We start from the raw sequence: 135,018 nt of genomic DNA, 5'->3' as shown, positions 1-135,018 counted from the left end.
ATCGGCAGATAACGATATCATGCGAGGTGATGGTTGGCCAGGAGCGTGCTATGGGGTGAAGTTCAGTTCGAAGAGCCTAGAGTCACAGGAAGTCCACAAAAATCTTCACATCATACGCGGGATGGTGTTACCACAGTTACGTTGACAGTACACATAAAGTGAACAAAAAATTGCACAGCTATTCTGTAGCCAAGTGTCTACAGAAAGTTGGGGTCCATAAGTCAACAAGAAGTAAACACATGACGGAAACATGAAAGCAACACAAACTCTGAAGAATTGCACAAGTGTACGAAGTTGGGATAGTTGGTATCTTGACATATTGTTGAATGCAGGAAGAAACAACACAAGGAAGAACGAAGTTGACACCACGGCTGCTTACTCACAACTGACAGAATATTTATTTCGGGATGGACAAGGAAAATAAAGCATTTACGATGAACAGGTTTGAAACACAAATAAGGTCCACTGCCCCCCCCCCCTTTCGTGTTAACACACATGCTTAAAGATAACCCGTCACTATCTAACAATTTCACACATGCCACGCTTGGCTGACAAAGTACCGAGCATATTATTCTACATCAAAGATTACATCGTATGCAGATATGCTATCTCTTCCAAAGACAGGTCAATGGACGGCTGGCTTACACACATATCCCCGTTCTTTATTATTAAAGATGCTTCAGCTACCTCCCTGCTATCTTTTGTTTGAGCATAGCTTTTACCTCTGTGTGTCCAAAAAGTGACTTGCACCCGCGTGTTCGACAGTGAACGGCAAGGTGTCCTGAGGGAGTTGAATTGGACACCGCTGCCCTATGCTCAAGCAGCCGTGTATTGAGGCATCGCCCCGTTTGCCCAATATATCGTAGTTTACATGAGAGTGGTAAGCTGTAAACTACTTGCTGTCGGCAACTCACAAAAGCTTCTTTTTTTGTGCTGCACTGTGTGCTTAGGGTTGTTGACTCTAGAACACAAAACCTGGAGCTTCATAGGAGCAGTCAAAACTACTGGAACCCCATGCCTTTTAACCACATTTTTGAAATTGTGAGACAAGGTATGAATGTATGGCATTATTATAGCCCTGCCCCACAACTCGCTACGCAGCCTTCTCGCCTTGCCCTTTACATTCTGCAATACGATCTCAGCAACGTAACGCAACTCCCTCCATCAACCTCTGGATCTGAGAGGCGAAGCTGCTTTGTATTTGGTGTTCACATGATTTACTCAAAGAAGACCAAAGTGCCGTTGACGCAATTCCCCTTTTAACCAATGTTGTGTGACATGAATCAAAAGGTACGACTCCTTTTTTAGACCTCGGACTGTAAGGACAACACACTTTTTTTTTTCAACGTACTTAAAAATGCGCCACACTGCGTACCTTTGCGTACAGCAGCACACATGTGTGTTGGAATTACAGTCCGAGGTCTAAAAAAGGAGTCGTACCTTTTGATTCATGTCACACCAAATTGGTTAAAAGGGGAATTGCGTCAACGGCACTTTGGTCTTCTTTGAGTAAATCATGTGAACACCAAATACAAAGCAGCTTCGCTTCTCAGGTCCAGAGGTTGATGGAGGGAGGCTACCCACTTTCACTTTTGCAGAACGTTGCTGAGATCGTATTGCAGAAGGTAAAGGGCAAGGCGAGAAGGCTGCGTAGCGAGTTGAGCGGCAGGCCTATAATAATGCCATACATTCATACCTTGTCTCACAATTTCAAAATTGTGGCTAAAAGGCGTGAGGTTCCAGTAGTTTTGACTGTTCCTATGAAGCTCCAGGTTTTGTGTTCTAGAGTCAACAACCCTAAGCCCACAGGTGAATGTAAAGTGCAGCACAAAAAAGAAGCTTTTGTGAGTTGCCGACAGCAAGTAGTTTACAGCATACCGCTCTCATGTGAACGACGATATATTGGGCAAACGGGGCGATGCCTCAGCACACGGCTGCTTGAGCATAGGGCAGCGGTGTCCAATTCAACTCCCTCAGGACACCTTGCCGTTCACTGTCGAATATGCGGGTGCAAGCCACTTTTTGGACACACAGAGGTAAAAGCTATGCTCAAACAAAAGATAGCAAGGGAGGTAGCTGAAGCATCTTTAATAATAAAGAACGGCGATATGTGTGTAAGCCAGCCGTCCATTGACCTGTTTTTGGAAGAGATAGCATATCTGCATACGATGTAATCTTTGATGTGGTACAATATGATCGGTACTTTGTCAGCCAAGCGTGGCATGTGTGAAATTGTTAGATAGTGACGGGTTATCTTTAAGCATGTGTGTTAACAGGAAAGGGGGGGGCAGTGGATCTTATTCGTGTTTCAAACCTGTTCATCGTAAATGCTTTATTTTCCTTGTCCGTCCCGAAATAAATATTCCGTCAGTTATGAGTAAGCAGCCGTGGTTTCAACTTCGTTCTTCCTTGTGTTGTTTCTTGCTGCATTCAACAAGCATGTTTGTTGTCCATGTTGACGTCTATAGAAAGTAAACAGAAACTAAACACCTATTTTCATAAAGGATGATGTGCCATTTACATCGCTGCAAGCAAAAGAGCTACAGCGCCCCCCCCCCTGACGCAATGGCAATTTTTTTATTTCTTTTCTTTTCTTCTTTTTTTGTTTTTTTTTGCGACGACACGTTTTGGCTTGTGGCGTGTACCTCGGAAGACAAGGAAGGACAACCAGACTGACCGTCGATGTCAGAAGGAATGCGAAAGCACACTGGCGCGCTGAAGCGGCCCCGTGAGCTCGCGTCACATTTATTGCGATCGTCGTCGCCGGGCGGCACTGATAGGTGGCCGCTACAGGGCTCCCCTCCCCGCAGAAGGGCTGAAGTACAGGGTTCGCCAAGATAAACTTCGGGGTTTGTAACGAAAATAAAACAAATAAGAACAGTGTCGGAAAGCTAAAGTAGATGTTAGAGGACGTATTATGCCCCAAAATTTTATGTCGATAATGCCGCTCGGTTTGTTTCTCTGCGGATAAATCATGAGAATTAAAAAACCGCCGCTGCCTAAACGGCTATACCTGTGTTTAAGCTTCTCTCCGTCAGATGGCGAAACGGTCGAACGCGGCGTTGCACAGTACCAGGTCCCCCAAACTCACCTCGGAAAAGCGTGCAACGAAGAATGCCGCCACTAGATACCCCACTGTTGCCGTTCCGGATCAGTTCAGCGCGCTAAGTTTAGCGGCGAAATGTTTTTGTTGTTTCTGCGAATGAATCTAGTCTTTATATGTCCAAATAAAACGCGTATAACAACTTTCTCTGTCGTGTTTCACTTTTTGGTCCCGTTTTTAAACGTGTTGAGCGATCGGAAGGATCTAGTGCACGGCTGCGTGCATCACATAGCGTACCTGTCGTACCAGGCGCCGCAGGCGCTGCAGTCGTCCATTTTTCCTTCGGTGACTTGGCCTGGCTTGGATTGTACTTCAACTGGATCTTTAGTGCGCTACAATCCACGCAAGCCAACGTCTGGTAACAATGGGGTATCTAAGGGCGGCCTCCGGCATTGCACGCATCGACTCTGCATTCAGTTCCACTTCTTCCCCGGCGTCGGGAACTTGGTGCCCCCATCGCCCGGCAGCAGCCGCAGTAGCCCCCTCCTGCACCAACGGTTGGGTCGCCGCAGGAGGGAGACCCCCACGTATAGCTGTGCGTGGCTTTCCCGTGTCTGGGGAAAAGGGGATCCTGGCGGTTGAGTGGACCCGGAGGTTCTTTCGGACCCTTCGGGGCCCCTCCGGGAAAGCAATACACCGCTTTGGCCCCTGCTTCCCATAGTCGGGTGGTCCTGGAAGGCCCGGCCAGGATTATTCAGCTAGTCGCCATCTTCCTTTTCATTACTTTTTCTTCCTTGGTCTCCTTCCTTCTCTCCCTTTCCTCTTTTCACCTTCTTTGGCGGCAAGGGTCAACCTTGGGCAGTCTTTCACTCTCCAGAAGTTGCACTAGGGTATAGTGCAGGGGAAGTGTTAACGTGCAGACGGTAGGTTCCCCTGGTTGGGCCCGGTGGTGGGCGGCACCCCACTGCACTGAATTACTCACATCTCTTTATGGATTCAGCGAGCACAAAAAATCATGATCGGCCCTTGAAAAGGGGTCGCACCGATAGAGTTAGACTTGATGTCGTAGGCTTCAACCCAGAACCCTGGTTCCCCAAAGTACTTGTGATGAAATCTGATAATGAATCCAGACCTCTTGCGAAAGTATCACCATTTTTAGTAGCAAAAGAACTTGAGAAACTCCTAGGCAAATCTTACAACGCTAAAAAGCTACACAATGGGGATCTTCAGGTTGAAGTCAACACAAAACAACAAAGTACCGCACTCCAAGCAGTGAAACAGGTTGGTGACATCAAAGTCACGGTCACAACACACCGCACCTTAAACATAGTGAAAGGCGTGATCTCCGACGATGAACTCCTTTCGTGTTCTGAACCGGAGATTGAGGAAGGATTGAAGGACCAAGGGGTTGTATCTGCAAAGCGCATTGTGATGAGAACGGATGGTAAGGAAGTCCAACCAAAGCACGTAATACTCTCTTTTCAGTTACACACACTCCCATCCGAGATCAAAGCTGGATACATTAATTGTCAGGTACGACCATTCATTCCGAACCCCAGACGATGCTTTAAATGCCAACGTTTCGGCCACAGCTCCCAGATGTGTCGTGGACAACAAGTTTGCCCAAAGTGTGCCGGTAATGACCATACACCGGAGTCATGTAGCAGAGAATTTCACTGTGTTAATTGTCAAGGCAGCCACCCCGCATATTCGAGGTCATGCCCACGCTGGAAATACGAAAAAGATATACTTAGAATCAGGACCGAACAAAAACTGACATACAAGGCAGCAAAAGCACAGCTGGACTTTCAAAAGAAAGGAATGTTTTCTGAGGTGGTGCGTAGGGGAGTGGCACCACTCAGAATATCCGTGGAGACCCAGACTCCTGGGCCTCCACTCCACACTCCCCAACCAGAACAGAGAGAGACACAAGTGTCCTCTCTGGTTGCTTCGGTTGGCCTAAAAGCCAGCCCTCATGATGCAGCCACAACCTCTTCAGAGGCTTGTGGCTCCCTTTTAGTTTGGGATGGGGTTACCAAGGGTCCCTCCCAAACAAACACACTAAATATGGAAGTCGATGACGAGGACTGCGCATCGCAGAAGTCGTCATCGAGTCTTCCAAGCACTTTCTCTCAAGCAAAAGAGAAACGTGAGAGGACAAAAGGTAGAGGCAGGGGAAACAAAGGTGCCGAACAGCAGAAACAGACCCCGCGAAGGGTGCTTCCTCCTTAACCATAAGTACACACAAAACAATCACTCGGTTGGAACACATTCGAGCCAGGGTACGGAGTGCCCCTAGCGTCATTCTGTTATTTCTGACAATGAGCATTCTGCAATAGAATTGTAGAGGTCTTTTGTCAAACTTGGAGGACATTAACGATCTTATAACACAGCATGGGGCGTCGGGCTTCTGCTTACAGGAAACATACCTGCAGGAACACAATTGTAATCCTTTTCGCAGGCATAACATCTTCAGGAAGGATCGCACAGACGCCACACGTGCATCAGGGGGTGTTGCTGTGATCCTCCCACCATCCATTCCTGCAAAACACCTTCCACTCGTCACTAACTTGGAGGCTGTTGCCGTCCAAGTGGGCTTTCATAGTGTCATTACAGTATGTTCCTTGTACCTTCCCCCATCAGTAGCAATAGAACAGAGGGAGTTGGAGGTACTATGTGACCAGCTTCCTCGACCTTTCATTATCCTTGGTGATCTGAATGCACACAATCCCTTATGGGGCAGCGTGAAGCTTGATACGCGTGGGAAAATGCTGGAACAATTTCTCCTGTCAAGGCCTGTTTGTCTTCTCAACACTGGGCTACCTACATACGTACACACAGCTACACAATCTTTTTCGGCACTGGATATTTCTCTGTGCAGCCCATCCCTCTTCCAGACATTGAGCTGGACAGTTCAGCAAAATCCTTTGGGGAGTGACCACTTCCCGATTATCATTAAATTCCGGGGCACAACAACTTCCATCCTAACACGGCCACCACGGTGGAAACTAGGTGAGGCTGACTGGGATACTTTTCAAGAAGAAGCGAATCTCTTGACTTCATCGTTCGACCGTATGACTGTGGAAGAGGCAAACAGTTCTATTACTAACACGATCATAAATGCTGCACTCAAGGCCATTCCACAAACCTCCGGCCAGCTCCCTAGGCGTTCGAAACCTTGGTGGACAGAAGAGTGCAAACAAAGGCGCAAAGAACAAAACAGAGCATGGGGCATTTTCCGGCGATACCCAACTCCAGCAAATTTAACCCAATTCAAAAGGGCTCGGGCTAAAACTAAATGGACAGTAAAACAAGCTAAACGTCTCTCTTGGAGGAACTTTGTGTCATCTATCAACAGTAACACCTCATCTAAGATAGTGTGGGACAGAGTAAGGAAAGTTAGGGGAGACTATGCTGGTTTCTCAATCCCACTTTTGCAAGTAAATGGAATAGTATGTGAGAATATGAAGGAACAGGCAGATGCCCTCGGTGAACACTTTCAGAACATATCAAGCTCGTCACACTACTGTAGAGAATTCACACACATAAAAGAAAACGCAGAGAAAACAGTAATACCAAGTGGAGGTGGCGATAGGTTCTCTTATAATATGCCTTTCACCATGATAGAACTATCAAGGGCTTTGGCAACAACAAAAGTAACGGCACCTGGGCCTGACCGCATCACATATTCTATGCTTCAACATTTGTCTAGAAACACTCAGGAAACTCTGCTCCATTTCTTCAATAAAGTTTGGCAGGAGGGACATCTGCCTTCCAGTTGGAAGATGGCAACCATTATTCCATTTCTAAAGCCGGGCAAAGATGCTTCCAATCCATCAAGCTACAGTCCTGTAGCACTCACAAGCTGTTTAGGCAAGACATTTGAACGGATGGTTAATAACCGCCTTGTGTATTATTTGGAAGAAAATAAGTACCTTGATAGATATAAATGTGGATTCCGAGGGGGGTGTTCCACAACTGATCCTCTTGTCCGCTTAGAGACCACCATCCGTGAAGCCTTCGTACGAAGACAACACTGTGTGTCTGTATTCTTCGACCTTGCGAAGGGCTATGACACGGCATGGCGGTACGGCATTTTACGAGACCTTCACTCTTGCGGAATACGTGGTCGGCTTTTCAAATGTATTCTAGATTTCCTTCGGGGAAGAATGTTTAGAGTGCGACTGGGAAATACTTTCTCGCGTCATTTCATACAGGAAAATGGTGTTCCTCAGGGATCTGTACTGTGTGTTACCCTGCTCATTCTTAAGATGAATTCTGTTACACAATCATTACCCCCGTCGGTCACATATTCAATTTATGTGGACGATGTGCAAATATCATATGCATCGTCCAATCTTGCCATGTGCGAGAGACAGCTGCAGCTTGCAATTAATAGACGAACTAGATGGTCGGTTGAGAATGGTTTTAAATTTTCACCAGACAAAACGGTTTGTGTGCCTTTTTCACGGGTAAGAGGGCTGTTTCCGGAACCCTCTTTGAATATAAATGGTCAACCTCTTATTGTACAATCGGAACACAAATTGTTGGGGCTTACCTTTGACAAGAAGCTCACGTTCCAATCCCACATCAATAACATTAGGGTACAATGCACCAAATCATTAAATTTGCTGAAAGTTTTGGCTCACAGATCTTGGGGAGCAGATCAAGAGACTTTACACCGAGTGTACACCGTTGTGGTCCGGTCTAGACTGGATTACGGGTGTATTGTTTATGGGTCAGCACGCCTTTCTGTCTTAAAACGCATAAACCCTGTACATCATCACGGACTACGGTTGGTGCTTGGTGCTTTCCGCACCTCGCCAGTAGAAAGCTTATACGTTGAAAGCAGTGAGTGGTCATTGAAAAGACGACGAGCCTATCTCTCTATCCTTTATGCGCTCAGGGTGAGAAGTTACCCACAGCACGCTGCTCGTTCGAGTGTTGGGGACACACGTTTAAAACAGCTGTTTTTGAACAAGCCTTCAGTTGTTCCTCCTCTTTCTATGCGTATCTCACAACTGGTTGAACAGTACCACTTTTTTGGTTTCAACTGTCAGGTATCAGAAACCACTGGACTTATACCTCCATGGACACCACCCCCAAGGTCTAATAGTTCCTTAGCACGGTACAAGAAAAATGATACCAACATGGTCGTTCTGCAACAGGAGTTTGAACATCTGAGAGAAAGTTTGGGAGAGCACATAGGATTCTATACAGACGGATCCAGAACCGACACAGGTGTATCATGTGCCATGGTGACTGAGAGGTGCACCAGGGCAATCCGTTTGAACCAGTACATGTCCATTTTTAGTGCTGCGGTATACGGAATTATTGTCACACTGAATTACATTTTGCAGCACAACATCGTCTCATCAGTCATCTACACAGACTCCCTTGGTGCTTTGCAGGCGATATGCAGCCCACTTAAAACAAAAAACTTCCTTGTCCGCAGGGCACGGTATCTTGCATCACAAATCACAAACAAAAAATACAGGTTGATATTCTGCTGGGTGCCCAGCCATGTCGGGATACCAGGAAACGAATATGCCGACAGCGCAGCAGCCAAAGCCATGGACATAGACGTCACACCGTTTGATATTCCTATGCAGGATCTGACTTGGATCCTGCGAAAATGTATAAACTCCGAGTGGCAGGAGTTTTGGAATACACAGGAGAATAATAAGCTCCACCTTATCAAAAGGAACATTGAAAGGCAGGGGTATCCTCTGAAAAACAGAATGCAGGATACCCTGCGATGCAGGCTCAGAATAGGGCACACTTATATCACACATGGGTTTTTAATCCGAGGAGAGGAACCTCCTCAATGCGCACACTGTGGTGAGCAGCTCTCCATTCTCCATGTCCTCATCTCATGTCCTCTCTTTCAAAGTCAACGTCAGCATTATTTCAGCAGGTTTTACACGCATTTCATACCTCGTCACCCAGCCCTCTTACTGGGCGATGAACCGCTAGTTCAGTTCGAGACTGTTTTTAACTTCCTACAGCATATTGGCTTGGCTGGCAAGTTGTAAAATTTTTACTTCTTATAGTAATTCATTTTGCACGATACACCGTGTTTTTGTTCTTAATGTTATCATTTTACTTTTAATTTTTACTCTCATATTGATTCATATACCCACCGTTTTTGGCGCTTTATGGCCTTCGTCGCTTTTGCGCCAAAAAACCCCAATCAATCAATCAATCAAGTTCCACTTCTTAACTTTGTTTCGATGTCGTCTGCAACGCCGCGTTCGATCGTTTCGTCATCTGACGGGAAGGAGCTGAAACACAGGTATGGCCGATTAGGCAGCGGCGGTTTTCTAATTTTCACTATTTATCCGCAGAGAAACGGACCAAATGGCAGTATCGACATAAAATTTTGGGGCATAATACGTCCTCTAACATCTACTTTAGCTTCCCGACACTGTTCTTATTTGTTTTATCTTCGTTACAAACCCCGAAGTTTATCTTGGCGAACCCTGAAGACCTTGGCGAAGACACAGAGAGGGGAGTAGCCCAGGTAATGGTTCGGCGAGGTTTGACGCGAGGTGGGTGAGGGCCGGAGACAGAGGACTCCGTGGCAGGTGCAGCAGGGGTGTCGACCTCCAGGTATGCCGGTTTTACCCTGTCGAGGCAGACCACCTGAGGCCGGACTTTAATGTCCAGCGTGATGGTCTTGTCGATGCGAGACCGGACAGGGAAAGGACCGTCGTAATGGGGTGAAACGGGTTTGCGGGGGGCGTCATGCCGAAGAAAAACGTGCGTGCATGTGAGCCTTCGTGTTTGTGTTTGTTTTCGTGTCTTGCCCATCGCTCAGGCTTGCCTATCATTGTGCGTGCATGTCTTGAGATCGGGGTGGACAAGGATGGCCGGGGAATTGTGGGTCCTGGTGGAGGTCGGCGAAAGGCGTCGGAAGAAGCGGCGAAGTAACTGGACGTATTCAGACTGCCGAGTTTCAGCTTGGGAGTCGAGCCAGAAGTCGCCTGGAAGGTGCTGTGTCGTTCCAAAGACGAGCTCTGCGGCGGAGCAGGAAAGATCGTGCTTGAGGGCAGAACGTTCGGGTCACCAGTTGTGGCGTGTACCTCGGAAGACAAGGAAGGACAACCAGACTGACTGTCGGAGTCAGAAGGGATGCGAAAGCGCACTGGCGCGCAGAAGCGGCCCCGTGAGCTCGTGTCACATTTATTGCGATCGTCGTCGACGGGCGGCAGTGATAGGTGGCCGCTACAGGCTAAAGCCGATATTTACCGACTCTTGGGCCCCACTGGAGTTTCATGAGTTTCTGGTCAAATCGGATACCTAAACCAAATACTCATTCTACAAGCGTGAAATTTCAGTCGAACATACGTAGATTTGGGCTCGTGCTGTTTTTTTTTTTTTTTTTTTTTGCGAAATGTGCTTTCTGCGAAGTCCTCTGCGAAGCCGTATGACAAAGACTGGTTGGTTGAATGTTTAAGAATTAACCGACGTCAACTGCTCATAGAGTAGATCCGAACCTCACATATATCCTCGACTTGAATGACACTTGACAGGAACATGTTTCAACTTGTGTTCAGAAATCTCATTCGATTTTGCTCGTGCCCAGCGTCTTATCGTGGGGAAGTGTGAGAGACTTTTGCAGGAAATTCACTGACTTGCACGGTTGTCGGGTTTTTGTAGTGTCGTTAGATGTTCGAGGATCTGTATTGTTCTCCCGGGAGATCTCTTATACAACATTTGTCTTGTCTTCTGCATGACAGTTTTGTACATTTTCAATAACATGCTGAAACGGCCATGGGCGATTTCATGAACTTGCTAGATGTGTATCTAGGCTCTGCTGTGACCTGCGCAATCGGAAATGTATTGAGTACTTTTGTTAGCTCTTTTGTACACACTTGCAGACCTGACCCAATGCTCAATGTAACTGGTTCTCGTCTTATCTCTCTGATCGTCATAACAGTGTATGCTACAAAGGTGCATATTCTTATTCTTACTACATGTCATCTGGTGTACCCCAGGGCTGTATACTTGGGCCCCTGCTTTTAATCTGTTTGTAAACGATCTGTCTTCCTGTGTACAGAATTGTCATGTGCTACAGTATACTTATGACGTTATTTTATTCCATTGAATGCATTAGAGATTGTGCCGAATCTCACGTGTCCCGCAGTGGTGCTCAAACAACATGTTGAACCTAAACGTTTTTAAGACTGTTGTTATCTCCTTCACGAGAAAAGCTGAAGACAATTGAGTATAATAAAATTATCTTGGCTCTATTCATATTAGACTTGAATCATCAGTTAGGGATTTGGGAATTATTTTCGATAGTTACCTAAGTTTTCATCCACACGTTACTCATATACACGGTGCGTCATGTAAGACTGACCAGAACTTTTATTTACAAAGCTGTGGGAGCAGCATAGATGGTGTTTTTGCAGTTGAGTTCTACGGCCAGGCGGACATCCTCTGGAAGAGAGTATGTGCCTACCAGATGAATAAATACCTCAAATTCATTAATTAAATATTTCTTTCTTTCTTTATTGAGAATGTGGAACAGCATACATAGGTTGAAGGGATATGCCAAAAAGCAGCGGATGGCTGCTTGAATGGGGCATTATCCCGGGAATAACATTTGTTGTGACAGCAACGGCATATAGAAAAGAGAGAAAAAACAAGTGGTCATTATATCATATCAGGCCTCGTGAAGTTACATATACACAGATATATGAATAAGTACAATGCTGGCTTTAATGCTAAATAAATACCGCACGCAATGAAGATAGTGACTGGTTATTAATATCGATGTTTTGTTTCAGATAATGGTTTAATGTGCATGGAAGCGTATAAGAAAGTGACTGATGACCATAGTTAGTTCTGAACTTTGGAATGTGTAGCCTGTCGCGATGACGCGATCGGGGTGGGAACCATTCAAGCGGGAGTAATGAAAGGAAACATTCATTGTTATGTTTGACAGCTAATACGTATGTTTTTAGAAGAAAATACTTGTATAAATCGGTTGCCTTGATGAGGCTCAAGGTCTTGAATAGCGAATGTGTGTGATGATCAGGGGGGAGATTTGCAATAATCAGTACGGCACGTTTCTGCAAAACAAATAAACCACTGATAGCGCTAATGTTCGCAGTGCCCCAGACTAGCACACCGTAACGCATGACGGAAAAGACCAACGAATTATAAAAGGGCATTTTTACATTTTTGGCAGGGTGTATCGAAGACGGCTCATGATCCCAATGGGTCTGGAAATTCTAGACTTTAAATGGGGATAGGTGAGTGTCCCAGGATAGGTTTTCAGAAAAATAAACTCCAAGAACTTTAATTGATTTTACAACATCAATGTGGTTATCACCAAACAGTATACTAAGGGGATGATCGATAATTTTGTTTTTGGGCCTGTAACGCACGGCTTTGGTCTTTTTGGTATTAACGGCCAGATGATTTCTTACGGCCCACTGATGAATATTTTCAAGAGCGGTGTCGGCTTTGGCCATTACTTCTATTTAAGCCAGCATCAGAAATATACACCGTGGTATCGTCGGCGTAAATATCGAATGATGCCTCAGCTGTTGTGTTTACTAAATCATTAATATACATGTAAAATAATAACGGGCCCAGAATGCTGCCCTGTGAGACGCCTGTAAGTACCTGCAGTTTGGAAGAAGAATGTGTGCCAATCGAAACATACTGGTGTCGTGATGTCAAATATGAATGAAAAAAGGAAAGAGCGATGCCGCGAATCCCGTAGTTTTCTAGTTTGTTCAAGTGAATAGAATGTTGTAGGATATCAAATGCTTTTGAAAAGTCAATATAAATGCCTAAGGAAAGAAGTTTACGCTCAATGTTCCTGATGATATGCTACTTTTGATAAAGAACGGCAGCTTCTGTTGATCGAAATTTCCGGAAGCCGAACTGCCGATTTGTGATGATCTGATGTTTGTTGAAAAAATCCATTAATCTTTTATTAACGATGCTTTCTAAGCCCTTTGAAAAGACTGGGAGTAGAGAAATGGGTCTGAAATTTCCGAGCACATTGGGATCGTCGCCTTTGCTGAATACAATCACTGTGGCAGTTTTCATTTTGGAGGGGAAGACACCAGTGGCAAGCGAAAGGTTATAAATATGCACCAAAAAGGGGGACAGAAGGTCAATACAGGACCTATTTGGAGATCTTTGCAGTCTCTAGCTCTACTGTTCTTTAGGTTCGTGAAGGTGGATCGCACTTCTTGATCATCGGTGGGGAATAGATATATGGAATCTAGAGTGCTACTTGTAATGTACTTACAAGCTTCTGAAACGCTAGTAGGGGTTATTGGACGATGTTGCGCTATGTTCACAAGAGGTTGATTAAATCGATCACATAAGTGCACACCGCTTATCTCTACCCCATCAATGATCATACTTGATAGTCTGGATGCATTTGGACGCAAGACGTCCTTCAGTGTTTTCAATATTGTTGCCGAATTATTTCCCGTGACATCAAAAATCTTACGATAGTAAGCAATTCTTGCTTGCTTTATAGATTTATATACTTGGTTACGGTAACGTTTGAAATTATTAAGTGCACCCAGAGACCTTGTGCGTATGACTGGTTTATACATCTTATTTTTTTCATGAATGATGCTCAAGTGTTCGGGAGTGATCCATTGCTTACGGATACTTCGACAGAGTTTGACCACTCTAACCGGAAAATGTGTGTCATACAATCGCTTCACTTTAGAGAGGAAATCGTCGTAGGCGTCATTCACATTGTCAAAATTCATCACCGAATCCCAGCTAACACACTGCAAACGAACATCGTTCCTAAACTTGTCAAGTGCTTCCGCAATTATTCGTCGAAAACGAAAGTATTGTACAAAATTAGCACGACGACAATGTGTATCGGAAAACATGAAAATTGGCAGACGATCACCTATATTACTTGAAATGACGCCAGCCTTTACATCGTCATACTGAAGACTAGTTATAAACAAATCAATTAGCGAGGAACAGCTTCCCGCAACTCGTGTAGGAACTGAGATTACATTAGAAAGGTACGAACGTATTAATAAAAAGTTGCAGTTCCCTAGACAATCTTGAGGTTTCAAGAATGTCTATGTAAAATCGCCACCAAGGAATAATGTAAATGCATTAACAGTAACAAACCTGAAAAGCTTTTCAGTGAGAGATAAAAAAGACTGAACATCGCCGGAAGGAGGTCGGTACAGGACGGTAAAGACATGAGTGCCACATTTAGCGGTCAGCATCTCCGCGTCATTGTTTATAAATGAAAATTCATCTATCATCTCATAAGGCATGTTTTTAACTATTTGAAGAGATAGACCGCCGCCACGTTTCTTGTGTCTATTCACGAAGAAATGCTGATAGCCCAAGAGTGTAAACATATCCGTATCATCCTGATACCAAGTCTCGGAAAGCATGATAACATCGTACGAAAAATTGAAACTAGACAGGAAGTATGATAGTTCATCGATCTTATTTCGGGCTGATTGTGCATTCATATGTAGTAAAGATATGTGATTTAAAGGCTTCACAATATCCCAGGGGCAGTAATACATTTCAAAGATGGAAAACAGCAAAGGTAAAACAAACTGAATCATCCAGACACAGCAATCACATCGTCCTCGAAGAAAACAGCTAATGCCGGGTCACTGTCATGCTTACGTACATACACTTCACCATTTCGTGCCCAGGCATTACATAGTCTAGACTCCTTTTTAGCTATGGCCAGCCCAAGTACCTTTTTTAGATTAGGACATAGATGCTCATTTACATAGATCGGAGCGTCGGACGTATGATCGAGGTCACGAGCTGTGAGGCGGTACTTCTTTGCTTTGTCGAGAACCGCGTCACGCTGACGGCGGTTTCTAAACTGAGCGATAATATTCTTCGCATTCTTGTCAGGGTTGGGCACAGGGTGACAGACGTCGATGTCAGAATCCTCGATTGCCTCACCAATGGCGCTACCAATTTTTTTCAAAGGGTCTAGAATGTCGGACTGGGCACCCGGTGGCACGCCTTTCACTTCAATGTTTTCGTTGCGCATGTATTGTTCGCATTCGATTAGTTTCATTTCTGCTGTACGTAATCGACCTTTTAAGCAATCATAATCTTTATGAAGCTGCTGATTTTCAGCTCTCATTTTTTTGCTGTTCATCAAGCATGGCTTTAAACTTCGTTGACTTGTCATCAAAGCAGTCATATGCTCAATGGAGGTTTTCATTTCGCGCATCTCTCTACGGTAGTCCCTTTCCAATGTTTCTTGCAATTCCTTGTATATCTCGCTTCATTTCATCTGCAAATTTCGCGAAATCCTTTGCAGCCATTTTGGAGCTAGAGTAGCAGGATAAGGCAGAGAAATGGAAACCTGGAGCACACTTTACGCAATATTGGAAGCGTTGAGGGCAGCAGCAGCAGTGTTAATCCTAATAGAAGGTGGCTTACCTGTAATGATAAGCAGTATTGAGCGATAACGGCACAGACTTCGATAGCAACAATCACTGCGCTGCTGCCGACAACAATAGAGGGTCCGTGCTTTGCGTTTGCTGCTTATTACATAACCCGGTGTGGCGTAGCGGAAGTTACGCAATTTCACTGCCATTTTTCGGAGACGTGGCTCCTGGCGATGTTGTTGTACCATTTGTGTTGCCGGCTGAGGCTGCGACGGTGTGATAGAAGTGCAGATTGACGAGTGCTGTAATGATAAGCAGTATTGAGCGATAACGGCACAGACTTCGATAGCAACAATCACTGCGCTGCTGCCGACAACAATAGAGGGTCCGTGCTTTGCGTTTGCTGCTTATTACATAACCCGGTGTGGCGTAGCGGAAGTTACGCAATTTCAGTGCCATTTTTCGGAGACGTGGCTCCTGGCGATGTTGTTGTACCATTTGTGTTGCCGGCTGAGGCTGCGACGGTGTGATAGAAGTGCAGATTGACGAGTGCTGTAATGATAAGCAGTATTGAGCGATAACGGCACAGACTTCGATAGCAACAATCACTGCGCTGCTGCCAACAACATATGGATGGTTAATTAAGGAACTTCCCGCAAGAGCGAGATACCAGGTGGTGGTGGTGATGGTGAAAGGGCTTGCCGTTGTCGGCCTCACGTATGTGGGCAACGTCACGACTGACGCGAGATACCAGCGTGAGAGATTATCCTCGTTGAACACCAATCCCCGTTTTAAAAAGCCTCAAAGACGCACGTGCGCTAAAATATCCATCCCCCATTGGTATGTAAATGAGCCGAAACCGAAATGAGCGCAGAGGAGCGCATCACACACGCTGACGGAGGCTTATCTGGGCCAGAAAGTGGTTTATCTGACCAGCTGCGCGGCACCTGCTGCAATTATCTCCGCCGTCCCAAATCACGTTGCCCTCTGACGTACTTCCCGCGTTCTCGGTCGCCACGGTCTCGGTTTCGGCTCATTTACATACCATAACCGCTGAGTTGCATTGGGTCAGCGGGGGCGCTGTAGCTCCTGCTTTGCTTCGAGGGACGTGGTCGGCAGATCACAACAGCAGCACGATCCATGCCTGTCTTCTCGTTTGATGGAACTCTATTTTGCAGAGCGGTAGCAGCTTCTAATTGATTGTGCGTCCGTCCGTCCGTCCGTCCAATCCAGTCTAGTCTAGTCTAGTCTAGTCTACAGCTTTTTCCGCCGTTATTAATCCTCTTCTACATTTTAATCCTTATACCATGACATTTAATCCATTTGCCATCGGAATTAATCCTCCTTTCATTATTTTTAATCCTCATTTCACATAATTTAATCCATTTCTCATGCAATTTAATCCATTTCTCATGCAATTTAATCCGCGTGACTGTGTGTGGGCTACGTGACTTTTTCTTTGTATTTTGGGACAATTCCCATGTCTACGGGTATTGTACATGTTTTTCATTATTAATGTGGGTTTCTGCACCGTAATGGGATACTGTGGGACTGTCAATCTGGATAATGGTATTGTGGGACCATTCCCATGTCTACGAGTTTTACCCATGGTTTTCATTACAAACGCGGGTCTCTGCACTGTAATGGGTACTCCGGGACTGCCAATCTGGATTATGATATTGTGGGACTATTTCCATGTGTGCGGGTATTCCCCGTGCTTTTCATTAGATATGCGGGTTTCTGCACTGTAATGGGATACTGTGGGACTGTCAATCGCAATTACGATAATGCGGTACTATTCCCATGTCAATGGGTATTACCCATGCTTCTAATTAAAAACGCGGGTTTCTGTACTCTAATGGGATGCTGTGGGGCTCTGCATCTGGCCTACGTTATTGTGGGACTATTCCCATGTGTGCGGGTATTGCCCATGCTTTTCATTAAATATGCGGATTTCTGCACTGTAACGGTGTACTGTGGGACTGTCAATCTTGATTACTATATCCTGGGACTATAAGCATGTCTACGGGTATTCCCTGTGCTTTTCATTAAAAACGCGGGTTTTTGCGCTTTGATTGGATACTGCAGGTCTGTCAATCTGGATTACAATAGTGTGGTACTATTCCCATGTCAATGGGTATTACCCATGCTTTTCATTAAAAACACGGGTTTCTGTACCATAATGGGATACTGTGGTATCGTGTACCTGGACTACGATATTGCCGGACTATTCCCATGTGCGCGGGTATTACCCATGCTTTCATTGAATACGCGGGATTATGCACTGTAATGGGATACTGTGGGACTGTCGATCTAGATTGCGATATCCTGGGACTATAAGCATGTCTACGGGTATTCCCCGTGCTTTTCATTAAGAACGCGGGGTTTTGCGCTCTAATGGGATACTGCGGGTCTGTCAATCTGGATTACGATAGTGTGGGAGTACTTCCACATCTACTGGTCTTACCCATGCTTTTCATTCAAAATACGGGTTTCTGCACTGTAGAGGATACTGCGGGACTGTCAATGTGGATCACTGTATCCCAATACAGGGCAAAACCAGCATATTTAACGAAAAGCTTGGGTAATACCCACGCACATGGGAACATTCCCACAATATCCTAAACCAGATAGAGAGTCCCACAGTATCCGGCTATACTGCAGAATCCGGCATTTTCAATAAAAAGCATGGGTAATAGCTATAGACAGGGAAATAGTGCCACAATATCGTAATCCAGATTGACGGACCCGCAGTATCCTATTACAGTGCAAGGAAACGCGTTTTTAATGAAAAGCGAGGGGAATATCCGTATATATGCATATAGTCCCAGTATGTCGCAATCTAGATCGACAGTCCCGCAGTATCCCATTACGGAGCAGGAGCCCACACATTTTATGAAAAGCATCGGTAGTACCCTCACACATGGGAGTGGTCCCACAATATCGTACTCAAGGTTGACTGTCCCACAGTATCCCATTACGGTACCGAAACCCGTATTTTGAATGAAAAGCATGCGTAATACCCGTAGACATTGGAATAGTGCCAGAATATGGTAATCGGTATTCACAGTCCCAACACTATCCCATTATAGTACAGAAACCCGCACTTTGAATGAAAAGTATGATTAATATCCGTAGACATGGGCATAGTTGCAGAATATCGTAATCCAGATAGACAGTCCCACAGTATCCCATTACAGTGCAGAAATCCGCATTTTTGACGAACAGCATGAATAATACCCGAAGGCATGGGAATAGTCCCACAATATCGTAATCCAGGTAGACGGTCCCACAGTATCCTATTAGAGAGCAGAAACCCGCATTTTTAATGGCAAGCATGGGTAATACCCGTAGACATGGGAGTAGTGCCACAATATCGTAATCAAGGTTGACAGTCCCACAGTACTCCATTAGAGTGCAGAAACCCGCATCTTGAATGAAAAGCATGGGTAATACCCGTAGACAGGGATAGTCCCACAATGACGCAGTCGAGATTACAGTATCCCATTACAGTACAGAAACCCGCGTTTTTAATGAGAATCATGGGTAATACCCATGGACATGGGAATAGTCCCACGATATTGTATTCAACATACACAGACCCACAGTATCCCATCACAATGTAGAAACCCGCGTTTTAATAAAAGCATGGGTAATACCCGTATACATAAAAATAGTCCCACAATATCGCAACCCAGATTGACAGTCCCAGAGTATTCCATTACAGTACAGAAACACCCGTTTTTAATTAGAAGCATGGGTAACACCCGTAGACACCGGCATAGTCCCACTATGTCGTAATCCAGATAGTCTGTCCCACAGTATTCCATTAGAGTGCAGAAACACGCATTTTGAATGAAAAGCATGGGTAATACCCGTAGACATAGAAATAGCCCCACAATAACGTAGTCCAGATACACAGTCACACAGTATCCCATTAGAGTACAGAAACCTGCGTTTTTAACGGGAAGCATGGGTAGTACCCATTAAACATGGAAATAGTACCACAATATGGTAATTGCGATTGACAGTCCCACAGTATCTGATTACTGTGCATAAACCCGCATATTTAACGAAAAGCATGCGGAATACCCGTAGACGCCCTTATAGACCCAGGATATCCCTTCTCCACCGCCTACGACTCAATGTTGCCCGTACACCCTCACTTCTCTTCAAGATGGGTCGGCTAAATTCACCAAACTGCAATGTCTGTGGAGTGGAAGCGGACATCCCACACCAACTCCTGTATTGCCAGCAGCACCTTCAACATAGAGACACCCTCCGTTGCCGTCTGCTCCAGATTGGCTGTAACGACTTTTCGTTGGCCGCTCTTCTTGGCCCCGTCTTGCACCCCAACAAGTGGGCTGTCACTGCCGCTCTCCTCGGTTTTCTCCGAGTCTCAGGACCCGTGAACTGCATGTAACGTTGTGCTAGTGTTTATTCTCTTCTTTCTGTTTCTCTTTTCTTTCTTTCTGTTTCTCTTTTCTTTCTTGTTGTTCCTCTTTTCTTTCTTTGTGTTTCTCCTTTCTTTCCCTTTATTTCTTGTTTTCTTTTCCTTTCCTTTCTTTCTGTTTCTTGTTTTCTTTCCCTTTCCTTTCTTTTTGTTTCTCTTTTCTTTTCCTTTCCTTTCTTTCTGTTTCTTGTTTTCTTTCCCTTTCCTTTCTTTTTGTTGCTTTTTGTTGTTCTTTCTTTCCTCTGTTTCGATCCCCCTTGTTTTTTTCCTTCCTTTTCTTTTTTCGTTTGCCCCTTCCCCCCTTTTTTTTCTTTTTTTCGGAATAGCAAGCCGGCTCTTTGCCTGGCTAACCTTTCCTTTCTTTTTTTCTTAATAAACATATCCCCCCCCCAGGATATCGTAGTCAAGATCGACAGTACCACAGTATCCCATTACAGTGCAGAAACCCGCATATGTAATGAAAAGTATGGATAATACCCGCACACATGGAAATAGTCCCACAATATCATAATTGGCAGTCCCGGAGTACCCATTACAGTGCAGAGACCCGCGTTTGTAATGAAGACCATGGGTAAAACTCGTAGACATGGGAATAGTCCCACAATACCATAATCTAGATTGACGGACTGTCAAGTATCCCATTATAGTGCAGAAACCCACATTAATAATGAAAAACATGTGAAATACCCATAGACATGGGAATTGTCCCAAAATACAAAAATGTTACGTAGCACACACAGTCACTTGGATTAAATTCCATGAGAAATGGATTAAATTATGTGAAATGAGGATTAAAAATAGTGGAAGGAGGCTTAATTCAGATAGCAAAGGGACTAAATGTCATGGTATAGGGATTAAAATGTACGACAAACGGATTAATAACGGCGGAAAAAGCTGTAGTCTAGTCTAGTCTAATCTAATCTAATCTAATCTAATCTAAAGAGAAACTTTGGCAATAGAGTCCGGTAGTTGTGTAAGTGGTCGCTTCTGTGTATCTTGATGCGCCTTCCGTGATGTTCCATACTTTCGCTTCACTTAGTTCCTTTCTGTCATAGGTTGGTTGGCCTTTTATTCCCTTTCTCTCCTCTTTTTCTTAAGAGTAATGTTCATATGTATGTAACTTGCAGTGTGACAATTGAGCTTTTGCTTATTTGAATCGTGAGAGTCGTGTGTTCCACTGCGTACTGCCTCCCTCGGTGGCTTAGTCGGTAGCATGTCCGCCTGCTGATCCCAAGATCGCGGGTTCAAATGTTGGCAAGTTGGTGTAAGGGTACAAGTTGTTCAGACACGCCGTCCAGATTTCGGCGGACGTTAAAGAACCCGAGCAAAATTAATCCACAGACCCGACTACTGTGGCGTCGCTCATGATCACAGTTGTCTAGCGACGTAAATGCCCGAATACTGTCCCTCTACAGCTTTTGCCGCCGTTATTAATCCTGTGGTGACTGCCCACTGGGTCGAGAGAGAAACACAGGGCTCAGAGGGAGCCCAGGAGACCCGTGTTACGCAGAAAGCGGAACACCGCTTTTGTGACTCTCCACTGGTTAGCTCGCTGCACAGGGCCAAGGAGTGTTGCGAGAGAAACGTCTGCCCGTCCGTCCGTGCACCCAAGCTCTGAGAGATGTTGCCACAGCACGGCCCGATGATGGTGGTGACGCTGACAGTGGAGGAGCTGATGAGAGATATCGTCTTCTACACCGCAGCAGGGGCAAGTGGGAGATGAGACGCGGCCCATTTTGAACAGGAGTGAACGGGTGAGGGCAACGTTCAGCCGGAGACGATGTAGAAGGGTCTCCTCCTCGCGGGTACAGCGGCAGCCGATGACAAATTCCAGTGAGGGGTCGATGGAGTGCAGGAACGCATTAGGTCGGATAGCGTCTACAACAAACTGGCGGGTGCCGTCGCCGCAGAGGGGGGTCCCTGAAATCCACCATTAAGAATAAACGTTTAAGAATAAAACATTCAAGAATAATCCGCTTAAAAAATACACGGTTAAAAATATATCTCCTAAAATAAACCGCTTACTATCCCCGCTTAGAGATCACCGTTTAATAATACACAATTAAAAATAAACTGTTTCAAAATCCCCTCACCATCTAGCACGGAGGAGGTCTGATTCCAATTTACGCCGGGTTACATCATGTTATGTTAGGTTAGTTTAGTTTGGTTTCGGTTAGTTTGGGATAGTTTAGGCTAGTTTGGTCCTGTGAGGTTAGGTTAAGCCCCTTGCTTGCAGTTCACCTTGATTTGGGCCATACCACATGACTCTAGCAACTGTAGGGTGGATTTGGGGGGATTCTGAAACGATTTATTTTTAACGATATATTCTTAACCGTGGATCCCTTAGAGTTTATATTTAAACGGGGATATTTCGCCGATTATTTTTGTGCGTTTATTTTTAAGCGTATATTCTGGGAGGTATATTTTTAACAGTGGGTACTTACGCGTTTATTTTTGAAAGATCATTTTTAATGGTTTCAAACGGGATACACCCGCCGCAGAGACGCCGTATAAGCACGCGGACACCGGGAGCGGTAGTAGGGGCACCCGCATCAAGCGCGGCCCGTCAGCACATGTGTTTCCGTGTAGCCCTGTATGCCCGGGTACCGACTGAAGGCAGATACGGTGGCCGACCGAGGAGAGTTGGGCGTACTCCTGAAGTACCATGGTACGCAGATCACTCACGACACTCGGGTTGTATGTGGACAGGAGCGCCAAAGACGCCTTGCTGTCTGTGAGGACAACCCACGCATCAGCCACAGATTCAGCGGGTGTATCCCGTTTGAAACCATTAAAAATAACATTTCAATAATAAACGCGTAAGTACCCACTGTTAAAAATATATCTCCCAGAATATACGCTTAAAAATAAACGCACAAAAATAATCGCCGAAATATCCCCGTTTAAATATAAACTCTAAGGGATCCACGGTTAAGAATATATCGTTAAAAATAAATCGTTTCAGAATCCCCCCAAATCCACCCTACAGTTGCTAGAGTCATGTGGTATGGCCCAAATCAAGGTGAACTGCAAGCAAGGGGCTTAACCTAACCTCACAGGACCAAACTAGCCTAAACTATCCCAAACTAACCGAAACCAAACTAAACTAACCTAACATAACATGATGTAACCCGGCGTAAATTGGAATCAGACCTCCTCCGTGCTAGATGGTGAGGGGATTTTGAAACAGTTTATTTCTAATGGCGGATTATTAAACAGTGATCTCTAAGCGGGGATATAGTAAGCGGTTTATTTTAGGAGATATATTTTTAACCGTGTATTTTTTAAGCGGATTATTCTTGAATGTTTTATTCTTAAACGTTTATTCTTAATGGTGGATATCGGGGACCCCCGATTCAGCGATATACCGCAGAGTGGCAAGCACTCCGAGCAGCTCCGCATCCGTAGAGGACACGCATCCGCATCCGTGTATTTTGGGACAATCCCCATGTCTACGGGTATTGCACATGTTTTTCATTATTAATGTGGGTTTCTGCACCATAATGGAATACTGTGGGACTGTCAATCTCGATTATCGTGTTGTGGGACTATTCCCATGTCTACGAGTTTTACTCATGGTTTTCATTACAAACGCGGGTCTCTGCACTGTAATGGGTACTCTGGGACTGCCAATCTGGATTATGATATTGTGGGACTATTTCCATGTGTGCGGGTATTATCCATGCTTTTCATTAGATATGCGGGTTTTTGCGCTGTAATGGGATATTGTGGTACTGTCGTTCTTGACTACGATATCCTGGGTCTATAAGGGCGTCTACGGGTATTCCGCATTCTTTTCATTAAACATGCGGGTTTCTGCACTGTAATGGGATACTGTGGGACTGTCAATTGCAATTACGATATTGTGGTACTATTCCCATGTCAATGGGTACTACCTATGCCTCTCATTAAAAACACGGGTCTCTGTGCACTAATGTACTCTAACGGGATACTGTGGGACTATGTATCTGGACTACGTTATTGTGGGACTATTTCCATGTATACGGGTATTACCCTTGGTTTTCATTCAAAATGCGAGTTTCTGCACTCTATAATGGAATACTGTGGGACTGTATCTAGATTACGACATAGTGGGACTATGCCGGTGTCCACCGGTACTACCCATGCTTCTAATTAAAAACGGGGGTTTCTGCACGGTAATGGGATACTCTGTGACTGTCAAGCTTGGTTGCGATATTGTGGGACTATTCCCATGCATACGGGTATTACCCATGCTTTTATTAAAAACGAGGGTCTCTACATTGTAATGGGATACTGTGGGTCTGTGTATGTTGAATACATTATTGTGGGACTATTCCCATCTCCATGGGTATTACCCATGATTCTCATTAAAAACGCGGGTTTCTGTACTCTAATGGGATACTGTGGGATTGTGTATCTGGACTATGATATTGTGGGACTATTCCCATGTCTTCGGGTATTACCCATGATTTTCGTCAAAAATGCGTATTTCTACACTGTAATGGGATACTGTGGGACTGTCTATCTGGATTACGATATTCTGCAACTATACCCATGTCTACGCGGGTAATAATCATGCTTTTCATTCAAAGTGCGGGTTTCTGTACTATAATGGGATACTGTTGGCCTGTGAATATCGATTAATATATTCTGACACTATTTCCATTCTACGGGTATTACGCATGCTTTTCATTCAAAATACGAGTTTCTGTACCGTAATGGGATACTGTGGGACCGTCAACCTTGAGCACGATATTGTGGGAACACTCCCATGTGTGAGGGTATTACCGATGCTTTTCATAAAATGTGTGGGCTTCTGCTCCATAATGGGATACTGCGGGACTGTTGATCTTGATTATGCTATACTGGAACTATATGCATGTATACGGATATTCCCCTCGCTTTCCATTAAAAACGCGGTTCCTTGCTCTGTAATTGATACTGCGGGTCCGTCAATCTGGATTACGATATTGTGGCACTATTTCCCTGCCTATAGTTATTACCCATACTTTTTATTCAAAATGCGGGTTTCTGCAGTATAGCCGGATACTGTGGGACTCTATCTGGTTTTGGGATATTGTGGGACTATTCTCATGTGTGCGGGTATTACCCAAGCTTGTCATTAAATATGCTGGTTTTGCCCTGTATTGGGATACAGTGATCCACATAGACAGTCCCACAGTATCCCTTACTGTGCAGACACCCTTATTTTGAATGAAAAACATGGTTAAGACCAGTAGACGTGGAAATACTCCCACACTACCGTATTACTACTCCCACAAACACGCGTATTTAATGAGAAGCATGGGTAATACCCGCACACATGGGAATAGTCCCACCATAACGTAGGCCAGATACACAGTCCCACAGTATCCCATTAGAGTACAGAAATTCGCATTCTTAATTAGTCGCATGGGTAATACCCATTGACATGAGAATAGTACCACAATATCGTAATTGCGATTGACAGCCTCACAGTATCCCATTACTGTACAGAAACCCACGTGTTTATTGAAAAGCATGCGGAATACCCGCAGACGCCCTTATAGACCCAGGATATCGTAATCAAGATCGACAGTACCACTGTGTCCCATTACAGTGCAATTACAATGTTGAAACCCGCGTTTTTAATAGAAGCATGGTTAATACCCGCACACATGAAAATAGTCCCACAATATCATAATCCTGATTGACAGTCCCAGAGTGTCCCATTACAGTGCAGAAACCCCGTTTTTAATGAGAAGCTTGTGTAATACCCGTCGACAGCGGCAGAGTCCCACTATGTCGTAATCTAGATAGACAGCCCCACAGTATTCCATTAGAGTGCAGAAATCCACATCTTGAAAGAAAGGCATGGGTAATACCCGTAGACATGAAAATAGTCCCACAATAACGTAGTCCAGATACACAGTTCCACAGTATCCCATTAGACTACAGAAACCCACGTTTTTAATGAGAAGCATGGGTAGTACCCATTGACATGGGAACAGTCCCACAATATCGTAAATGTGATTGGCAGTCCCACAGTATCTCATTACTCTGCAGAAACACGCATGTTTAATGAAAAGCATTCGGAATACCCGTAACGCCCTTATAGACCCGGGATATCGTAATCAAGATCGACAGTACCACAGTACCCCATTATAGTGCAGAAACCCGCATATCTAATTAAAAGCATGGGTAATACCCGCACACATGGAAATAGTCCTACAATATCATAATCCAGATTGGCAGTCCCGGAGTACCCATTACAGTGCAGTACCCCGTTTGTAATGAAAACCATGGGTAAAACTCGTAGACATGGGAATAGTCCCACAATACCAAAATCCAGATTGACAGTCCCACAGTATCCCATTATGGTGCAGAAACCCACATTAATAATGAAAAACATGTGCAATACCCGTAGACATGGGAATTGTCCCAAAATACAAAAAAAGTCGCGTAGCCCACACATAGTCACGTGGATTAAATTGCATGAGAAATTGATTAAATTATGTGAAATGGGGATTAAAATTAATGAAAGCATGATTAATTCGGATGGCAAAAGGATTAAATGTCGTGCTATAAGGATTAAAATGTACGACAAGAGGATTAATAACGGCGGAAAAAGCTGTAGTTGCGTGCAGACTCAGGCTTTTTGCAGTACGCAGGCAGGCAAGGCCCAGGCTGGCCAAGGCCAAGGTTGATGAGGCCCAACAAGGCCGAAACAGCTGTCCAGTACTGGCATGGCGACGTTTGAGTTACAAACATACGGTATACGTGCACCCAAAGAGCTCCGGCTATTTTTTTTCTAGTATACTTCACTGGCTTTGCAGTGGGCTTTCAGTGAGTGAGTTATCTCACCCTGACGGGAGGAATCACGTGTTACATGACCTTCTGACGGCATCCAATCAAACGTTGCCTGCCTGCGTACTGTTGATGAGGCCCAACAAGGCCGAAACAGCTGTCCAGTACTGGCATGGCGACGTTTGAGTTACAAACATACGCTATACGTGCAGCCAAAGAGCTCCGGCTATTTTTTTTCTAGTATACTTCACTGGCTTTGCACTGGGCTTTCAGTGAGTGAGTTATCTCACCCTGACAGGAGGAATCACATGTTACGTGACCTTCTGACGGCATCCAATCAAACGTTGCCTGCCTGCGTACTGTTGATGAGGCCCAACATGGCCGAAACAGCTGTCCAGTACTGGCATGGCGACGTTTGAGTTACAAACATACGCTATACGTGCAGCCAAAGAGCTCCGGCTATTTTTTTTAGTATGCTTCACTGGCTTTGCAGTGGGCTTTCAGTGAATGAGTTATCTCACCCTGACGGGAGGAATCACGTGTTACGTGACATTCTGACGGCATCCAATCAAACGTTACTTGCCTGCGTACTGTTGATGAGGCCCAACAAGGCCGAAACAGCTGTCCAGTACTGGCATGGCGACGTTTGAGTTACAAACATACGCTATACGCGCAGCCAAAGAGATCCTGCTATTTTTTCTTGTATATATATATATATATATATATATATATATATACATACTAGGGAAAAAATAGCCGGAGCTCTTTGACTGCCCGTATAGAGTATGTTTGTAAGTCAAACGTCGCCATGTCAGTACTGGACAGCTGTTTCGGCGTTCTTGGGCCTCATCAGCAGTTCGCAGGGAGGCGACGTTTGAGCGGATGGCATCAGAAGGTCACGTAACACGTGATTCCTCCAGACAGGGTAAGCTAACTCACCACTGAAAGCCCAGTGCAAAGCCAGTGAAGTATACTAGGGAAAAAAGAGTCGGAGCTCTTTGGCTGCACATATAGCGTATGTTTGTAAGTCATTTAAGTAAGTCATTTAAAAAATGTTCGCACTTAGCTTGGACAGCCTGTATATATACACATATACTATATACATACATATACAGATTAGGCAAAACATAACATATTCAGGAACATGAACATAACAGGGAGATATTCGCATTGATACATACAGTACTGACATACAGGTATATAGTACATGGCACTAAAAGGGAAGGGGAAAAACTGTACAACTTCACATGTTACTGAGTGAGCGCGAGAGGAGAGTTTTGAAAACGTTTGTATTGGGGTTAAAGATATGAAGAGAGGGGTGAACTCCATTTGCCATTTGTTGGATACGTGCGATCGGATTTGCAGACTTATGGTGGGGTAGGTACAATATATTCGTGTGTCTGGTTACATTGACAGGTAGGACGATATGAAGCTGATGTAATAAAGATGGTGTATCGAGAAAACTGTGTAAGATTTTATAACAGAGCATAATACGGCGTCGCATTGAGTGTGGTTCGAGGCTAAGAAATGACATTATCTCCCTGTAGACATACATTCTAAAGTCAGGGCTCTTTCTCAAAAACACGCTATGTACAATGTGTAGAATTTTTTTCTGGACAGATTCAAGTCGTGTGGAGTGACGTGTCAGTGTAGGGAAGAGAGTTCCACAATGGAGACGCGTATTCCAGTCGCGGTAAAATTAAGGAACGATACAGGTGAAGAAGCACAGAGTGTGTGGAAAAGATTTTGCATGTATATGTGAGCAAGCCAAGAATTTTGAGAGCGAAAGAGCGTATGTAAGAAACATGATCATGAAAACGCAGCTAGGAGTAGAAAACGATCCCCAAATCCTTTAATACATGGACACGCTTGATGGCATCGAGACACATGTATGTATTGCATATTATGTTGGTTTTTCTTGAGTAAGTCACATGTTTGGTCTTCATTGGATTAATAGCCATCCTCTTTTTAGAGCACCATTCAACCACAGAAGAAACGTGAGTTTGTAGCTTATGAACGTCATTTGGGTCGTGGATAACTTTAAATATCTTCTCGTCATCGGCTTACTGAAGAACATGAGAATAACGAATAATAATAATAATAATAATAATAATAATACCTTTATTAATGTGCCCAAGAACAGCCGAAGCCTTGGTGTTGGCGCACGCAGACAATGCAGTATTTACAAATATATACACACACATATATATACATACATATACAGGTTAGGCGAAACATGACATAACATATTCAGGAAGAGGAGCGTAACTGGAAGATATTCACAGTGATACATACAATACAGACTTGGAGATATACAGTACATAGTACTAAAAGGAAAAAAAAAGAAAACTGTACAGCTTCACGTGTTAGAGAGTGAACGCAAGAGGAGAGTTTTAAAAACGTTTCAATGGGAGGTAAAGATATCAACAGTGGGGTGAATTGCGTTCGTCATTTGTTGAATACGTACGATCGGATTTGCAGGCATATGGTGGGATAAGTACAATATATTCGTGTGTCGGGTTACATTGACAGGTACAGCGATATGAAGCTGATGTAATAAAGATGGTGTATCGAGAAAACTGTGTAAGATCTTATAACAGAGCATAATATCATGAAAACGGCGTCGCGTTGAGAGTGGTTGGAGGTTGAGAAATTACATTATCTCTCTATAGATATACATTCTAAAGTGAGGGCTTTTTCTTAAGAATACGCTATGTACAATGTGTAGAAATTTCTTCGGGACAGATTCAATCCGTGACGAGTCAGTGCAGGAAAGGGAGTTCCACACTGGAGACGCATACTCCAGTCGCGGTAAAATTAAGGAACGATACAGGTGAAGAAATACAGAGTGTGTGGAAAAGATTTTGCATGTATATGTGAGTAAGCCAAGAATTTTGAGAGCTGAAGAGCGTACGTAAGAGACATGATCATGAAAATGCAACTGGGAGTCGAAAACGACCCCCAAATCCTTCAGTACATCGACACGCTTGATGGCATCGGAACACATGTATGTATTGCATATAATGTTAGTTTTTCTTGAGTAAGTCACATGTTTCGTCTTCAATGGATTAATAGTCATCCCATTTTTAGAGCACCATTCAACCACAGAGGAAACGTCAGTTTGTAGCTTATGAACGTCATTTGGGTCGTGGATAACTTTAAATATTTTCACGTCATCGGCGTACTGAAGAACATGAGAATGACGAATATGCGCAGCTAAGTCATTAATAAAGACATTGAAAAGGAGCGGCCCCAAAATTGAGCCTTGAGGAACACCTGAAGGAGGAAAGTAAGGAGAAGAAAAGGCACCGTGCACTTTTACGATACAGCATCTGCTACTCAGAAACGAAAGGAAGAAAGCAATGAGGGCGTTTCCGAGACCAGTCATATGAAGTTTGTGAAGTAAAATACTATGGTCCATCATGTCAAATGCTTTTGAAATGTCGAAATAAATTGAATCTACTTGTCCTCGTGCTGAGACACAAGGAGCCACAACGGACATAAACGATACAAGATTGGTGACAGTGGATCTGCCTGGCATGAAACCATGTTGTTGCTCACATATCTGCGACTTGAGAAAAGAAAACGTGCGATCATAGATTACCTGCTCAAACACCTTTGAAAACGCGCACAGTAGACTGACAGGACGATAGTTTGACACATTTAGAGGATCGCCGGACTTGTGGACTGGTACGACAACAGAAGTTTTCCAACAGGTGGGGAACACAGAGTCACGTAGACAGGTTGAATACATGAAGGAGGACGGGTGCAAAGAGGTCAGCGTAGGCTTTAACTATAATAATGATAATAATAATAATGCTAATAAGAAGAATAATAGTAATAATAATAATTGTAATAATAATAATTCAATTCAGTTCAATTTGATTAGTCTGTTTAACAAGATCTCGATTAACAGTTAACAGTACCCGTCTAAGCCTTGAGGCCTGTGGGCAGGTAGCAGTCAGTGGCGTGCTCAACACTTTGGGTCAAACACTGATAACAACAGTAAAGTAAAGAAGGAAAGAGCAAGCAATAAGATACAGATAATGAGCCACCCATTAATATACACAAGAATCCTACGAACCCTCAGAAACACATAGCAAAGGGATAGCTCAAATAGCTTTTACAGCACCTATTACAGAGCGCAGCAAAACCTTTAAGGCTGTAATTGAATCTAAATCAAGGGAATCATGCGGCAAAGCATTAAATATGACTGGGACATAATAATGCCGCTGTCCTTTACCATAATTCGTGAAAATATACACTTCTACGGTACTAAATGGGCACGGTATATACAGGGTGTCCCAGAAAACGTGTCATTGAATTATAATAAAAAACTACACCACCTAGAGTCATGCGGTCAATGGCATTTGTTCTTACTGGGTTTTTGCCATCTCCTCGTGTGAATGTCGTGTAACATAAGTTTAATTATGTAAATTTTTGCGAGCTTAAGTCGGAGATTTGCCTAGTAAAGGTCACTTTTTTACCCCACCAATGTGAAGAACGTGTCTAATTTAGTCAAATTAATGATAATAGATAGGGATATTCAGGAGCTATCCCATCGGAAAAAATAGCCGAACATCATGCTCTACGGAGGTCGCACAGAATAGCGCACGATGAATTTTTCAGCGCAATCTTTGTCAGTTCGACAAAAGGAGGTTGGAAACCCAGCCCTCCCCGACATCGCAGAAAGAGATAACACAGGCACGGCTTAGCACGTCCGACTTTCGCTTGGATAATGCTTTCCCTCTCCCAATTCTAGGAACTGTTACTTTTTCTACTATCACTCTGTGGGCTGGCTTCGGAACCTCCTTTCGGCGCACTGAGAGCGATTGCGCACAAAAAGTCATCGCGCGCTATGTTCCGGTGCTCCGAAAAGCATGATATTCGGCTATTTTTTCCGATGGGATAGCTCGTGAATATAACTGTGTATTATCATGAATTTGGGTGAATGCGGCACGATCTTCATATTGGTGGGGTAAAAAAGTGACCTTTACTTGGCAAATTTCCGAGTTCAGTTCGCAAATATTTACATAATTACGCTTGGAGTACATGACATTCACATTAGGAGGTGGCAAAAACCTAATAAGAACAAATGCTGTTGACCGCATGATTCTAGGTGGCGTAATTTTTTTATTATAATTCAATGACACGTTTTCTGGGACACCCTGTATACACACACACACTGCACTGGGGTACGGTACCACAATTGTTGCGGTGAATCACCTCATCCCATAATCATTCATGTGGTTGTTGGGGTTGGATTTCTCGATTGCCGCGTGCAGTGCTTCATCACTTTAAAATCTTGAGACCAATAATGCTTTCGTACAACAGTATTGACAAATAAATCAATAAAATCAGGAAGGAATTAATTCGTTCCCTCCAAGTAGCTGAACAGTTAAAGAACACTGTTATACCATATCTTAACACAGAATAACCAAGAGACTGTAATATCATCCTCCGAATGACATAAGGTGTATAACTTCTGACATTATACAACAAGCAAATGATAACGCGAATTTTTTTAACGCCCATGTGAAATGCGTATTCCACTTTTAATCTGAGTCCAAATGTACACCAAGATGTTTTATGGATGATATGTAGACCATGGGCTTACAGCCACAATTACAACACCTGGTACCATGTAAGTAAAAAGGCAAATTGCATGCAGTAAGCATTAGGGGACTGCGAAAACGGATAAGTATTGATTGTACTGGGGTAACACTTATCTGTAAACCAATCCATAACACGGGAGGCGTCATCCTTCAGTAAACGTAAAGGGGGGGGGGGATATGTTTAGTAAGAAAAAAGAAAGGAATGGTCAGCCAGACGGAGGTCGGCTTTCTATTCTAAAAAAAATGGAAAATGGGGGAAGAAAAGAAACGGGAAAAGAAAACGAAGAAAAGAAAAGGAGAAGAGAAAAGGAGAAAAGGGGAAGACAAAGAAGAAAAGAAAAGGAAAAGAAGAAAAGAAAAGGAAAAGAAGAAAACAAACGAAAGGAAAAGAGAAAGTAGAAAAGAAAAAGGAAAGAAAAGGAAAAGACAAAGTAGAAAAGAAACGGAAAGGAAGAACACAAAACTAAAACTGAAAAGTCACACTCACGTGTCATAATGCCGTAGCCAAGCTGGCATAGACGACGACAGAGGGCGTCACGGTGCAGGAGGTGTTGCCGGCGGTGTAGGATGCAGTGGGGAATATCACCCACCATGCTACAGCTAGTGCAGAGAGGAGTGCTAGACTGACCCATTTTGAACAGTTGCAGCGGTGCGCGGGCGACGTTTAGACGAAGATGGTGCAGGAGCGATTGCTCGTGACGAGTGCAGCGACACGTAATAAAGAAGTCCACTGCGGGGTCGATTGATTGCAGGTGACTGTTGTATGAGGCAGCCTCAGCTCTGAACGCTTGGGCCCCAGCAGCACACCGGCGCCGTCTAGACATACAACAAGCAGAAACAGTAAGGGGCAGATGTACCGTAGCATGAGTCACAACTTGTGCAGCACGTCGTGGAGCCGCATCTGTGCGTGAGTTACCAGATAAGCCCATATGACCGGGAATCCACTGCAGAGAAAGAACGTGACCATTTGCACAGAGCCGATTGTATGCCTGGATGATCATGCTGGGCAGGTCACGTATGATGGTGGGGAGGGAAGACAGCAAAAGGAGGAGGGACGCCCTGCTGTCAGTGAGGACAAGCCAGGACGTCTCAGGTGGCAGACCATCAATCTACTCTATGGCTGCGAAGATGGCATACAGTTCCACCTCAGTAGAGGACACACGATAGGGCAACGTGTAGGCTTGTTCGTGGTCAGTATCTGTGACGTATCTGTGACGCCCCTGATGTGTCACGCATCACAGATGCATCTGTGAAGATTTGACGACAGCAAGGGTAGGTGGAGTTGATATGTGCCAAGGAGAGCTGGTGGGCTACTACTGGAGGAGCTTCGTGTTTTCGAGGAAGGTCCAGGATTGCAGGTTGAATGACGGGACGTTCAAGGGTCCACATAGCTAGCGCAAAGGAGGGAGTAGGTGTTGTGGGCGGGAGATAATCCCTTAGGCGAACAATGGCAGTACCGAAGGCGGAAACAGGGTAGCTTTCTGCAATCTGACAAAGGGGATGGGAAGGGTGGGTCAGACAGCGGGCGTATACGCGCGGGGTGGTTGAGTCCCGTAGAGTAGGAATAGGGTGTTCTCTAGCTTCTGCGAGGACTGAGTAGGTCAGAGGGACCCCTAAGCAGACACGGAGGCTGCGGTCTTGAAGGTTGAGAATATCTCGGTTTTGGGTGGGACTGATTCCATGGAGGATAGGGAGGCTATACCGTAGCGTGCCCAAGAGAAGGGCTGAGGAACACGCCCAACACCTCCGTGCGTTCTTCACGCGACTCCAACAGCATCGTGATCAACGCCGCGAAGAGCGAATTTGGCGTTACGGAACTCGACTTCCTTGGACACCGGATAACCAAAGACGGCATTCTTCCCCTACCATCCAAAGTCGCCGCTATCCGCAATTTTCCCCGACCTGACTCCATCACCAAGCTGCGTCAATTCCTCGGGATGGTAAATTTTTACCGCCGTTTCGTCCCTTCCATCGCGGCTACTCTCCAACCACTTGACGACCTCCTATCATCGCGCAAGCAGCGTTCGTCGACCTTACTCTGGACACCTGAAGCCACAAGCGCATTCGAGAAGATACGCCTTGACATCGCTTCAGCATTCCTACTCATTCACCCACGGCACGAGGACCCAACATGCGTCATGGTGGATGCTCCGATACTGCCGTCGGCGCGGTGCTCCAGCAGCGGGTGTCTTCTTCGTGGCAGCCTTTGGCATTCTTCTCGCGTAAGCTGAAACCCGCAGAAAGACGGTACAGCACGTTTGGTCGTGAGCTTCTCGCTGCTTACCTCACCGTGAAGCACTTCAGGCATTTTCTTGAGTGTCGTCCTTTCACCATCTAGACCGACCACAAACCGCTCACCTACGCATTGTCATCTGCTGGAAATTCATACGCACCAAGAGAGATTCGACATCTTTCCTTTAACTCCGAATTCACTACGGATATTCAGCACGTGAGCGGAGCTAACAACCCCGTCGCGGACGCTCTCAGCCGCGCCGTCACCCACATCCAGACCGCTGACCCACTGACGCCACCGTCATTATCCTTGGATGCCTTAACCAAAGCGCAAGCCGGAGACAACGAGCTCGCCACCTTCCGCGCCAGCAAGTCTACCGCCTTGTCGATTGAGGACGTCCTTCTGCCCAGCGCCTCTTCAACTGTAGCCTACGACACGTCGCAAGGCCATCCTCGTCCCTTCCTTCCCGCACAGTTTCGTCGACCCGTCTTCGACAGCTTTCACTTGTTATGCCACTCAGGCGTCCGAGCAACTCAGAAGGCCATCACTCAGCGATACGTCTGGCCCCGGATGCATGCGGATATTAAGCACTGGGTCCAGTCCTGCCTCCCCTGCCAACGCAACAAAGTTCAGCGCCACACCCGTATTCCACCTTCGACTTTCACACCACCTGACCAGCGTTTCGATCACATCCATATCGACCTTGTTGGTCCCCTCCCGCTGTCTCAAGGCTTTAGATACCTCCTCACCATCATCGATCGATTCACACGCTGGCCAGAGGCAATCCCACAACCTTATGCGACAGCCCCTACCGTCGCCTCAGCCCTCATCCGTGAATGGGTATCCCGATTCGGGGTTCCCTCGTTGATTACCACGGATCGAGGCCCCCAATTTGAATCGGCGCTGTTCACAAATCTCATGAATACCCTCGGCACCCGCCGTATCCGTACCACAGCCTATCATCCCTCATCTAATGGCCTTGTGGAGCGCTTACATCGTCAAATCAAGGTTGCGTTGCGGGCCACCTCAGAGACCCCTTGGCCTGAGGCAATACCTGTCATCCTCCTTGGCATCCGCACTGCCTTCAAGACGGACTTCGGGGCAACCTGAGCCGACATTGTGTACGGTTCGGCCCTCCGCCTTCCCGGTGACCTTGTTGGCGCCAGCCCCGAACATTACCCTTTCTCCGGCGGACTTTGTATACCGCCTCCGGGGTGCCATGGCTTCTCTGCGTCCCGTGTCTACTCGCCAGCTTGCACGGAGACCCGCCTATCAACGCCCCGAACTGTCCCGGTGCACGCGTGTTTTCGTCCGCTGTGACAGCGTCCGGAAGTCTCTGCAACCACCCTACACCGGCCCTCACCCCGTACTGCACCGGTCGTCCTCATTCTTCACTGTACTCATCAACGGACGGCAGGACAACTTCAACATCGAGCGTTTAAAACCAGCATGCCTCGACAGCACCCCACCTGCCAGTACCATCCCAAGCTGTCTTATTCATCGACGACTCCCTTCCTTCTCTCCCTGCCCCAGCCGCTACCTGTAATCCCAACCGTCGAGTCTCCTGGGCGACGCACCTCGTCATCAGTCGACGCAATCCTGCATCGCGTTAGGGGGGGAGAAGTTGTAGCGCCATTATCGTCGTCAGCGAGCAGCCTGCCAAGGCGCGCGAGAAATAAATCGGCGCTCGTTCAGTTGTTCTCTGACGAGCATCCAGCGAACAGCTGTCCTGGTCTCTCCCTCGTCTAGCAACAACCGTATGGACTCGGTGGAGGTCACGGCTGGAGGGGCCCCAGGACGCACCTGCGACACGCTTAAGGACGTTAACCAGGCTTGAAGCTTTGGCAACGAGTGTCTTCACGTGAGGAGACCATGTCAAGCCTCGGTAAACGGTAAAACCCAAGTAACGGCAGGGTAAACGTGAAGCCTCACTATAGGACGAATGAATAGAGAGCAAAAGCGTATCATCTGCATACTGAAAAATATAAGATGTCTGAGGAATGTTGCCCAGCTCACTCACAAAAATATTAAAAAGAAGTGGAGCTACAGGTTTTCCCGTCCATTTTAGTATATGTACTTTGGAAGTACTTTGGAAGTAATGGGTTCCAGCCCATTGTGGTGTCGTGGGGAACGAGCAGGCCGTCAGCACCGCAGAAGCAGCACTCTCGTATCGGAAACGGAGCAGTATTGTTCTGCTGAGAGAAGACCGCCGTTCAATTCTGCGACGCCTAGTGACACCCCTGGCTTCCCGCCAACGAACAACCGACATTCTTCCCCCCTCTATGTTGAGCAGAGTTGATCCCCGAGGCTGGCCAGTTATCGGTAATGATGACGGTTGAGTTGCAGGTACTCGACATCAGACGATCTTCAATAGTTGGTAACAGGTTTATTTACAGCAATAGATTTTACGTGGACAAAATTTACATCGTATGGCAAAGTCACTCCGAGCCTCCGAGCAGGTCCGTTTGCTACAGAGTCCGCAGGCCAAGTCCCTCTAATTTTCCAAACTCCCCCGCTCTCTGGGTTGTTTTTCGTACCCCAGATGTTCTCCTTTCGCGCTATTCAAACGAAACATTCAGCAAAAATATAACAAGACAACACCCCTCGCACAACCGTTAGCTCGACTGACCCAACGTCTTCGAACTCAAAATTTATTACCTCTTCTCGTCGGCTACGGACATGTGTGAGGCGCGGCTCACAGAAACCCGATCCTGCGTGTCTTGGAGTCAGAATCTGGTGACTGCTTCCAGACCACGTGTGTGCGAGGAACAACGGTAAAACCTCACGGTGGCCGGTCGTTTTCCGCGAAGTGCGGGGAGAAGTAAACACAAAAATAATGAGCCATTCGGTCGCAGAGGAAGTTTCCACTTTACACCTCCCACCACAAGAGTGTGACAGGGCATTTTTGTCCTGACACAATCAAAACTACTTTCTGTGCGACTCTCTCTAGTGACAATGACGACATACATAATACACGAAACGCGCGAAGAGAATCAGCCTATGCAGAGAAGACAACTTGCATAAACTCAGGGTTCCACAAATATGCACAATACAAAAGACCGCCTCACACTAATCTAGAGAGCGCGTCTGCGTTCGCGTGTTTGTCTCCCTTCCGGTGCACAACGCTAACGTTGTATCGTTGCAGAGCTAAAGCCCACCTAGTGAGCTTTGCGCCATCTGGTGTCGTCGTCGTCAGATACGCCAAGGGGTTATGATCGGACACCACATGCACCTGCGCTCCAAAGAGCCAGTGATCGAACTTTTTTAACGCCCAAATAACGGCGAAGGCTTCACGTTCAATTGTCGCCCACCTCGCCTGCGTTTCGCTGAAGCGGTGGCTGACAAAAGCGATAGGTTGTTCCTCACCATCATCCCCCATTTGTGATAGGCAAGCGCCAGCAGCTATAGCCGATGCATCGGTGAACAGCCAGTATGGCCTGCTGGGAGAAGGTGTAGTGAGGCCAGCGGCGTCACAAAGTCGCTGCTTCAAAATTTGGAAGGCGCTCTCCGCTTCCTCTGACCACGGTATGCGATTCGGCACCCTCTTTCCTGTGAGTCTTGTCAGTGGCTCGGGTATCTCGGCATAGCCAGGTACATACGCCCGGTAATAGCCGCAGAGACCAAGTACACTGCGAAGTTCGCGTTTTGTCTCTGGTCGTTTTAACTGCCGTATAGCCGCAACTTTTTCTGGGTCGGGCGCATGCATGCCGGACCCTACCAGGTGTCCCAGATACCTGATGCTTCCCTGAGCCACCTGACACTTATCTAGGTTAGCCGTTAGCCACGCTGCCTCTTGAACTCCGAGTACGATTCTGAGGTGCTCTACATGTTCACCCCACGACGTCGAGTATATGGCAATGTCGTCTAGGTAGGCACTGGCGTATTCCTGGTGTGGCGTAAGCAGTGTGTTCATAGCCCTTTGAAATGTTGCGGCGGTGTTCTTAAGTCCAAAGGGCATGACTCGCCACGAGAACTGTCCAAAGTGGGTTACAAAAGCTGTCATTTCCTGGCTGTCTGGCGCCATGGGAATCTGCCAGTACCCGCGCTTAAGGTCTATGAGGGTTATAAACTTAGCTCGCCCAACCCTGAATATGAATTCCTGTTGCTGGGCCATAGGAAAGGCGTCATCCACGGTTCCTGCGTTCAAATGACGGTAGTCGACGCATAGTCGAACTGTACCGTCTTTCTTGGCTACGCATACCACTGGATGGGCGAACGGGCTGTTCGTCGGATACACCAGTCCCTGCTCGAGAAGTTCCTGGACTTGCTTCTGTACTTCGGACCGCAACATCTCCGGTACCCGATAGGGGTATGACTTCGTCGGTGCGTGCCCCTCTTTCAGCACAATCCTATGTTCCCCGGCCCTCGCGACCCCGGGAGTCACTTTAAATAAATTGGAAAACGACTCGAAAATATGGCAAATCTCTTGTGCCTGATCTGCCCTCAAATGCTGCGTCGAGGTTTTGGGCAAGCCGTTGCTAGTGTCGTCACCCCTGTAGGTGCGTGCTCTATCGCGTCAAACTCATCGTCACTTTGAAACACCACTCCTGCGTGTCCAATTCGAGCGTGATACTCCCGAAGCTGATTCGCATGCACGGTCCTCCGTTTTCCGTCTTTCCCTAGAGCCACATAGGAGTTCTGCCTGTGCCTAGATGCGACTGTGTACGGTCCGTTCCACCTTGGAAATAGCTTACCAGGTCGATCTGAGTCAAAAATTAGTACCTGATCCCCAGGATCGAAACTTTTAGCTTTCGCACGCTTGTTGTGCTGCTTAGTATAAGTCTCTGGCTTTTTCGACGCGGTAAGTCCGGCAATATCCGCGGCTAGCTGCAGTTGGTCCCTCAATTGCTGCATGTACTTAGCCGGAGCTTCGCGTAGCGTGTTAGGTACATCCGCTTCGCCCGACCACGTATTCTTCAAAATTGTCAGGGGACCTACGGGCTTACGGCCGTAGAGAAGCTCGAACGGCGACACCCCTGTTGTGTCGTGCGGTACCTCCCGGTATGCCCACAATAAGAATGGGACATGCTGATCCCAATTGCGGTGGTCACGCTGCACGATATGAAATAACATTCTCTTAAAAACACGGTTCCAACGTTCTACCGACCCGTTACTTTCAGGGTGTTCGACAGTAGAGAAACGTGGTGCGCAGCCTATCTTTTGCATGAACTCCTTCGTCAGAGCTGCACTGAAATTACTCCCGTTGTCGCTGCAGATCGTCTCGGGTACACCTGTACGAGCGAAAATCTGCAGCAGCGCGTCGCACGTCTTACGCGCAGTGAATGTGCTCATACACACCACCTCTGGCCACCTGGTGTGGAGGTCAGTCAGGCACAATGCACATCTATGCCCGCGTGCGGATTTGGGTTCTAACGGGACGATTATATCTATATTCACGGCCTGAAACGGGTACGCTGGACGCGTCAGCGGAGCTATCGGTACTCTGTCGGCGACCCTCCGGTCTGACATTTGCTGACACCCGTGGCAAGATAGGCAGTAATCTCTTACATCCGCCCCATATGAGGCCAATAAAAGTTCGTTTTTATCCTTGTATGGCGTCTTCCGCGTCCCCAAGTGACCTCCCCAAGGGGAATCGTGGGCCAGGCCGAGAACTTCTTCGCGCCTGGACCTCGGAAGCACGAGTTGTCGAACTAAACGCCCCTGTATCTTGTCCTCATGGTACAATGTACCATCTATGACATCTAGACCGTGCGTTTTACTCTTCGCGCGGCTCCACAACTCTGTCAGGGTAGAATCACCACGCTGTGCCGTCCTGAACTCGACATTCTCGGCGCTTCGCGACTGCGCCTCCGTGGCCTCTGCGACAATTCGAGCCGTTTCTCGGGATCCCCCGTCCTCAATTTCTATCTCGAAGCATGTGCCACCTTCCCGAGTACTGAGCGGTTTCGCGTCTACCACCGGCTCCCCTTCTCCGCCTATCGGCGCGCACGAGTTTAATATCTCCCATGCTTCGCCTGAAAGTAGGCAGTTTGTACCTTCTGCCAATTCTTTAGTAAACGCACAAAGCACATAAGCGGACCGGTCGGCGCCCTCGTGCGTTTCTCCTGCCTTACAAAGACTGAGGGAGAGTGTCCCCAGTTTTGCCTTTACCCTTTGCCCAAAGGCTGACACCAAGGTTAGGCTACCGGTGGCTTCGGCGGTTTCTTTGGGGAACAAACTCGCTCTCATGACGGTTACTTCCGCCCCCATGTCCACTATGGCCCGCACTTTCGTGTTCCCACTACATAACTCAACCATTTGTAAGGCTGATTGTTGTGCACTGCCTTTCGTGGCCGCGCAGTTAGCCCTGCACTCCAGTGTCCCAGCGCTGGGTGCGTCGCGTGTCACAGGAGTGTGAGAGGGCCCTGGCACCGCGGCCACAGTAGCCAGATTAATTGCAGCCTGAACGCGTTTGTCGTCCACTTGTCCCCATGCGCAGTCGCGGGCAAAATGCGGTCCTCCGCATACGAAGCATTTTACATGATTTTGGCCACGACTATTCTGCACTCTGTGGGGTTTACTCCGCGCGCACTTCGCGCCCGCCGTTTTCTCTGCCCGTTGCAGTAGTCGTCTCGCCGCTGGTAACGTACGGTCCCTACTCGCGGTACCAATACCCCTCGCTTCCTCGAAAGCGTCTACCATTTCTGCGATTTCTGCCGCGTTGACCCATTCGCTACCCTCCTGAATCTTGACGTATTCGTACGCCGCGGGGGAGATCACGGTTTTCAACTGATCAGCTACTACCAGCTCGACTAAGTCATCGAAGCTGTCGACGTCACGCGACTTAGCGTAGTACATGAGGCAGCTTTTGAGTCTAGAGGCGAAGTATGACCACCCCTCATCCTTCGATTTCGTCGACATTAGAAACTGTTTCCGGTACTCTGCCAGTGCTAACCTCAGTTCTTTTAACACGGCGTCCTTTACCGCCTTGTAGCTGTCTACCTCGCCTGTAGAGAGCTTGGAATAGAGGTGCTTTACTCGCTTAGTGACCAAAGGAAGCACTAGATGGCTTTGGATTTCGGCCGGTACTTTACAGGATCGAAAAATCCCCTCTATCCCATCAAACAACACCGGCACTTCAAGATCGGATGGCAACGGCAAAAGCACGCTTTTCAGTTTTTTTTTAGTGTACCGCTCAAGTGTATCCTCCAGGGATACCGGTGGGGGTGATGAGCTTCCGGACAACCTCTCGCTGTTTGCACGTGATATTTCTAGCTCCATGCGCCGCGCCCGTTGCTTTTCCAGTTCAATTTCTAGTCACAGCCGCTCGAGTGATACGTCCGAAAGATCGCTCCCCGCCGGCGTGATACCATCCTGACTATCTGTTGGTGTGTCACCCTGACCCGATGCCATGTTAGCCGCTACCAACCCCCTGTCGTTAACAGTGTAATCCGTACCACTGCGCGTGGGCATGCGCCAGCCAACCCTATTCTTGTTCCTGACTACACTGGACCCTGAGGAGTGCAAGTAATCTCCTACCTGCTAGCTGCGCTCCAACGCCGTCCACTCCCAGTTGGCTGTCCGAAGTTCCTGTTGCTGCCCGTTGCTTGTACGGCGACTCTCGCTGCAGTCCGTCGCAGTTGTGCCTTGAGTGTCGCTGTCTGTCGCGATGGTGCCGTACCTCGTTTTCGGCGCTGACCGTTGCCTGTAGAGTCTTGCTCACTGCAGTCCGTCGCAGTTGCTTGGGTGCCGCTGTCCGTTGCGGCGGTCCCGTGCGCCGTTGTCTACGCTGGCCGTCGCGGAGAAATCTCACTTACTGCAGTCAGTCGCAGTCGTGCTTCTGATTCCGCTGTCCGTCGCGGTGGTTTGGGACCTTGCTGTGTTGTTGAACGTTGTCGGGAGAATCGCACTTACTGCAGTCCGTCGCAGATGCGCTTCCGATTCCGCTGTCCGTCGCGGTGCTTCTTCCTACTCAGCTGTCACGGCTCGTCGTCACCAGCAGCCCATACTGCTGCCCTTGGCTGCGGTTATGAGTGACTTGCCTGTCCGCTTCGTGTTGATAATCGCTGCTGCTCCTCTGGCCAAGATGGGGATTCTGTCGGCTGCGCCAGTAAAGGTGGTTCTTTCCTTCCTCTCTATAAGTAATCCCCGAGGCTGGCCAGTTGTCGGTGATGATGACGGTTGAGTTGCAGGTACTCGACATCAGACGATCTTCAATAGTTGGTAACAGGTTTATTTACAGCAATAGATTTTACGTGGACAAAATTTACATCGTATGGCAAAGTCACTCCGAGCCTCCGAGCAGGTCCGTTGGCTACGGAGTCCGTAGGCCAAGTCCCTCTAATTTCCCAAACTCCCCCGCTCTCTGGGTTGTTTTTCTTCCCCCAGATGTTCTCCTTTCGCGCTATTCAAACGAAACACTCAGCAAAAATATAACAAGACAACACCCCTCGCACAACCGTTAGCTCGACAGACCCAACGTCTTCGAACTCAAAATGTATTACCTCTTCTCGACGGCTACGGACATGTGCGAGGCGCGGCTCACAGAAACCCGATCCTGCGTGTCTTGGAGTCAGAATCAGGTGACTGCTTCCAGACCACGTGTGTGCGAGGAACAACGGTAAAATAATAATAATAAGGGGCTCACGGTGGCCGGTCGTTTTCCGCGAAGTGCGGGGAGAAGTAAACACAAAAATAATGAGCCATTCGGTCGCAGAGGAAGTTTCCACTTTAAGGATGGTACCCGGATTAAATTAAATAGCATCTGGATTTTTTCAGATGGCGCCCGGATTAAATTGAATGGCGCTCGGATTATTTCAGGTGGCACCTGGACTAATTCAGATGGTACTTGGACTAAAATGGACGGGAAAAGCTGTAGACGTGATCCTTGGGGAACACCAGAATTTATTTTTGCAATACCACTGCACTTATACACTATTATCACTAGTTGAGACCTACCTTCAAGGTAGGACTGAAACCACTTAACGAAAGGTCCTCTAAACTCCAAATAATAAAGCTTTCCAAAAGACAGGAGTGATTAATCGTTTCAAAAGCTTTCGTAAGATCCATGGAGAGTGCAGTTGCAATAAGATTTTTGTCAAGAGCAACATACAAGAGATCCAACATGTCTTCAAGCAGGCAAATTGTACCCTTGCCCCGAACAAACCCGTATTGAGTATAAGAGAGCAACTGTTGACCCTCCAAAAAAGACGTCATTGTTTTAACAACATGCTTCTCCAATACTTGGATTAAAATCGGAAGCACTGAAATTGGCCCATAGGTTTGTACTACATCTGCCCTACCACCTTTAAAAAGTGGTCGGACAATCGCTCTCTTGAGTGTAGTTGGAACAATGCCTGTAGCCAACGAGCCATTTAATATAAACAAAAGAACGTCTTTCAAATAATTGTAGTTCAAATAATTCGTTTAAGATCACCTACCCTAAAGCCATCAACGCCAGGCGATTTACATTGATTGAAACTACCAATGTAGGTCCACAGGTTTATCCCATCCAAGGCATGTAAAAAGGCAGATGTCATGGATGTACACGTTACGCCTGTGCTTAAAAATGGTCGAACCTCCTGAGCAGCAGAGCTGAAGTGAAGGTTAAAATCGTCTGCCAGCTCCTGCTGCGAGCGGTTAAAATGCTTAATAGGAAATTTCTCAGTGTTCGTGCCAGGGCAATTACCACGTAGTTCATTTACCGTTTTCCAAGCTTGCTTACGGTTGTTACAATATTTTGAAATTTTTTCAAAGTAAAAACGCTTTTTCGCAAGTTTTAAACTAGCGCTAACTTTACTTCTCTGAGCCTTATATTGCTTCATCAATTCTTTGACATTGGGTTTCTTCCGGACCCTCTTCCCAAGCATATTATTTTCTGTTATTTGAGATAAGATATCATTCGAAAGCCAAGAGTATTCAGGATGTCGTTGTCTTTGGAAGACAGTAAACGCTGATCGTTGATAAAATTCTTGTAACTCGTCTACGAAGTTAAAGTAAGCCTGGATGGGGGGGGGATTTATTGGCAGAAAAAAAAGAAAGGGGAAAGGTCAGCCATGCAGCATGCCGGCTTGCTATTCCCTAAGCAAAAAAAAGGGAAGAAAATGGAGTGTTGTTTATTCGCGAGTTTTAGTAGATGGGGAGGTAGTCACGATAATGGTTCCGAAAACATGATAAGCCAATCACCCCGTTTCTTTGAAGAGGGTGACATCACATTCGTAAGCTTGGATTTGATAACTTTCTTTATCGTATCGTTTTCGTAGAATTCTTGCGATGCACTAAAATTCGCTAATAACACGTTATTCCAGTCGTAGTCCGCAATTAGCCTATCCAAAATTCTGTTGTCAATAACTTCGGCGCGCGCAAGTGCCGTATCAGTTGGTCTACGTACCCGATTTCCAAGAGAAACAAAAATGAAATAATGATCGGCAATGTTTTCTTTAATGATAGCGCCCAGCACGTTGCAGTCCTTTGAGCGCATATTGATATTGTCGATACACGACGCATAAATCTGATCAAGACACTTCTCGACTCTGGTCGGACCCTGGATAAGTGTTTCTATACCAAAATCCGCCAGCAAGTCCAAGTGGTCCAATACAATGAGGCGCTTATCGTCTTATATGTCTATATTAATATCCTCTACACGAGACAAAGTATCCCACGAGGTCAATAGTGTTAGTGAAATAATAATAATAATTGTCACTTTCGTGAACGGGAGGAGGGACAAAAAGTTCAGAGTTCTTGAGATGTCTACTAGTTCTCTACGGGGTTATACGTTTAATAGACATCTCAATTGGGAAGTCTACAAGACCTCTACAGTTTTAGATGTTAATTAGACATGTACTAAAATGGTCCACGAGATACCCCCGAGACGTCCCAGGCTAAAAATCTCCCTGTCGCGTCGTATAGCAGCCCATATCAATTGTAGACCACACTTAAAGACTCTCGATGGCGTGATTTATTTTTTTATCTCGTGTGCAGGGGGGTAGGTAGAGGTAGAATACGCGAAAATTTTGCCAGGTTGGTGAGAGCTAGGAGGACCAGCTTCTCCGCATTCGTTTGCTGAGGCTGCAGGCAGGGCCGGCGAGAGGGTGGGGCAGCCGGGGATGGCGCTCCTTGGCAAGGGCCACTTCAGGGGCCCGCATGATCCAAGGCCTGTCGTAATCACACAAAGAAGAAATACTGAACTTTCTTATCACGACGGTATCGTGAGGAGGGGCCCGGGCACGACCCATCCCCGGGGCCCGTAATTTCGCTCGCCGGCCGTGGCTGCAGGCAGTACACACTGACATACGTGGTCACTGGGACACTGGAGTAGTCACAGTCAAAGAGTGACAGTCAACGTCGAGACCTTGTCAAAGCCTAGACACCCAGCCTGGGTCTGTCAGGAATCGTTGCAGGGCGTCTGCCGCCAAGCATTGGGATGGTGGATTGTTCCAGAGCCCTAGAAGAACTTTCAGATACTTTCGTATGCGGGTACTATTTCTCATTTGGAATCAACGTTGAAATTGTTCTATTCTCTCTGGCTATTTCTGTTTCCTAGCTCCTGCACTGATCCCACGGGTGATGGAGTTAGCAGACAGGCTCGACCAGAGGCGTGTATGAGCTCGATTTTCTGCAGCCCTCTTTTTCACCCTCCCCCACCACCATCCCGCGCTTGGGATCTCAGACCCATCATGGAGCTCGGAAATGCGACGCGTAATAATTGTAGAAGAAACATTATCTTTTTTAAAGAAAGCAAGTGGTTTAGGTAGCATTGCAAAAGCATGCGCAAAAGAGCATCTTTTCGCACAAAGCGAAGTATCTGCAACAGAAGTGGGGACGAAAGAGGCCATTTGGAGCAAAACACAACATAATTAGCTTGTCAGCCGTTCTTCTGCCCTCTCGTTTTTCCAATATAAACAGTGAACGCGAAGCACACATGAGAGACCGAAGGAAACCGTAAGCTCATGTCAGAGCGTAGCACATTCAAGTCACGTCTGCGCAATTACGCAGAAGTTTAAAAGAAATGGAGCTGCAGGTGCCCACCGGGGAGACCACATAGCTCCAGAAGCCATCTAGTTATTTGAAGGAGGAGGAGGTGGCAGTAAGAAGACAACACACACACACACATTTGCTGCGTGTTATTCGAGCACATCCACAGCTTACGATGCACTAGTGGCATCTGAAGATGGCCACAGGATCATACTGTCAATATATAATAGTGTAGCTTGACTGCAGGTGAAATTACAAACGTCAAGGATGCCTTCCAAATTAGGCGTCCACACCCAGCAAACTTTCCTCCTACGGTCCCAGCGAGCTCCGAGCTTAGACTCTACGATAGAACAGAAAAAAAGATGACACCAATTACCCCTCTCTGACTGACCCTATTCTGCGGTGCCGCCGCTAGTTGTGCTGGCACTGCAAGCATGCGGCTTTACATTGCCGTACAGCGAATTCGAAACTCAGTGAAATCGATGAATTTCCTGCAAAAATGAGAAAAAGCTACTGCATCGTTTCCTCTGCAAAGAGCTGCCTCACGTACTTCACAATGTGAAGCGTTGCCTCTTCGTGCACGGCCGTCTGGCATCTACGGCCCGTGTGGCGTTCGCGCTGGAGCTGCGTTTGACAGGAGTATTCCCGCTTTTCGCGCACGGTCGTCGAAAATGTCGGTGAAAATTCTTAATCCCTGGACATACATTAAGCCTCTAGCAAGTGACTCTCAGAATTGATGTTTCGTCTACAGTCACCTTGGCTTGCTGCGCAGAAGTTGCGACGGGCAAATATGCGAAAAAGGCTACTACTATTGCGCAACATCCCTACATCCCTCGATGAACCAACGTGCAGGGAAAAGAGTGTCCGTAAGCACTTAAGCACAGCTCTCGTTCTGTTGGAACTGTCACTTATTTATCATACTGTATAAAGTCGTCACTCTTTCGTGTCACTTGAACCTTCCCGGGGTTCCCCGCTATTCCACTACTGTGTCTTGAAGGAATCTGCGTTACCACTCGCTTGATCGACACAACATACAAGAAGAGGTTGGCCAAGCGGTGAATACTGCACAAATCGAAGATTACTTTTCTAGTGTGCGCGCTTCTCGTCCAAAGCAGAATGTGTCTAGACAACGTGCCATTTCAAGAGGTACAGAGCGAAGGACTAGTAGATTTTCTTTTTCTAAGTACTGTCCTGAAGCGAAACTTCCGAGAGCGGACACACTGAGGAGAACGCCTCTCCACGAAGTGTACACATCGTTCAAAACAGCGATCATGTAAAAGATTCAGACAGAAATGGACAGAACTGGAGCTGTCACCTTGGACGTGTGGACTCACAATTACAAGAGGCTGTCCTATATTTGCTTTACTCTGCACTTCCTATCGACCTCGTTTAATCGTGTGTCCATAGTGTTGGACTTGAAGTTCCTCCCACATCCGCATACCGCCGGCGCTATTGGGGATAAACTGGAAGGTATTCTGGTTGACTACAATCTGCAGGACAAAAACATTGTCTACGTCACAAACAATGGGAGCAACAAAATCAAATGTTGTTCAAATCGTGGTCTGCAAAGGTATCCGTGCTTGGGCGATGCTCTCCGTAACGTAGTTATAAGAGACGCCCTGAGTAGACGCCAAGAGATTCCAACCCGTTGTCGCGAGATCTATCGTCAATTTCTTTATAAGAACGCTATGCTGAATGAGGTCCGGATGGTCTACTGCTGCAAATAGCTGCGGAAGTCGATACCTCTGCTGAGCTTGATACTCTGTTTGCAGCAGTACGATTACAGGATCTCATAGGACCCCGCGCAGAACAGACACACCTCATTGAAATCGGCTGTAAAAACGAGATGGAACACTGTTTTCATTGTGCTTCGGAGTTTCCTGAAGAATAAGCCCATTGTAATCGAAGCGCTGCAAGAGCTCGCGCAGTACGCCCAAATAGCCACTAAAGCTGACTGATGTGGAAGTGTCTCGCGATATCCCACTGGTCACGCAATATGGATGACACCGAGAAGCTCTCGTTCGGTCGGTACAAAGTACCGACAAGAAGACACGTAGCACAAAAACGTCTTTACTCAACCAGGTTTATTTTGCGACTAAAAAACTAATGGCTTTTCCTGGGGTCCAGAGACCTCCAAGATCAAACAGGTAAACAACAAGAAAAGCAGTTGAGACACAGGAATAAGGGAGAGAGTTTCCCCTCACTTTCATGGGATACTGGAGTTCAGTGCCCCCCTCCTCCTGTGGTGTCATGACAGCCACTTGTCACTCCGTGTCGCACACGTCGAGCTGCAGACCCGTTTTTGGCCGCACACAGTTTTACAACACAGGCTTCGAGTTAACTCAGCACCTTACTCGGAGTGTTACCACCGCACGCCGTTATCGGTGGTGATATGAACGCGCACTCCCCACTGTGGGTCAGTAAAACAATGGACAGCAGAAGACGTAAGTTGGAGAGACTTTTTATGAGCATGGATTTTGCTGTCCCCAACGACGGTTCTCCAACATACTTTCGCGGCCCAACGTACAGCAGCTGCATTGATGTGACTGTGTGCACCAATGGAATATCAAATCAGCTACAGTGGACAGTAGACGCTGGCACAAAGGGCAGTGACCATTTGCCGGTCTATGTGGCAGATTAAGGTGGACCTCCACCGACTCCAAAGAGGACAGTTACGCTGAACAACTGAAAAGTTTTCAGACACCTTAACACGTAGTCTCTGCAAAACTGCGGATCCCTGACGAATTTTGCAGCAGGAATACGCAAAAATTTAAACCAATCGATCGAGACTGTAAATATTCCTCCTGCATATTCCAATGTCGATACAGAATACGAGCATCTTCGTGCTCAACATAGAAGAGCAGAGCGTCGCTATAGGAGATCAGGCAGCATATGTATCACATTGGAAAGAGGCCAGCACCCTGAAAAACAAGATCCGGAGACACCTCGAGGCATTAGCAGTAAAAAATTGATAAGCGCTTGATGAGCCCCTGTACCATTATTGTATTGTCGCAATGCTGCGCGAACGTAAAGTGCATACGCTGGTCATTTTTGCAGTGTTTTAATAGCTTTTCTTAAAATAAAGCTTTGTCAAAATGTGCTTCATGTGTGAGCTACTGCATGTCACGTTCGCACGCACAGAACGCATTCCTGAAAGAGCACACATATACAGAAAAGACTTTAGGTGAGGTCTAAGTAAAGGCCAATGAAGGTATAATCCTAGACATTGTGGCTAATTAAGGGCTAGAGCAGGGCTTAGCCGCCTCAGCCTGGTATATAAAATGTCCAAATTTGCGCTAGCGCAAGAAGTTGGATGTTAAGTTGAGGCGTCTAAGTGGCGTAACCTTTGCTATGCTAGAGGAAGGATAGAGGAACTCCCCTAGACCTTAAGGCTATTGGCAAACGTCTACTCAGTCGTCCAAATTTAGACGTCGATTAGACATTTATTATCCCACCCTGGCTACATGGGGACGCTTGTGCAGCGACGTTACGTTTGGTCACGTGACATTTTAAAACATTTTGCCGCACTGGAGTCACAGTAGGACGGCATGCTGTGAGTTGTTGCGGTATGCAATTACGATACGAAATTGTAAAAACACACGCTGCTGCCTCATTCGGCCCGCAGTTAGACGCCTGTGACGCGTTACGTGGCTATGTCGCGTGGCTTCAAAGACTGCTTGTGACGTCATGTGCACGAGCCTCATTATTCGGCAGTTCCGTGTCGTGATGTTCGAACTGCTGGTGGTAGTGTTCCCCTTGATGTTGAAATTTTTTCGAGAAAATTCCGGGATTACTTCAATATTGCAAGAAATCCCGAAATCGCGAGGTTGTTTAAAGAAAACCCCTAAAAGAACGAAAATATTTCAGGATGTTCAAAACAGCACAAGATACCGGGATTCAGGGTATTCAGCGCTAACGAACCGTCGATGCTAAGTACTGAAGCACTGTCTGCTTTTACTTGGTGTTTACTCTTTGTGTTTATCCTTAGCGGTTTGCGTCAGGTAGTAAAGTCTACTGCTGTCTCATCATTTATTACTGAATGAGATCAGTGTCAAAATTTTTTAATATCGTCGTTCCTCGCCCCGATGTGAAACGCTTGGGCATCTTGGTGCATTGAACAAGAAAGTAGCAATATTGACCAATGCGATTTATTGGATATTAGCAAGTGGATGCTGCAAGTGTCCGTCACAACAACATGGATTTGGTGCTCCTTACACTGCAGACTGTGTCTACCGTGTTTGTTGATACTGCTGAGCCGTTGAAGGCTGTGATTGTTGATTCTCAGAACTTTGCCTACCGTCACGACCAGTAAACGTGTTAATTGCATTGGTCATGATATCCGTGCCTTGTTTGACACCTGGGATATTCTGCATTAGAGTTCCTCCAGTCGGTAATTGCCCTACTGCAGGGACGCTAAAACTTTCGCTGTCGTGGACGAGAAGAGGCATGGCTGTAAGGGAAGAAATACGAATGTATTTAGAAAATTGGTTTTATAACGACATGATTCACTTAGGGAATGATCTCCTAGACGCTGAAATACGTACAAAGCCTATGAGAGATTACAAATGCGAACTTTTTGTGACATTCAGAAACTTCCTTGTACTAAAGAGCCATGAGCTGGACTTATTCTATCCTATGTGACAGTGATGAAAAGGCAGTTCAGCTAGAACGGCCTGAGACTGGCATTTTTGGCACACTTGTGTATTTTTTTTTTGTTATCATACAATGGGCCTGTTCAGAGATGCATCACGAATGTGCATAATTGCATGGCAGAACAGCAAAAAATGTGAGCGCAGACAAAATGAAACCGATTACAATTATCATTGAGGTGACCTTGTTTTGTTACAATATCACTCGAAGTAAAAAAGAACTAAGAAAAATAGCATCACTGCCGTGTGCAGGTGTCGTACATTACTCTTGGGAAAGTGGATTTTGTGAGCTTCAACGTAAAATATTTCGGAAAGTCTCCGTGTAGACTTTCTTCAAAACCGTTGAGCTCTCGTTCTTTTGATGGGCAAAAGAATGAGAAAAGAAAACTACAGTCCCTTTCGTGGCGCCCGTAAGAGGATGTAGCACCTTCAGAGTCTTCCCTCTACATTTATGCAGTTGCGCATTTAATTGCTCGTACGACGTAAAGCGAATAATGGATTTCTCGGAAAAGTATGCTTTCAGGTGGTTGCAGCGGTGTTGATCAAACAGCTCGTCATTTTCGGACACGCTGAGGGAAGCAAAGTCCCGGCTATCGCGGGATATAGTAGGGGGAGCCTATATGCGATATTCGTGCGGGCAGGAACCAGCATGTAGGCATTCAGTGACAATTGTTACGCAAACTATCCAGCGAAATCGATACGAAGCTCAGGGGCACATTTTTCACAGCGGTTTGTTCCCCACGACTTGTGTATCTTTCATCCCAGCACAGTTGTGCTCCATGTGGTGAACCATATTACCGTTTTGGGGTTTCATTTTTTCCGGCTGTTTACCTAGGCAGGAACCTCGATATCTTGTCAAACGGGAGCAACCAAACGGGAGTTCAAGGAGGTCGTGAGGTCTCGCGGTGCTCCATTCACGTGGCTAGCATTATATTGCTAATCCTAGATCCAGCTTCCTCTGGCACACCGTTTTCGTGTTTTCGTATATTGCTTCTCATGTACTAAAGTCTTATTAATGTCAGTTTAGGGCATGTGCAAATTGGAGCTGGCTGACACCCATCAGTCGTCTGCTGCTCCGACATCTGCTAGAAGCGTTTCAATGGCGCGAAAAAACAATACTTAAAAGAGAGAGACACAAAACAGAGCCAACGCAGAGAGAGATAGACAGAAAAAGAACATGTACAAGACTTTCCTCGGCATTGGCATGCACCTCCCCGTGTCAAAGCCTTAAACGTCGAAAAAGACCCTGACTCTATGCCAATTATTTCAGCCTGAGAAAGTTAAAAAATTATGCAAGTTCTAAACTGTGGTCCAGCTATATGTCACTTGAATATTCTGTATGAGAAGTGATTTTTCGTTGTTGTTACGATGTCGTTTTTGTTGTTGTTGCAGCATGCTAGCTGACAGGCGGTGTTTATTCTCACATGGCTAACGGATGTTTCCATACTCCTATCTAGCCCATCCTTTTGACTATTATTTTATTTCTTATTCTGAAGGAAGTAGTGAACGAAATGTTATGTGCAATAGACAGCGTATTGAAGCCCATGTGTATATACAAAAAAGTGACATTTGCGCGTGACATTTGTACAGTGAAAGGCAGACACGAAACGCAACGGCAGTCAACTAGCCCTTACCTTCACGCTTGCGGGTATTTCCAATGCAGTTTGATTACGTGGATTCTCTTTTCCATATCATACCCAAATGTAGCTTCTATGTGTCCTCTACACGGCTGCTACTCCTAGATACCTGTTTAGTGTAGGCATGATACTGCTTTTTCCCGCAATTATTCACACACTTAACGCCGCGCTACAAAAAAAGTCCATCAACCCCTTTCCTCGGCAGACACGTGCCGTGAGCCACGTCATCGAAGCAAAATCTTTGTGCGCTGTGGTTCCTGGTTAATTCTAGCACCATGCAATTCCAAATTTAATGCTCGACAGAAGTCACTTACCCACGAGGATCACTAGCAAGAAGTTCATCTTTAAGAATACACCTTCCGGACAGCAGTGATACGAGTGATCGACAAAAGCAGATTGTCTGTTTTGCCGTCAAGCTCATCTCTTTTATATAGAGTCTTTTCACTTTGTAATAGCGTAGATGCTATTACATGGATACGTATAAACAAATAAAAAGAAATGAAATGATTCATCTGTTGTCTTGTCACTGCGTCCCATTCATCATAAGAAAGTGACACATGGACATTCTTAATGCACATTTTCATGATACAAGACAAGATCGGAAAGAAAGGCAGGAGGGTCAGATGGTAAGGAAGACAAAATCCATCTTGTGGCATGTCGTTTAAAGATTTGAAACAGTCGTTGTTCAAAAAAAAAAAAAAAGTACCGTGGTTGAAACACAAAATTGCAATCAATCTTGTTATTGCTCTACCTTCTACGTGTGTGTACTACTTACGTTTACGCAACACATATACAACACCTGCATGCGATGCGCAATTTACAAACTGAGGGGCTACGTTGCGCACACTTTGAGGCAAAGTCGTCACAAGTCCGTTGCCACATTTATGAAACCTTGTACTTGTCGTAACAATTTCGCCGAAATGTAGGCTAGGAGTTACCTGTGAGGGCTGCTTATGACCCTACAGAAGGACGGAAGTTGACCAAAAAACATCCCAAGACCTCGTTCATGAAGACAGACACATATTCACTCTGGCTCATTCTCCCTTACATCTTCATCCATGCACGCCTCATTCACACCCAAAGGAACAGACCGACGCCACACATCTCTGATTAACGATCTGAAGAATTGGCAGCACACATGACCGAGAATCAGAGAGGTGCGTTGTTTGAATCCTGCCACCGACACTCGCTGATTTTTCGTGAACTGCTCTGGTCTCCCTTCGAATCGGCGTATGCGGTAAGGGGGGGGAGGGGGGGGGGGGGGAAGGGGCAAAAGGTAGCCTGCTCTTCTTCTGAGAGTAGGAGCACCTTTGTTAACGCGCCTGCCTTGGTGGACCGTGTCTTGGACTGCCGAATTCTCGCGGGGCAGTATTGCTTGCAGTCTGCTGCTCATGGAAAGAATTATTCCTGAACTTTCGTCAACTACATTTTCAGCCATACGTTAGTTATTATTATGGTTCCCAAGCAAGCTGGCGTGGTAGCTCGTGATGAATTACGGGAAGGTGATGCGTTTATCGCGTGGTACTCGAACGTGTAGCTCGTGAAGATGAAAATTAATGAGGGGACTATAAGATTTCCATCGTAAATGCCACTAGGAAACCATAGGAGCCATGAGAAAAGTAGCACTGGAAGTAAGCAATCGTCTATGTCACTGCTTCGCTGGTCAATGTTAAAACTGCCACGATTCGGTATCATAGCAAAAGTGAAGACAAAAAAAAATTGAATCGAATCGCTCAAAATGAACGCAGGCAACCATGTGACTTTCTTTGCAACGTTCAATGCGCTCGTATTTTACGTGTTGTTCATATATAGGGCATCAGAGCAGACCATACACAGTTGTTTGTCCTTAATAGATTACAAGAGTGATTTGTCATGGTCTTAGGGGCGTTGCAAAGCGTACTTGTACGTATTCTGTGATTACGTTCGCATCTGACATAGACGACGTGGGTCTCACAAAAATCAATCTCAAATATACAACCAGTGTACCATAATCAGACAAAGCACGACGCGGCATTGTTGGCTGTTCAATGGGATAAGGGCAATACATACCTTCCCTCCTCCTTCTCCTCCTCCTCCTACTACTACTAATGATGGCGATGATGGTGGTGATGGTAGTGATGGTGGTGATTATGATGATGATGGATGGAAGAAGGGAAAGTGTCGGATTATACCTTTTGTGTGAAAATATAAAAATCTAGCCCCTCTTCTTCTCGCCCATGGTAGTTGGAGGAACCGTTTGGCATACAGCACATTTCGGAGTTTTGTTATCCCGGTGCTGGCTGTACTGTCTGAGGTTTTTCCTGGGTTTACCTTGGACGGCTTTCAGACATATGTCGGCACAGTTCTCTTAGATGTCGGTCCAGGACGCACATTCCCATGGCGTCTCTCGTGACGTTGCCCACCTCTGTGAGGCCGACAAGGGCGAGCCCTTTAACCATCACCATCACCTTCAGAGTTTTGTTATCGTGTCACAATTTTTTGACCACAATACTCATACTTTCCTTTTGTTTTTCCATGTTGTCCCTCACAGTGCACCACCCGCAAGGAGTTTCTCGGCTGGTGGGCACCAGAAAGTAAATAAATACTAGGAGAAGCAATACTATATTCGCTTGCCTTCCGTTTATTTTGCAGCGCCTGGCTTCTACATCGCAAAATAGAAAAAAAAATCCATAGCTATCTGCGTAGCCTGGCCTTCAGTATTATTTAGCCATCTCGTCCTTGTCAAGTGTGAGAGCCCTCTGAACGTTTCGATGATATTGAAAGAGACGAAGTTCGTTGCGGGGCCCCGCGTGAAATCACGATACATTATTGTGGAATGTTAGAAGTTTTGCTGCTTGCATTGATGTTGGGTTAACTACAGCTGGTGAATAAGCTTCAATCGCACGAAACTCCGTATCGCGCTTCTTAGTCGCAATTATGTTTTTAAATAACGCTCTATCCCGACTCGTTCAACTTCTGCTTGTTGTATGGAAGATTCGTCTGAGCCAGGTAACCCCTCTCAGTTGGTCATGTGCAGATGTAATTAGTATGTCGTCATGTTGGCTTTCCAGGCAGATGGCGAGTACGCAGTCATTCTGGCTGAAGGCGGTGCAGAGACGTACGAGTTTTGTGCCATCTATTATCCGGAATTTAGGAGATTACCGTCTATCCCTCACACATTGGTGAGCCACATTGCTACTCCTGATAGAGATTTCAGGGGAAACGTGCAGTGTATGCTTTACACTGTGCATCCCCTCGTACCTCTCCCGGGCTTTGGTGTCTCTCACACATGAAGTCCAGTATTGAGTCCGTGACATTCCCGGATTCGCTGTCTGAGTTAATACGACGTCTGGGAGCTCTGCATGCATGTTCTACTTCTAATGCTCAACTGCTTCAAATTACCAACTACCTTTGGGTGATCAGTTATTAGAGGAATTGGTAAATCTATTACAAGACATGTAGACTGGTAGAGATCCAGCGAACCGGTAAGGAATTATGAAGGGAATCGCCCCAGGATAAGCCCCGCCGATATTTCGAACACAGACTGTTCTTCCTTGTTCTTCGAACAGTCTGTGTTCGAAATATCGGCGGCCCTCGTCCTGAGGCAATTCGCTTCATGTTAGAAGACATGGTTTTACTTATTGGCAAGTGTACTTTCATGATCCAATGCTTTTCTGATCTTGAGCACGATTATACAGGGTATTTTTAATCTATTTCTGCATTTTCATAAAATAAACTAGCAGAGCAAAATATATGCCGGTTTTGCAGTTGAGTTATATCGCCAGGCTAACATTCTCTCGAAGAAAGTATAGAACTACAAGATCATCAATTACCTAAAGTTCACAAATTAACTTCAAACACAAGTTATATTTCATTAACCTTGATCCTAATACTTTGTCCTGGATTCAGTCTTTCTTGTTCAATCGCTCCCAGTTCGTTTCCGTTAATAATACTGACTCTGCGCTAACTTCCGTTTTTTTTTTTTTTTTTTTTTGTTTCTTCTGATATGCCACAAGCTTCAGTACTCGGTGCTTTGCTTTTTGTTACATATATTAACGACTTACCTGACTGCATTGCCTCCTCTATTGGACTCTGCGCTGATGATTGTGTAATTTTATCGAGCTATAACCAACCCTTCTGACATTGATGTCCTTCAGTCCGACCTAAACTTCATGGTGCTTGACGTGGTTAATGGTAAACATTTAAGATTTTCTCGTTCACGTAACGCGTCGCCCCGTCCGATGTACACTATTAACAATGATGTTCTCGAGTGTCCATACATCATCCAACCTGTTATGGAAAACCCGCATTACTCTGACATGTAATGCCGCTAATTCATCCCTTGGCTTTATCCGACGCTTCTTCTATCAGGCACCATCAAGTGTTAACTTACATCTATAGAAGACACTTATGCGCCCCAAACTGGAACGTACGGTCTCTGTCTGGGACCCTGGCAGTGATGATGCCGTATCAAGGTACTTTAATCTGTCCAGAACAGTGCGGCACGTTTTATTTTATCAAACTACTGTCCAACAGCAAGTGTCACATCAATGAAAAGATATCGGGGATTACCGCCGCTCTCTTCTCGTAGGAAAGTCATTCGTTTATCTCTATTCCACAAACTGTATCACCATAACGGCCCAATGGTGTCCACCTACTTTTCATCACCAGATTCCACCTCCCACCGTGTCTACCACTCCCTAAAAGTACGGGTTCATTTCACTAACACAAAGTCATTTTCTGATTATTTCTTCTTTTATACAGCCTGGGAGTGGAACTCTCTTCCCCGTAACATCGTCGCCATCAGGGACACAGTGGCGTATCTAGAGCTACCTGCGCCCATGGCAACATGGCTAACATGATGTCCTTGGGGATGCGTTTTCGTGTGGTCCGCACTAGGTGTGGTCCGCACTCCCGACCACATAATGGCGCCCCTGTTCACCTGGCGCCCATGGCACCTGTCCACACCTGCCACACCCTAGATACGCCACTGCAGGGACATCCCCACTTTTCAGGACGCACTAACCGATTTGTTTTGTTAACTCTTTCAGCTTCACGTACGGCATATGTTTCTTGTTTTACATTTGTTACGCGTTACTCTATTACGTATTTGTTTAATATTGTTTGTTATTTGTGTATTACTTATATATGTTTGAAATAATCCCATGTACTTGCCACACATGTAATTGTCTTGCCTTATTTTGTTAAATATCTTGCTTATGTGTGATGCCTCTCCCCTCTATAATGCCTCCTTGACCCTGAGGGTATGTAAATAAGTAAATAAATAAAAATAAATAAACCCTTTAATTACGGGATTTTGCGCAAAAGCGATATAACGCAACGGGAGCTATTCCTCCATGAAAGCCATTCCATGTTAAACGCTTAAACGTGCACGTGTGCTGAAATATCCATTGCTGAATTTCGCTATTCAAATGAGCCGAAACAAGAACTACGCACTTTTCGAGCGCAGAAGTGACGCGCCCTTCGCGTTATCTGCGTCGGAGAGCGGTCTAGCTGGCCAACAGATTAGCTCCTACACGAATCATCTCCATCGTCCCAAAGCGCGTGACCCTCTCATGTGGATTGCCGGTCGCTCTTTCTGCGCTCGAAAAGCGCGTAGTTCTTGTTTCGGCTCATTTGCATAGCGAAATTCAGCAATAGATATTTCAGCACACGTGGGCGTTTAAGAGTTTTTAAACACGGAATGACTTTCAACGAGGAATATCACCCGTTCTGTTAGCTTGCTTTTGCGCGAAATTCCCTAACTAAACAATTAATTAATTTTAGATAATCAGCGAACTTGTAGTCACATGCTTTCTTCGAGAGAATGTTCGCCTGGCCATATAACTCAAGTGCAAAAACGACATTTGTTTTGCTCTGTTAGTTTTTAATAAAACTTCTGTAGCGAATGACAAAAAACAAACAAAAACACCCTGTAGAGACATTAGTGTGTGAGGTGTGTCCGAGTGGGTTACAGCAACGTAACACATTTAATACTGATCAATAAGGACTACATGTCGAGTACGAGCGAGTGGCTCCGATGCTCGAAGGAAACCGACTGACTTGCGAGATGAGAGTCCATCCCGACCCACTCGCTCGTACTCGACATGTAGTCCTTATTGATCAGTATTAAATGTGTTATGTTGCCGTAACCCACTCGGATACACCTCAACTGGCGACGAGGATGGGATACTGGTGACACAGCGGCAGTACGCGACCACACGTCAGTCACCGCACGTCTGAAAACATCCCATCCTCGTCGCCAGTTGAGGTGTATCCGAGTGGGTTATAGCAACATAACACATTTAATACTGATCAATAAGGACTACATGTCGAGTACGAGCGAGTGGCTCCGATGCTCGAAGGAAACCCACTGACTTGCGAGGTGAGAGTCCATCCCGACCCACTCGCTCGTACTCGACATGTAGTCCTTATTGATCAGTATTAAATGTGTTATGTTGCTGTAACCCACTCGGATACACCTCAACTGGCGACGAGGATGGGATACTGGTGACACAGCGGCAGTACGCGACCACACGTCAGTCACCGCACGTCTGAAAACATCCCATCCTCGTCGCCAGTTGAGGTGTATCCGAGTGGGTTATAGCAACATAACACATTTAATACTGATCAATAAGGACTATATGTCGAGTACGAGCGAGTGGATCCGATGCTCGAAGGAAACCGACCGATTTGCGAGGTGAGAGTCCATCCCGACCCACTCGCTCCTACTCGACATGTAGTCCTTATTGATCAGTATTAAATGTGTTATGTTGCTGTAACCCACTCGGATACACCTCAACTGGCGACGAGGATAGGATACTGGTGACACAACGGCAGTACGCGACCGCACGTCAGTCACCGCACGTCTGAAAACATCCCATCCTCGTCGCCAGTTGAGGTGTATCCGAGTGGGTTATAGCAACATAACACATTTAATACTGATCAATAAGGACTACATGTCGAGTACGAGCGAGTGGGTCGGGATGGACTCTCACCTCGCAAGTCAGTCGGTTTCCTTCGAGCATCGGATCCACTCGCTCGTACTCGACATGTAGTCCTTATTGATCAGTATTAAATGTGTTATGTTTCTGTAACCCACTCGGATACACTTCAACTGGCGACGAGGATGGGATACTGGTGACACAACGGCAGTACGCGACCGCACGTCAGTCACCGCACGTCTGAAAACATCCCATCCTCGTCGCCAGTTGAGGTGTATCCGAGTGGGTTATAGCAACATAACACATTTAATACTGATCAATAAGGACTACATGTCGAGTACGAGCGAGTGGCTCCGATGCTCGAAGGAAACCGACTGACTTGCGAGGTGAGAGTCCATCCCGACCCACTCGCTCGTACTCGACGTGTAGTCCTTATTGATCAGTATTAAATGTGTTATGTTGCTCTAACCCACTCGGATACACCTCAACCGGCGACGAGGATGGGATACTGGTGACACAGCGGCAGTACGCGACCACACGTCAGTCACCGCACGTCTGAAAACATCCCATCCTCGTCGCCAGTTGAGGTGTATCCGAGTGGGTTATAGCAACATAACACATTTAATACTGATCAATAAGGACTACATGTCGAGTACGAGCGAGTGGCTCCGATGCTCGAAGGAAACCGACTGACTTGCGAGGTGAGAGTCCATCCCGACAGCAGAGGTGTACTCTGACCCGATGTTATGGGCGCCCCGAATGTGGGCCTCTCCGTGTGGAATGCACCATCGGCGTGGGTGCCGAGACTATCCTCTTTTAAACCGCATGTCTGGCACACAGCAGTGTGAAACATTGGAGACCTAAGAGAGCGGTTGAACAGCCTCCACCATACCACAGCGAGAGCCAGCCTACATTTGGCACGCCATTTCATATTTCTTGAATAGGGATTCGCGCCACTACTGAATATGACTACAGAAGATCCGTGCAGAGATTTCAAGCCGGCGAGCATGAGAGGCACATTTCTGATGGTGCGGGACAACGGCAACTGTAGCTCGAACCAGATCGTTCAGAACATGAAAACAGTCGAACCCCTTGGGATCATAATATCAACTGATCGAGCGAAAGTGGTAAGCATTCCTGCTTTCAGGTAGACGTTTCGAGACTGGGAATCAGCGCCTACATGCTGATCCTAGCGAAAAGTAATATGACGCAAAATTTGTGCTGATGCCACAAACGTCCTGAAGCCCATTATGACAATGACTCCTGTGCCTTACAGGCATCGGAGAAGTTCGACGAAAACACTGTGAGGGGCACCAGCATGATTGTGGCTTTCATCCTCGAATCGTCAGCTGAAGCTATGACGGTATTTCACTTTCCCTACTTCATCTGCGCTCGCCACACTATGAATTAGCATGTGAAATCGAAGGAACACTTTGCTACAAGTTTGCACTAGTCGGAGCAGTGATGTGGCTCTTTCTAATGCGGTCATCACGAAGCGCTCTATTCTGCACACGATAAAGTGAAGACTCATTATCACGACTGTAGCCGTCGTCTGTTGCTGCAGCACGCACCGCGGAATTGGAAAATGCCGATTCGAATAAGAAATATGTGCGGTCACACACATGGTGGTTACAGTATTGTAGCAAGCGCAACGCAGTGGGCTTTGTATACATCGACCATTGAATCAATACGATGTATGAAATGCCTTTCTTAACCGAAAGTAGGTTTAGTTATTTCAAACTACAAATAACTGGGCGTAAAGCGGAAAAACAAGTCGAAGTCGAGGGTGGGCAGGACACGCCGAAATTCGGGACAAGCGGGAAGGCCCCTGATTGGCCGGCTAGAAGGCATAACCTCGCATTTTTCTGCCTCCTTTCAATTTCACTTACATCGTGCCCAGTTCTGTGTGAACAATGGGTTTTATGGGAAGCGTTAATGTTGGCCCCTGTCTCGCCTCCTTCCATTTTTGCCCCGTCTATGATTGGATGAAGTGGATTGTGAGGGACCTTATCAAATCCTTGAGACTTGAAAGCCTGGGGATGGGTACGGAGGGTTCTAATAATAGATGACAGGTTGTCTACACTATCTTCATGTGGCTCAACGTAGCTCTGCTCATATTAGCTATCGCTCTACCTTTGGCGACGATAACCCAAACGGAAAAAAATCAGTCGTTAGGTTTTTAACCCGACTTTGCCAATTTCCGAACATTTTATGTCCTGATTAAACCTTCACACGGATACCGAACGGAAGCCCTGAACTTACGAACTGTTGGGTTGGAGTCTGGACAGGTGCCAACCGTAGCGTCAACGCAACTAGGGCCTACGGATTTCAGCACTTTCTAGTGAGCACGCCGCAGAAGGCTCAAGTAGTACGGTATATCGACCTCATGTTGTCATCAGCTTCGTTATCTCGCTTTCGGGCTGCATGTATCCACGCATTCGTTCGACCTCGGGATCTCGTGGAGGTGCGGGGCATCGATTCCCGTAAACACTTGGCGCTAGTTGGTAAGCCCCGGGTTATGCCATTGAGATTTCGATTTTCTCAAGAAGCAACAGGCTAGGAACATTCACTCGTTCATGCCTATTACTACCTCATGTTGTCGGCCTTTTGTACGTGTTAGTGCCGCGGAACAACTGTGGCTCTGAGTGGCGTATACAGACGTGGAGAGATGGGGAGAGAACAGCAGGAAGGAGTGGGTGACAGGGGGTTATACGAGCCTGGACCGGCTTCATGGGGAACTGTGCCGACATTCGTCCGGAAACTCTACCGGACAAGCTCAGGAAAACCCCAGACAGCACAGCTGGTACGGGGATTCGAATCCGCATCACCTCCCAGCGTCGGCGTTGAAAGCGATCATCCTGGTCGGGAGCTGGTTCTCCTGATGTTATTTTATACACTCTTTCTCTATTTCTCTCTTTTTTGTTGCGTTTCTTCGCTCATTTTTATCATCCATTTTTGACATAGTGTACCTTGCCGTGTCGCGTACTGTTTCCTGCAGTGTGTTCGTGTCCTTCCGGGCGACGCGGTGGCAGTCGTTGTGGAGATTTCAGCGTTACTTATCATTGCATACGTCAAATAAGAAATTAGTGCAACACAACTACAAGGTTCCCAGTGTCCTTTCACAAATATCGAGTGATTTGAATACATTGAATCGCTTGTTTTTGCAGGCTCTCGAAAACCCGGCACATCCAGTTCTAGCAAATATGTTCACTCAACAGATATCTCCGTTCGATGCTAGCATGGCAGTCATATGGTGTTTTGCCGTTGTCACGGTGGCCATTGGTGCCTTCTGGTCAGGGGTAGTCAAGTACAACATGTGAGTGCCTTTAGCGTTGCAATCATTAGCGGCTGATTATGAAGCTAAAGTGGTGTAAAAGAGCCGACCCATCTACGCACATCGTACCGGAGGTTCAGAGAGGGCATGGGCACCGCAGCGGCTACAACCAACACATTTCAACCGGCTCATATTGCCATCTTATACCCCGAACGCACTATCGCACGCAATCTTTATTGGCGCGCAATCCTGGTCGCTGTAATCCCGCTGGATACGCCCGCACCATCCGCACTTCACGTTCGGGATCCAGGCTTTTATTTGACGCCGTCTAAAGAGACTTACCCAGTGGCGTCGCTAGGTTACGCGTCACCCGGTGCGGGAGCTCTTTGCATCAATCCCCACCACCACCTCCACCACCACCACCACCACCCCATGTCCCTATGAACGGATACCAGGATTTCCGTACCAGGCGATTCACGATAAAGAAACATACACCACACTCATAAAAAAAAAGTGCCTCGCAGCTCCTTATGTTGTTTTTGGCGTCATCGTGCCGCAGAGAACGGGAGGAAGCGGCAGTATAGGTGCGACGCGTCACCTCTTCCGTCGCTTCACCCGGTGTGGACCGCACCCCCTGCACCCCCCTAGTGACGCCACTGGAGTTACCCACTGAAGTTTCGAATTAAAAGGAAATATTGGTACAGAAGATGCCTGCTTGAATGAAATTCACGTTAAATCAAATACTATTTCGGCGCTTCTCCATGATTTCTTCGTACGGGCCGCCGCCATCTCCGCCATCTTGCCGGTCCAGATCCGGCAAGGCGAATGGCGAGAAGGCGATGGAGAAAAGGAGTCACTGTGCCTGTGCCAATCCTCCTCCAAAAGTCCCGTCCGTGAACGGGAGTCAGGTGTCCCCGTTGTTGATCTCGGTCGGCGAGACTGGCTTTGTCCGCACCTGAGGGCGATCACGATCGGTGCCTAATGATGATTGCGCGCGATGTGAATCCTGTGTCAATGCGTTTGGGGTATTAGTAAGCTGGGAAAGTAGGGCATTGCAATACACTTTCGCTGCTAAGTTGGAACGAAGTACCGAACACTGAATTAAGTGCAAGGCAACCAAACCGTGGAGTTCCTGTATGACCTTCACGGAAAGTGCTGACCTGGTGCTGTTGCTGATTATCAGAGCCTAAAGTTGTATTGGAAAAGCTCTATCGAGCAGAGCGTCACAGTTGATGAGCGCGTTAAGTAGCAGCTCCAGAGTGCGGGAAAGCACTGTTACAACCTTTCGGGAATGTGGTACTGTTGATGTAAACTCACTAACCCTCACGCTTCAGACTGCTCGTCGGATCGCGTAAGTACTATTCGTATACTGCAGGGCGCAATTCCGCTTCCCCCCTCTTGCTGTGCTGTGATCACAGGGTGTGCCCTATGATGGATCGGTCCATATAGGGTAGCGTCGAAACTGAACGCAATGCGTTCTGGACAAGTGCTTGTCACACGTCATTTCAAACGTCAGCATGAGCATCACCGTAAAAATGGCCGCGCCCGACGTCGTTGGCGGAATCCATGGTAAACAATGCGTTCGCTCCCTCTGTGCGCCCTTTTTTAACTTCTTTCCACATCGATATTTCGAGTTATTCGATATCCTCACAGTAAAACTCGCAGCTGTGCACGTGAAGCATCGTACTGCTGGTTACTCCCAAACATGTGAATATGACACCGGCGTTAAGACAAACTCAGCCCATGCGATGCACTCACACGCTTCGGAGAAATAGGCTACCGTGCCGCATACTGTACACCAGAAATGCGTTCATCAGACCTGTAGAAGTTACCTTTCAAAAGTATAATTGAATTACGACTGCAACCCCGTGTTCATAAAACTAATTAAATTAGTTACAATTAGACGATAAGAATTGCAACTCAATTAATGCTACAGTAAACTAGAGAAGCAATTGGGGTACACTCAATTACATTAATCATTTCAAACATTTTTGCTGAAAGTGAAAACACAAACGAGTAATCTGACTAAACGCTAGTGGCAAAAAGGCAAGTGGTTGTTGAACACAATGAACACAATCTGCTTATTACTTAGCAGAAACGTTAGAATTGAAACGGAAAACTCCTTCTCCGTGTAATGAGGGAATGCTACTCATGCATCAGCTTGTAAGGTTCGTTGAACTTCAGAACCGAGGTATTCTTAAAGTTCTCATTCTTTATACCTCCACGACTTCTGGTGAAGTCCACCAAGTGAAAAAGACACTCCATTGGAGCACTGCTGGGTAGCCCCACATTATACTCCATGAAGGCTTCAAGCGAGTTGGCAGGTACCTTTGAAATTATTTCTTCCATGGTGCAGAACTTTTGTCTTTTGGTACGCTTAAATGCAGAAGAGTAAGGGCCAAAGGGCCATTAAATGCAACCTCCTTATCAGATATGACTTGTGACGTTCCATTATAAAGCTGCAGCTCTCATTTCATTTCTAAAATATGTAATTGCAGATTGTTTGAAGTTGTCACATAGACAACGGTTTGTTCTTCAACCTGGGATGCGCGATTGAGCCTGTGATGATGTCATTGTCTAACATTTGTTGGTTGGTAAGGCATGCGAGCCAACCATACACTGACGACGAACGTCAACAACCAGGGGTGCATTGCGAGTCATGTCGTAGGTGCGCGAGTTCGCTATTGTTTCACCGATGACCATAACAACGGTCGGGACATGTGGCACGCTTCGCGATGGAGCATCACAGTAAATCCGAAAACACCCTTATTAGTGTAAATGACACGTTCCAGGGAGCACTCCTTTTTTTTACACCTCTCAAATGAGAGTGTTCGAGTACACCTTTTTGAAATGGTGTTTTCTACGAGAAACACCTTTTCTAAATGGTGTATTCAGCAATAAACACCATTTCAAATTTCATGGTGTATAGTGCTAAAAACACCTTTTCTAGCATCCATTTGTATCAGTGTTCTAACAGGAATACACCAATGCGCATGGTGCCCCTGACCAGAATGACACGTGCAACATGATTTACTGAAGCCCAATTAACACCATCCCGCGTATGATGTGAAGAGAGTTTGTGGACTTTTTGTGACTTGAGCAAAATTGAATTTCTCCGTTCTATATATGTTCACTCGCTCACAATACGCATAAAATACACGAAATGAAGTACTGCAAAACTATATAAAATATGTATCTATTTTATTCCGAAAATGCATACCTTGAAAGTGGTATCCCGTGTCGGCACAATCGTACAAAACATCCCACGCACACAGTAGTGAAGTATTTCACACGTACGCATGCTTCATGCGGCACAGTGTCGCGTCGCACAATTCACAGTCAATGACCGGCTGCAGTCTGAGTTCTTCTGGCGACCTACAATGAAACGGCGACGTATCTGAAGCGCTAGAGAGAAATGTGTCTGAAATAGGGCGTTCAATCTCAAATTAGTAATGTTCAAACGCAAGTGAGTAAAACTGAAGGAAATGATCATAGCAACAACGAAGTTGGTTCACCCAGCTTACTTTTGACAAAGTAAGGCCTGCAAAAATGAGAATGAAATTAGCAGAGTCAACACCGGCCACGAACTTATACTTGTACACTTACCTGGCGGGACGCAGGACTGCAGCCGCCGCTCGAAACAAACAAAAACCTACAGCACAACAGTCATGGTATGAATATAAGCTTGGTCACACACTTCTATCACACAGCTTACCTCTTACGACGCAAAATCATATCGTCCTTCGTTCTGTAATGGACGAGCGAACGCTGAGACAGTTGAAACATGGTGCAACCGTTCCAACGACATTCCGATGATGCTAATGGCGATGACTCCTTGGTGACGAGGCGAGGGCGAGGCACGGAGGCGCAGAATCAAAATGTGGAGCAAACCAGTCACATGCGCGTGATCCTCATGTGGTCGTATAAGTTGGAAATCAGGGTGTCGAACCGAACCCGAACCGGAACCGAAAACCGTACCCGAACCGTTATTTTTGCCGGAAACGAACCCGAACCCGAAACGAAATTTTCATGAGACTGTTGAACCCGAACCGGAGCAGAACCGTAAACAATAATAGCGGTAACCGGTTGGCAACAAAACGGTTCGGACATAAAATAAGTCAGCATAAGAGTTTCTCTCTATCCCCGAACGAAGACACATTGGTATCATCATCACGCGCCTATATCATGGATTTCCGAAATTTTCACCTAGCAGTCGGACGACGACGTATAGTAAGTATACTTTCAGCGTTTTTTTTTACATGCTGAAGCGCAGTTGTCCTTGTGAGCGCCGCGGCTAGCGCCCCACGAACGCGTTGCGGCGTCTACTCTTCAAAGACTAGGTGCCACGCCTACGAATGAATCAGGAATGAAGTAGGCCAGTTATGTAGCTCTACAGGACGAATATGTGATCAAATAAGCGCCCAAGATTTCCCTTTACATGTGAGCAGTACAAATTAAACAAGTCAGAAACATAAGAAGTGGAGAAGGAGCGTACGCAGAACAGATCCTGTTTGATTGGTCGTGGTTTGCAAAGTAAATGTGGTTCTCCTTATTGGTAGTGCAGTTATGTCGTGACACACTGCCTTTGTGTTGTGGATTAACTAGTACACTGCTGTGAGCTCGGACAGAGTAAGGCTGGCAGGCTTATTTTCGACATGCTTCAGTACGGTTTCAGATCGATTCACGCTGCGAAGGCAGTGTGCCGGCAAGTACTGTCGTCTATGTTACGCTGTCCATTTTATTACGCTTCCTTTAAGTGTATCTTGCTGGCACTGTGCGTGTGAAAAAAGAGATTTTGGAAACAAAGTAGCAGGACTACACCGCTTCAACAGCGTGCACTCTATTTGCAATAAGTGTTCATCCATTTCTCATTTCTTTCGCTAAAGGGCTAGATCGCCGCTAGAGACGTCAATGCAGACAACAGCCGTAAGCTATTAGCCACGCATTTCCTGATAAAAGCAGTTTTATGGAACATATAAAACGGAAGCGTTGAACCGGTTCGCGAACCGGTTCGAGTGTTGGTGTGGCCGAACCCGAACTGAACCGGAACACAACGCGAACCCGAACCCGAACCGAACCCGTGTTTTTCGCGGTTCGACACCCTGTTGGAAATTATTGTATACTGAAGTATAAATAATACGAGGAACCGCCTTCTCAAAGCCAAATGTATTTAGAGTTTAAATGTCTAGCTAAAAGGTGACAAAGTGGCATTCAAGCTACTACATTTAATCATAAGTTCAGATTCAAATACCGCTTTGTTTAGAGAGCCGATAACACGAATCTCTCTACCCCCAGGAGTGGCGTACACCCCACATGGTTTTTTGCAGAACACCCAGAAATTGCTGATATTACCCATACAGCTGATCTCCCAATGGACAGATCCACAAATATGCCTCAATACACATATACCCCACCCCCACCCCCCGGCAGTATGGGATGCTGGGTACCCCCTTGAGGTCGACCTCTAGTGCCTTTGCAACGTCGCATGGGATCACACTGACATGGTATTTCTTCCCTAACTTAACTTGCTTTTGAAAACACCTTTTCTGGCATGCTTTCGGTTAAAACGGTGTAACAGGGGGTGCAGAAGGGTGTAAATCTCTTCAGCACCTTTTCTGATCCCAGCATCTTGAGTGAAAAAGGGTGCTTTTTAAAAACTCGATCTTTTTTAAACACTGCCTGTTACGCTCTTCATCATGGTCACTGGAGTAAACAAAAGGTGTATATCACTGAAAACACCCTTTTTGTGTAGAAAAGGGCGCTTTTGGATTTACTGTGCACTATAGAGCCGTTCCCTGCTACCCCGGCTGCGGCTCGTGCATCATGTGACCGTAGCCAGAGCGGAGGTAGGACGATCCAAAATACTTCGGGGTTCGCGATCAAAATGGCGGATCTGTTCGTCATGAATGACGAGGAGGGCATCGCCAATCGCGACCGGGAACGCACATATTGCACTTACAGCGATGCTTTCGCTACGACGTCAGAGGACAACTTCATTGCGACCTTCCGCTTGTCTAAGGACGCTGCTAGAGAGCGAAGCGAAGCTGTCGAAGGGGATCTGGAGCGGCGTAAGTATAACTATAGAAACTCGTAGAACACTTGCTAACAGCATTTGTGCACAAATGCAGAAGTTCCATTCTTAAACAACGACACATTTCAGCTCAGCAGTGGCGTCGTGCAACCCTCAGCGTCGAGCAGAGAGTTTTAATGGCGCTACGCTTCTACGAAACTGGGGCGTTCTTCAGCAACATTGCGAGGGAAGAGAGCTTCGTTTGCAGCAAGCATGCGATATCCGAGGCTGTCCACGCTGTGAGCCTAGCCATCACAATGAATCTCGCGTCCGATTCCCCTCGACTCCGGAAGAAAAGCTGGAAGTAATGCGTGGGTTCTACGAGTTGGCTGGGTTTCCTGGGTGCCTGGGTAAGCATTATCTGTCTTCCATAAACAACATAGGAATGCTTCTAACAATGCAAGCAAGAATCATGATGAATAACACGTCTTCTCCGTTTCACTCTTTTGCCTAAATGCAATGTCTAACACAAAGTCTGACACAAACAGAATATAACATGAAATATAACATGCACCTAATGGTGATTAGCTTCAGCACCATGCTACTCCCTCGTATACAATGAGTCGAATGATAATGCCCTAAAAGTCGTGTCAGAAGGGAGCATCCTCATTATTTGTGTGTATATTTTTCGCAGGTGCAACTGATGGTACACAAGTGGCAATACAGCAACCGAGCCTTGCTGATCCACGCTTCGTGTATGGAACCTATTATTGCCATAAGGGGTACCACTCCATCAACGTCCTAGCGGTGATGAATACTTGTACTTTTTGGCATTTATTTCTGCACAAATATTTCATTTCAATTTCATACCACTAAGTCAAACAAATCAATTAGGCAGCTGTGTTTCCAGAACCATTCTCTTTCCAATGCTCCTGTGTACATTCTCTTGCTTGTTTGTTGCCTTTTATGCATACAGAGGATGTTCACGCTGTAACATTGTACACCTTTCTAAGATCTGTGATGCAACCGGGCGTTCTTTCGTGAATGCTAGGTACCCCGGATCGTGCCATGATGCCTCTGTATGGGCAGCGTCCCAGCTCTGCCGAGTAGCTCCCACAATATTTGAAGATGGGGACTGGCTAATTGGTGAGAATCATTTTGTTGTTAGTCTGTACGTTTCCTGCTTTTCTTCATTGGGCTACCGATCTGGGTGGCATTTTTTTACGATCGCCCATTTTCATGTTACCCCCCCCCCCCCCCCCGACACAAACACACCTACAAATTGCGTCAACATCCTCACACATGTACTTCAGTGTTCCCTAGACGCTGCCTAGATTTTATTTCCTGCCAACGCCTGAGTCGCATGTTTGAAATGAAGCTTGCAGGCCTAATCCTACCTCGCGAGAGAAATGTATATAAAAGGCACATCTTTGTGACGTCCTGATAGCTACTGCAGTTCACGACTGCATCATCGTATAGCTAGAAAGCATGTGTTATGCTTTTGTTGGTTATGTAATGTCGGTTTATGTTGGTTATGCAATGATCTGCTCAACAAAATTCTCCATATGGCATTTACACATATGTCAGAGTGTGTCAAGACGTCATTTGAGACTCTGTCTGTGGATGCCGATTGTTTGTTTAATTTTCCTGATAGAGCCAACATAAAAGTAGATGAGGCAATTAAACTTATAATGATGAACAAAATACAAGCCTCACAATACCCCTTTGCATGCTTTAATGTAAGAGAGAACATATTGAGGGTGCGTGTTTGTGTTTCCTAGCATGGCATGGTACGTTAAAGGGAGGGTGGCTGGCATGGTGTAACTGCTAGCTCCTCTGGCCAGAAATAGAAGGATGTGAAATGCGACCCACTACTGGTGCCTTGTTTGCTTCAGTGGCGAACTGAATAGAAATAGAGAGAATAAAATGGAAACGTCGATCACACTGATGCGACCAGCTGCTCCCTGACGCTGGATGAATGAAAGCATGGAATGACTTGAAACATTATTTCAGCACGTATGTTCGAGTATTCATTTGATACAGCCATTCTCAGTAAAATCAAACTAAAGAAATGCTTTTACGTCTCATAACGTGTTTTGGTGACATGCTTTGCACTACGTGCTATGATCACGATTAGAGATGCAACCTACATCTGCAGAATAATGGATGAGAGTTTTTAATTATCTACAAGAGACAGCGCCTACCCCTTGCAGCCATGGCTGGTGACGCCTGTCCGAACGCCAACGACACAGGAAGAAAAGGACTACAATGATGCACACAGTCGAACACGCGTGTACATTGAGCACTGTTTCGGCATGCTGAAGATGCGGTTCCGGTGCCTTCAGAGGTACCGCACCTTACAGTTTGCTCGGGACCGGCCGTGCAACATCATAAATGCTTGTGTGGTGCTACACAACATGTGTATAGCGTAAAACACACCTCAGCTACCTGATGAAGGTGATGCGGAAGGTGGGCCAGATGATGACGTGACAGAAGAGGCACACGTTGCGGGGGCAGAGGGTGCAGAGGACAATGAGAATGTTGTTGCCACAAGCAGTCGTGCAACCCAGGTTAGAAGTCGCCTTATAGCACGGTGCACAACAAAGAAGGGCAATTGTGGTGCTCTACCAGGATTAGATTGTGCCATTGTTGCGTGTTTTTCATTGATCGACAGGTCAGTGACTTTTGGTTACTCATGCTGCTACTCGTAATTGCGGAATAGATTAGGTGAATGTGTCATGTAATGTGGGTAGGTGTACGGAAACACCACAAACTGCATACAGAGGATTAACTGATAGAAATGTGTGTGATAAGCAAGGAAATCTGATCAACAAGGACAGACACCAGTAACAAAACTGACAGAACTGATTTATTGAAGGATTACAGTGTCCCGTGTCAAATATGTGCATGTATATATACAAGAGATGGGGAAATTACTGTAGAAAGGGAACTCGTCACCACTTAAGTTACAGTGCAAGAAATCTGAGTTACTAACAAATTTACAGGTAATGAAACTGAACTTTGTCCAAGTTACTTTGAGAAAGTTTACTAAAAATGAACATATTACCGAAGAAGTTATTGGAGCTCAAAAGGAACAAATTAAGCTAAAAGGTACTGAAAAAAGAAGCTTACTTACAGTAACGAGTTACCCCCAACACTGGTATATACATATTAAATACATTCATTCATTCATTGCTATACTATCAGTAAGTGAGGGTGTAGTAATAAGTTATTTACAGATATAAAAAGTGAACATAGTGAAAAATCGATGAGTCAGTCAGTCAGTAGTGGTATTATACAGAGTCAGGAAACTGGTAAAATGGTAGAGGGTGATGGTAAGCTGCTGTTGCTGAGTGTGTAGAGGCTGCAGAAAAGCAGAAAGTGATATGGCAGAGGGGCAGATGATACAGAGGCCACAAGAAGTGCATTGCATTTGTATGTTACAGTTCAGCTCATGACAAGGGTTGTCACACTGGATGCTAGCTTACCTTATTGGCTTGACCTATGTCTTCGCCCCTTATCTAACAGGAGTGCAGCATACTCACTTATGGGAGTCAACAACTGTAAATACTGTAAAAGTACATAACGTCAGCATTAATGAGATCTTGTATAGAGTACAACAATGATTTGGAAACATGTTTTCAAAGGTTGCCAAGCTGCTATCACAATGGAATGCTCCGTTGTGTCCCATAAAATGCTCTGAGCACTTCATTTCCTTCATGAGCAATGTCTGCATTTCTAAGATAGTTCCCTGACTGTTTTGTTTCGGTAACATTTTGAAAACATTTTGAAAACATCTTGCTGCTTGCTGCAGTACGTGAGACAACAGCCTCTGACATAGTAATGCAAATCGTGCTCTTCAACACTGCTTCTGACAGATAAACATGTGCACTTGCGTTTACTATTCCTGAACGAGTGCAGTCATGCTGTCTATAATTTTTCTCTGTCCCGCCACCAACTGTCGCTGCTGCTCAAGGACATCAGTGGCGATGGATGGCGGAGTCCGCCGCCTTCGCCTCCGGCAGGGTCTTAGCGTTCGCTGCCCTTGCAATTGCCGCTGTTGCTGCTGTGGTTCGCTCTGAACCTCAGGAGCTTCAGATGAGGCATCCCCCTGTGAGCCATAAAACATTGTGGTATAGGTACAGGATCCACAGAGGACGTACTTTGGTAGTATTATGTACCGCTGCTGGAATTGTCACTTCTGTGGCAGCAGATGTTGATGGCAGTGGCTCGTGTCTCTCTGAAAAGTAAAGACAACATGCTATCTCAAAAAGAATAAAGCAAGTCTATGAGAGGCTAAAGCACGTTGATTCTTCTGATGCAAAATCCAGGTTAATATAATTGCCTTCAGTTTCATGACGTAACATATTTGGCAGCTATGATTATGACATGATGTATCCTTACAACAGAAGCAGTAACTATCGGACTGATGCTTCCCCTCTGGAGGACACCTGAACCCCTCCTGCGGTGCCGGTCACCGTGTCCCAGCCAACTAGGGCCGTGACACGCTGAGTGGTTCAAGACAGAAGGGATACAGTGTCCACCAGTGCAAAACCTGGCCCAGGAGCAATGAAGCCACTGCCTCCTCCTGTAGTGTGCGTTTTCTCAGACATTTGTCTTGCTCTATTTCGAACTCTGTATCGCCAATCTTTCCACAGCTGCTGCCACCCCTTCCCACCCTTGTGGAGTGACCCAGCGGCATTCAGATGGGCAACGATTGTTTCTCACTGGGCTCTCCTTTGTACCGCAGCTTTTCCCTCGAGGAACGTCTTGTTGTTGCACAACTGTGGCAATTCCTCGATGACACCTAACAAGAGCATATGTTGCTGATGTAACGCCATCTGTAAAAAAGGAAAAGAAAAATTTGCTATGTAGTGGACAAAAATATAAGACAAAAATAGTATTAAAAATAGTATAAATAGTATAAAAATTACAAAAATAGTAGTAAAAGGGGATAGTATTGCGTTTCAGTATTCTCATGCCAGCCTGTAGTTTGTACCCGACAGCTAAAGCTAATCGCTATTGAACTACTTGCGGAAACTCTCACTCAAATGTTCATCCAATTTGTTTACCGTAAGGACAAAATTACATTGTGCACAAGCTTAATGCCAGAAAAGCATTCCCAACTTCAGTCAGAAACTTAACGTTAATTTAAGCCTACAAACACTGAACACTGAAAATCAGGACCCAAGGTAAAACTACGAGTAAGGTCGCGATACCAACTCGCTGTGAACTTTACTTACGTTGCATAACATCGTGCAACGTCAGTTACTCACTCACAAATGATTTATAACTGATTTGCACATACCACGAAGCTTTCGCTGTGGATGTGAACGTGAATATGAAGCGAATAACTTGATAGCAGACGACAGTGCTCTGCGCTGTTATTGGTTAAGAGGACATACCACCCCCTGTTTTCTATGTGAACTTTGCATAGGTTTTGTGGCTGAACTACGAGACAGATCGTATTGCGGAAACCTTCATTGGAAAGGTGACGTCAAGATCTCTTAACTCTGGGAACTGAAATATCGCTCTAGCGTTGTAATTTTTTTTTACGGACCCCTGAAGGTGGGAACCCCTCTGTTTTCTATGTGAACTTTGCATAGGTTTTGTGGCTGAACTACGAGACAGATCGGAATGCGGAAACTTTCATCGGAAAGGTGACGTCAAGACATCTTAACTCTGGGAACTGAAATATCGCTCTAGCGTTGTAATTTTTTTTTAAAAAAGAAAAAGAAATGAATTTTGTCGCTAGAGCTTCAAAAAATCCAAATAAATAAATGAAAGCAAATAAAAACAATCCGCTTCTGAGGTTAACCGGGGACATGTTTCAGGATTCAAATGACGCGTTTTTTGTGTGTTTTTAGCATTCTGTTTTTCCGAAAAAGAATTAAAAGTGAGTACAGGCATGCATCCAAGGCGTTTACCACTGATTCCGGAAGGTGGCGCCGTCCGCTCGCAGCGCCCGAACGTAGTCCGCTCGTAACCATCCGCGTATTGCGCAGCAGCTGATCGGCGTCCGTGGTTTCGGCGGTTCGTCCTGAAGTGACCAATTCGTGGCTAAGTTACGCGTTTTTTTCACTTTCTTGTCCTGTTCATTTGCTCTCTGTCCTTGTGTGTTTTCTGCGTGTTCATAGTATTTACCCATTATGGCTCGAAGTCACGTCTACGGACAACGGAAACGTAAGAAGAAGGACTTTGCGAATTTACGTGGTAGAGGCAGGCATGTGACGGAGCCTGCGGATTTGAGAGATTTTGGTAATGCAGGATGCTCCAGCCGTGCTGTTCCCAGTGATCGTTGCACTTCGACGACTCCACATCGCGCAGATACCCTTGTAGGCTCAACCTTTGGTGGTAGTGTTGTTCCTCAAACTGTAACTGATGCCGGTCGGAATGCTTGTTTCGCTTCGAGCACAAGCGAAATTCGTCCTTCAAATTCGTCATTTGCTGATTCAGCTGAGGTAGATAATGTAGTCCCCTGCAGTTCAGGTTGTGACGAGCTTGCCGGTTCCAGAGCAAGTCCCGTTCCAATCACTGCCGCTGTTACACCCAGTCGATCTTCATCTTTCGATACTGGCAATGTTCACCAGACACAGAGTCAGCGCACAAGCAGTGTGAATGGTCGGCGTATAGTGGAGATTGATCACTTCTTCTCGTCTTTGCAAAGTTTGTCGGTACATAGTCCGTTTGGTTGCGGCCTGGCTGACATGGAAATTGTATCAGAACATCGGCGAGGTCTGTGTAGCTCTTTCAGTTTGAAGTGCAGGATGTGTCTGAGGAAAGATGTAGTCACAACAGAGGCACCAGTTGATCAACTTGTTCAACAACGCATGGACGTCAATTCCTCAGCAGTGAACGGTATCGTGTCTATAGGTTCTGGTTTCTCAGGCCTTCGCGAGCTCCTAGGTGCTCTGGACATACCCGGCATGGCTGGTAGCACGTACAGTAAGTATCAGGATATTGTTGCTAAAGGAATCGACGAAACAGCTTGGGAAGAAATAAGAAAAGCAGGCATTGAGGAAGCTCGGTTAGCTAGGGAGGCTGGGGACGTCGATGCTGACGGTTTTCCTATAATTACGGTCGTTGCCGATGGTGCTTGGTGCAAACGTTCATACAAGAACAAGTACGACGCTCTTTCTGGCTTGGTAAGTAAAAATTTTTATCTACACTTAATAAAGGTGCCCGAAAAAGGAGGATTTATCTTGCACACCGCTTGGCAGACGGGATATACAGGAAGTCTGTGCCCACCATTTGTGGAAAGAACACTATGAGCATTTATTTGGAGGAAAAAGTTGACCCCTCTGGTGCTATTAGTGGCACTGCTGTCTTTTGGTAAACACACTTTCTAGAGTGGTATACATCCTGTGGCATTAATTCGTATGATACGCGTACAAATGCATAATTCCTCGAAACATTGTCATTGGGGGTAGAGTTTTGTGGAATACAATCCTGACATTTTTTCGTTTTTGCAGGCTGTAATTGTTGGGTACCGCACAAAGAAAGTACTGTTCCTAGGCGTCCGGAACAAATTTTGTACACTGTGCGCAAGTTCCAAGGCAGGGTCGAGCCCAAAAAAGCATCTGTGCTTCAAGAACTGGGACAGCAGCTCTACCAGTATGGAGAAGGATATCGTCGTTGAAGGCTTCAGGCGCAGCATTGAGTTGCACGGGGTAAAGTACTTGCAGTTGATCGCTGACGGTGATTCGAGCACATACAAGTCAATTCTTGAAGCTGCACCGTACCAGCATCAGGTAGTTCAGAAGGTAGAATGTCGCAACCACCTTCTTCGAAACTATGTAAGTCGTCTTCGAGATGTTGCTTTGGCAAAGAGAACAACCCCCATTCCCCCATCGTTGAAGAAGCTACTTCTGGATAATGCTGTTCGACTAAGAGTTGGAGTTGCTAGGGCTATTCACTATCGCAAAGAGCAGGCCGAGTTCAGCAAACAAGATCAGATTCGGAACCTGGTGGCTGATATCCGTAATGGGCCACTCCATGTGTTCGGCGACCACGCAAAATGTGCGGGTTACTTTTGCAGTGGTCCAAAAGAAGGGGAAGTCAATCACGTCCCAGAGCTCAGGAAATGCGGACTTTTCAATGAAATCCTTGTAGCGATGAGTCGTTTGGCAAACAATGGTAGCAGCTTGATCCTTGACGTTAACAATAATGCTGCAGAACATTTCAATTCTCTCGTTGCAAAGTTTTCTGGCGGTAAAAGAATAAACTTTTCCCAGAGGGGATCATTCGGAATGCGGGCTTCAGGAGCTGTCGTGTCTTTCAACTCTAAGCAGTACCATCGTGCTCTACATAAGGCAGTGTACAACACCAGCCCTGGGAAGTATGCAAAAATTATGCTGAAGCGTAAAGCAGCTGTTCGTGCTGCTTGCATAAGGCATCGGAGTTCTGGGGCTGCTCGCTGTAAGCGTTCACTTGAAGGTGCGCCTTGCAAGCGTGCTTCCAGCGACAACCACTATGGTTCCATAGTGGATGCTCCAGACATGAACCACGATGACTATGTTGAAGCTGCTGCGGCGTACAAGGATTCCCTTGTGCTCTCCCAACCAGATGCAGAGCAGCTCGAGGCTGATACTCGAGGTCAAGAAGGGAGACCTTTGTGGATGCAGGAGAGGCGAAAGCGACTCACCGCTTCTAATTTTGGCAAGGTATGCAAGATGCGAGATGCAACGAGCAGTGCAAGTACTGTTCGTTCCTTGCTCTATGGTCATTTTGACACTGAGGCTCTCCGATATGGTCGCGACACTGAGCCCATTGCAATTGCTAAGCTGCAGGATGAGTTAGGGGTGACTGTTTCACCATGCGGCCTTGTTGTTGATCAGGAGTTTGCATACCTTGCTGCAACACCTGATGGGCTTGTCGGTGATGACACTGTCGTGGAAGTGAAGTGCCCTTATTCGGCTCGGCCCCTTACCCCTGTGGAGGGAGTGCGGGCAAAAAAAATCACCTTTTGCACTATTGATAACTCTGGTAATATTTCGTTGAAGGAAAACCATGACTACCACTATCAGGTGCAGGGACAGCTCCACATCACTCGACGTCAGTTTTGTCTTTTTGTGGTATATTCTGGCGAGGAAATTTTTGTCCAGAAGATCGAGAGAAATGATGGCTTCTGGAGCAAAATGATTGGCCACCTTCAACTGTTCTACTCGCATAGCCTTCTACCGGAGTTGGTTGACCCTCGTCAGTCCCGTGGGCTGCAGCTCAGAGATAACAAGAAGAGTGACCATCAGGTTGCCTCGCTCTGTGATGCCGCCAAAACAACTTCCAATCAGGGCGATTCATCCAGAAAGAGACGGAAGACTGGTAAAGATAACTCACCTGCCGCTGTTCTGTAATTATGGCTAGACTGTGGATTTACGTGTCATTTAGTTTGTGCGGCTCCACCTTTGCCAAGTGTTTTAATGCATATTCATCCATTTTGCTTCATAATTTACTGAATGTTTTTCCATATACATGTCTTCGACTTTGGCTCAGGCTGCATATCTTCACGTTTGTGTTTCATATTTAAGTTACCTTTTTCCATTTTTACTGTGCATATCTGTGCATATTTTTCAATTTTCCTAAATATTTATATTAATATATTTCTATGTATAAATCCACAGACTAGTCGTGCGATGCTTGTCATATTTTAAACATGGCGTAAGAGTGTGAAATCTGAATCCAGCCATCAGCACGTGAGGATCTAAGTATGAGAATGGTGCACAATCTCCCAACCGTAGAACCGTCTTCCCCGGCATTGTTGAAACACGTCCACACGTTGATGCTATATGTGTGAGGCCATCATGGTATTCTACCTTGGCTTGAGTGTATGAAGATATAGCAAAGCTGTCCCCAAACCGTCGTTCTTCCCAGGCATGGTTGAAACACGTCCACACGTTGATGCTACATGTGTGAGGCCATCATGGTATTCTGCCTTGGCTTGAGTTTATGAAGATATAGCAAAGCTGTCCCCAAACCGTCGTTCTTCCCAGGCATGGTTGAAACACGTCCACACGTTGATGCTATATGTGTGAGGCCATCACGGTATTCTACCTTTGCTTGAGTGTATGAAAATTGTGGAAAGAAACATGAATGGTATTCCTAGCACTTTTGAAGCTCCACCAGCCTGTTCAGATGTCGACATCCTGAGTATGAATCCATTTTGATATTTTGACAAGGTCGGTAAGTATCATTGTGCAGAGCTGTCTCCCAACTGTCGCCAGTTCCCCGCATTGTTGAGCACGAGCAACATCCCAACATGTCGCTCTGCGTTACGTCCTCTTGCCATCTTGCCTTTACTTGGGTGTCATTTCAACATATGAAAATTGTATTTTCAGATTCAGGTATCCAGTACTACTGCAAATATGATGGCCAGACGCCCAAAGGTCAAACTTCCTAAGTGTTACTGTCTTTACCTGTCATTTGAAAATTTCCTACTCTCTCCCTGATTATGAAGCACCTGCCCTTGCCAGTGTTGTACCTGGTTCAGCATTATGTGGCCAATGATGAATGGTGCCCTGTTGGACATTTTTTTTTCCATAAACACACACTCTGAGGCTTTAGCTGCCAACTGACAAGCATGGCAAAAGCAACTATCAGTTGCTACTTCATTGCTCAAAAAGGAAACTCGTTGCTGAGTAACACGTTCCAAGTTTTTACTATTCCCATATTATGAACCTGGCTCTGTCCACCAGGATGCTATATGTTGATGCCGTATGTGCGAGACCTTCATGTCAAAGTGCGCCTACATGCAGCGGACTGTATGGTACTTCATTATGTGTGTATGCCACATCGCCAATGATGAAATGTGCTGTTGGATACTCTATCCACGAATGAACATTCTGAGGCTACAAGCATGAGCTGATACGCATAAGTAATGCAGAAAACGTGACGATGTATACATGCTGCGTTCTTCAATAAAATATCTCCAATCTACCAATAGTGAACACGTGCTACTGATTTCTTTTTAATCTTTCGGGTGCTGGCTGTCTAGGATTTTCTGCTTGCAGTAATCTGTGAACCAGTGGTTACTAACAATGGCTATTGGTCACCTTGACCAGATTTCATCTGAAGAAAAACTTGAGACCGGGGGAACACTGCAAACACATCTGTACGGACCACAATACGAATTTGAGGAGAAATACATTTTTTCTCTTGAAAAGCTTGCTATGAAGCATAATATATTTTATTAACCAAAATATATTGCACGAGTTGCACCCGTAGGAAAATACCCAGCCATCTCATTCAGGCTACAGTGGGCATCAGTGACTCGCACTCATAGTGGCAAGCAATGCAGTAGTCTTTCAATTTCAAATTTCACACGCATTATCATGCACCACCTCGCTGTGTTTAGAGTTTCTGCTCCAGGAAATATCACGGGGAGGGGGGCATATGTGCCCTGGACCAACTTCTAAGGAAACTACTGGTCTCAGGGTGCCTAGGGTAACGAGCAGACAGCCCAGCCGGAAGCTGGCAGACGGCATGAAGCCATTACAAAATTTCCATCGGAATGATGATAGTTGTTTACAAAATTTTATCGGGCAGGTCTTGTGTATGATGTGGGCCATTTGTACACTAATCATGGGACAAAGTATGCGATGGCAGGAGGAACAGGTTAGAAAAAGCTTTGACTACGTTGCTGCTGCTGACAGAAGTGAGCATAGGATTGGGGATCAGATGACGTGGTTGTTATAATACAGCAGGTAACAGTGGTAACATCGTTCTGTGTCGTCATGACATGGCGGCTAAAATGGTGAGCGTTCACCACGGTGAGCGCACAGGCCTGCATGCACTCGTGGGGTGTCCCTTAGCACGACACTCTTCACACGACTCCATTGGCTTGAGTACGATGCCACGACGCGGACCCGGTGCTTTCAGCCATGGTCCGTAGCGTTTCACGAGGGCTGTGCGGAGGATGCCTGCTAGGCACGATAACCCCCGTCCCGTCGAAATGTGATAGCCATCCCGTGAAAGCATCCCCTCTTTCACCTCCTTGTTCCTGGTAAAGACCTTGTGCTGGAAAAGATATTTGAACATATATACGGAATGTTTTTGCAAACAGCACTTCACAAAGACAGCAATACAAATAAACCGGAATTCCTGGTAGGCATGTGCCAGTACTTCGTACGCATTTTATTTTCGGAAAAATTGCGCGATAAAAAGCAACTGGAAACTAGCTTTGTGATACTTGAATTACAAACAGGTACCGCATCAAGACCATCAACTGTTTGTAATTCAAGCACCACAAAGGTAGCCCCAGTTACTTTTTGTCGCACTGTTTTTCCAAAATTAACGAGCATTATAAAATACCTGCCATGACCACCAGGAAGTTCCAGAGTTAGCGTTCGAGAAGCGACTACTCACGTCAATGCTCAACACCGTAGCGTCACCGGCACGGACAGCTGGAATCGTGCGCAGCATCGCGTTATATCCCTGAATTGTGCCAGAAAGTTCAGGCCGCCTTGTCTGTGGCATCAGCTTATACAGGAATATATGCTCCGCGTAGCCTTTCGCCACCTCAACGGTATCCTGTGAAAGAAGACCATTCATGGAAATGAATCTTCCCTGGCGTGTCAGAGGAAATGGGTTTTAGCAGCACAGAGATTGAAATCGTTGCAATCTGTACTTACTCAGACTTCCCGCAAAACAGCTGCGGCACTCTTCCCATCCTGGATATCGTTGCCACCGATATACATGACGATCCAGTCTACTGCTAGGTGCAGTCGATGGATTTTTTCTCTCAGACGGGCCGCTGTAGCTCCGGGATAGCTAAAAGTGACGATTTCCACGTCAGAGTCTACGAACAGCCTGTCGCGCGTCATAAACTTCAGCTGGCTACTGCCAACCAACGCGCCTTTCATCGTTTACGTTTCTCTGGGATCACAATGCGTTGTGCGGCGAACTGCAAAGTCAGTTGATCTCCGAAGAAGCTGCAAGGGAGAACCATGCGTGCGTCTGTGGCGTGCGCGAGACGCAGTTGGCGCCGTTGCGTAGTCCTCCTCTCCACAGCTGTCTGGTCGTCTGCTCGCTGAGGTCGACGCGACCACCAAGCCTTTGGCAGCCCGCTCGTGCAGACGCGGATGTTATGTGACGGGGCCCACACAACAAACCCATCGCATGCAAAAATATAAATAAAATCAAATGCGTTTGTGGTGTTTTGCACATTGGTTTAGGGCCTTATGGACCAGCAAAACCAAATATAGTGGGATGACCGTGAGGGTGGGGACGTTTGCCACAAGATTTCGCGGCACGCTACCCAAACCCGGATTTATTTGTCATGAGCATTCTGCATGTATTCCTAAGAATCCTTCCCTGTAGTGGGACGATCATATGTTTAAACACTAAAAACAACAAATTATTTATCGAGCGGTCAAAAGCTTCCTTTTATGAACTGTATATGCACCGCGGAAAGGATGGAAATTCGCCTGCGATCTCTGACGGTGAAAATGAAATCATAGTTCGATTGCCGCGGAAATAAACACTTTCTTTTATTTTTGAATCGGATAGTCCGCAATTGATGCAAACTACACTATGATAAACAGTCGCGTCCGAAATATCGAATATTCAGACAAACAATTCAACACGTCAGCCTGAACAGACTGGAAGACAGGTTGCTTTATCTTGGAATTATGAAATTTTTATCGTGGTTGAGGAAGGCCCGGCTAGCATTAAACCCCATAAAAAAGTAACAACAATACAGTGAAGGAAGTAACAAATCGATACCTGCCGTCTGCACGCACACTGTATCACGAAATTGGCCAAATCCGGCGGCCATTTACTCAAAATCGCCGCCAAAATTTTGGCACGATTTTCGGGTATGTTATGGAGCTATCCTTCCCGAGAACACAGAAAGAAAATTGGAATGGACAAATGGGACTGGCCATCGGGCCCGCTGCGAGCCTGGGGAACACTTAGAGCAGAGGTGGGTTTGGATAGGGCCTCAGTATAGAAATATTGGTGTATGGGCAGGGCACGGGCCTAAAAATCCGGCCCATGCAGTGCTCTACCCCTTCTCAAGAGGCAACTACAGTGCCAAAATGCGCATGACCTGTGCATACGTGCACTGTTTGGTTTGTTTGATAGCTGAAGAAACTCGGGACGGGGGACAAGACAGCCGTTTCTATAGAAAAGCGCTATCACGCATTTTGTTTTCCCAAATGTTCGCGTAAGCCAGACGGACACTTGGTAGTTCGACGAAATGGGCACTTGGACCGTATGACGTGCAACCCATTATTTGAGGGTGAAATCCATACCCGACCCCTAAATCCTCTGACAAGACCCGCCACCCGCGCTCTACCAGAAAATGAAATCCACACCCAACCGGACCCGACCAGCAGGGGCTGCGGCGCCTTTGTTTACTTATTATTTGGTATGATCTTTTCTCTTCGTTGTTGTTGCTGTAGCCGTTGCTTGTTCGTGGCCGACCAGCCAGCAGTGCTTGTGCCAAAAACGCTGCCCGCAACAGTCTCGCTACCCGCGCGGGTGTCAATAATATCACCCGCAACCGACCCGCTACCCGCGGGAAACTCCAAACCGGGATCCGCACCGCAGGATAGAGCGTGTCGTGCAGAACCCTGCCTGCACTACGCCTGAAAACTCCGCACTTCGGCTTTCCTCTTGATCAGCGTCTCACTCTGCTTCACGGAGAGAGCGGTGTCGTGTGTACGCGGTTGCTCCTCTCTGGCTTTGTTGAAGGACGCTCCTTCTGCTGTTCAAACGCGCCCACCACGCCTGTGGGCCCCAACGTGTGTGAGTGCATGTGTGTGGAATTTTGAGTAGCAAGCCGTAGCCATCTGGCTGACATCTCCTAACCCCTATGTAGAAGAAGAACCGAGACCCGACACAAACATTCAGCTGTCGAGTCTCATGAAGTCTGTTGACGTACATGCCGCACCATGTGTTGTCGAATCCGAACCTGGCACGGGCACGTGCGAAAAACGTAAAGCCCGGCCCGACAAGGCCCGCGCAATGCTCTAAAGGGGAGTGCGAAACCCTATCGAAATTTGCTAGCAGTCCTGTGCGAGCGCACCGGCCTTGAGTTCTACTATGAAATAATGGGAGCGCTTTCACGACACAAATCGACAGCAACGAACGTCATGGTTCAACAGCGTAAGTGTCACTGGCAAGAAAAGCAGGGATGTTTTGCAACGGGATGTTGCAGTGTCATATGACCGTCGACAACCCCGCGTCCTTTCTGGATACTGCTGCCTCTGACAAAAATCGCTATTCAGCTCAACTGGAGTCCCCCGATACTCTCAGGGACACGTGATCCTGTGACACCACGAAAACTGAAAACTACGATTACTATATCACGAATAGACACCTCCACGGACAGTCTCTGCGTATCGGGTGAAAAGCTTTAGCCCGCTGCTACCGATCAGAGCAATCTTCATCCACGAGAAAGCGAGGTGGTAACGGCGGTACGCGACAGTCACACGGCATGTTCGAGAAATGCCAGTAAAACGTAAACAGCAAACGCGAGACAACGAAATCCACCGCGCAAAAGCAAATCGGGGAAAGGAGAAAATCTAAAAATAAAGGAAACACAACCCAGCTCATAGGTCTCCGCCTGTCACGTGGGCTTGTCGTGTCCTCCAATCAGAGACGCGATGGACTTCTTACAAAGTCGGAGGAGTGAGGGCCCTCCTCACTCCTCCGACTTGTGGCGCCATCTATCGCAGAAAAAAGTTCATTTTTGAGTTGAGACGTATGTGATATGTCCTCTTAAGTTGGGTTAAAATGTTGCGGTAAAGATAGACACAGTTCTACAATTCAGTAGCACTTTATTTTTGAATGTGAACAAAAGAACACGTAAGGTTTTCATTTTATTGTATTTACTTCCAGCCGTGTTGCTGTTTCAAGAGGCACCTTTTGTAGAGAGTTATTGCCGGTTCGCGGTTGGTTGTTGGGAGCCGCGATGCACACTCATAAGATGGCGTTCCTTGCCATGCAACGACTGGCGGCGGCACACCGTCGGTCTCACGCGTAGCGCCGGCTGTGAGCGGAGCAATTGTGAGCTCGCGAGCTGGCCGGGAACGCGCCCCTGGATCGGATTACCCTAGCCTTGACTGTTGCACATGCGCTGCGTCCGTACATGCGTTCCAGCTACAATAATCTTCTCTTTCGAGCCTTTCCTGAAAAAGTAAAAATCGCGGACATTCGAAATAATGGTGATGATGATGATAGGAGAAAGAAAAATGGAGATATGAGCCCGCTTATGCCGCAAGTGCTAGAACGACGTACACGGTAACAGGACCTAAATGTGAAGCTCCCCCTCCCCAGGACCGTCCTGGTCATGAAGTGACCTAGCCGCATCTAGTAGAACAATTCTCTGCCTTTATAAGATGACGGCCTCCGCATCTGCTCCTGCCAGCAACGCCGTCTGTCTGCTGCAACAGAAGTTCTTCATATGGTGTTGTGCAAATGCGTATCAAAAGGTTCAAGACCACGAAATTCTAAAATTCCTTTATTTTTAAGAGCTTTAGGTGCGTTTTAAAAGCATGTGGCCCCGATACGTAACTACACCCGGAATGTGAGCTTTCGACATTGTAGTGTCTCTCTCGTCCGTGGAAGTCATCGTCAAATCTTTTACAAGGGGAAATAACGCCTTTGTTCAAGGTACCCGAAATTGTGCATTGTAAACGCTACCTTGTGTTACAGCTACCAGAGCGAAGTGAAGAAGAGCAATGAACCACAGGAACCAATGTCTTCCAAAGAAGAACCAGTGGATGCAGGACCGGAGTGGCTACAGATACCTTTAGTTGAAGGAAGCTCCATCGAGGTGCCTGTCTCGGTGGTGCTCCTTTTCGTCGTCTTGATGATAGTGATACTTATGGTTATGTACTTCTTCTTTGCATATATAGGTAAGATATCTATTATCTCCTCTACTTTACATTCGGAGATTTGCAATCGAAACGTGCCTTCACCAATTTTGGAATCTGAACTGGTGGGATTTTATGCATGTTAGTTTTTTTATTTTTCATGCATTAATTGGACTGCACTTAAAACAAATAACAAAGCGAAATTTAGAGTGAATTACGGAACCACAGGAGCACCACTGATCCATAACAGTCCCCGAGCACAGTGGTATCTTGGCTACGCAGACGTGTTTGAGTAAGCGCAGCTCGTCTTGGCGGTATATGCAATACATGTTAAATAAAGACAATCACCTTTATCAGTTCCCCTTGCATGCAGGTCGCAGCAGCAGACATTGTAGTTATGCTACGTCTAAGCAGCAGAGAGCCCAGTTATGTGTTACGAGGCTAGTTACGATCATTCCCCGATCATGAAAGAACGTGGCTCACGATATCCAAATATGTAATTCCTTTACTTGTACCGAGTGTATACACCGGGAAACAATGTCATTGAAAGAGCACAATCCGCGCGTGTCGATCTTTCCTCCTCGGAGAGTATCTACGTCATACATCTCATACGTGTAGCACTGCAATCCAGTCTTTGGAGATCGCGGAGTTTTCGGACTCTTAGCCAATGACGGGGCCCCTTTGACACAAGCTGCGGCGTGCGGGGAGAAACCGGTTTTGCGGACATCGCGGTGACCTCGCGGAGCAATACAGTCTCAAATGAAGCATACTGTCGCACACTTAATGAACTCTTACGCACTTTCTGCAGTATACTTTGTCCTCGCTGCATTCACCATGAGCTCTGTGGTCTCTATCATCGGTGTCCTGGAACCCATCATGTATAGCTTCGAGTGCGGCACTGCAAAGTACGTTATTTCGTATTCCATGCGACGCTTTTTGTTTTAAACGGACGACAGGAACGGCGCGCACAACATTAAAACGGATGCAGCTTTTCCTGCATCAAACATAGCGAAATAAGGCCGACGTTTCTGTACTCTTTTATTTAGCTGCGAAGAGCGCAGAGGAAACTATTTACAGGTCGTGTCCTATACAGGGTGTTTCAGTTAAATCCCCGGACTAAATAATTTGCGAACCGGTGCACCAATCGAATAACTTTCTTTTTTACAAGTATCTGTCCAATACCGCCTAGAAGATGCGCACCGCGTGAATGAGCGGGAGGCGCTCATTATTTAAATAAAAATGCAAATGAGTTTCGTAAAAAAGCGTAACTTCTAAAGCAGGGCGCTGTCGGTATTAAAATGGGTACTACCGCTTTTGGGACCTTCAGTGGACACCTTTCAGAGAAAAATCTGCCACCGAAGCGGGTCATTTGTTGCAGTAATTAATTGGTTTCGGTTTACGTATTTTTGTCGCGGCTGGTCGCGGCGAAGCGCAAAAAGACGCTCTTTCACTCCCGTATCCATCAATGAATTACGTCATTACACCAATGAATTACACCAATGAATTACGTCCTTTTGCGCTTCGCCGCGACCAGCCGCGACAAAAATACATAAACCGAAACCAATTAATTACTGCAACAAATGACCCGCTTCGGTGGCAGATTTTTCTCTGAAAGGTGTCCACTGAAGGTCCCAAAAGGGGTAGTACCCATTTTAATACCGACAGCGCCCTGCTTTAGAAGTTACGCTTTTTTATGAAACTCATTTGCATTTTTATTTAAATAATGAGCGCCTCCCGCTCATTCACGCGGTGCGCATCTTGTAGGCGGTATTGGACAGATACTTGTAAAAAAGAAAGTTATTCGATTGGTGCACCGGTTCGCAAATTATTTAGTCCGGGGATTTAACTGAAACACCCTGTATACTCCTACTGAGTAGATATGTCTCTATTGAAGGCCCTGTCTTTTTTCAAGGGCCCCCAAGTTCCTGTGTGCCTGTATCGACAACGGTATAGAAGTTAGGCAACTGGTCGTTGCTTGTGTGGCTGTTATACTTCCTGTAGTCTGGGTACTCTACCGTCACTACTCATACGCGTGGGTTCTTCAAAACTTTCTGGGCGCAATCTTCTGCATCAATATGTTGAAGTGGCTCCGCGTGCGCAACCTCATGGTAAGCTCGTTAATCTGCGGAGAGTCAGCACAACTGTTCGGTAGGATAACAATATTAGGTATATAACATAACGGCTTCTCTTGTATGTCATATTAGATGTCGATCTACTTCCAGTTGAATGACATATAGGGTAGGGTGGGGCAAGGTGGGACAGAAATTTGCAATTGAATAAGATTTTGTTTTATTTTTCGTGTTTTTCAAAGAAACTAGCCATAAGCACATTCAGGGGTCTAGAAATTCTGACCTGTACGTGCAGAACGGACGTAGCCGGTCTAAAATAAGCACAGAGCAAGAAATTTAAAAATGCAGATTGTCTCATCTTGCCGCAGCCCTCAGGGCAAGACGAGACATCGCGTGGGCAAGATGAGACACGCAGTGGTAATGAAATATACCAATTAGTTTTTGCAATCCAAGCAGATAAAGTAAAGCAAGTAGGCCCCTACGCAACCCCCTTGAACCCACCGCCGACATGGTGTGCAATAAAACGACACAGAAGCCGGTATTATTTTGCTCCACCGTTCTTTGCAAACAAGGCACCGCCAGTCTTATGTGCCGCTGGTCGCTCGCTTTTGCGTGCGCTTCTGCTTTGCTGGAAATATCCTAGGAAACAGGAAAATTTGCTGGAAAATCCTACGCAATATGCAAAAAATAAATGTCTGAGGAACAAGCATAAGGCCGCCTAATCAAAGTCGAACCGAAACGTTTATTGGTTCGGTTCGGGTTTAGGTTCGACGATAAGGGTTCAGTTCCGATTCAGTTCCGGAAGGTATAATGATTCGAACCGATTTTGTTCCAAACGGTTCGGTTCATGAACCAGTTCAGGGGCCACAGATGGGAATAAAGCACAACAGGCAGGTTTAAGAAACACTTCCGTTTGTGTGGTACAGTGCTGGTACATTGCTTTGGTACAGTGCACAGGAAGACAACGTTCAAGATTTTTAAAGATTTTGCGCGATATGAAAGACAAGATTAGAAGTGGTTACAACAGCAGCATAACGATGAATTACCGGTTTGGGTTGAGTACCCCAGCTCGTAGCTCATGTCGCGATGGTTAGCTAACCCACCGGGTTTTTCGCCGAATCTCGGTAGGAATATAACAGTGAACCGAGCCTGTTACCTTGGCCTGTGCCATTGAGGCGCGAATAGACGTTAATCAGCAAACGACGCTCCGTGGTAGTTGGATTGCAATGGTGCGGTTCTGAGACACGGTCTTTATGTAAAAGGCGCGTTATCGTTCATCAGTGACCGTCGCCGTGCTACCTTGTCGCCGTCAGAGTGAAGTGTATGTGAAACACAGATAGAGCATGGGCAAGAGCGGGTGCAAACAGAGAGTGTGACTCGTTTTCGACCCATTCAGGATGTTTAAATACGATGTCAGTATGGTTGTTTTTACATGTTTTATTTCAAATGCACAAAGCAAAATAGGTTGGTATGTTCTTTTGCAAGTTCACACGTGCATGTTGGCAGGTTATCCTGCAGCGTCATACACACGGACACATGCTGTAGTTGAGCTCTGATAGTTTACCAAAAGAACAGAAGAAGAAAAAAACAAACAAACGAAGAAGAGAAAACTTGAAAGACCGAAAGTCACCCAGTTGTCGACATATCCATCGCTTGGGGGGGGGGGGGGATGTAGGGGTAAGGTGCGGTCAACCCGCTCAGTAGTGGCGGCTCTGTGCACCCATGGGAGGGAGAAGAGGGGAGAGATGACGGTGACACAAGAGAGGGGAGTGTGTAAACCCTCTTGCTCACAAAACATGCGAGCACCTCTCAGTAGTCTTCACTGGGTGCTCCATGCACCAAGGTAACCGCCAAGATTATAGGCGATATCGCGCGTCTGATGTCGCCTCCATTCATCGCTTGGTCCGCGTACACTCGTTTATGTACAAGATGTCCACGATAAGCCTAGAAATTATCTCTAACACACAGCGATGTCGAAGAAAAACTGACAGCTCTGCTATGACGTCTGTGTTACAAACGGGCTGATCTTACAATGCAGCGCCTGTTTGTAACACAAACGTCATAGGGAGCAGTGAGTTTTTCTTGGACAGCGCTATGTGTCAGCAATCATTTCGGCAGTTGGGGTGGACACCCTGTATAGCTGAGGCTCGTTAGTATATCATAATAACATATGTCACTTCCGGAATGCTACCCAAAACAGTCGTTGATCCTTAATTCATTACAAATTGTAAGAATACATATATTCATGTGTATGTCTTAGACAGTAGTAGTGATAAGTTTTCAGTTACCATCTTTGTTGTTATTTTGCGACTCCAGAAAATCCAGAGCATTCCTTCAGGGCACAAATATTTCGGCAAGCAAGACGAAGGCTACGAAGCTAATCAAAGAAGAAGAAAAAACTGTTCGTGCACAACATGCAAAGTTCCACCCTTAGTTCCGTATGAACCGTTATTTGAACCGGTTACCGGTATTTTTTAACGGTTCAGTTCCGGTTCAGCTCCAAGATGGCGTCGACTGTTTCGGTTCAGTTCCGGTTCGGTTCGACTCTCTGCACCTAACAGTTGACTCATCAGTTTCTCAATTACATTAAATTTAAATTGCATCACATTTAAATTGGATTAAATTGTCGCGTCTTGCCCCGTGCATATCATCGGATGCATTAATTTTTCTGTTCAACACCGGATAACCAAGAGTGCCCATATTTTGCATGTATCTAGATGAACGAGTAAAGAAATAGGATGTGGCAGAATAAATGCCAAACGCTGCTGCGCAGATGACATGAAAAAGGATTACAGAAAATCGCGCCTTTTTTGCGGTTCTTTACGACAATTCTCAAGTGCAATAAAGCGGACATGCAGACCCACCTTTGAGTAAAGTTTCAAGCGCATGGAGCAACGCGTCTCTGAGACAATCGGCGTCGAGCAAGAAATTTCGTGACTGCCCCGTGTCTCACCTTGCCCCACCTTACTCTAGCACTGCCTGTTTGAATCGCATGAAGTGAAAACATGCTCTCAAAGCCGTTGTGACACTTCGCTCCAAGCTATGCGAGATAAATGTAAAAGAGGGTATGTACATCGACGTGAACCTATACATTAGAGTCCGTATTCACCAGCCGACTTGAACCATTGGTTTAGTGACGTCGGGTTTAAATCGATCACGTGATCCCTCCGGCTATGGAGAGCGGTTGACCAAAGGGTGACCACAACGCATGCGCACTATTGACATTGGCACGAGATGGTTGAGGGGAGGGAGAACGTAGCAGACGACAGGATTGTGAAGAGGAAGGCTCCCGTTTGTTTTTTGATTATGATGTTAACGGAAGAAAAGTTCAGGCGGCGCTGGCGCTGCTGCAGGTGGTTGCGGATCGGGGTGTCGGTAATCGTCGGTTATGCGTTATGCCTACCGCTGTATTTGTGAATGACAAGCTCTTGATATGGTCGCTAAAAAGAGAGCGTTTGCCATGTTATTTGAAAGGCAGCAGCAGGTATCCTCGCGCAGGTGATCGTTGTGCTTTCGTCGGTGTTCGGTCGTCGATTGTGAATGCGTATAATAACGTCATCCGCATCGACCATCGCTTTTTTATCGTCTGTTGTGCGGTCTGTGTGGTGAACTGCAACGATCAAGATAGCCTCTCGATTGATGGGGAATTCCAGCAGAGTCTTTTATACGCTTTCGAGCTTGATATCATGTTCGCAACGTGTGTACAAGTGCTTGATCACTGTAGGCTATGTAAACAGAAAGAACACTGATGCAAGGGTGACCTTATCCTGCAGGTGACTCCCATACGCATAACTCGACGTGGTACTTTCAACGTGCCACAAATCTGCAACGCGTTAGACCATCTCTTTGCTGGCTGTGTTTCTTTGGAGTGTGACTCCTACGGAAAACGTACTCATGGTGCTGCCTTGTTTACGTCCTGGTCATGTGTGTGTGTGTTTTTCTTTGTTTGTTTAGCGCTGTTTTCGTCAGTTACCCAGGGCGTCCCTGCTTGTGAGCGTGGAAGTTGCCAGTGTCGTGACCCCCTGTTAGTGCGGTGCTGTGCTTACCTCTGATCTCCTTTATTTCTGCATTTCAGCATATAAGATTATTGTACAAATCACTAAGCACTAAATTGATTGTTCTGTTCAGCCAACAAAGATACATCATTACGTTGCGACTGTCTCTTTGCTCTGATGAAATTTCACACAATGGGAACATACCTAATGTATATATTTGTCCTTACTTGTCATCAGCTATGATGCACTTGACATCACAGATGTAATAATTGCAAAAATAAACGGCCACACTTTAATGCCATTACACTGCATCCGAGCCATTCAGAATTTGTAGTTTATTGAGACTGTGTACACAAAATACAGATGTTAGAATGAACCAAATACCTCGTAAAGAAGGATATCTTATACCGGTTTCAATAGTGGTGTTTCAAGGATGGAGCAAACAGGAAAGGACCAAAGAAAACACACACAACAACAGCTGCAACATCAGCCACAAACAAGCCTGTGCTGCCATTTTGTTCAATAATTGTGTTGAGCTTATTTGTTCAAAGCCATATATTATTCAGGAAACACTTTTACACACCTGGTTGGGGACTTATCTATTTTTCCATGCTCATTCTTTACAAACTTCTCTCCCGACTCCATACTGGCATTGTAAGCAATTTCACTGGCATTATCATCGCACCATTACATGCCAAAACATCACCACCACCAATGCCTAAGAACTCCCCACAGCTCATGCCATGCTATAATACGGCTGCCAACAGCACATCATGCACTAAACAAGCGTATGAAGGCGGGGTGGTTGGTACGAATTCATTCCGCAGCAAAGAGACGTGGACAGAAGGACGATGACTGCATCATTCACTACGATCTTTGAAATCACTCCTTATTCAGGCTTTTTTTTTAATTTATAAAAGAATTTGCATAGCAATGCAGTTACAGTTATCACTTCACTCTTACACAGATCACTCAACTTTGACTGTGAAATGACATAAGAGGCCTGTGTGATGCCACGAGAAAGATAATCGCCATTGTACAATTGTGTAAACTTATTTAGGGAATTTTTACTTCAGCAGCTCTTCAACGCTTTCTTGACAATTTTTCTAGTTTTCCAGTCATGCAATAGTTCTCAGATTATTCCCAGTTTTCCATGCTTTACTGGATTGCAGACATCCTGAAATACAGACGATGATTCAAGCAACTCAGCAACTAGGCGTTTGAGGCTTACATGTTTGTATCATCCGTATGTGTGGCCTGCTTCGACTAATTTTCGTTTACACAGATGATAAAGGTATGAAAAATTATTGCACAGGCTGCATTTCTGCACTGTGTGGTTATGCAGTTTGACTGCGCACCTTTGTACTGAGAGATTGTGCTATTTCTTGAGAAACAACACAGTGGAATACTACAGCAAGGCACACCTAGAGATGCTCATTCTAGCATAAAATCTCAGTGCTACAGCAAACAGCAGCACTGATTATTGTCTGCTCGCTTTCTATATTGATCTGTATCATACCGTAAGGGGAAGTCTGCAGTGGAAAATTGGACGCAATACAAATAAGCTTATACAATGAAAAGGATGCAACTTGAAATCATGTGCATCTTAGCTAAAATGTGCTGTATTATTTTTATTAAAATTTACATGATTGTATATCTTTCTTCTGCAATTTCAATTATTTTTTAGCCACATTGGCAGTTGTCACTTTGCAGAAGCCGGCATATTGATCCAGTTGTGTCCGCACAAATCTATGCAACTGAACAGTTTAATGTAGTGAGCATGGTGTACTGTATCATCAAGGTCAAAGCCTGGGAGCAGATTTATGGGACACAATGCTGAATTCGTGGTAAAATAATGTAGATGCCTCTGCATGACTAACCACCTAACTTCAGTAATGAGTGGTGGACATGCAGAGTCTTCAGGCAACTCCTGGTAATTAATACATGTCATATGGGAGATGGTTTGCAAGGTACCAGCACCCAAAGCAACAGTTTCACAGATTCTGGCCATATGCATTACGTTGGCACACAAGAAGAGCATGTAACTACTTCGGTCCACTTTACTGAACTTTAGCACCCCTAAGAGTGCCATAGAAAATGTGGGGGGAGGGGGGGGTTCTAAAAAGAAGCAGTAGTAGTGTCAATTTCCCATTAAAAAGAAATGAAAAATTCCACACACACAACCACAAGATTTCTGAACCTATGGTGAAGCTAGCTCTTACACAGACATGTTTTTTGTAGGGCATGGCATGGTGTGCCTAAGCTAATGCCAGTCACATATTTGAATAGCAATAAATTTGTATAGCAATTATTTTCTTCACATATGGCATTGAAGAACGGCTTACCTGAAACAAAATAAATAATCAGGTTGGTGCCAGTCATGCAGTGAAAGCAGTGTGCACGAGACGCCACATATTCTCCTGGTGATCATGTGAAGGCTTTCCAACAGTAAATGTATGTACGTGGTATCTTGTATTGCAACAGCATTCAGGCACTGTTTCGGATGAGAGATCCATAGATGTTAGAATCGTTTGTCATGATGCTGATAACACATTCTTAGTTACACCAGAACTTTGTGACCGTAGTATGCCCATATTCTGTTTATTCTCCACTCACTGCTGTACATTTATGGGTGGAGTGCGAGTCAAGGAAGAGGAGAGCTGGTGTGAAATGAGAGTACCGATGTACAGGACATGTCATACAGCAAAAACCATGGACACTTAGCATGCAGCTGCCCTGAGCTGGTGCAAGGAGAACAAGTTGTAACATAATTGAAGGTAAAGTGATGTACCACGCATATGCATATTAGCAGGATTTGGTTTGGTTCACTATTTTGTAACTCAGCTATTCAGAAGACGTTCAAGACATGCACAACACAGCCAAATTAGAGGGTAGTGTTTCGGGTGTGTTGTATGTTGTGTGTTGCTACCGTCAATAAATTTTCCTATTACAATTAGAGGTATTGTGGCATTTGTGATGAATAGAAGCATGATTGCAATGTGGATGCAGGTGTATATGATAAATCATGTGGCATGATTCCATAGGGATGTGTTTTTCGATTCTTAAGATTTACCTCAACAGGATCAACGTGGCTCCAACCAAAGTTAGCTTGAAAGAGGGGATCCCGACGTTTCGGAGCTGAACCGGCTCCTTCTTCTGGGGTGACGAACTAATAGGGCTAACTTTGGTTGGAGCAACGTTGATCCTGTTCAGTTTCTAGCCAACCAGGCACACCTGTGCCAAACATGTTCACGTTTAAGATTTACGTGTACAGGATATGAGGCTACACAAAAAGAGTGCACAGATCACACCAGTGTAAAGCTGCAGTGCGTAGAGTAATTTTTAACAGTCCTGCTCACAAAATGATGCAGAACAGCATGCGTACATTTTTACTTGAAAGAAAAGCCTTGAGCTTCAGGAGACACAAAAGGGACACCATTTTTTGTTTAGCGCTGTATTCACACTGAACAGATGAGCACATGGATAAACTCTGTGGCCATATGACAGCTATCAACAACGTAAAAGGAGGAGAGCTAGTGTAACATGGGTGCTTGTTTACCCTGCTTTACTACTGTTGTCTATATCCACACTGAACACATGAGCACAGAAATAAACTATGCGGCCATACGGCAGCTGTCAGTAACGTAAAAGAACGATAGCTACTGTTAACATGGGTGCATGTTCTTCCATGTGCTCGTGTGGTCAGTGTGGATATAAACGGCTGCAGTGGCTGGACAAATCTGTACCCATGTCAACGCAAGCTAACTTTCTTTTGAGTAGTTGACAACTGTCATGTGGCTATGTACAATTAATCCATGCACTCATGCTGCAGTATGGGGGAACGACATTTCCATTTTGATGTTGCATGAACCAGCTGACTCCTATTATAATTGTCAATACTATCTATTGATGAGTCTGTAGCCTATGTTTTGTTATATTCATCTGGAAGGTGCTGTATGCAGTAATTGCAGTTGATCTAATTTTCAACTTTAAGTGCAGTTCAATGGGAGCAAGAGAGTTTCAAAGTTTCTGTACACATTGCCCTTTATTCCTGTGCAATTCAAACGTACTGCAGTACGACACCTCAGATATATTGGTGGAGTCAGCATGTGGAATGTAGCAAGGCTTTTTCTTTCCTTGTGCGCCATTGCTCACTTATGGTCTCATGTGACCTTGACAACTAATTGAGCAGGATATCCAGAGTGCACGTTTCTATGAAAAAAGTCATCCTTGTGGAACTACGTAATAGCCTTTATTGTCTGAATATAAACAAAAAGCTCACGAATACAAAGTTGTTGTGATGAATGAGTCCATAGCAGAAATTTTCAAGAGAGGATCTCCAGAATATATGTGCTTATACAATGCAGAAAAGCTGTCAGTGATTGGTCATCGTTATGTACCTGCATTAGTAATGATGATTCCAAAATGTTTGCAGCCTCCTTTAGCACATTGCTGTGTAGTGTGTTTTGCAGAAGCAGCCCTACAAAAGCACATCTACTGTTACCAAATGATAAATCAATATAGAAGTAAGCAGCTGTCCCTTTGAATGTTTTCTAATGTAGCAGTGGCAACACGATACCTGAATAACATATTTTTATTGGTCTGTTCTGCTGTGGCATGCTGAAATAAGTAAAACACACATTTCAGTTTCATCTATGCTTGCATGTGAATCCATGGGAAATGGGGACATCCTTAGCTTTTGCTCCGGTATTTTCATAATCGGGGAACGCAAGATCTGCTCAAATTTCGTGTTCAGTGTAGTGCAACAACATGCAATATCTCCATGCCTTGATAGTACCCACACAACAGCCGCAAGACGCTAATGCACTTTATGATCAGTCCTATTGCACTGTTAGATGTCTCTGGAGATTAGACACGCTGCGAAGAGATGATAGATACTGGGATGGTTGATAAGCATGCCAGTGGATAACGCCCCCAATTTCTCCATCGGGGCTTGCAACAAACATCTAGCACGTTATTGCTCTTACTGTAAAATGACAGGGGCGCTTACAGTGTGTATCACAGGAGATGACGCTCATAATAAGCGCCAGCACTACTTATGCTTTGTTTTTGAAGATGCACATTGACGTTCGGCCATCCGCACGCTCTCTCGGTCCCTTGGATTGGTATATGGATTTTGTCCAGTGGCACATGTCGATGTCACTCTCTTTGACCACACTTTGACGGTGCTTTTTACGTTTGTCATGCAAAAGTTCGCAATAGCGCCTTCTAAAAACAACAGCCGCATTTCGTACCCCCGGTCAAGCGTTACGCCGTTTTTGTTTACGAACCGTGCATTTGAAACGATTCTGCTTAATTTTTACCAGTTAACTTCGAATTAGTGCAACATCACCTACCGCAACCAATCTACGATAGTTTTTTCAACACACACGTCCACAGTAGTTGCAACGTATACTTAGACCGATGTTAAACTAGCCCCTCCCCTAGTTTAAAATACGTCCCATTCAAATGCATGGGGCTTAAACCACCAGTTTAAGTAGCTTGGGTGGATGATCGAAATGGAACATTTGAGGCAAATATTCGTCCCATTGTGATCAATTCTGTCTCCTGGGCGCTTCTAGTAACTATATTAATCGAAACTTACCCAAGATTTAATGAAAAATTCCTCGTGAACCGGGGATTAGGCCTACCGGCCACCATCGCTTCTGGCAGACTCTGGTGAAATGCGCATGCGCTGTGCAGGAAGCTCGCTATGTGCGCCGCCATAGGCTTCACAGCAGCAGGTGGTAGAGCATGGGGTGGTGATCCAGGATTGGCGAACGAAAGTCTCACGTGATTGATTTAAACCCGACGTCACTAAACCAATAGTTTAAGTAAGTTGGTGAATACGGACTTAGAAGTTTTACGGCATAAGAGAGCAGTAGACGAGTACACCATGTACATGTACATCACGAGAACATAGACGGTTCTGACAACGCTGAGGCACAGGGAGGGGGTTGGGGGATCACGAGATGTCGCCAATGCGGAGAATTATTTTTTCGTCAATACTCAAATGTGTACTACAATACTTGCACAATTCAATGAGCAACGTCTATGAAGGTCTGACAATACCATTACACTGAGTCAATAACTGTCAACAAAGCGGTTGCATTTGTGTTCCGTGTTGAGCACTGTCGTTTTAGCGGGACGGTTATTACTTAGCCATTCTCGTTTTGTACTTGCTGGTGAGTATTGAAGTGGCTTCATCGTATCCCTTGATACTTCCACGTGACGTTAAGTACTTATATCTTTCATTCATGCAGCAGCGTATATTGAGGTTCTGTCTGTGTTCCTGACGGTGTATCGGAAGATGAAATCTGCAAAATGCATTCATATACAGTCTGTTATGATAGCCCATGAATGCAACAATCTATTCGGAAATGGTGGCAGAAGTGAAACATGGTAGTAGGAAAGTGCAGTTAGGCTGAGAAGTTACTATAGTGACGAACTGCGAATCGTGCGCAAATTTTTCACGACAGAGTTGTACATTCTAACTTAAGCTGCTTATAACTACATTGCGGAGAATCAAGTCACCCTCATGCGCCTTCTCCCATCAAAAGAATATACAGGGTGTCCACGCTAACTATAAACTGTTTTTTTATATTTGAGAAATCAATTTTTATTGCAATAAGCGATGACAATATGTGCTTCGCAAAAGCCACACCTCACGAGGGCAGCAGCAGCCTCCTAAGTCGATGTATTAATTAAGTTTCAGAAATTATTTTTTTAGTTATTGGAGGTAGAAGCTGGGCGCAAATGCAAAATCAGTTTACGTCGGTGTGCTGGTGCCGCTCCGGTTTTCAAAAGAATGCTTGAGACCAGTATAGCGTGTGGAAATGGCTCCGAAATAACGGCAGTGTGTTGGTAATTCTTGTCGCGCGTCTTGAAGCGCGCTTTTTTCCCTTTCCCATAACCGCTAGGGAGAAACAGAACTACAACCCTCGCGCTTAAAGGAAAGGGCAAAAACCGCGCTGCAAGCGCGCAACAAAAATTGCCATCACATTGTCGTTATTTCTCGACAGTTTCCTTGCGCTATAGGCCTCGGTCTCAGGCGTTCTTTTGAAAACCGCAGCGCCATCAGACCACCGATGTAAACGGATTTTGCAACCTAATTAATACACCAACTTAGGAAGTCGCTGCTGCCCTCGTGAGGTGTGGCTTTTGGCGTCGAACATACTGTCATCGTTTATAAGTGCGAAAAAATGACTTCTCCATATATAGTTAGCGTGGACACCCTGTATGTGGTAGTCCTCCTCAACTGTAAGCGTCGATGCATGCGCTGCAGTCGGAGTCCTTAACGGGTACCGAAATTAAAACGCTAGGGAGAAAAGGGTGCACGGTATAGGGATGATAGTGTGCTCGCGACGTAAAGCCAAGAATTATTATTAATAATGTTAGCGAGGTTTAGTATACCGTTAGTAACGTAACCGTCAAGTTACTGTGCAAAGCGGAACCAATGACAGCGTGTGTGACTCAGAATTTTATCTCTTGATTTGGTATGGTAGACTCAGTAGCCTACCGGGCTAGCACTAGCTGTATTCTCTGCTATTCGCGGGCATGATGTAGTTAGTGGCGATGTGCAAGGGTAGTACAGATAATTAGTCTGGCACGGAGTTAAAGTACTACTCCGGACTCGGAAAACAGCGTTTTTTTTTTTTATTTAGTCCATGAAAACAAGATGCCTCAAGGATTCTATGGGCGAAATTTCAATCCTGTTTACGAGCGCTGTGCATTTCTGTCAATATTTGAAGAACTGCTGAGCCTCCACAAGCTTCGATGACACCAGGAGGGGGTGACGTAAGAATAAGCACAATTCAATTCAACGCAATCATAATCAATTGCAATGATGTCATGTTGTGGAGAGAGCACTCGTCTCCTAGCAACGACGCCGGCGACCAGGGAGCGTCACGTGGTGGAGAAGTCACGTGACTCTGACCGAAAGCGGGGAAAATGGGGGATATGTCTTCTCCCTCCTTGTATTTTCTCGAAGGTCGGAGTCATCTTTTATGTCACGTGGGGCTCCGCTAACGGAGTGCAAAATGTGAGCCCACCGGAAGACGCTAAGGGCAACAACGTTGCTTGACGAGAGGCGGGCACTCCATCGGAGCCTAACATGACGTCAGTTCTCAAACTAAAAATTAATTTTCTCTAGATTTCGCGTCACGTAGAGCCAAAATATTTTGCAGGAATGTAAAGTGAGACAAGACGATTTCAGTAACATAACTTTGGTAGGACTCTGGAGACACGAGATTGAGTCCGTAGTGGCACTTTAACAAGGGTCCGAACTCGTCTTCACAGGTCATCACTACCTTCCTTGTGCTTGTATTCTTCTACGATGTGTTCTTCGTCTTCATCACGCCTTACCTGACAAAAGTGAGTCTTGTTATCTTATGTGTCTACATAGAAGCAGGCGGAATAGACACAGCACGACCTCTCGATGTAATCGCTCCAGCATCTCTACGTAGCTGTATGGTGAATCCCACTGCTCGACCTGAAGTGACCATTTTGCTGGGCTGCTTCACTGGTCGATCCGGAGAAGATTCCCGTGTTTCACCGGTCGTTTCAGATCAGCTATGTCTACGACGGCGCTTTCTTTCTTCCTACGTAGAAAACGCTCGGATTCGATCGAAACTGCCGTCATACACGCACCCTTGCGGCTCAAAGCAAGCTGGCCAAGTTTGCCGGATGTGCGCAGTTACTTCCACCACGCCCTTTACTGGAGGGCAATTGTTTTTTCGCTAGCGGATTCGGATTGAGCTAGCCCCGTGCAGGATTTTCTTCCTCCAGGTCGACCGGTGAAGCCGCCTTTAGTATGCGTTGAAATAAGGCAGTCGTTGAAAAAGCTAGACAGCGGTGGGATTTGAACCACTCATCTGTCGATTGCCGGTTAAAGCCTCTTGTTAAGACCTCATCGGCAAATTGAACCGTTTCTACTAGAGCCTGTGTGGCAACTCGTTCTAGAAAGTGTACCATAGCCTGTGTGTAGCTTGAGATGATATACCTGTGAACATCGTACGGATGCAGTTGTGCTTGTATTTCACGTTTTAGTAAATTTAGTTATGTCAAGTCTCGTGTCATCTACATGTGTGACCACTCTTGCTCAACGCTACGACTTTGTCAACAACAACCTGGTCAGGGAGGCTTCCGCTCCGTGACATAAATAATTAGTATTACACAAATAACATGACATGTCACGTCACCTAACACGTGACATAGATAATTATAACATAATAATTATTTATGTCACGGAGTCCGTAGAGTGGATCCTCCCTGACTAGGTTGTTGTTGACACAGTCGGAGCGTTGGGGAAGAACGGTTAGACATGCAAATGACACGAGACTCGACACATGCGCAAACTCAACAAATTAAATTTACTAAACCATGTCATAAAAAAAAAACTACATTAATACGATGCTCACATATACACCATCTCAAGATATCGTTGCCACAGGGGCTGTAATAGAAACAGTTCAAGTTCCCGCAAAGCCCTTAACAAGTTCCAATCCAAATCCCACACGGGCTATTACACACACACACACGCACACGAACATGGTCGATCCATTGGTGGATGCTACGGAAATGCGTTAGCATTAAAACTTGAAAACCCTTTGGGAATTCCCTCCACAACGTTACACAACCCTTCAACGACCGTTCGCCAACGCTACGCAACCCTTCACAGGACACTACACAACGCTAACGCAAGACAGCATTCGCAGCCAAACGAGCCTTTCGGGCTTCCTCCGATTCAGCTAGGCGGTGGCGTCTCGTAGGGTCAGTCTTCTTTCGCCACCGCTTGCTTGCTTGCTTGCGTAGTAGAGGGTGCTCCTTCGCACTGCTTTCATAACGCATGCCGCGCTCTAGCAGACACGTCCGAACCAGTCGACCGCTACAGCTACACTGCCTAGTACTGCCGACGCCAGTGTTGCCAAGTCTCATTCACAGGAAGTCGCTATTGGCGTGCCGAAAAGTCGCTAAAAGTCGCTAAAATTGAAACTGAAGGTCGCTAAAAAAGTCGCTGCCGCTACTGTACCCTTTTTGTTCGTCGCACGTTATGAAACAATCGTGATAGACGTAGATAGCGTATAGACGTATAGATGTTTCAGCGAATGAGTGTGCTGGACGGCATGACAAACCGAGTCTGAATGGATATATCAGAATGAGCTAAAGTAAATGAAATTCGGAGCCCATCCTGAACTTTCTCTGGTTTTCTCATCGGAGGCACCGAACGTAATGATGGTTTGTTTATTGCTTGCAAAAGGTTCCTATGCCTTCTCGTGTTTTTCCGACTTGCTATGCTTCTTTATGTCTGACAGCCTCGCATAAATCTCACACTAGCAATAGACGCAATGGGACCTTGTGTCTTTAACGAGACGCAGCCATCCCTTGTATGATGGAAGCATCTCCCAGCTCTTTACTTCTGGTCGTACTTAGGAGGCATTTTGGAAAATGCATGCATCTGTAGTCCATCCTAAACACGATAAAATCCTCAGTTCAAGAGAAAACGAAGACATGTCCACGCGGCGCGTCAGAAATGGGGCAAACTGGAAACAGCTCAAAGAAACTAGCGCTGTGTAGAGCAGAAAAGAAACTGCACGGTGTACGGAGCACGATGGAGCGCTTGAACGCTCCGTAACACATGTGATTGACCCTGAGCAGCATTCTGAGCATAATTCTGAGCAGCATTCTGAGGAAATAAACTCTTATGGTTGCAGTCATGCTGTTTCGTCGCTTTGTCTGTATTCGTCTCGTCCCATTATTTTACCTTCGCACTGGGTTTTTTATCGATTTAAAAAAAAATTCTGAGCAGGTTCAGGCCCGCCAAGTCCCTTTCAAAACAGGGCAGGTGTTTCAAGGACACCACTGGCGAAAATCTAGACGCACAGACTAGTTTGAAGGAATATAAAAATGATAAGTGGTTAGGGAAACTGGTCACTTGATCTTGTGGTGTCGCCGGTAGGCTGGGCAGGGCTGCGGTCAGCCTGGCTGGTGGATTGCATTAGCTGTTGTTGTTGATCCTGTTTCGGTTTCAGTTTCGTATCACAGGTCCTCAGGGATATTGGGGGGGGGGGGGGGCTTGGCTGGCAAAAGGTATTATTCTTCGCGAGAGCTTGTAGTCATCGGGATGGAAGTCACGATTCTTCCTGACTTCAGAAGGAATATCCGTGTCACCAAAAAATTCGCTAATCCTAAATACACAATTTTTGCGTTAGACAGACACCGAAATCCGCTGAATTTAACCACTTTCCCCAAATTCGGCAATACCGGCCGGCGCCACGTGCCACGTCGCGAACTCTCCTTCACTCTCCACACACCGCGCATGCGCGCCGCGCTGTGGCTTCAGACAGACCACGCCGCGATCCTTGCCTCACGAGGACTCTAGTGCTAACGCAAGTCTTGAACGAAAGTCTTATCTGCGGGTCAGGAAGTTCTCCCAGTTGGCGTCGCCGATGTCATCTTGATGTAGCTGTCCTGTCCCCAGGCACTTGAGGCTTGTGTTGTGTTTATCCCTTTGTATGCTCCAGCCTCCGAACAATTACTTTAGAGTATGCAGTAGGTTTCAAACAGAGAGACACGTTCACCTTATGCCGTACACGACAGCTCTTATATTAAGCTACTCAATCATGTTAGCAACTCAGAATCATGTCATGTTGCACTTGCACTTTGTTACCTTACCCAACATTTAACATTACATGTTTGACACAGGGCGGGGAAAGCGTCATGGTCCATGTAGCTACAGGAGGCGGTTCAGCAGAGACGCCTCCAGTTTCCATACGAGTTCCTTACCTCAGCACAAGGGCTCTGTCCGTTTGCTTACAAGGGTACTCCTTCATGGGCTACGGTGATATTCTTGCTCCAGGTGAGGTTATGGCAAAAAACCCTTTTAGGGAAGCGTTGTTGACTTCACCATTTACAATTTCCTTGATAGGCATCCTCGTTTCATATTGTCTTGGCTTCGACCTCATCTTTGCTGGCGGATATCTTTACTACTTAACTGCCTTAACCTGTGAGCAAAACATGTTGATTATTTCTGCTTGCTGTTCAAACCCGTGGTCAGTGACTGACCACCTTGCGTATGGAGCCGTCAAAATAATGTATTTTTGTTTACTGATTTGTACTTGCGCCGTTGATAAACGCATTAGAGAGCAGTTTTCCTAAACTGCACAACGTATTGGGGAATACAGGACCATATGTTGTTACAACGCGTGTATGCCAAGCAATATCGAAGCAGAAGTCCCGGGTCGGCAGGCACCTTTTCTTTTTTTCAGGTACCGGCAACTGCCGACCTGAGGCTTCTACTTCAATCTACATTTACCGGTTCGCTCGATTTTGCTCGATTTGACCTACTGCAAGGCATAGAACATATGAACGTGTGTGTTTCAAGCCCTAATCTGAAGGCTATCGCGTTTGATTTGTGTTACCGATTGGTAAAAGGTTCCGTACGACCTAATATTGTTTGTAAATTTTATTGTTACAGTTTACGGTATCGGACTCGGAGCGACATATGTGGGCCTGTACTTCATGGACGGAGCCCAGCCAGCACTTATCTACTTGGTGCCCGCCACCCTGATTCCTGTCATATGCCTGGCTTGGTATAGGGGTCACCTGCGAGAAATCTGGAATGGAATACCCGTGTGTAACATTCTGCTCGGTGATACGTAGGCAAAGGAGATGTGTAGCACTTTCGTGAGCAGTGTAGCTCGTTTAAAATTGTGTCCACTGCAGACTCTGCAGGCGACGCAGTATTAGTAGCCACAAACACAGTAGCAGACAGGGGTCACGGTGGCAGCAGTGAGGGAGGAGCTACAAGTAGCATAGGCTGCAATTTTTTTTATATTTTCGTAGTAGTACACTTAAAGGAAGCATGCATAATGTGTCGAAAGATTAAACATCGTAGCAGTGCACGAGACAAGGCCGAAGCAGTACGGAGACACACGATTCGCTGCACTCTCAACCAGAGACATTTCAATATCACATGACACGTGTTTGTAAAGGTAATACAATTCATTCCTCCTTGTTCATATAGATAACAAAGCTGTGGACGGGATGTCAAATATTCTATCTCTTCCGGCAGCGAGTCGTGTGTCTCCATTCTGCTTCGTCCTTGTTTCGTGCACTGTTACGATGTTTATGCGTACCAACAACCCCACTTCAGAACAGTTGTCATACTGTGTAACATTCCACTCGCAGCGTGTTAGAAGCGAGTGCCAAAGAATAGGAAGTATTGGGGACCTGAGTGAGGCTACAGGAGAGAGTCGGCCATAGACAGAACGGCAACCTGTCATTGCGGAACCCATATGTAAAATGATGAACTAATGAACTTCAATCTAGTGATCGGCAAAATGACTCTGAATCGATTCATTTGATCCAGTTCGTTTTAATGATTCATTCAAAAGATTCCTTCAGTGATTCTCTGACGTCACAACACCACGTGACGCGACGACGTCATCAGGGCACGTGACCGATGTCTCACATTAATTATAAAGAGACAGGTCAAGAGAAGAGCGGCGGGCTTCCGCCAGCTGCACGTTGCTCTGGTTCTCTCTGCTTATGATAATCTGCTGCTTACCCACTTTTGAATAGACGCGCCAAGGTTTCTAGCGTAATTAAGACCGCTCAATGAGCTAGGTAACTCGCTAGCCGCCGAACTGATCCGTCCCCCGTGAAGGATCAGCCGAGGAACACCAAACGTGAGCAAACCAATTGAAGTCCCTTTCCCACTCTCACGATCAGGAGCGGCCAGACCATTCCGTGGATCACGCCACGAAGAGCGAACGAACGGTCTCGGAATAACCCGAAGAGAACGAATCACACCATTAATCACCGAGCCAGACAGAAAATTATTCCCTCGCCAACGGCGTGAAGCGAACGGATAAGAAAACGAGGCAGTGAGCCACAGGAACACAGCGCACAACCCAACCAACCTCACTCGCGAACGGATCACTCAGCCTCAGTGAGCCTCACTTGCACAACCACACAAACATTCTGCCTCGAACAGTCCGAAGCGAACGGACTACTGCATGAATCAGTGAACTGCAACGAGGAGAGCAAGGGCTCAGCAGGACCATTCCCGCCAAAACCAGCCAGAGGTGTAGCCAGTGGAGTGCAGCTGTAGCTTCCACAGTTTCGCCACGAAAACCACCGCCCCCCTTGACCACGTGATCATCCGTAACGAATCACGACAAAATAGCCGGAAAACGGCGCCAAAAAGCGCGCGCTGGCTGATCGAACTGCGCATGTGCGCCGCGTGCCCTCTCCACAGCCTCTCACTCGAATTCTCTCTCCCTCCCCCCTGTTCCGAGCGCTTCGCCAGGCCATCTGCTAATATTCTCGATAAGCAGAAAATGAATATCCAGAAGACGAAGGAATTCACATGTACAAATTTATTGACACGGTAAACATATAAACAAGAAGCAACATTTGAATGCAAGTAAATCTACACGATTACTACAAAATACTGCAGAATAAATAGTGCCGAGCAACAGAAAGCGTGACTATCATATTATACAATCCTTAAGGGAACCTATTCGGTTTGGAGAAAGTAGATATTATTATACATATATAGCACGTGATGAGTCGCAGAAGCCATCCGCTTCATCCCAGCACAACTGTCGAATTTCTGGTGACAATGGCCACATGCTCGTGGATCGCAGGGCCACGAACAGCTGTCGGTGTCTGAATGAAAACGAAAAAAAGACAAGGGAACCTGTTAATAATATGGTAAACTCGAGCACAGGCAACGTTAATTGGCTGAATACGCTCTGTAAGACATGCCAGCGTTACGCGCCTAATGCCAAAATTGGAGGAGCCCTGCGTACGCGATGCACGCTGTTTTCCTTTTCATGCACACCAGTGTATTAAACATCAGACACATTCAAATAGCGGAACAAAACGCAACAAGTAACGCCACGCAGAATCATCAACCAGATCATGACTGATAACCGGCAGAAAGTGATGTAATACGGGGCAAGGCGTACCTCCATGCACACAGTTAGGTGACAGTATTAAACGTCTGATCACTGACATGCATCATACGTTTGTCTGCTTACCTTTCATTCAGGCGTCCGTCCATGGCTCGAAGATCTTCGAAATGCACGAAACGAAATCACCGCCTGCTCACATACGTAGACGCGAGCTACACAACGGTCAGACGGGTCGGCGCCTCGGAGAAACGAACGCGGGCGAATCCACCGGTTAAATGAGCCTCAGCCAATCATGATCGAGAAAGGTCACGTGGGGGACCGGAGCCAATGGAAAGTAAATAGCCGGAATTTGGCGGGAAATTTCAGCGGCGACGGCGGCGACACTATTATCGCGGCGGCGAAACTCGCTTACTGTGACTCCTCTGGTGTAGCTCACTGATCTCGATTGTAAAAGGCTGGATCGCGGATAGGGAGCGCGAGCGTGAAGAAATCGGCCGCCATCTTACTGTACCCACAACAGTCGCCGCAGCGATCATGGCAACTTCGTGCAATTACGGTCGTACCAACCGTACTGGGAAGGTTACAGGGCCTATATTTATACAGGTGAGTCACTCTTTATCGAGGAATAAATAGGCGTCCATTCTGTATATTTAGTTGACCATTATGAAGTGTTTTTTTGCCCAAAACGAGCACTGGATGCAGGTTGCTTGATCGCTCTTCCGACGTTCAATCGAGCACACTTGCATTTTACCCGGCAGCAAATACAGTTTGAGTGCATAATATGCTTGAAAGAACACGTTACACTACACAGGTAGTGTTGTCATCAATGTATGTGCGAGCACTCGAGCGCTTTTTTGCATGCATTGCTAGCATGGTACACGGGTGTTCTCTGCGGAAGCAAGTGCCACATTCATTTCTTTGAATTACATTCACGCACAAGTTCGGTATTACGTCATAATGAGACCACGATTGTCACCTTTTTTCATGTATTGGTTTTGTTTTGTGCCTTGGTTTGATTTGTGACAAAGGATCCTACGTAAAAGTGGTGTCTCAATACAGGTTTCGTCATGAGGGCTACCCAGTGAATAATCTGTGCAGTGTGATACGGCTGGGTGTACAGGTAAGTATCACGTTCCTCATCCACTGGTTTCTACTTTACAGGAAGGAACAACCTCAGTGCACGCACTGTGGTTAGCCTCTCTCAGTTTTGCATATTTTCTTACATGTTCACATCAGAAACACACCTTACACTTTAGGCTCCTTCACCCAGCAATATAATAATTAGAGATTATAATTATTTTTAGAAGAGTTCCCCATATTCTTTTTAGAATAGTTTTTAATCTTTAGAAGATACAGGGATTGTAAACCATGTTTTAAACTGATGTTTTAACATTTGTCCAATGCATTTATTAAACAACATATTCATTTTTAACTGGTTGCACCCAAACTAATGTTCTGATGTATTATTTCCCTTGTTGTCGATGCACCATAAAAATTGGAATAATCATCATCAATGCAGGTTACTTCACTGCTGCCTCGACATACTCAAGAAATGGGTGCAGAACCTGCGTGATGCCCACAAACTTTGACTACCACAGCACCTCCAGAGAGTAAAGGCATATGTGTCACATGGGATTTTTAAAGGCATTCACAGTATATAATACCTTTAACATGAAAAACGGTTAGGAGCAGCTAAGATTTAATTGAACAAGAACTTTCGTGCAAGAGACTGCACTTCTTCAGGTTACACAACTAAGTGCGACACAAGTATATATACCAGGAGAACAGATACAATAAAACAGGTTTCCAGAACTAAATAAACAACCAGAGAGTAATACAATGCATCACGTGAGCAACCGTCACATAAGAATCAGGAAAGAGAAAGTGTACGGGTAAATGAGACATTCAAAGAATTGTGGTTCAAAAGATTCGGTGGTGAAAAAACGGGGGCACAGGTGGATGTCTAGCCGCGTACGAGGAGAACACAGCTTTTGTTGAACTGCGTGGGAAGGTCCGGGTGACCTTATGAGCTGAAGGGAAAATGGAGCTAAGAATGCTAAGAACAGAAGGTGAATGAAGTAGCTTAGCTGGATGATGGGTTGAACAACTGCAGATGACCGCCATGAACGTTTAGTCCCCGTGGTTTTAAAGAAGAAAATTTAGAAATGAAGAAGGACTCGCGATTTTTGCGTTTGCAATCGGTGGTGTAGCCAGATTCCAGAATTGCAATAGACACGTGTGTGTCCATGTCGTGCCCGGGAAGATTAAAATGTATAGCAACGGGAGTGGGGCGATTATTGACAATGTCGGATTTATGACCGTAAAACCTCTGACGCATGGTGTTGGAGGTTTCACCAATGTACTGAACATTGCATTTCATACATGGACCTTCCCACGCAGTTCAACAAAAGCTGTGTTCTCCTCGTACGCGGCTAGACATCCACCTGTGCCCCCGTTTTTTCACCACCAAATCTTTTGAACCACAATTCTCCGAATGTCTCATTTACCCGTACACTTTCTCTTTCCTGATTCTTATGTGACGGTTGCTCACGTGATGCATTGTATTACTCTCTGGTTGTTTACTTAGTTCTGGAAACCTGTTTTATTGTATCTGTTCTCCTGGTATATATACTTGTGTCGCACTGTTGTGTAACCTGAAGAAGTGCAGTCTCTTGCACGAAAGTTCTTGTTCAAATAAATCTTAGTTGCTCCTAACCGTTTTTCATGTTACGTGTGTGATTCCCTCATCGCGGGCTCCTTGACAGTGTTTCTCTTTTTTTTCCCCTTTTCGACATATAATACCTTGTATGAACTGTTGTAGATCTAAGCAGCCTCTACAGTACACTCTCAGAAATTAAAACTTGTCAGGGAACTGTGATAATTGTTTCAGTTAATAGGCATGCACATATACGCTATAAGAAGAAAATTATTTATTGAGAATGTACTTCTCTGGCTACTCATGTTGTTTACATTTACTGTTGATCACATTCATTTATCACATATTATATTCTTATATATTATTATTATATTATCACATATTCGATCACATTACATTTAAAATTTAGCATATGTTAAATTTATAGCATTTATTACATAAAATTTAGCACTTAGCATATATGAGAAAATATCAGGAGGGAAGTTGCTATTCATTGCTCATTCCAACCTAAAATTGAGTGCTACAAATTTAGACAGCGTACCTAATCATTATCATTCCTAAAATATATATTGCCATTGTAGCAAGGTCACAAAACAATAAATGTAGTCTTTTGCGACCTCCCTGCACGTTCATTGTACCCTGAAACGCATAAGTGCAAGAAATAAATCTTGAATAAACTTGATGTTGTATAAACTTGACATAAAATGTTGAATAATATAATGAATGATATAAAATATTGAATAAACTTGAACTCGTATATTCTCTTTACTCATCATCACTGATCTTCATTACAAAAGCATATCGTGTTAGACTTTTTTGTTTGCGTTTCACAGACTGGGTACACCAGGGCCAAAATGACAAAATCACAACTGTTTCAAGCTCCAAATAGTTCTGTTGCAATTTGAAGATCATACGTGGAGCTGCATTTTTTGGAACATGCTCCACATAACAAGCATGACAAAGTCAGCACTGGATAGCAGGACCCCGTCCCCAAGCAATTTTTCTCACGCTGCAGTTGTATTCAACAAAAGCATGTGAGTGCTGGAGAAGGACATTGAGTTTGGCACAACCGCGCCTGCAAATAATCAGAACAAATAAATGAAGAAGCAAACAAACATAGAAGGGCTGTACTTCAAAAAGAGATAAGTCCTGTGTCTCAAGGAGGTGTTACCACTTTCTAAGTAACTTAATTGATTAAGCTTACATCACTACCTGGTTAACTGTCCTAACGAGTGTGATCTAATTGCGTGAAGTAATTATTTGCGCTGCTTCGGTGTGTCCATATTTGCGAGGCAAAGCACCGCTGTCGTTTACTAAAAGACTCTTTCTAAGGCGATGCTCGATATAAATCATACTAAACGCATACACGGCTAAAACAACGGCTGTGATTCTACAGAACGATCTCTTTCTGCAATGCGAGTATATCTTTTCCGCAACCGTTCTTTATGGACAATTTTTGTTCAGAACGCAGTACGGGATATTATATACATGGTTGTTGTTAACCTCAAGTCGTTTCTTATTGAAATATTGGCTGAGAAACGTGCTGTAGTACAATCCCCAGCGCTGCACTGCAGTGATGGTCTAGTTTGGGAATGCAAAACATAACGTAATTAAGAATCGAACGGCAGGACACCTGTGAAACACTGTTAGGATACATCAGTATTCTGGCACCTTACAAAATTGTGTGATGACAAACAACGATCAATGCTAGCAGCGCAATAAATACTCACAATCTCTGTTGCCTCCCATTGTTTTCTATGGGCACACACAGCACTTTAGGGCAAAACCAACATGGCGGCCCGAAGGCACGCCTCTCCCCCACGAGCCCATCTCCCATGCGCGTTCCAGCCTTTATACATAGAGATCAGTGGTGTAGCTCGACCCGCTCAGATTTTGCTAAAAAAAGTGTATGCGTTCCTTTAGGGGTGTGTATGTAGGATTTAAACTTTTCTTCTCAAGATTTTGTTTCCTCCAACTTGGCCCAAACATGAAAAAGTGTTGTCCGTTCCACGCGTCCTTCTGATACTCATACAGACGACATTTCTGCGCTTTCTTTGCCTGCTGTTAAAGGGGAAGGGTCGATATACCTCACCGAAGTCCATATGGAACGAGAACGAATCTGGTGACGTGGTGAGAGTTTAAGAACGGAGCGCTTTTTGGGCCAAGTTTACGATTAATTTTCAGCAAGTTACCATTCTCGCAGAATCCCGAGTTTATTTATGCTCATAAACTACTGCATGGAGATTAGCTTCACGTAAAAATATGACGCTGATCTATATTCATATATTCATCGTTTAACTAAGCGACCGTGAATATCCACAATTCGCAAAAAAGGACGCTTTTCGGATGGTATTTTCACACACCTTAGGTCGTATAGGAAGTGAAACAAATCGTGTTATTTGTAGAACAAATCGTCTCCTGTAACATATTCAAAATCTACAGGTGTATTTTTCATTAAACGAGAAAAAATATTTTTTTCCCTCCCCATACTTCGCTGCAGCTCATTCGTTAGTTGAGGTCGTCTAGGAAGTAAAAAGTGATAACTTTGTGACCCTCTTTTATGAAAAGATACCCTCTCCCTTACCATTTTGAAAACCTACACATGTATTTGTTCTTACGCGAGAAAAAAAGATTCGTCAGCGCACTTGCATCCCGTTTGTAAGGTACCATTATCACCCTTCGTATACCCAACCTTCTGCTGTTCTGCCAAGTTCTACCAACGTACCACTCACAGTCGCTGCTTCGTAACAAATTCGTCGTCATTTATGATTGTTTTCACATGCGTGAAGTCGTCTGGGACAGAGGTGGGGAGCAATACATTACAAAGTAATGCATTACCGGTAATGCATTACTTTTGAGTAATGAGTAATGATAATGAATTACATTTTGGCAGCAAGTAATGAGTAATTGTAATGCATTACATTTCGACTGAGTAATGCAGGGTGGCATTACTCATTACTTTTGTTGAATGTTCATTGCGCCACGTGAAGATTGGGAACATCCAAATTTTCTTCAACCCGCCTTTAACAATGAGCACAGGGCAACAAGGAAAGAGAAAGGCGCAGCCTTGGGGAGTTCTGCAAGAGTTCAACAGTTGGCGGTGCGTGTCACAAGTGTCTACATGATGATATCACCGATTTTCTCCTCTGCGCATTTTGACTAAAGGAAAATCAATGAAATAGAGACATAGCCTCTGTGAGGGTAACACGTAACAATTGCTGTAGGGATTCACTGTTTTGGTATGGTACCGTGTTAGTTTCACTTGTGCTGTCAGAGGTAATTTTTCTGCTAGGACAGAAGTGTAGGCTGAGCTTCATCCGCCGGCTTCATAATGCTAGAAAAGGCATCATCTGCACTAAACCTTATGTATAGTTTTTGCATGTCACACTCGCTTCTGTGGGGATTTATTGGCACCGATTTGGGGATACTCGTGTGGCTATTGCCTATAGCAAAAAAAGGAAGGGAAAAACTTATGCCCTAAAACGTAAATGTAATACCAGGGTAATGCCATTACTTCGTCAAAATAATGGCATTACTAATGCATTACTAATATCCAAAAAGTAATGAGTAATGTAATGCATTACAAAATAAAAGTAATTTCCCCACCTCTGGTCTGGGAAGTGAAAAAAAAAAAAAAATCACACCATTTCAAGAACAGACCATCTCCAATAACATATTAAAAATCTGCTGGCGTATTTATTCTTAAATGGGAAAAAACTTCGTCAACGCATTTGCATCCGCTCTGTGAGGTACCATTATCATCATTTTTCTTTCACTGTTTGCTGTGGATCTTACTGCACCAGCTGACCATAGCTGTTGACTCACAGCACATCAGAACACGACGTAACAGTCTTTGGAGATCATTTGTTATGGTCTCGCGCGCACTTCTCTCACAACAGAAAGTGAAACAAGGGGAAAAAAATGTTAGCTGTACGTGCACTAGAAGTAGACGTTTTTGCTGCATATACCTGAACAGGAGATATATGCTCAAAGTAACTGTAGCCCCTGGTGCCCTGGATGGAGCATGTCTAATTGTGCTCCACGTTCAGCAATTTCTTATCCAACCGTACGGCCTCTGCGGTGATAATGATAAAGGGAAAGCAGTCAGGGACAAGGACGAGGAAGCGTTTCCTCGTCCTTGTCCCTGGCTGGTTTGCGTTTACCATTATGTACTGTTAACAACTACCCCGCATTTCGACGCTCAGCGGTGAGCGACAACGCATGCTCCCTCCTTAGGCTTTTTCTTCACCCAGTAGAGCAGGAGTGCAGGGACAGCAGCAACTGTAATTTCTCTTTTTCTATTGCGACGTGCCATCAGGGAAGTAGTAGGTTTCTCGGACATTGTTCAATAAACAAGTGGCGAATGATGTGTACCGTAGCATTGTCATGAATCATGAGTCAGACAACCAGAAACGACGACGAAGCTGCTGCGAAGAGGCGGATGTGAGTACTCGCGGTATAACTAACCGTAGAAGACGAATTTCCTACAAAGGGTGATAATGGTACCCTACAGATGGGATATGAATGCGCTGACGATTTTTTTTCTCGCTTCAGAAAAAATGCACATGTAGACCTTCAAAATGTTATGAGAGAGGGTGTTTTCCACAAAGGCACATTTATTTTACTTCCTAGAAGACCGTAACTAACGAATGAGCTGCAGCGCAGTATGGTGGAAATTTTTTTTTTTTCTCGTTCAAGGAAAAATACACCTGTAGATTTTCAATACGTTATAGGAGACTACTTGTTCTACAAATGACACGATTTGTTTCACTTCCTAGATGACCTCAGGTATGTGAAAATATCTGAAAAGTGTAATTTTTTATGAATGCTCGATATTCTCGATTGCTTAGTTAAGCAATGAACACAGGTCATCTGCAAATTTTTATGTGAAGCGAATGTCCATACAGTAGTTCATGAGCATAAATAACCTCGGGCTCCTGAGAAAATGGTAACTTGCCAAGAATCTATCGTAAACTTGGCCCAAAACGCGCTTCGTTCTTGAGCTCTTACGACGTCACCGGATTTACTCTCCTTCCATATGCTCTTTGGGAAGCTAGATGGACCCTTCCCGTTTAACACTGTTTCGGCTTGACTTGTTTCGGCTGGAATGGTCCAGCAGTCAAGCGTTCGTGAGTTTGGCTTGCGGCCAAGTGATTCATACGACTCAAACTGAGTCAAAAGTTTCAGACCGATTCATATGATTCAGTGACTCAGTCTCGCTTGCGCGCTGCCCTCACCATACTAGGGCTACAAGCCCGGCATATTTTTTTTCGCAGCGGCGGCGCATCGTTCTCGCTGCTTCTACATAGCGCTCATTGAAACACATTCTTATGGCTCGTATGACGGATATCATATGCTCACCAACAACCTCCTGGCTAAAACTCAACCATCTTCGCAGGCCCCGCCTCCCGGAGAGAATACCGATACTCCGGCTTTCTCATCCAGACATAATGTGCATTCGGCAACTCCTCCCGCACCGCGGACAGCTCGTGCCGGGAGAAGACCAGAGTTCTCACCTTATTCCATTGTGGACATGTCCCGCGTTCCTTATCAGTATGTGCCCACGCATACCTGCCTACCAGAGTACAGCGTGGGGTCGCATAGGACGTTGAAGATAGCGCCCGAAAAATGTGAAGCGCCTTCCGTGGGTGATATCATGAGCCAGGGCGAAGATCGCTTCCTGAGCAGGCATAAAAGACACCTTGAGAAGCTACTATCCCAGACTCCGCTTGGAGATGTCCCCGACTGCGGAGAGCTGGAGGGACACCTTCTCTACGAACTTTCTACAGTCCCCGTCGCCGAAGTTAACGCGTATAAGCCAGATGTTGATATACCATAGTCATATTTCGGTAGTCCTACTGCAAATTGTGTATCGAGAAGATGTGCAGGTTGCATGGCGATATAATAAACATCAAGATACTGTAGTATGGGCACGAGTGTAATACTACACAGGCCAGCTACAGCAAATTGAAAAACGATCTCGCTTTGAGTGGTTTTCAATAGAAAGCCGATGTGCGTTGATGATGATGATGACGTGTGTGAAATCACAGACAAGCTTGGCGTGGAGATGGGTTTTCGTTTCGCGTGAAGGGATAGGGTTCTCCACGCGCAATTTTCTATCACGGGTGGGATACGAAAACGCAGCAACAGGAAACCTGTCGATAACTGGAGAGATCAGTATTTCTGATGGGATGCTTCGTTTCTAGAAGAAACGTCCTATTAACATCGAGCCAATCAATTTGGTCGACATATGATTTTTTTTTTACGTTGACAGTGATATGTTGTTGTCGTATTTGTATGCATGTTACAGATGTACCGAGGGCGATGTATAACGTCACTAGAATCGCATTCAACGAAATTATTTTGTGTGGATTTTCAGCAGCATAAGTAATCTTGCATGACACAAAATCTTTAGTTTAGGGCGCAGTGTCGCTTTTAACAGGAGGTGCAGATATAAATCCGAAATGCAACGAAACACTCAGAGGGCACAAATGCACTTACGATATTTCTTACGATATTTGCCTTCGCCTCGTTTTTCGCCAAAAAGGTTATTACTCATCTCACCTCGCTCCTTTTTCCGAAAAATTTCACCTCTTCGCCTCAATAAATCTTTTTTTCTGGAAAATGTCCTCACTGAGCTTTTTTTTTCTACAACAATTTGCTCGCCTCACCTCAATTGTTTTCTGGGTTATTTCCTTACCTCACCCGAATCACTTTTCTCGTTTTAGCAGGGGCATCTGCGCCCCACGAAGAATGCACGGGACAAAAAGCCCAAGCAAAATATGCAAATGCACAATAGTGTACCATATACTTCACAATGTGGTTCAGGATTGTTTCAAGGAATAGAGAGCACGTTAGAAAAACAATTTGCGCTTCATATCTCAATGAAGCTAAGCCAGTTAACTCAAACGACTAATTTTTCGAATTCATAACAAAAATTGGCGAACAGAAAAACAGAGAGAGAGCTCTTGGAAAGGATACTGGTTTATGAATCATTTTTTTCTGCACGTTCTGTAACTGTAATTCCGATTTCCCTATGTCTATTTAATTTCATTTTGTGTTTTGGATACAACACATTCGTATTAGTTAAAAGGGGTATCTATTTCAATACCAGAATTTTGTGATGTAACCTTCAAACACCCTTGTTGCGAAATGTATTTACGGTCGCTACATATTTTTAAATTCCTTGTTAGCGCCGCGAAGCAGCTGTGGCTGTGGGTGGCGTAAAGACGGACAGATTGAGAGGGGACAGCAGGAAGGAGAGGGGGACAGAGGTGTTAGTGTTGGGGTGTTAGTGTGGTTAGTAGAGAAATAGGGAAGTAGAAGTACTCTGGAAAGTCTGCTGGAAAACCAAGGGAAAGCCTCAGACAGTACAGGCGGTTGTAGGATTACGGTCGCTCTAGTAGGTGCGGAAATATATGGGGTGTAACAGTAACCACGTAAAAATCTTAATGTGAAAAACACACTGGGGAAAAATATACAGTCAACCACACCTACCTGTAGGGAACGTTTGTCATGTACTACAAGTAAGCTTTCAATTCCAAATTTCCAAATTTCATTTCAATTCCAAAATTTCATTGAAATAATTGATAATAATTTGGTGTTTACGTCGCGAGACAACTGAGATGCAGAAAGCGTATGAGAGATTTACCTCATTCCACTATAAAATACATTCGTTACCACAGTGGTAATAGCTGGGCGAAAAATATTGCGAAAACCGTCGTTTCAAGACGCCCGCACTTGTCAGCCGCGCTCGGTGGTCCGCTCTTCATCGCTGTGCAAACAAGGCACAACGACTTCCGGTAGATATCTAGATGCGCCAAGATGCTGACAAGTCTTAGGGCCTCTACGATAGGTCATTCATCGTCTTCAGCACAGCGTGAATAAGGCGGGGGACATGTAAAGTTAAAATACGTGGACGACGAAAACGACGTTAAACGTGAACGACTCGTTCTGTAACTACAAATAACTAAAAAACCACGAAAGCCAACCTTTCCTTTCAGATTAAGCATGCGGGGGTATCCACATTCTGTTGCTTACCATGTTTTGATAGTTCAGTGAATTGGTTTCGTCCTTGGTGCCAGTACGAAATGAATCAATGAGTGAATAAAACCGAGCCTGTTATTTGAGATCAAGGCAAAAAAGGCCTCATAGCGTTTTTTTTTTTTCATAAAATGGGCGATGTGACATATTAAAAACAAGAAAAACATTACGTTATGACGAACGTTTTGATTGAGACGTGGAGACATAGCGCATAGAAGACGCACGCAGGAAACGTCAAGGTTACTCAAAGGCTGTGCCTGCGCGCAGTCTCGGTTTTTTCTTGATCCTGGAAACCGGTGACATGATACCGGGATCGTCTGATAAAATTCCGAAATTCTCAAAGGATTACCTGTGGTTCCTACACTACTCAGTACCACGCGTCATTAACGGTGTCCTTTTTTTTTTCGAAACCGATGGTTTCGATCTTATTGACCATGCCTATCTGTTTCTGCGTCAGGTCTGACGGGTAGTGCACGCACCAGCCGGCCACCTAATAAACATTTCCAAATTATCTTTTCAACTATTTTCAAAATATTTACGTCACCTCCACTAGTACGGGATTTAGCATGCAAAGCATCCCCCAAACACACACACACATACCGGATGGGATTTTCGAGGTGAAATCTTGCTTGACGAGGTGAGGAGGTTTGCTTGAGAGATGGTTTTGGTTCGTCCACGGCGCTTGAATAAAAGAACAAAAAGGGAAACAGTTGTATGATTTTTCGTGTGCTTTAGGGACACAATTCGCCCGGGCTCTTCTCTCCTAAGCCACGTGTCCTTTAGTTAGCGGTTTTTAGCATTTTTTTTTAAATTCCGTGTCAGCGCCGCGAAAGCAACTGTGGCTATGAGCGGCGTACAGACGTGGACAGATGGAGAGAGGACAGCAGGAAGAAGTGGGGGATGGTGTTGTGTCCTCAGGAACTTAACCCAGCGCAAGTAACAAACGGAAAGGCTTTATTCCGTAAAGGCACAAGCCGGTGAGGCAACACGTCCGGCAGCAACACGTTACAACTCCAAAGAACAACAAAAACACACTCGGCCTTTCTTTAAGTAGATAGCGGCGGCGCGCTGAGCAGAAACTACAATACCAAAAAAGGACATGACACGTGCAGGCGTTTACCTGCTACGAGATAAGAAGACAGTCATGGACGTGATAAGATAGCTTCTACATTCTTCCACACTTAGTGCAAAGTTTATAATTGTTTGCAAAACATAAAAACAGCGAAACAGGACGGAAAGAAGAGTCCGGCAATCTTACACTCGGAAAACAAAAGAACACTCGAGAAAAAGTTTCAAGGCACTACACAGTCACGGTTGATATCGGTCCGGGGGTCTCCTCTGACGTTGTGGATACCGAGGCAAAGGCAACGCTGGGGAGAGTTCTCTTGCTCCTTCAGGCGAAGGTCGTTCGCCTTCCAGTGCTTGGTCGCTCAGAGGAGCTGTTGGGCCTTGCCTGGGATTGAGGGAAGGCTCCGCAGTTTCTTCGACAGAAGTCTGGCCCACGATGTCCCTCGGCTGAGTACCGTCAGCTATGTTGTTAGGTGGGAGAGACTTGTGCGCTACTTGTGCTATCCAGAGCATCGTCGATTTCCAACGTAGCTGCACCCCTTAAACGGACTTGCTCGACGTGGTGCTTCCAGACCTGATTTCCTCTTGGTGTATTTACCTGCAACACGTAGGACACTGGTCCAGAACGGGATAATATTACTGCAGTTAACCACTTCGGCCCCTCTCTGAAGTTGTTCACAAAAACTTCTGCCCCAATCCTGAACTGTTTCGACTTGCCAGGCCTCCGATGGGTCCCCTTGAACTGTCTATACCGGACGGTGGCTTCTGTGTCTGGTCTCAGCAGGTCCAACCTGGTTCGTAGCAATCTACCCAGGAGTAGCGAAGCCGGTGACTGCTGCGTAGTAGCATGAGGCGTATTGCGGTAAGCAAGGAGAAAACTAGCTAAACGAAGTTCCAGAGGTCGGTGAACATCCTTGCGAAGGGCCTCTTTCATGGTCCGTATAAAACGTTCTGCTAGACCATTTGTAGAAGGATGGTATGGAGCACATCTTATGTGCTTTATCCCATTTTGCTTGACAAAAATTCTAAACTGCTCACTGGAAAATTGGGGACCATTATCTGATACCAGGACCTCTGGCAATCCGAACCGTCCAAACATTTCTCTGAGCTTCGTAAGGGTACTGTCTGTAGAAGTTGAACGCCCTCTGGCCATTTGGAATACCTCTGGCCATTTGGAATGGGCATCCACTGCTACTAAGAAGTTGCATTGTTGAAATGGGCCGGCGAAATCTAGGTGGAGACGGGACCAAGGCCTCGTCGGCCAGGCCCATGGGTGTAGTAGGGCTTGTGTTGGCAGAGGCCTTTCTTGCTGACATGGGGCACAGTTCCTCACCAAGCTTTGTATGTCCAGGTCGACTCGGGGCCACCAGACGTAGCTTCTTGCGACCTCCTTCATACGCACAACACCAGGGTGTCCTTCGTGTACTTCGTCGAGTACGGCTTGCTGTAATGAAGTGGGAATAACAATTCGCATGCCCCAAAGAATGCAATTCTGACTTGTAGACAGTTCAGACCTCCTGATCCAATAAGGTCTTAAGTCCTGACACGGTTCAAGCTGAGGCCATCCTGTAAGAGTGTACCTCAACACCTGACTCAAAGTGGGGTCTCTGGATGTTTCACGTGCGATGTCTGAACTGCTAATAGGAAAAGTGTCCCAACGGAGGGTGTAAAAAGTGTCAACCTCATCTTCCTTCATTACTTCTGAAGTAGCAGGCAGTGGTAGACGTGACAAGCAATCTGCTTCGATGTTTGTTTGTCCTGGTCGATATATCAAGTTGAAGCTGTATGCGGATAACGTGATGGCCCATCTCTGGAGTCGAGCCGCTGCAACCGTAGGGGTGCCTGTTTTGGGACCAAAAATGGTTTGGAGGGGCTTGTGATCTGTAACAATACCGAAACATCGTATGTAATAATGAATTTTTTTCACGCTATATACTAAAGCGAGGCCTTCGCGTTCTAGTTGACTGTAGCGCTTCTCACTTTCAGTTAGTGAGCGGGATGCATATGCGACGGGTCGTCTTGTTCCGTCCTTCAGAATAATTGACAAAACTGCTCCCAATCCGTACGATGATGCGTCGCATCCGACTTCTAGAGGAAGGCTTGGGTCATAATGCGCCAGAATTGGTGCTGAAACTAGCATTTTCTTTATTTTGTGGAATGCCAGCTGACGGTCACGGGACCACTTCCAAGGAACATTCTTGCACAGCAGCGTATTCAGTGGATGCATAACCGTTGACAGGTCTGCTAGGAATTTTGCGTAGTAGGTGACTAAGCCTATAAACCATTTCAGCTGCTTCTTGTCCTTCGGCGCAGGGGCGTTCAACACTGCGGCTACTTTGTCAGGTGCAGTAGCAATGCCTTTGTCATTGATTACATGGCCCAAAAACCGGAGTTCATGCTTGAAAAACTCACATTTTTCACGTCTGATGCGAACGCCACGTTCTGCTAGACGTTGCAAGAGTCTTTCGAGGTTTTCAAGATGTTGTAGTTCGCTTTTTCCAGTTACCAAAATATCGTCAAGGTAACAGATAACTCCATCTAATCCGTGTAAGACATTTTCCATAATACGCTGGAAAATTGCTGGGGCGGAAGACACTCCAAAAGCCAATCGCTTTACGCGAAACAGTCCCTTGTGCGTATTGAGAGTCAGATAATCACTTGACCTTTCGTCCATGGTGACCTGCAGGTATGCCCGATTTAAGTCGATTTTCGAAAAATACCTTCCCCCTGACAAGACTGCGAACATTTCGTCGATCTTCGGCAAGGGGTAAACATCGACCTCCAAACATGGATTCAGTGAGGCCTTGTAATCACCACAAATGCGTCCTGATCCATCCTTCTTCACTACCGGGACAATAGGTGAAGCGTATCGACTTGAGGCTACAGCTTCCAAAACACCTAGTTTCTCTAATTTTTCTAGTTCCTTCTAGGACAATTGCAATATTTCCAAATTATAGGTGATTCTTTTGATTTTGTACGTACGGACTAAACACGCTTGTTTGCGCTAGTTCCTTCTCTACTGATGGTTTCAGCGCAAAAGGGATACTCCTGGCCTTCATGAATTTAGGCACGGCTTCTTTCTTGAGTACAAGACTGGCTTGCTCACCTTGTATTTCGCCGAGCTCATCAGCAAATACTTGACCGTGCCTTTCCAGCAGCTGTGCCAGATCCTTTCTTGCGTCTGGGCGGATGTAATTCAAACTGTTCCAATCCAAACGTAGATTGCGAAGCCAATTTCTTCCAATTAACGGCGGTCCCCGCTGCGCCAAGGCGTACAAGGGTAGATGACTGGTCTGCCCGTTGTGTTCAACCTCGACGTCCAACACCCTTTTTGGATAGACGCACTGCCCCGTGTAAGTCCGAAGCGTCACAGTCGTGGGCTTGAGTAGAAGTCCTGAAAAACACGTGTGGTACTGCTGTTGAGAAATCACCGATACAGCCGCACCGGTATCCAGCTCCATGCGAAGTGGGACGCCCTGGAGATTCAGTGTGAAGTAGATAGGGTCGTTCCTCCCCGCTGAGTCAAGTCGCCGCAACGCTGGCTCAGGTTCGTCGAGTTCACCCATCGACTTGAATTCTTTCTTCAGCCGGTGCCCTTGTCTCTTGTTGACTTGCCCCTGAAATTTCGGGTGTGAACTCTTGCTTCTGCTTTTACAAACATCCTTGATATGACCCGTTTTTCTGCAATGGAAGCAGACAGCAGTTTTAAAAGGCCACATTCAGTTGCCGTGTTTATCTGAACCACAGCGATAACACATCTGCTTCCCGGTCTTTTCATTCACTGATATCGCTTGGATGATGGGTTGAGCGACGTTGTTGGAATAGCATTCTGTCGCGTTTTTGGTTGCCATCTCTAGTGACAGTGCTTTCCCTGTTGCTTTCTTGAAAATCAGGGATGCATCTTCCGTAAAAAGAGCTTTCTGGATGTCCAACCGTAACAATCCGCAAACGAGCCTATCTCGTAGAGCTTCCTGAAGATTTGCTCCAAAATTGCAGTATTCCGCTAAACGTTTCAACTCTGCGACAAATTCTGCTATGCCCTCATTTTCCTGCTGCACTCTCTTGTAAAATTTCGCCCTTCTGGCAATAACCGATGGTCGCGGTGAAAGGTGGTCGCGCAAAATTTTCTTGAGCTCTTCCAAGGTTTTACTTGTTGGCGGGTCTGGCGCTAACAAACTCTTCAGTAGCTTGTAGGTCTTTGGCCCGATTATACTCAGAAAAGCATCAACTTGGTTAGATTCGGGAATTTGGTTTGCGCAAATGAAAGCAGTGAGTCTTTCCTGATAGGACTCCCAGTCCGATACGGACTCATCGAAGGGCTCCACTTGACCGATAGTTGCCATCTTTCTAACTTGAGGACGATGCTCAGGCTTACCGTCTGAGAGGCTATCTTCTGCCTTGCTTGCACCTTGCATAGCTGGTTCTGGTCGGACATCCCATCCTCGTCGCCAGAAATATGTTGTGTCTTCAGGAACTTAACCCAGCACAAGTAACAAACGGAAAGGCTTTATTCCGTAAAGGCACAAGCCGGTGAGGCAACACGTCCGGCAGCAACACGTTACAACTCCAAAGAAGAACAAAAACACACTCGGCCTTTCTTTAAGTAGATAGCGGCGGCGCGCTGAGCAGAAACTACAATACCAAAAAAGGACATGACACGTGCAGGCGTTTACCTGCTACGAGATAAGAAGACAGTCATGGACGTGATAAGATAGCTTCTACAGATGGGGGTTAGTATGCGTCCTGGGCCGACTTCAGTGGGAACTGTGCCGACATTCGTCTGGAAAGTCTTTGGAGCACCCAGGGAAAATCTCAGACAGCACAGCCGGTGACAGGATTCGAACCCGTGTCACCTCCCAGTCTCGGCGTGGAAATTTTTAAAACAGGCGTGTCGGTTGTCCTTTCACGTATTTCTAATCCGTCCGCTCCTGTTCGGTACCACGGGAGAACACTAAGAAAAACAAATATCCGATTGCTGTATTCCGTAAATTTTAGTACCAAGCCATACCACTGTGTTGTCTGCAGCTTTTATCGGGAGTGAATGCGCTTGCTGGCAGCACTGACTCATATACGATAGTCTCCAGTTGAAGTGTGTTCGTAGAAAGATATTAGCTTTCTGGCACCACATTCGAAGTATGGCCCTCATTGTCGGTCACCCTAATATGTGCTGGCAGAAGCGCAGGAGTGAAAGGGTTGTCGACCTGCTGTCTCGCTTGCACAAGCCCGTTGATATTTAAACATTCTTTCAATATGCAATAGAGTGTTTCTGCTCGTGGAATGAAATATGCCGTTACCCCGACATCAATTCGAAGGAATGGGATTCTTCGGTTCCGCTGTCCGTAAATTATGACGGTAGAAAAAAAAAAGAAAAACACAATTGACGCTTTCTCTCTTCTTCTCCCTCAACAAAGGTTTTGCGTTTCAACAAAGGTTTTACGACAACGCGTTCGTTGGATACATGTCGTACAGGTTCAAGCCAGTTTCAAACGTACTGAAAATTGTGTCCATTGTCTTTAATGAGCTGTCTCTAAACATATTCCAAACATTTCCCACACACATTTGCAGACTGTCACTGAAAGTGTTGCATCATTTAGACGCAATGTCCCTCCCCCCCCCAAACGTCTCCCCAGCATCAGCAAAGCTCACAAATAGCTGCCGCTGTAAATCGCAACACTTTCCGTGATCGACTAACATTTTCTTCGCGGTCCTTTTTTTTTTGTTAGTGTAGATGTAACGGCATCTTTCATTCCGCGAGGATATATTTTTGCACTTTATTGCTCCTTTAAAGAAAAAGCGAATTTTTGAATTGTGCTCGTGCTCCAAACTCGGAAAAGTTTTGATTCAAATTTTCGAATCAGAACTCACGTTATTTGTGGGGAGGCATTCAGGAGTCTCTCGCGCTATTCCGCACGTCGGATAACGGTAAGCGTGGCATTGAAACGGGTGCCATGCGTGAAACGATCAACAAGGTTCATATTAGGCTCCGCGGATATTTCTGTGCCGAGTCTCTGTAAGCGATTCTTGATGGTTGAGTGATCGAACAGCTGCGTGCAATAACGGCAGAAGTAGACGTATCCCTTATTCAATGTTTCGACGATGGCATCTAAATAACAGTACGTACCTGCTGAAGAACTCAATGAAATCACACAATTCAGAAAAAGTGTACTCACGCCAGCACTCGAACCTAGACCCTCCTGATTTTCGGTCAGGGTTGCCACCGTTACATCACGCTAGGAGGTCTCTCTCCTGACTTTGACAGGCTTACGCGTTTGTGTTTAGAGGCTTGCGGAGGATTGTGTTTGTGTCATCCATCTTTGCGGCCTGCGTCGGCTATTTCTCGTTCCTTCTATTGAACAAAATCCAGGGCAGTATTGGAATTTATTGACACGCTACACGAGAGTAAGAATCAGAAAATACATGTGTGTCGATGAAAAACACAGTTAGGGTACGGTGGGGCAAGATGAGACAGAAATGTGCAATTGAATATGAACTTTTTATTTTTCGTACTTAAAAAAAAAAGACTCGCCATAGGCATATTCTCAAGGGTCTAGAGCTTCTAACCTGTAAGTGCAGAACGGACGTTGCGGGTCTAAAATAAGCACAGAACAAGAAATTCAAAAATGCAGATTGTGTCATCTTGCCCCAACCCTCGGGGCAAGACGACACATCGCGTGGGGTAAGATGAGGCACGCCGTGGTAATAAACTCTACAAATTAGTTTTTGTAATCCAAGCAGACAAAGTAAAGCCCGTAGGCCCCTACGCAACCCCCTTGAGCCCAACCCCCACATGATGTGCAGTAAAACCACGCAGAACCCGGTACTATTTTGCTCCACCGTTCTTTGCAAACCAGGCACCGCCAATGTTTTGAGTCACTGGTCGCTCGCTTTGCCGTGCGCTTCTGCTTTGCTGGAAATATCCTAGGAAACGGGAAGATTTGCTGGAAAATCCTAAGCAGTATGCAAAAAAGAAATATCTATGAGGAACAAGCATAACGCCACCTAATCGTAGACCTATCAGTTTCTAAATTACATTAAATTTATAGTAGTTGTGGCGTCTTGTCCCGTGCATATCATCGGATGAATTATTTTTTTCTGTTGAACACCGAATAACCAAGAGTGCCCATATTTTGCATATATGTAGAAGAATGAATAAGAAAATAGGATGTGGACTTACATTGACAGAATAAGCCTGCAAAAGACTGCTGCACAGATGACAAGAAAAAGGACTGCAGAAAATCACGCCTATTTTGCGGGTCTTTGCATTCAAGGAAGAAGTAACCGATTTTTTTTTCTTTTCAACGCAAACGCCAACCCGGACAATCCTCACGTGCAATAAAGCGGACATGCAGAGCTATCTATCATTAAAATTTTAAGCGCATGCAGCAACGCGTCTCTGAGACAGGTGTCGTCGAGCATGAAATACCCCATCTTGCCCCGTGTCTCATCTTGCCCCACATTACCCAATATCAGGCCTCTTGTCTACATATTCATACAACTCGTGTAGCTTAAAGTTTATTATAATGCGGATAATAACTATGACTTGCACGGGAGAGACATGTTATAGTCCTGCATCGTGCGATCATGTAAAGGGGTCTGCTGGGCGCTGCAATCAGGAGGATGTGCGCATTCATGTTAATATATCTTATTATGATTATGACCTGGGACATTGTTTTAACAGCGTCTGTTTAGGATCACAGTAAGCCCGACCGTCGCTGTTCCACGACAACAAGTCTATTCGTTTATATCCCGTTGAAATCGACACTACAAGGGTCCAGTCAGGTTGCATAAGTGGTTGCGCCAGTACATCTCGCCACACGACGGAAACGCCCGCTACCTACAGCGTCCTGTCCTATCGTTTCAAACGAAAGGATAATGTAGCAGACAACGACGTGCTTGTGAGTCCGTCGACGTCACGGTATCGTCTTTCGGATGAGTTGCCGCAGTAGGGGGCTGCGGTTTCTCCTCTCCGAATTTCGTTTTCAGTTTGCTATTGTTATCATTTACGAATTAAAAATAACTCCGCAAAATGAACACGAAGGCTGTATTCGGTATCGACGGGGTGGTTTTCTTTCGGCACGAGGCTGACCGAATTTTTTAAATGATTATTATTTCGAATTGTCCCTTCAAGAAACAAATATCGATTTGATATGGGTAGTCCACATACTCTCAATGCATGCAAAGGCACGTTTGCTCACCATCCTGCTCAGACTCTTGAGCCCCAGATGTGCCCCGAAGTCAGACGCCACTCCCTCGTCGAATCCTCGGCTCACGCAGGAAGAACCATCGTCCTTTCGTGATGCACGAGGGCATCCAGCCCGTCTCTCAGCATGCCCAGCCAAATTTCATCGTTAACTTTGGCCCGGCATTTGGCTGCTCGGAACGAAAGGCCTGGGATGAGTCCTTTGAGTTCACGGGCGATGGGGCGACCGACATTGCAGTAACTTATTCATATCTTGACTAAACCTGAGTTTTTCTTTCGTGTCTTAGGACTGGCAGTGAGGAAAATTGAACGGATGCAGAACAAACATTTTGACAAACTTTTACGCATTCTACAACGTGTGATCATTATGTTTGGTGACAATACTTGTTCACATGCCGATGTCCTCTATATCACGGAGTTGCACTGCGAGTATGACCCATTTTCCACGTCTATGTGCATGTTTTCCCCTGGAATGTAAATATTGTTTGTTCTGTTGTTCTTGCGTTACTGCGTTCCTAACTTCGTCTTCACTATTTTCAAGTCTTATGCTTATCGTGGACGTGAGAAAATAACGAGTGACCGACTGCGCCTGCAAGGAAAATAAAAAATCAGCATGAAATCACGGGAAAGGCCAGTTTACTTATACTTACCTTCTTGGAGGTGGCAACGGTTTAGCAACACACTAAACACACTGAAACAGAGGCAGAGGCACGTCGCAATTCTATTGCAGAGTCACGTCTTGTTCAATCGCTCCACTTCCCGTGCATTAATTTCAGAGTATTTTGGACTGATATAATTATTTATATCCTATTCCAGTTCAGCATGTTCCCGCTTCCGGTCATAGTATGCTTGGCATCCACACCGAGACGATTTCGGCACCCATAGTCTGCCTGAAGGAGAAGATAGCAGCGACAAAAAGTTGAAACAGAGCCGAGCAAAAAGGCTCATTCTGAAGGGTGAAAAACAAGTAAGAAATATGTCACACATTTGCGAAGGACAACAAAAAAGAAGGCCGTTTGAAAGCGATTGGCTTTTCCTCTTGGATTACGCAGTGGCGCAATGTAGCCAATTTCCATTTTATGGTTCTGTTTTCTGATTGTTGTTTTACTGCGAGGAAGGAGCACATTTTATTGGGAAAAGCGTTCAGTGTAAAAACTTTATATACGTATTTCAAACATCATCGGTCATGTTCTTTTTCTGGGGTTTACAGACAAAATATTTGTTGCTGTCTGAACCACCGGGCTGATACAGGCCAGGAGGCTGGGCGCTGCTCTACTGCCAGTTGTAGAGAATGAAGGATGATGATGGAGATGGCAGTTCCGGTGATCAAAGCACGGTAGAGGGGCCCGTTCATCTCAGACACTCCCAAAAGCCTGACGAAGCCAAAAGACGAAGACCTGAATCAATAGTCAAAACAGCTTTCAAAAACGTGTGCTTGGATTTCGCACGTTGACTGCATCGCGCCCTACTCGCCATCGTTGGATTGATCGTTGGTCCGGTATTGACCATCGGCATTAGCGATATTTTCCAGAGTCCAGTAGAAAGAATGTAGGAGTATTGGCCTCTTCCGACATATAGTGATTTGCTATACAGAGCTAGAAAATAGCGCGATATTTTCCTCCTCATAGTGCTCCAAACCACTAAAAATCAGCGCTTGCCGTAGTTGAGCTCGTGTCAACTTTTTCAGCGCTGATATTAGCACTACATTCGTGTTAGCCAATGAGGAGGCTCTTCAGTGATAACGTCGCGGAAGTCGGGGAGTTGTTTCGCTTCCGCATTTCACGGCACTGCGACGGCATTGGAACCGGCGAGTCTGTCATCCAAAATGTCTGGTAATTTTTCGTTGAGTCAGTTGATCGAAGTTGTTCGTATGCATGCTGTCGAACTCTGGAGGTGCCATGGTGGGAAAGACCGGAAACGACCACCGAACTTCCGCTAAATTATAACGCCAGCGCCGATTTGCAAGTGTGAACCGTCCGATAACAGTGACCGCTATTTTTGCGCACTGTTTTGTACTGTATGTTTACGATATTAGCGCGCTGCTATATTTCGGAACAGGCTAGCGTTATACAGCAGGCGACTGACTGAAACAAGCTTCACAACATTGCCTGCTTTTTATATGATGTTTTTTTTTGGGGGGGGGCGCAGCTCTCAGGTTCACTTTCTGCTTCATTTCACCCATTCCGTTTTAGAGCCTATCCGAGGGGGAGGGGGGGGGTGCGAGAGCGGAGGGCGCTTTCCTCAGAGCAGAGCCGTATATTAAAAGGGAGTCTGGCCATTAATGGGTCATGCCTATACCTGAAGCTCCACCCACTTTTTCAGCTTTCCGACCAATGAAGTCTTGAAATATGGGGCGCTATCAATCAGCCTATCCTCACTACTTGCCCCCCTATCCAACATGCGCAGCGCCATTTTGGGTGGCAAGTGGATTGGATGGGATTGAAATGGATACCTCTCGCAATCTGCAAAAGTAGTGGATTGTTGGTGCAAATTTGATAAGCGCCACCTAGGGAGCGTAAGGCACGTCGGGAATTGTCGTCTGCTTCCGTCGTTGTACCGCTGCCGGCAGAACCACCTGCTGGGACACATTCTGTTGTCGGTATGATTTTTAAACAAATCTACATGAATAGTTGGAATATAAGAGGCAAGAATGTTTATATCCATGAAATCCAGCTGTTAAAAATAAGATTGTACAGCACAGCACCGTTTTTGTTATGATTTCGTCGTGATCGCCGTGTTCACTAGGCCTAACACCGGCGACAAAACGTATTATTTTCAGTTAGATATTGATGGATGAGCATAAGTTGAAACTGATTTCCGAGAAATTTATATTTGGATGTACATTTGCAGCGTAAAATCAGGTTAGTCTATGAAAATTTTTTGTCACGAAATCCCCGCTTCACTGTGTTTGTTTTCGTCGCCATTTTGGGTGGCAGTATGGTGTCATGGCGACCCCCTTGGTAAAAAGCAAACCAATCAGAGGAGCGAAACTGTGATTGACAGGTCGAGCCTCTTTTTGTGACTCCTCCCAATGGCCAGACTCCCTTTTAATATACGGCTCTGCCTCAGAGGGAACACCAGACGGGTACTTGGGTAATACCAGATTGGGTAATAAAGCGATATCGGATAGAATGTTCACTGTACATTTTCGGCCCTTTCGGTTCACAGTTCAGAATTAATGTTTCACCGTTTCACTTATTCCTCTGTGAGAATTTTGCTTTGAAGTGGACCAGCTCCCGTGGCATAGTGGTTAAGATGATCGCTTCCCACGCCGAGACTGGGAGGTGACACGGGTTCCAATCCTGTCACCGGCTGTGTTGTCTGAGATTTTCCCTGTGTTTTTCGAAGCCTTGCCAGACGAATGTCGGCACAGATCCCACGGAAGTTGGACCAGGACGCATAATAACCCTCCTGTCCCCCACTCCTTCCTGCTGTCCTCTCTCCATCTGTCCACGTCTGTACGCCGCTCATAGCCACAGTTGCTTCGCGCGCTAACACGAAAAAAAAATCCTTGAAGTGGGAGCATCTATATGACAGATGAAGTTACCAGTCATTTGTAGCCGGCTCCTGTGTTTTGTAGGAGCCACCATTTCCATATTTTTCTGTTCTAACTCTAACCAGTCATCTGTGAAGAGCCAAAGGTGGAGTGCACATATGTAAATTACATGCCTATTTTTATGGCTACGGTGCAATCTTTAGACGGTGCAGACATTTCACGGTCAAGGTTTACCTCAGGATGGCTCTGAGCGAGAGCAGGACCGGAATGAGAATACCGTTGTAGGACATGAGTTACAGTACTTTTTAGAATTTCCGGAGACCACCTGTCGCAGGACCCTACGAATCATTAACCATTTTGAGCTATAATTATTCTTACTAGTCCAATGGAGGTCGAAGATCACACACAAACTTCCACAATATGCATTTAATTCCAAACCTTCCAGGTCACGAAATGGCACATGAGCGTACGTCCAGAACCGTTGAGGCGTGAGAGTTACTAGTGTCTTCTCACGGGTTATCATTATGCTAGAGAAAGGCTCGCAACTTTTGTAAACAAGAAAAGGAAATTCAAGGATACTGTGGAACCGTCTACCCCAGAACGATTTGAGTTGACTGCGCAACGACCACTATATATATAGGTGTTGCTGGTGCTGATGATGAAGCGACAGGAGAGAAAATGAACGAGTGAAAAAACAGAAAAAAGGGGTATGCCTCGTACGGTGTGTGGGGTTACTCAGCCTAACGGCTAAGTTCCGCTTTCCGCTACGTTTCGGGCAGTCCCGTTGAGAATCGGCAACACATTGCCAAAAAGGAAATTGTTTTAGAAAATGAACATCTATGTCCGTTAGATTCCTGTGCCATCGGGTATAGGTGATTGAGAATACGCTTGGTACTTAATGGCCGTTGCAAGACAAACAAGAAACAAAAGAAGCCCGTCGACAAGGAACACAGAGGAAGTCGCATGGCTCAACTTGTGATAAACCCGGCGTCAAGGCAACCAAAGTCGTTTGCACTTCCTACAAGTGATTGCGATGCGTAACATATTATTTAACACAGTGTTTTTCTGCAGTAGCCTTGCACTTTACGCATCGCCCACCTCATCATCATCCAATGTATGTGTGTGTGTGTATACGACGAGTATTGTGGAAAATACGGCGGATTTCCGATATGCGAGCAGGTAGTATAAAAGCGGTGAGGCGCACTGCAGCGCCACTCGAGTCTTCTGGGACAAACAGCAAGACAGCGCTTCGCAATCATGAAGTCTATGGTATGTCATCTTTCATTAGCTACCAAGTCTTCTCAGCAGAGACTGAAACCGAAACGAATATCGGTTCGGTTACGGTTACGGTTACGGTTACGGTTACGGGATTCACTGTTCTAATATTTGCGGGCACCTGTAACCAAACTGTTGAACCGGTATGTTTTTTCCGGTTTTCTCTAAGATGTATCTGCAGAATGCGTGGATGTCGAAAAACGAGCTACAAAGTGCAAACGGGTAAAAATTAACATATTTATCTGTTGCGCTCTGAAATGGGGTCGCAGTGCAATCTTCCAGGTAGAAGAAAGAGTAAACTCTTTCTCCGGCGTACTTTTGGCATTTGCGACATTCACCGTAAAACCATTTGTTGCGGTCTGTATTATCTCGTGCACATTACTTTCGCTCGTGCTGTAACAAGATACGAGACCAGAACAATTGCGTGCGTAAAACATTTGTAAAAAAAAAAAAAAAAAGAAAGAAAAAGAGAAACGAAAACAAGACTTCCAACGCTACGTATCTTACATGATCACTATAATGCAGTTCATAACTGACAAGGAACGTAAGCAATACATGTCATACGATGCGTATGTCATTCGATTATGGGTCCAAGCGCATAAGATGGTATGTTGGCTGCACAACTCTTGAATGGAAAACACATGACGAGGAGATCTACCTGTGTGATATTAACCTCTGTGAAGTGGGGTGGGGTCCTGTGGCTACAACGGGGAAACATCCCATGTCAATAGTGAGTTTTAGTGCATCGTACGGTATCGCCTTTGTTTACATAAGGAATAGCGCTGGTGGTTCTGCGCACGCGCAAAACATAGAGCTTTGCGCAATGCGCAAAACAACCACGCTACCTCTTACGTATGCAAAGACAATCGCGTACGATGTACAAAACCCTCTATTATCACTTTTTCACTTTTCCATAATTTATTGTTGTTGTTGTTTAACAGAACGGCGTACTACATCACTAATCACAGTTGGCTAGTTCCATGTCAAATCGAACAATCCGGTACACTTGATGTTTCGAATGAACGGGAAAAAAATATATGTTGAAGCCATGGGTGAGTTAGGAGAAATAAACGCTTTCCGAATTCTCTGCGCTGCGCGGTTCGGGAAATAGAGAGGAGGAAAAAACTGCCTGTCATGAGGCGACGTCGTCGCGAGCGGGTTTGAGCGTTCGCTACAAGGCCATTTCGTCTCGCATTATAGTAATTTCTTAATCTGGCTTTAGACCACTTAGGGCACAATAGGATCCTTCGTTGGCAGTGCTGTACCGGTTTTTGTTTGTCTGCAAAAAAATATCAAATTTGACTCAAAGTGCCGAAAAACACCATATTCATTGCAGCTTTGCAGACGATGTACAAAACTGATAAGACTGAGCTTTATGCCGTTTAATTTGTCATTCATAGGGCTATCGAATGATGTATAATTTGTTGCTCTACTCTGTAAGGAACGTAAGCGATACCTCTTTTAGTAGCACCATACCACCGAAAAACGACGAATTTCGGAAGCCTTTATTTAAAAAACCCCACCAAAAACTTACCTCGAAAATTTTATATGTTGTAGGTAGTTCCTTAGACTATGCACAGAAGCAAAATCAAAATTCGGACTTGATCGGTAGGCGCACTGTGAATTTTTTGCCAGCCCTATACGCGGAGCGCATTCAAGCGGAGGCACCGTGTCCCGCGTGTTGCAAAATCAAATTTTCCAAAGGGACTTTTTTTTTTGCAGACAAACAAAAACCGGTACAGCACTGCCAACCCAGGATCCTATTGTGCCCTAAGTGGTCTAAAGCCAGATCAAGAAATTTCTATAATGCGACAAGAAATAGCCTTGTAGCGAACGGTCAAACCCGCGCGCGACGACATCGTCTTATGAGAGGCAGTTTTTTCCTCCTCTCCTACTTCCCGAATCGCGCAGCGCAGAGAATTCGGAAAGCGTTTATTTCTCCTAACTCACCGACGGCTTCAACATATATTTTTTTCCCGTTCATTCGAGACATCACGTGTACCGGATTGTTCGATTTGAGATGGAACTAGCCAGTTGTAATCAGGTGCAGGTTAGGGGGGGGGGGTATATATTTATTTTAAAAAAAGAAAGCAAAGGTTAGCCGGAATAGAAAAAGAAGGAAAATGAAAGAAAGGAAAAGGGTAACGGGTCACGTTACGAGTTTCGTTAATTGCCGATGGTGAATTGCGGTGACGTTCCGGTTGCGGTTCTTAAAAAAATGTGGGTTCCAAGCGGTTTTCGGTTCTGTTCCGGTTTCAGTCTCTGCTTCTCAGGCACCCTTTATCTCTCGTCGTTGGTTGAAGTACGTACACCAGTGCAATTATCGTAACTGTTTGTTCGTACAGCCCGTACTGCATGACACATATGTTAAGAAATTCCGTCATACATAGATAAGCATTGTTGAAAAGCTGTGATTTCTTATGCTTTTACCCGTGGTCTCTAACCTTTGCATTTTTCTTGCGATCTTCGAATATAAACTATTCATAAGGATGAAGCCCCAATAGGTATATGTCAAAACACTATTTTGGTTATAATTAAACACTCTAAAGCACCTTGATTGTGATCCACCATATGTTCAACTTTAGTGTACTCGTAGATGAACATGAAGCGAATGTCGGTTTCAGAAAGAGATGACAACAAGTTAAAGAACATATGTGTTCCGCTACGCCAGTCATAATAACAAATACATAACGCGATGTTTTCAGATTTTTTCGGACATGTACAGCCAGTTACATTTATCATTATTCAACTGTAAGCGTTGAGCTGGCAGAAGATTTACTATTGAGCTCCATGTATACAAGCATAGATAGAAGGTGCATCTCTTAATCAAAATCACATGCGAGCCAGTCGCGTCCTTTCGTGACATGATCACACGGACTACCCCGCACGTCAACCTCGATTCAGCGTCGTTAGAACATAGCAACAGCATGCTAGCTAGCTGATATAATTTATTGTATGTTTGTTTGAGCAAACAAAATCACAATCATAATCTTGAAGATGAAATTCGTATCATAGTATCCTAAATTGTTTTAAATGCCATTGCCATTTTAAATGCCATTTTAAATCGCCACTGTGCTTCGTAACACGTGGGAGGAGATAGTCTTGATGATTTATTTGATTGCAAAAAAAAAGTGGAGTCCCATACCACTCGGGACTGGCTGCTCCAGGACGCGTTAATCAGGGCTCGCTATACATAAAACAAATGAAGGAAAAGAAGGGTTCGGGAGAAAGACGAAAGGCCACAAATATATGCACATTGTGAGGCACACACGCATAGATGCGAGCAAACAAATGGAATAGACGAGAGTATCACCACAAACTTAGGCACCAAATGGAAGCCGAAAAGGAAAATTTGACACAATCGGACCACTAGCTCATGGCGCCAGAGGCTACAGTGTAGGAGGAGAGTTCACTGCACAAAAAAGAGAGAGAGAGAGAGAGAAAAAAAAAACGTAAAATAAAGTACACACACGCGTAGATATAGTTTTCCTGGTACATTTATGGTAGCGTAGTGGTATCATAAGGACATGCGGATTGAGGACTCCGACATCATGATGATTGAATTGTGTGCGCAAAA

The 135,018-nt window shown here is 45.6% G+C and overlaps 3 protein-coding genes and 2 long non-coding RNA genes across 5 annotated transcripts in view; 3 read left to right on the top strand and 2 right to left on the bottom strand.

Annotated features, from left to right (window-relative positions):
- Positions 1-50,540: 50,540 nt before the first annotated feature.
- Positions 50,541-53,143, bottom strand: LOC135383293 (uncharacterized). The gene is made up of 2 exons (XR_010419795.1): positions 53,009-53,143; positions 50,541-50,858 (listed from the first exon to the last, which is right to left on the bottom strand). It is a non-coding gene; the product is annotated as an uncharacterized LOC135383293 (long non-coding RNA).
- A 2,317-nt stretch (positions 53,144-55,460) lies between these two features.
- LOC135383292 (signal peptide peptidase-like 2A) lies at positions 55,461-115,269 on the top strand. Its single transcript, XM_064612812.1, has 13 exons — positions 55,461-55,682; positions 55,745-55,855; positions 60,562-60,744; positions 60,894-60,980; positions 62,785-62,933; positions 85,558-85,760; positions 86,527-86,623; positions 87,631-87,826; positions 100,081-100,155; positions 103,486-103,639; positions 103,709-103,786; positions 104,258-104,412; positions 114,758-115,269. The coding sequence occupies exons 1-13, from the start codon at positions 55,611-55,613 to the stop codon at positions 115,196-115,198; spliced, it is 2,001 nt and encodes a 666-aa protein (XP_064468882.1). The 5' UTR covers positions 55,461-55,610; the 3' UTR covers positions 115,199-115,269.
- LOC135385271 (uncharacterized) lies at positions 75,209-79,698 on the top strand. The gene is made up of 2 exons (XM_064614484.1): positions 75,209-76,046; positions 76,374-79,698. Exons 1-2 carry the CDS (start codon positions 75,609-75,611, stop codon positions 78,252-78,254), a joined length of 2,319 nt encoding a protein of 772 aa, XP_064470554.1. The 5' UTR covers positions 75,209-75,608; the 3' UTR covers positions 78,255-79,698.
- On the bottom strand, positions 95,819-97,607 carry LOC135383291 (uncharacterized). Its single transcript, XR_010419794.1, has 3 exons — positions 97,388-97,607; positions 96,362-96,402; positions 95,819-96,262 (listed from the first exon to the last, which is right to left on the bottom strand). It is a non-coding gene; the product is annotated as an uncharacterized LOC135383291 (long non-coding RNA).
- Positions 115,270-126,766: 11,497 nt separating the features above from the next.
- LOC135384485 (keratin-associated protein 19-2-like) overlaps positions 126,767-135,018 on the top strand; it is an 8,776-nt gene continuing 524 nt past the window's right edge. Inside the window, exon 1 of the mRNA XM_064613687.1 lies at positions 126,767-126,907. Within this exon, the coding sequence (XP_064469757.1) occupies positions 126,767-126,907 (141 nt within the window). The remainder of the gene's footprint in view (positions 126,908-135,018) is intronic.

Source organism: Ornithodoros turicata, chromosome 2 (genome assembly GCF_037126465.1).
Source record: "Ornithodoros turicata isolate Travis chromosome 2, ASM3712646v1, whole genome shotgun sequence".
Lineage (NCBI taxonomy): Eukaryota > Metazoa > Arthropoda > Arachnida > Ixodida > Argasidae > Ornithodoros > Ornithodoros turicata.
This window is presented reverse-complemented; position numbering and strand designations above follow the sequence as displayed.

Bases quoted from the DNA above. Each gene is read 5' to 3' on its own strand.
- LOC135385271 (XM_064614484.1), top strand. From the start codon at position 75,609: ATGGAAATTGTATCAGAACATCGGCGAGGTCTGTGTAGCTCTTTCAGT. The intron at 76,047-76,373 runs GTAAGTAAAAAT...TCGTTTTTGCAG, and splicing joins ACGACGCTCTTTCTGGCTTG to GCTGTAATTGTTGGGTACCG.
- LOC135383292 (XM_064612812.1), top strand. From the start codon at position 55,611: ATGTTTTTAAATAACGCTCTATCCCGACTCGTTCAACTTCTGCTTGTT. The intron at 62,934-85,557 runs GTGAGTGCCTTT...CTTGTGTTACAG, and splicing joins GGGGTAGTCAAGTACAACAT to CTACCAGAGCGAAGTGAAGA. The intron at 85,761-86,526 runs GTAAGATATCTA...CACTTTCTGCAG, and splicing joins CTTCTTCTTTGCATATATAG to TATACTTTGTCCTCGCTGCA.